The following is a 137,840-nucleotide window of genomic DNA, read 5'->3' as shown; positions in this document are numbered from 1 at the left end:
CGGACGGGCCTCGAACACCTTACATGACGGGCAGTCCTACAGTCACCAACAGACGAAGACCATGTGACCTCCAAAGACCGGTGACAGAGGTCCCGGGGGTTGGCAGACTCACCAGGACAGACGGTAGCATGGAGGTTCCCGGGGCGGAGCACAGGGAGCCCGTTTCCTGGGGACGGGGTTTGGGTTCAGGACGATGACCGTGTCTGGAGGCGATGGATGGACGGACGGATGGACCCTCAACAAATGAGAATGTTCGTAGTGAACGGAACTGTGCATGTAAAAATTACACATTTTGTTTCAAATTTTAAATTCTGTTTGTTATTTTACCACAGTAAAAAAGAGAAGAAAAGTCAAACAAACAAAAACCAAAAAACCCGAAACAAATTTAAGAAGTGGATTCAGAACATCGCCCAGGGGAACGTCCGTTCTCCTGAGTCTTTACGCTGAGCGGTATCTCTCGGGGCCCGGGGGTGCGACACCGGCGTGGGCACCCAGCTCGCGGAGAAGAGCCCTGGAAAGATCCCCCTGGGAGAGGTGAATGTCCCAGGGATCGGCACGTTGGCAGTCGTGTCGCAGAGAGTCACGCCAGGGGAGGGACTGCTGCTAGGCCGCCGGACAAGTGTGTGGCTGCTCTCAGGCACATGGCAAAGCCCCAGGGGGGGCTTTCTGGGTCTGCTGTGACGGACCACCACACACCGGGGGCTTAAAACCGGGGAGAGTGATTCTCTCACCGGCCTGGGGGGGCGGCAGCCTCCCCCCGGAGGCCCCAGGGGAGAATCCTCCTGCCCCTTCTAGCTCCTGGAGGCCCATGCGTGCTGGACTCGCCACCGCGCGCCTGCCTCCTGTGCCTGTCCTCTGCCTTGTGTCCTCTCCCTGCTTCCTGGAGGCAGACTGTCTGCCCTTAGGGACCCTCTTAATCCAGGGCGACCTCGTCATGACCTTTAGACAGCTACATCTGCAAAGACGCCATTTCCGAATAAGGTCGTGTTCTGGGGTCCAGGTGGCCGTGCGTTCCTGCCCAGACAGCCGGCCTCTGGTCTGCGCGCTGTGGGCCTCGTGCGGTCCTGCAGACGTGTTGAAACAACCTGATGCTGGACGGGTTTGGGGAGTGGGGGTCTCTGCTGAAGGCCCACCCCCCTGCTTCCCTTCCGTGACTGGGGACCCTGGGAATGTCCACATCCACAGCAGGGTCTCTGGACGGTGTCGGTCTTGGGGACCTCTGGGCCTCAGTTTCCATACCAGGCTGACCCGGGGGACAGGAGGGTGATACACAGCAGTGCTCGTGGACACCCCGGATGCTGTCGGTGCCCCTCGGCCGCGGGCGGCCCCTGTCCTGTAGCCAGTGAGCTCCCTTCCCTTCCCAGGTCTGCGCCGAGTTCAGCTAACGCACGGCAACGTCTTCCCCACGGCCCTCACCCCGTCGAGGGCACGGCGCCCACGGCCCACACTGCCCCCGACAGGGCCAGCGTGAGCCCGGGCCCGGGGCCGCCGCAGGGCACACTGGACTGGGCCTGTCATTCATCAGAACGATACAAAGCCCAGCGCAGCCAGGAGAGCCAGCCGGCCACCGAAGGTCAGAGAAAAGCGGGGCCCGGGGAGCAAAGAGGCAGGAGGGTTTGCGTAGACGCTGCGGCTGTGGCTCACGAGTCAGCCGGGTGGGCTTTACCGGCCCTTGCCCGCCCGCTCTGGGTGAGAGCAGCAGAGCCGCGATGCCAGGGCCGGGGTATGTCCCTGCAGGCAGAGGGCGCGTAAAGCCCGGTGCGCCCTGTCCCCTACTAGAGGGGCCTGAGGGCCTAGCTGGGGGGACTCTGGCAGGTAGGCCCTGAACCCCGCCGGGCTTCCTGGGAGAGGGATCTGGGCCGCTCTGAGCACAGAGTAAATGCACTCCTGCCCCCCTCCCCCCACCAGAGGTCCATAGTCGGGGGAGGGGGGGCCAACAGCCAGAACCTGCCAGAACTCCCAGTTTCTCCCACAGCGGCTTGAGGCCTCTGAGATGTGAGCCAGCGCCCTCCCCTCCCCTTTCTCCCATCCCTCCCCTCCCCTCCTCTTTCCTCTCCAAAGGTGAATTTCTTTTCAGAAAGAGAGAAAAAAAAGAAAAGAAAAGAAAAGAAACCTTTAAATTGAAGTGGCTGTGCCATCGTGATCTCCATCATCAAAAGTCATGTTTAAGCCGCCCACAGTTAATTTTTTATTTATAAAATTGCGCCCTTCACCTCTAGTCCCCTCAGGGAGAGAGCACAGAACAGGCCATTTAATAATCCCAGGTAAGACAGCAGGAGCACCAGCGGGCAGGCAGGCTGGCCTCATACAGCTACCCCAGTCCCCCCACGCAGCCCTGCCCCTCCCCCAGGGGCAGGGCCACCACCTGGGTGGGCAGGGGGCCCCCAAGGCCTTTCCTGGTGCCAAAGAAAATCTGCCTTGACTGTCCCCGAGAGCCAGCACCGCCACGGCACCCTTGGGGAGACGCAGAAGGAGCAAAGCCAGGTGTGGGTCTGGCCCTCTGGGTGTCCTGGACTGACCACATGTCTCCCCCAAATGCCCAGACTGACATCCTAGCTCCCACTGTGGTGGTATTGGGGGGTCTCAGCCGAGGTGGTGATGGGATTAAGGTCCTTGGAGGAGGAGACCAGAGAGCTCGCTCTGTGCCGGCTCTGTGAGGACAGCGGGAAGACAGGAAGCAGGCTCTTCCCGGGGCCGGGATCTGCCAGCACCCTGACCTTGGACCTCCCTGCTGGGGAGGGCAGGGCACGTTGTTACGGCGGCCCAGCGGATGAAGACCCTGTGTCCTCGCGGGAGGACCCCCTCTCCCTGCTCCACACCTGAGCTGCCTCCTGCAAAAACGGGTCTGTGGTCTCTGCCAGCGCGCCTACCCCTTCAGCATCGGCAAGCATTGCCCTCCTGGACGCCACTGCAGGACGGGCCGCTCCCCTTCGCCCCAGAGCCATGGCACCTGTGGCCGCCTGGTCTGTCCATGCCCTGGAGCTAAGAAGGGGCCCAGCATGCGTTTGTTGTCCGAATACCGTTCCTGGGAAGTGCCGGAGGCTCAGAGCAGGACGGACGTGTGATGGGCTCCTCTCTCGCCCGGACATGGGGACGATGATGCCCACCTCGTGGCACGGACGTGGGGTTTGTTTGCCGCGCACCCTCGGTGTCCGGCGCATCAGTCACTCAGTAGATCAGAGCCGAGACGGTGATGGGACAGGCAGCTTCAGCGAACAGGAGTCACTGCCCGCCACGAACACATGTTTTGCTTTGTCCGGGTCTCTCCGTTCCTGCCCGCGGCGGGGCGAGTCCACTCCCAACCAGGACCCCGGCAGCGGCTAGCAGAGCCGCCACGAGAGGGAAGGGCCTGTGCTACAGCCTTAGGGGCAAACTGTTCGGCAAGATCCACACTAAAAACTGGTCTTCCTTGTGGACTTGTGTTCTTGGCGTGATGGAGGCCACACAGGGGGCAGCAGTTCATTGTCTGGAGGACAGAACGTGTTACGGATGGAAGGAAGCAGGGTCACGGGGTCCCCTGGGTCATCTGGATGGAGCCGAGTCGAGAGAGGAGCAAGGACTCCCACGGAGGAGACTCACCGAGCCGATCCCACGCGGGGCCGGCGCAGGGGGGGACTAGACCGAGGCGCTGGGAGCTGGGGCGTGGGTGGGAAGCAGAAGCCAGCAGGCGGGGAGACGGGGAAGGGGTCCTCATGGGGCCTGAGTCTCATCCACAATGGGATCCCCCAGAGCAAAGAGCACTCCAGAAGGACCCAGGCCCTTCTCTAGAACAGTAATGCGGTTCAGGTCCCTGGAGGCCAGTGCTCCCTGTCTGGTTCCTTCGCTCATTCAGCAAACGTGTGCTGCCTCCCCGTGGGGCAGCCCCGTGCCGGGCTCCGCAGGTGGGGTGTGCGGTCAAGGGTGAGGGCGGCCGAGCTGGGCCGTGGCAGCTCCCACCCCCGCAGCTGGAGAGCAGCCCCTCGCTGCATGAGTCCGCGCCCACCAGGGCCCCACGGGCCGAGTCGCCGCTGTCTCGCTGCTGCACAGACTTCGCGTGGAGGCCGTTGTGAGGGGGGCGGGCAGGGTGAAGACCTTCCGAGCTCAGTCATCGTGCCTTGCCGTGTTTGGACCCCGCTGAAGGGTCCTTCTCCAAGCGCACTTGGGGACGTCAGCACCCCCAGCCTAATGAGCTGTGTCCCTCTAGGAACCTGATGATTCCGGCAAAAATCACCGTAATTGGTGATCCTGCTGAGCGGGGAGAGCCGTGTTTGCTAACAGTGAGGCTGAGAACCAGCTCCCTGTTTCCCAGCCCGCGAGCTTGCCCTGGGGTGTCATCAGCAAGGCCCCAGGCGTCTCCCTCTCTGTCCCCCGCCCCCAGCGCAGGTGGTGGGGCAGAGTGGGCGACATGAGGGAGCAGGAGAGGGTTCATCCCAGAAGGGCAGGGCAGGCCCCTCCGGGTTGGCCCGTCCTTGTCTGGCTCACACGGTGGCCGGCCCACAGCAGGAGTGGGTCCCAATGGGAGATGCTTCCTTAGCAGCCCGTGGGCATGGAGAGACCCCCACTACCCCGGAGGTTCTGTTCTCCAGCAGAGGACAAGGAGGGCCAGGCGAACCCGTGGCCTGAGCGCTGGGAAAACAGGCTGGACCCTTGCGTGCCACGGATGCTGGAGGCCTTGGGCTCAGCGGGCCCCCTGATGGCCCTCTGGTTCTGCATTTTTGGAAACACAGAGGCTCTTTGGAGATGGACGCGGGCCCCAGCCTCTGAGTGTCTGGACAGGACTGAACAGCCGTCCCACCGGTGTTCATACCAGATATTTTCGCTTTGACCAAATGAGGATACTCGTGACAATGGAAGACATTTCGGGGAACTGGAAGGCTGTTGGGGTCCCTGGAGGTCAGGGCAGGCGGCGGGGGCGGGGGGGGATGTGGATGCCTTACCCGCCCTGACCTGGCTGGGAATTCCAGAGTGTCCCCGGCACTTGCAGGAGATATGCGGGTTGGGCACAGAGCCTGGAGAGCAGGGGCGGAGATGTGGGAGCCATAGGCCGGGAGGGACGCAGGACAGGAGCAGCGCTGTACCCCCAAACCCTCAGGCCAGCCCCAAGGAGCAGACTCCCGAGCCGTGCACTCTGGGCGGTTCACTCACCGGGGCTGGATGGATTGAATTAAATGGAACTAAATTGAATTGAATTGGGAGGAAAACTCACTTTAGGAGACCAAGAAGAAAGTCAACGATAAGAAAACCCCCAAATCAACTGGAGGCGGCAGTTACGCGAGTTGATTGATTCGATCCATCTCGTTTTGCGAAGACGCCTTCTCCTTCTCCGTCCGGCGGGGCCTTCCACTGCCGCCCGCCCCTCCCCACGGTGGCTCTGGGAGCCGCGCCTGGACGCGCGCCAGGAGCTGCGCTTGCCGCTTGGCCGGAGAGGGAAATGCCGACCAACAAACAGGCTGCGGCGGGCGCCTCGACCAGGGGGCGTGAAAGATCGCCCCACGCCGTGGCCGGCAGCCTGCTCTGCTGCTGCCTGGGGGGCCCCGTGGCGGGGCACAGGGGGGCGGGGAGGGGAGATTGTCCAGGAAATGCCTCCACCTTGATTCACACAGACTCCAGCAGCACGCAGGGCCGGCTCAGGGCCACTAAATGCTCCTTTCCCACAGAGAAGGGCACCGTCCACCGGCGTGTCACAGGGAGTGGGGGGGCGCCTGGGGACCTGCCAGGGAACCAGCTGTCCCTGCAACTGGGGCGCCACTGCTTAGCCAAATCGTTTTCTCATCTGGGAAAGGGGGACGGAAGTTAGTGCATGCTCCTGAGGGTTCCCAGGGCCGAACACGGCAACAGCTGTCAAGGGCCAGGCGCCCAGAATGTGCAGAGCCCGTGACAGCGGCGACCTGCTCTTAGCGATGACGTTGATGATGGTGATGACCGCAGCGTTTCTCTGTCTCAAGCAAGAGGCCCAGTCTGATTGGCCTTGGACTCCAGAGGCTTTTTGCTTGCTTTTATCGTGTTTATAATGAGTTTAAAACACACAGTGGGGGGAGGGGGAGGGGGAGGTGCTGCTTAATGAGTGTGCAGTTTTCTCTTGGGGTGATGGAAAGTTCTAGAACCAGATAGCGGTTGCACAGCAGTGTGAATGGACTTAATGCCACTGAATTGTACACTTGACAGTGGTTAAAACAGTAAATTTTCTAAGTGTTTTGTCACAATTTAAAAAGACGTGCACAATACGTACACATAAAACTACGAAACGTTAGGGGCACTGGCGGGCTTCGTTGGTGGAGCACGCGACTGACTCTTGATCTCAAGGTTGTAAGTTCGAGCCCCACACTGGGTATAGAATCACTTAAAAATAAAAATCTTTAAAAAAAATTCTGAAACATTACTAATATAAATAAGGAAAACTGAAGTCCAGAAAGAGCCCCCGATGCCCACATGCCCACGTGCCCACACGCACACACCCCTCGTTTCCAGGCTCTGAAGGGCCCCTGCAGGAACGGGCAGGAGATGGTGTGTCTGTGGGGTGTAGAATTCTCTACTTCTCCAAGCAGCAGCAGCCCACCCACTTTTCTTCGTGTTAAGTGTTGATGAGTATTAAATTCGGTCTACACGCCGTGACCCCACGCAGTGTGACGTGACCCTGGGGGAGTAGGACGGATCTGTGCGGAGTGATGGGGGGGCCCAGTTTGGGATTAAATGCCACCATTCCTAGTGGGCAAAGTCTCCATGTGTGGGTAACCTCCAAACGAGGGGGGGTTGGGGAGGAAGAAAGGGGTCACTCCGAGTCTGGGGCCCACGGAAGAGAGAGGGAAGACGGAATATCCCCAATTACAGAGACGATGCGTTAGGAGGCTGGACCACGGGCCCACGGTGTTTTGTGGTCCTTTGTCTTTGCTAAATGGAACGTGGGCTCCCAGCCGCGCTCCAGGTGCAGATGCGGCCCAGCTTCCCCAGTGGGTCTCCTCGGCTCCTGCGCTCCCTCCTCCTCCAGACCTGACCAGTCAGCGAGCAAACAGCAGTCAGCAGCCAGATGCGCGGTGGTAACATTGATGGTAATTCTCTCTCCTCTCTCTTCTTTTCTTAGAGAGCCCACAGCGCCTCGGGAAAAATTGGCTGAATAAAAGGTATAAAGACTTTCTCTTTTTTTTTTCCTGAATAGTTTTTGACAGATGTGCGCGTGTAGAACATGTTGGGAGCTGCTGACGCTGAATGCTGGGGCTTTCTGGGGCTTTCTGGGGCTTCCGGCTCGCTTGGGGTAGGCGGGGGGTGGAGTGCGCGGGGGCCTGGGGGCAGAGGATGGAGGTTTTGGCTTGTTCAGCGCCTTGTCCGTGACCTCTCTTGTCCCCCAAAGCACCAGCCCCAGCTGTGCCAGGAAGGCAGGACTGGGGGCCAGAGGCGCCAGAAGGGAAATGAGAGGACGGGAGTGTGTTGATGGGTGACATTGCTCAGGAACTCCCACCAGCCAGAGAGGCAGTCCCTCCTCCCCCTGCCCCCCACCCCCACTCAGTGCGCAGGTGCCTGTCCCTGAACTGTGAGACCTTCAGGATCTGGGGTGGTGCGTGTCCCCTCCTGGCCTGGTCTCCTCGGGGAGGGGGCTGCGGAATGGGCCTCAGTCTCCCCGTGATGACCCTCCTGACCCAGCCCTCAGTCAGCACGCTCCTTGCAGCCAAGCCTCCCATCACCTACCTGCAGCCAATCCCCTCTGTAAATTCGCTTGCAAAATTTTACTTTGCAGGAGAATTTTAGCAGTAACATATGTTTGTTGTGAACAAATTAGAAAATGCAGGTTTGCTATGTATTTGTAACCCTGGGCCCCCAGCCAGATTCCCCTCCAGGGCTCCTGGGTCTCAGGCCTCACGCCCAAGGACAGCCAGGCCTTGTCCACAGATGAGACACGCAACGTAAAGCTGTCAGGTGCCAGAGTCTGACTTTGTCCTGAGCCAAACACCAGAGATTTCTTTTGGTGACATCTTTTGTACTGTTTTTGCCCCGAATATACACGTGGCTCCAAGGTGGGCATTGCCCAAGTGGCTAGGGAGTTCTGTCCGGGAGGTCGGTCACCGCGGGGCCACCCAGGGTGGTGGAGGGGGCAGCTCTGGCTCCACTCGCTGATGGGATGGGGACAGTGAGACAGAGCTCAGGGCTCCTCCCCCTGTGCATGACAGGGTCCCCTGGGAGTGGCCGTCCTGTCTCTGGCAGTGTTCAAAGCGGTTCTGAGTGGGGGGAGATGAAGAGAGGGTACTGCATTGGCCCCAGCACTCACTTACAAGGTCTGTCCACGCAGCGCAGCCTTCCTGGTGGGCCGTTTTGTAAACAGAGTCTTATTTTACAGGCAAGCGACCAAAGGAGGCCTCGGGTGAATCTGTCTTAGGTTAAGGCATCGCCCTCTAAGGAGTGATGCGGTGCTTTGTCTGGCTTGCAAACTCACATTTTTGCACATTTGTTTTCTCAACGACTTTACCGAGGTGCTCACAGACAATCGATTATGCGTATTATAGAGTGTGCAGTTGTGTGTTTATGCCCGTGATGTCGTCGTTACAGTCCAGATACTGGACGTGTCCATCACCCCCAGAAGTTTCCTTGGGCACCTTCGTCTCTTTGCCTGCGCTTTCCAGACCCCTTCCAGGCAAACGCTAAGCTGCGTCCTGTTGTTCTAGAACGGTTTGTATTCCCGTCTCCGTTAACATCACACCGTACGTGCTCTCGTTTGTTGCTGGGCTTCTCTCCCTCAGCATGAGCTCTCTCAGACTCACCCGGGTCACAGGCTCACCCAGGTCGCGGTGCGCGTGAATGGTTCATGCCTTTTCATTGCCGAGTGGTGTTCCGTGCTCCCGAGACACCACGGGGTACTCCTCCATTCCCCCTGGAAGGATGCTGGGGTCGTTTCCCGCTTATGGTCATTCCATGTAAGGCAGCCGAGCGCACTCCTGCACAAGTCTTTGCACAGACACGTACGTGCCTCTTCTCTCTTGGGTCGAACGCCTACCCAACAGAATGGCTGGATTTTTCTGGTGAGCGTAAAGTGAATGTCAAACTGTTTTCCAAAGTAGTTCTACCATTTAACATGCCCGCCAGCCACGTGTGGGGGTTGCCGTTCTACATCCTCTCCAGTCCTCGGTGTTGTTGGCTGCGGGGAATTTCGCCATTATGATGGGCACTGGGTGGTATCTCATTGTAGTCTAGTTTGTGTTTCCCTATGGGGTTGATATCCATCATCTTCGGTGAAGCTCAAACCGTTGCCTGTTTGTTTTTATTGGGTATTTGTCCTCTTACTGTAGGTTCTGGGGAGTGCTTTATGTATACTGAGTACAAGTCCCTCATAGGTACATGCTCTGCAGACGTTTCCTCCTAATTCATCTGTCTTTCCGCTCTTGTAACAGTGTCTTTTAAAGAGCTAACGTTTTAAATTTGTATAAATTCCAGTTTATCCCTTTGTTCTTTATAGATATTTCTGATGAATCTAAGAAATCTTAGTCTGATCCAAGATCACAACGATTTTCTCCTCAGGTACTTTCTTTAGACATTGTATAGGTGTTAGATTTTACACGTCAGTCTCTGGTTTGTCTTGAGTTCCTTCTTATGTATGGTACAAGGTATGGATTGGAGTTCGTTTTTCTGAACTGGATCCGTGTGTTGATTTCAATTTTATTTGTTAAAAAGACTATCCTTTCTCCTTTGAACTGCCTTCGCAAAAATCAGCTGTCGTATGTGCGTGGGCCCGCTTCCGGACTTGGTTCCACTGATCTGTGTATAGTCTGTTTTGATATCCTGCCTCACTCTCATGATTGTCGTAACTTTATGACAAGTTTTGAAATCAGGTAATGTTAACCCTCCAATTTGGTTCTTGTTTTTCAAGAAAACAAGTAACAGCTATTCTAGGCCCCTTAAAATTCCATTTTTTAAAGATTTTATTTATTTATTTATTTATTTATTTATTTATTATTTGAGAGAGCAGAGTGAGAGAGAGAGCATGAGCAGGGGGAGAGGGCCAGAGGGAGAAGGAGAAGGGAGCCCAGCGTGGGGCTCAGTCCCAGGACCCTGGGATTGTGACCTGAGCGTGACCAGATGTTTAGCCACCTAACTGGCTAAGCTGGCCACGTGCCCAGGCCCCTTAAATTTCCATATGAATTTTGGGATCGGCATGTGAATTGTAGGGTGGGGGGAGCCTACAGGGATTTTGATCAGGATCGCACTGAATCTGTAGACCCGTTGGACGATCATTGATATCTAAATAATACCGAGTCTTCTGCCTCATAAACAGGTTACGAGTCTCCATTTATTTAAGGTTTGTACTTTTCAGCATATGGGTCTTGCACATCTTCTGTCAGACTTACCCTAAGTATTTTTTATTTTTACGCCACTTTAAATGGTATTTTCCTTCAATTTCTTGTGTATTGAAATTTTTTAAAAATTTTTATATACTGATCTTTGCATCCTGAATCTTTACCAAACCTACCTACTAGTTCTAGTAGCTTTTTAAAGATTTCATCGCATTTTCTACAGATGGTCATGTTATTTGTGAACAGTTTTCCTCTTCCTCTCCAATCTGGATGTCTTTCATTCCTTTTCGTTGCCTTGGTCCACTGGCTACAACGGTCAGCGCACCGTTGAATAGAAGTGTTGTGAGAGCGGATGTCCTCGTTTTGTTCCTGGTAGTAAAGGGAAAGTAATTCCTTGACCATTAATTATGATGTTAGCTGTAGGTTTTCCACAGATTCCTTTCCATCCCTCATCTGTTGCCAGTGTGCTGCAAGTTTTTGCTGTTTTTTATTAAGAATAGATGTTGTATTTTGTTCAATTCTTTTCTTGAGTCAACTGAAATGATCAGATGCCTTTTGTTTTTTAGTTTGTTAATTTGATGAATTAGATTGGTTGATTTTTGAACTTGAAGCAAATCTATAACTCACTATTTTTTTCCTATTTTTCTTTATATCCTTTTTGCTTTTTGGCAGGGGGCTTTCTTTTGAATTGAGTATTTAAAATTGTTGTATTCCCTTTTATTTCCATTCTTGACTTATTAGTTACAGCTCCTTTTTTTTTTTTTTAAGTTGATGGTTGCTTTGGAGTTTATGTGGTTTTTAAGCTGGTTATAGTCTACCTTCAAATGATGTCAGTGCACTTCACATGCAGTATAAGCATTCTTCCGTTTCTCCCTCCTGGCCTTAGGTACATATGTTATAAACCTTACAACACAGTGTTATTTTTGTTTGTTTGTTTAGGTAGTCAGATTTTGAAGAGATTTAAGTACTAAGAAAAAAACTCCTTTGTTTATCCATACAGTTCCCGTTTCTGGTGGTCTCCATTCCTTTGTGTGGATCCATATTTCCATCTGGCGTCATTTCCCTTCTATCTAAAGGACTCCCTTCAGTATTTCTTATAGCACCAATCTACTGGTGATAAATTCTTTCAGTTTTTGTATGTCTGAAAAAGTCATTATTTCAACTTTGTTTTGGAAGACAGTTTTGCAGGGTGTAGAGGTCTGGGCTGACAGGTGCTTTTTCTCTCAGTGCTACAAAGGTTCAGGGCCTTCCTGGCTCCCATGATCTCCAAGCCTGCTGTCATTGCCTTCTTTGTTCCTCTGTACAAAATGTGTTTTCTGGTTCCTTCTAAGATTTTCTTCGGCAGTGTTTAACCTGCCATTAATTTCATCTAATGTATTTTTTTCACCTCAGATGTTGTAGTTTATATCTCTACAAGTTCAATTCGCACATTTTAAAAAATATCTCACATGTCTCTACTTAATTTCTGGAACATGTGGGATATAGTTCTAATTGTTTTCAACATCCTTTTCTGCTAATTCTAACGTGTGTCAGTTCCGGGTCAGTTTCAAGTGATTGATTTTTCTCCTCATGTCTTGCATGCCTGGTAATCTTTGATTGGATGCTGGACATTGTAAATTCTACCATGTTGGGGTGCTTGGCTACTTTTTATTCCTATAAATCTTCTTGTGTTTTGTTCTGAGACATGATTAAATTACTTGGATACAGTTTGATCCCCTTCTCTCAGAGCTTACTTCTAAGATTTGCTCGATTGGCCTGAGCCATGGTTAATCTGGGTCGAACAATCCCACTACCGAGGCAAGGCCCTCTGAGCTCTCTGTCCATTGCTCCATGAACTGTGAAGGGTTCTAGTCAGGCAGTTGGGGACACACTTTTCTGGTCCCATGTGCATGAGCACCGTTTCCCATTATCCTTCTGTGGGGTTCTTTCCTGGGCCTCAGGGCTTTTCCTCCAATACATGATGGTCAGGACTCAGCTGAATACTCCTGGGGACCCTCTGTGGTTCTCCAGGGTCTCCCTCCGTCCAGCTCTCTCCTCTCCAGCACTCTGTTGTACAAGTCCATCCATCTTGGTAACCCCAGACTCTTAAGATCTGACTCCTCAGCTCAGGGAGCTCACCAGGTACAACTTGGGGTTGTATCTTGGCCTGGAAGCTTTGCACACTGTGAGCCATGGGAGCTCCCCTCCATGGTTTCCCGCTCTCAAGGATCCCTGTGCTTCCTTGTCTTCTGTCCTGTGTCTTGAAAAGCATTACTGGGGGCACCTGGGTGGCTCAGTGGGTTAAAGCTTCTGCCTTCGGCTCAGGTCATGATCCCAGGGTCCTGGGATTGAGCCCCGCATCGGGCTCTCTGCTCAGCGGGGAGCCTGCTTCCCCCTCTCTCTCTGCCTACCTGTGATTTCTGTCTGTCAAGTAAATAAATAAAATCTTAATAAAAAAAAAGAAAAGAAAAGAAAAGAAAACCATTATTGAGTTGTTTGCTGTTACCTTTTGTGCCAGGTGGGAGAGTAAGTCAGTCCCTATTTCCCCATCTTGACTGGAAGTGGAACCTTCTTCCTACTTAAACACAGGTTGTCTGGATCCCCCCCCCCCACATACACACAGGCAGCCCTGAGGACACACAGGTGTGTTCCTGGCCCTTGTCCCCATTCCCCTTTGCAGTCCTGACTCGCGGCCTGTAGGCCTGGGAACACATGGTCTGAGTACAGAGACAAATGTGGTTATTTCATTTGTTGTAAGATTGGCCTCCTCCTCGACAAGGAGGAATCCGCAGTGGCAGGGGCTTAGCTCTTGAAAGATGGTTACAGGGTGCTCTTTGCAGACTCTCTTTCCAGGAACATTCTCATGGTAAAGAACATGGAGTGGAACAGTGGGAGGGGAGGTCAGAAAACCAGAGAGAAGGGAAGCCAGAGCCCCCAGAAGCCCCACTGCCTCTGTGTGTATGCGCGTCACAGCGTACCGCAGACAGTGTCCTCCTCATCCCAACAGGAGAAACCAAGCAGTGGAGAGGGCCCATCGAGGCCAAGGCCATTCACTCTTTTGAAACCCTGTTCCCATACTTCCTCTGCCGATCTAGGCATGGAAAGAGCCACACTCTTACCTTTATCTGTCCCAGGACCTCAGACACATTCATCACGTGTTATCCCATTTGAGCCTCACTGCAGCGTCCATCTTATAGGTGGGAAGACTGAGGCTTCAGATGGGCAAATGATGGGCCCAGGCTCACGCTGCAAGTGACTGAGGGCAAGACCATAGCCTGGCTGCCCAGGCTTTCTCTCTCTGCCCAGGCTGAGGGTGTCCCTTGAGCAAAGTTGATTTTCCTGGTAAAAGAGCACAGATTTCTTGAGCTTGGGTGTCTGAGCCTTTCTCATAGATGCCTCCACCAGCCACACCAAAGAAGCCAACTGATCAGCATGGGGCACAGAGGACTCCACCCCTCCTGGCCCATGAGGGTTCTCCTCCCCTTCGAGAAAGCATTTCCATTGTCGGGGTCATTGTCTGTGAAGTTTCATGGGACTCCAAGACTCCTAACTCATTGTAGAGCCTTTTTAGAAATATCTGATATTTGGAGCTCCCAGATCTGTATGCACATGTGTGTTTGGACTAGTGCATTAGTTAGGCTGCCATGACAGAAAGAACAGGGTAGGGGGAGATGCCCCCAAATTTTGACCACAAGGAGGTCACCCAAACCCATGGCCCCTCTGACTCTGCGGAGGTCGGAGCTATATTGTATCAGACACAACGAGCAACACGGCCCAGAAAGTCAGCTCCCAAATTCCCACGTTCTGTGTCCCAGGGACTGGAGAGGGTCCCCAGCGCCTCCCTTGGCTTTCAGGATATATCCAGCTGGGTGGTTTTGTGCTACCCACAAAGGAAGCAGGACATGAAATATTTGAGAGGGGATTGGAGGGTAACAGAGAGCAGAGTCTGTGTACTCGCGCGTGTTTGTGCAAAAGTATAAAAACCCCGAGTCTGTGTTTTCCCCAGGGTATTAATTACAGTTAGAAAGGAGGCTTGTCCGGGCGTGTTCCGCTTGGGCAGAGTAATTTATCATCCGGTTTTGGGGAGCGGGAGGCAGGTCACGGTGCAGAGAGCACGACATACATCTCTCTCTCTGACTGCACAGCCGCCCGACCTGCTGCAGGCTGCACAGTTCTGCCCCAGGCACGTGCCCCGGGGAGGCAGGGCGCGCTCTCCAGGGGAGAGAGGGAAGACGGTGAGGCCCTGACATGATCCCCACAGGACAGAAGTCATCACGGGAGAGGCCTGTACAGGTCCACACACTTGGCTTTCTGCCCTTGATGGGGAGAAGGCCGGCCCGGCTGCCCACACCTGATGCCTCGTGATCCTGTTGGCCCTTGCTGAGGCTGCTGGAAGGGCAGGTGGTCTCTGGAGGGGCGGTCCCAAAAGAGAGCGGATTTTATTCCTGTCGACGGCCAAGATCAGCGTCTGCATCTGCTCACCGCGCGGCGAAGTGAAGGTCCCGGGCAACGTGGTGGTTCTCATGGAGGGCCTCACTGGCCTGAGCAGGATGGCTGGGGAGGAGAAGTGAGCGCAGAGGACCTGGCCACTCCCCACCTGGCCTCTGGGTCCCTCCACCCTCCCCTGAGCACCAGGGCCTCCCCCTGCATCCCTCCAGCCGGTCGGGGTCTTGATGGCACTTTGCGTCTCTCCTCTGAGCCATCACAACCCTGCTTCTCTCTCCCACTGCTGCGGGCAGACCCCTGACACGGGAGCCTGGAGTGGCCGTACACTCACTTCCAGCGGTGGAAAATTGTCTTTCTGAAAAGTTTTGCATTATATAATAAGCATTTATCATTAAGTCAACTCCTTAAGGGGCGCCCGGGTGGCCCAGTGAGTTAAGCCTCTGCCTTTGACTCAGGTCATGATCTCAGGGTCCTGGGATCGAGCCCCGCATCGGGCTCTCTGCTCGGCGGGGAGCCTGCTTCCTCCTCTCTCTCTGCCTGCCGCTCTGCCTACTTGTGATCTCTGTCTGTCAAATAAATAAATAAAAATCTTTAAAAACAAAAAATTCAACTTCTTAAGTCAACTTCACACCACCCTCCCCCTCCACCCCAGGGGGCAGATCACAGGCAGGGACTCAGCCCCATCCCGCATCGTCCCGTGAAGGGACAGGCCTGTCAGCGCAGGTGCCCTGAGCACCGACGGGCACCGTGATTGGTGCTTGGGATACCCTGAACCAAACAGACCAACATTCTGGCAAAAAATCTTTCCACCCGGCAGGTGGAGGGAGGGTCCGTGCTTCCTGCCCTCGCAGGGCCACCTCCGGTGGGTCTGTGGGAACAAAGGGAAAACCACTCGAAGAAGTGGGGGCCGGCCGGGCCTCTGCAGATACCCCCTTGCCCCGCAGCTCTGCCTCTCAGGACTTCCTCTGCTGGCACTGGGCATGCAGCACAGTGATCTCTGCCCAGACCAGCAGGATGTCTCCACGGCCCCTTTGCTGGGTGTCCGGCCTACCAGCTCACTGACACTTGCCGATGAGCCGGAGGGAGAGGGAAGAAGGAGGCCCCAGGAGTGAGGACGGGAGCAGAATCTCCGCGGCCTCCACATCTGCTCTGTGCAGTCCGGGCGGGGGGCCGCTGCCCAGAGTGCTAAGGAGGGTCCCCAAGGCCGGCCGGGCCCCAGCGCCTCCCCAGCAACCCGGCAGAGTCGGGGTTTTCCTTGTCCCGTCTCACAGTGCATATGCTGCTTTGCCTCCCCTCCTTGATCCCCCCTGACTGGGCCTCGAATGCTGATAGTTTCTCGAAGACCCCCCTGCACCAGGCCTGTCACCTTGCTGACCCTTTAGTTCCCTCACTATCCAGAAAGGTAAATGTTGTTATCCTCACTTCACCAAAAAAGAAACAGGCTCAGAGAGGTTAGGTAACTTGCTGAAAGCCACACAGTGAGTCAGCAGAGCTGGCACTGGAGCCCAGGTCTGAGCGATGCCAGATCCAGGGTCCTCCCGCCCCAGCATCTTCAAAGCCACAAGGGTAAGAGAGGACTGCTAATCAGGCCAAGGAGTCATCCCTCCCTTCTCCATGGGCACTGGCTCTATAGAAATCTTCAGGGTGAGTGGAGGTGATCTTGAGGAGTTCCTCCTTAGACACCTGGCCCTCCCCATCTTTTTAAGGAGTGTGTTCCTAGGGATGATGATGATGCTTTTAAAATCCAAGTTGGATCATGCCCTCAAATCCTCCCATGGCTCCCAGTTCTCTTGGAGAAAGGCAAAGTCCTCACAATACCCTCCCATGTAAGACCTCATGTGATCTGGCCCCATCCTTCCTCTGACCATCTCTCCTACTGCTCCCCCTCATTCTCGTGACGCCAGCTCATGGCCCACCTTGCCCATTCTCTGAGTAGCCAGGCAGTTCCTGTGATAGGCCTCTGCCTGGGGTGCTCCCCCTCCCAGGAGAGCCTTAGGAGAGCCTTTTCCTCAACTCCTCCAGATTGACCTAAAGATCACCTCCTTAGTTAGGTCCAGCCTGACCATCCTGTCTTCTAATCAAGGACTGGATAACGTTATGGTTAGGTGCTTTCAGGATTGTGTGAATGACCATCTCCAAAGAATGCTGGCTCCCGAGATGTCCTCTGTGGTATGGCACCAGGCTCTGCTCTCAACCCTGTCCTAGTGACCATGTTTATCGGTGATTCACGTGAGCTTGTCGTAGCATGATGATCAGATTCTAGTCGATCTGAGCTGAGAGGATTAAGCAGTAGTTGCCTGGTCGGCTGGCTAGAAGCATCACTGAAATTTAACTACATTTAATCAGAATTAATGTAAAATCTCGCTCGTGGGTCCAAAAATACTAAATGGACAGGTGTAAGAGAAGGAACACTTAAAGGGTTCAGCTGGTGGTGAGTTTGGTGTGATGAGGAGGACTGTCTTAGTCCGTGGACTCGGGAGCCTGAGACACAGACACGTGGTCCTCACAGCTCCAGAGGCTGGAGTCCAAGCTGGGAGACTGGCAGAGTCGGGCTGCGGTGAGGGCGCTCTCCCGAACCACAGATGGTAGTTTTTGGGGGGTTTTTTGTTTTATTTTTAATTTTTTTTTTAAGAGACTTGAGAGAGAGAGAGAGAGCATGAGAAGGGAGAAGGTCAGAGGGAGAAGCGGACTCCCCGCGGAGCTGGGAGCCTGATGGGCTCCATCCCCGGACTCCGGGATCATGACCCGAGCTGAGGGCAGTGGCTTAACCGACTGAGCCGCCTCGGCACCGGCAGATGGGAGTTTTCACATTGCACCTTCACGTGGCGGGACGCTGAGGCAGGAAGCAAGCTCTCTTGTGACTCTGATTGGGGCGCTTAGCGCATCACGGGCGCCTCACCCCCCATGGCCTCATCCATCTGTAATCACCTCCCAAACCCCCCCTCTAAATACCAGCGCACGGAGGGGCGGGGCTTCAATGTATGACTTTGCTGGGGGGGACACAAGGAGTGCATCACCGTGACCAAGTAACTTGTCACCCAAGCTGCAGTCCCTCCTCCCAATCTCAGCGTAAACCGGGGGCGTCCCAGACACGCTGAAGGGTGCGGTCACCCAAGGTGTACGTGGCCGCTCTCAAAAGCCAGTTTTATGTGGCTCGCGTGAGTCAGGGCACATTCCCAGATGACGGGAGGTAGAAGTTGGTTGGATGGACCCTCCCTGGAATGCTGGGTTCACTTCGGAGGTGGCTGCTGTGAGCCAGGGGGGCATTTCAGGGGACATCCCCAGAGAAATGGCCGAAGGGGCGAGGCCTCTTTGCCCAGAGGAGGAAGCTTTGGGCAGCCGGACGGTGTGTCTCAGAAGTCTGAGGGCTGGCCTGCAGGAGACGAGTGGGGGCCCTCAGGTCCCCTGAGGCCAATGTGACGAGTCCTGGGGGCAGATCTCAGGGGCTGCCTAAAGAAGGGCTTTCTAGGGGAGACAGCTGGCCCGCTATGGGGGTTGGGGGCTGCCTGAATTCCCTCCCCGTGCTCCGAGTCTGCAGAGGAGGGGAGGGCCCCGGACTTCTCCGGCTCTTCGCGGGAGGCAGGGCTCAGAGGCCACCATATGTCCCTGCTCAGAAAGAAGAATCTGTAAGTGCTGCCTCGGATCAGGACAGAGGGGCTGCAGGTGTGAAGGAGGCTGACGTCCGGCCACCCCCTCCCCCCGGCCCTGCCTGGCTCTCCCTGCTTCCTTCCGCTCTCCCTGCCCCCTGGTTCTGGCTCCTCTCTCCCCCTCTCCCAGTGCTGGGGTGCATTTTTCCTTCCTAAATCCTCTCTCCTGCTGCTGAATTATTGAAAGTGTTGTTTGCTCTATTGCTGTGCTGGAGGGAAGCTGCCGCAGAGCAGCGGAGCGTGGCCTGGGTCCACGGTCCGGAGAGTCCCCTCCCCGGTCCCCTCGGTGGGGGGAGCTGCTCCCAGCCCCCTTCCCCTTGTGCCCCTCATCGTTTGTATGTAACTGCTGCCCTTCTGACCGGCGGATGCTACACCCGTGCCACCAGCCTGGGGCCGTGGACAGAATTTGGGGCAGATGTCACCGCCCGGCACAGGTGCAGGGCCCCATCTCCATGCGGGGTGCTGGGACGTCCCCCCACAGCTGACCGACTGAACCGCTCCAGAGCGTGTGTGGAAGTGGCCCACCAATGGGGTGGGGGGGGGACTCACTCCGATGTGTGTGCCACACTGGCACGTTGATGGGGGCAGGGTTGGCGTGTAGGTGTGTGTGCACGTGTGTGTGCAGAGAGGGCCCTGTGCATCGGCGTGTGCATGTGCACGCAGCTGTGTGTGTCTGTGGTGCCTGCACGCCCACATGTGCACGCACGTGTGCGTTTTTACAGCAGGCATCTGAGCGCGTAACTCGGCCCAGGCCCTGCTTGCGAGATGTTGCAGTCTGAGCCCGTCTTTCCAGAAAGGGGGATGGTGTGGCCGCCACAGAATTTAGAGATGCCACGAGGCGGGTGGCTGCTTGGGGGAAGCCCCCAGAGGCATCATTAGGTTTCTGGGGACAGGGCAGCATGCAAGAAAGGGTGAACAGTGCAAAGGGGGGACACAGGGGCACAGACTTCCCCACTCATCCCCAGAGGTGTGGTGCAAGGTCCCCCAAGCCTCCAGGCCAGAGTCCGGTGGACGCCGGGCTGGGAGACCCCACCGCCCTAAAGGCAGCCCAGCCAGGCTGAGTAGCCTTCAAGTGCTCTACTCCACCCCTGTTCATAGGCCCCTGCCGTGTGCCCAGCACCAGCTTCCTGCCCCCAGGAGGCAAGGGCCTGGCGGAGCCTTTATCTCCAGGAGCTGCCCGTCTGCCTGGGACAAAGACGGCGTGTCTGAGCGCAGGCGTGAGGCCACGTGAACAGACTGGGTGCCACAAAAGTCAGGACAGGGGCTCGAGACCCCCTGTGGTCCCTGTGAGCTGCCTGAATCCATAGCCCAGCTCCACAGGGCTCTCTGGACGAGCGCAGGAAAAGGGAGCAGGTAGCAGCCTGAGCTGTGTCCACAGGGTGCGGCTGCCCACCCTCAGGGAGGACCCGGAGGAGGACGTCCAGGGACGCGGGGCAGCCTGGGGCACTGCTCCCTCGTCATCTCTGGAGTTCTAGCCTTCGGAACGCGCGGGTCACCAGACTCTTCCTCAAGCCTCGGGGAGACGGGGGACCCATGCAGCCCCGATGTCCTGTTCGGGGAGGCTCACCCTCCGGCAGTCCGAGGGTGATTTCTGCGTGTCATTCCGCCATTGATCACTGGGTCAGCCTCATCTGGTCCTCGAAGCAGCCTAGGCACACGGTCGGTGCTCCCGTCCCCGTTCGGGAATAAGGGAACCGAGGCTCAGAGGGGGGCTGTGCAGGGCAGAGCCGGGTCCGGTGGCCCTCGGGCCTGCAGACCCTCTGGCCAGGCTCACGGCTTGGCGTGGGCCGGCTCCTAAGTGCTTGCGCCGTCAGGGGGCTGAGAGGTTCGCTCGACCTGCCGAAGTCAGGCAGCAGGTCCCCAGGCACTGAAGCCTTCTCCGAGCTTCTCCTTTCCCGTCCTCCGGTGTTTGTGGCTTGGGAAGGGTTTCGGAAAACAGCTCTAGAGAGTGCAGTGTGAGCACAGCCCGCGGACCCCCGAGCCCCTTCCCCGTGCCCACCGGCACCCTGTCAAGCCCAGAAGCTCGAAGTCCGGTGCCGTTCCCTCCATCCTGGTGCCTCCCTTAAGCTCCCCGGGGAGGCACAGGCCGGGCCTTGGAGGGGAGTCCAGGTGCCCAGCCGGAGGCTCCCGCCACCAAAGCGCTCCTCTCCCTTCCCTGCCTGGCCTTCCTCGGCTCCCCCAGGGCTCCTTTGGGTGGGGGCGATGGGGTGTGGATGGCGTGTCCCCACTGAGGCCACTCGTGAACCTCCCTGTGCCGCCTACCTTCCCACGGCTGGCTTTAGCGGGGTGGGAGTTGCTTCTCGCTCAGACCAGACACCGCCACCCTGCGACCCAGAGAAGTGCTGAGCCGTCAGAGGTGGTGCTCGTCCTCTCCCAGCCCACGCCCAGGAGACACAGGGGGCCTGCCACCTGCCATCACTCTCCAGTGTGTAGGACCCCCAGCCCCATAGGCAGCCTCTGGGCCTGCGTTTCCCTCACTGGTAGAGACTGTTAAGAACCAGAGAGAACGGCTTCCTTTTTCCTACTCCTTTCCCATCCCTTCCAAGAGCGGGTGACAGCCTGGGTCCCTGGGTGGCCTGTGACCCACAGACAGCCCTGGCTTGAAGGGATGAGGAGCTGAGCTGGAATCCCGGAAGCCTGGATTCCCGGGCCGCACCCCCGCAGCACAGGGTGGGGGGCAGCACGGAGGTCTGAGGCCAGACAGATGCAGGCAGCACACACGGGGACAGCCCCACCCCCAGCACCCCTACACTAAGCTCCCCACACCCCAACACAACTCTGCACTTCTGGGCTGGCCTCCTCTCTGCTCAGCACCCCCAGGCACCCCGCTCTGCTCCTCCTCCCTCCCTGCCGCCTTGCAGCCCTGGGGCTGGGGGCTGGGGCAGGTCCCACCTTCCCACCCTCTGAAGCCAGGATGGACCTTCCGAGTTCCCAGACTTTCCCCTCTCCCCGGGGTGCGCCTTTTCTCCGACCTCAGGGCCGGCCCCCCTTCGGAGCCCAGTGACCCGACTGGTCAGGCAGGGGAAGTCCATGCCCCACCCCGGAGGGAGCCCCCCCCCTTGCCTGGGGCAGTTGACTCTGACCCCAGGGCAGGCACAGGGCTGAGCACCCTGAGAAATAAAGCCAGAGAGGAGGGAGGGCAGAGGAGGGCGGCAGAGAGGAGAGCTGAACCCAGCAGCCAGTGCCCCCTGAACTGAGCGCCCAGAGCGACGCAGCCACAGCCCCGGGTGGGCCTCCCCGCCTCCGCCAGCCCTGGAACCAAGGGTCCGAGATGATGTGTTTTGCGGTGTGTACCAAGCATGGACGACCCGAGTCCCTAGTCATGTTCTTGGCTCCCGCAGACCTGGGGTGAGATGTTGAGAAAGCGCAGGGTGCCCCCCGCCCCCCCCCACTGTGCCAGCAAGCGCCCCTCCCTCCGAGCCTCTCCCCAGGACCCAGCCAGCGGGTGTGGGACTCGGGTGTCCCCAAGCACCAAAGGCTGCCTGGGGGAGGGGGGGTCGGGGGGGGGGGCTGGGCGGAGACCCTGAGTGCCCTGCATGGAGTGCGCTCTCTGTCCCGCCTCTCCCAGCTCCCCAGCCTGGCCCTTTCCCGACTTCCGAGGCCTTCTTAGCCACTCCCTTCCTCCCTCCCCTCTTCCCTGAGCCACAAAGTCAGGTAGGGAAGCCGGATCTTGCAAAGAATAATGGGGAACATAAATGTGAGCCCCTGCCGACAGCCCCAGCGCTCTGAGCAAGGGGGTGGGGGACCTAAGAAGCTAAGCCCCCCCCATGAGAGCAAGCCTCCCAAATGAGCACACCCTCTCCTTGCCCTGCCCTTGGCAGAGGAAGTGAGAGTAGCACAGGCCAGAGTGGGGGGTCTCAGCCAGCCCTGGGAATGGGACACAGGGAGGCAGGACAGGGAGGGCCCCCACTGCGGGGTGAGGGGAAGCACATCCTTCCAGTTAAGCTGGGCTGAGCTGGGAGAAGGAGAGGCCGGGGGTGTGTGTGTGTGTGTCTGCACCTGTGCACGTTTTCCCCATGGTCATTGGCCTCCAGGCTCCCATGGACTAGATTTGGAAATCTTTGTGAATTTTGTGCTTTCCTTTGAGGGAGAGCTTCTCCCCTGGGCCCAGCCCCATGGCCCCAGCCCGAGCACTTCCCGGGCCATGGGCTTCCCCACATGTCGGCGCTTCTTCCCAGCGGCCCTCAGCCTGTCCTGTAACTTCCCTCCAGGACCACAGTCCGTCCCCAACTCCAGGGGAAGCACTCCCCGCCCCGGGGGGACCCCACTGGAGGGGACTGACCTGGGGACAGGTGCTGTGGGACCCACTCTGGGGATCCAGACCAGGGGTCAGGCCGGGAGTCAGCAGGAGAGGCCGGGCGATCAGAAAAGGGAGCAGTGGCCCCTGGGAGCCAGGACGACTGTGGTCAGCCTCCCGGTGGCAATCACAGGCCGGGCTCTGCTGAGTCCTGCAGGCGCCACTCCCAGCCCAGGCAGGAGCGGGGCCGGGGTGTGCCCTGAGGCTCCGGGTCTCTCCATCTTTCACCAAGGCGGTCGGCACTGCTGCAGACGCCCCGGCTGTGCCGCGCCCCACGACCGGTAGCCAAGCGCCTGTCTGTTCTGCAGATTCCTCCTTTTCCAAGGCCAGCCTCAGGGGGCACGGCCCGGGGACACTGTCCCTGCACCTGTGGGCAGAACAGAGTCCTCTCGTCATCTCGACTCTTGGCGGCACCAGCCTGGCATCTGGAAGCTCGCTCCTAGTGCCCCGCCCCCCAGCCTGGGAGTCCCTTCGGAGCCTGGCAAGGGCAGGAGATGCTCCGGGGGGGCTGGTGGGGGCAGAGTGGGCACTCCGCTTCTCACGGGGCTGCTGGCTCCTCTGGGGTCTTGCCTCCCGGGACCCCCTCCCTCTGCCAGTGCCGTCTGTCCTTAACCACACTCCCTGGCAGGCCCAGGGGACGTGCGGGGCGTTCCCTCACTGAATCCGAGGCTCTTTTAGGACAGGGGTGGAGCCTGCCCGGAGGGAGAGCCTCCCCGTCTCTTCTTCCCAAGCCAGGCTCCAGGTCTAGGCTGGAGGGGGCGCGGGGAGGGGGGGATGCTGTAGGAAGAACGGTGGGTACAGCTGGCATGCAGAGAGGCTCTCCTGGGTCCGCCTCCCGGCCACGCCCCCACCCCAGTCAGCACCCCAGCCCCACATGTCCCGGTGTCCGCGAGGTCCTCAGACTCAGCCAGCTGAAGCTGCTCGGCTCTCTTGGGACCCGCTTTTCCTTCACTGTCCCACGGAGCGCAGGAGGGCCCTCACCCTCTCCCTGCACCAGCCAGCCCCAGGGCTCTGCTGTTGCCCTCTGCCCCATTCCTCCCTGCCCCCAGCCCTGGCAGCCGCGGTCATGCCCTCATGCCCTCCTGTCCCAGCGGTCAAGTCTCTCAGCCCGGAGCACAGAGTTCTTTCCAGTGGGGCCTGCCTAGTCCCAGCCCAGTGCCTGCAGCTCCTCCACCTTCCCATGACCCCTGTGGGCTGCGCCCCCTCCCCAGGCATGCTCCTCCTAAAACACCCTAGCCATCAGGCTCCCCCCTCCGGCCCCCGATCAGCTGGCTGCTCCCTTCCCTTCAGGATAAGCCTCTGGGAGGGGGACAGGAGGGGCTGTGGCATGGCAAGTGCCAGGCAGCTTAGATGTCACCACCTCCAGGAAGCCTTCCCTGACCACCCACCATGAGGTGGTGTTCCTTCCACTGCACCCCCATGCACGGACCCGAGGGTGCCGTCATTACCCGTATACTCTGCCGTCCCCCCTCCTCCAGCAGCTCAGCCTTTTCTGATGCCCACATTGCGGCTGCCACTTGTCGGGGCTCCAGAAACCTTGTGTGTTAGAATGAATGGATGGGTGCGTTCCAAGGGCTAGGGGTGGGCCTCTGAGGGCCTCTCCAGCCTTCCCCCCATGTACCCCGGCTGGCCTTGAGCTGACAGTCGCCCAGCTGGCCACACAGCCTCCTGTGCTCGGCACACAGTGTCTCAAGGGGGCATCGGAGGTGATGTTGGCCCCATGTTAGAGCGGACAGAGTTCTAGCCACAGTTCACGGTGAAGGGAGACGGGTGAGCTGGGGCCAGGACCCGGCCGTGGCAAAGCGGGGGTTGGGTGCAGAAGGGACCAGCCGTCCCTGGCCTTTCTAGCCCAGCCGTGGGGGGTGCCCCATGCTGAGGTTTGCCACGGCTCTGTGAGAGCGGCCTGCTGCCTGCTTTGGGGGCATCTCTGTCTTTGGACCGTCCGAGCTGCAGATTCAGCAGGGGGAGGGCTGCCACCGAGCGAGGGAGGCAGAGGGTCCTGGGGCGGAAGGGGCCTGGCCGGGGCTCCAGCTCTGCCGCTCGGAGCTGTGAGACTCCGGGGGGTCACCAGGTGCCTTATCCGTAGACTAGACCCCAAGGCCAGCGTGCAGGTTGGATGAGCATCAGACACAGGTCACGATTCTTTGCCCAGCACAGCAGGAGAAGGGACAGCATGGCCCAGGCTGGCATGACCTTCCATTGTTTCTACCCACTGGGGTCCTGCTCAAGGACACAGCCCCCCCCCCACACTTCCCATGGCTTCACTGCCACGGGGCAGCGTCCGTACCCGTTGTCAGGCCTGTGCTGTTGGTGGCCTGGGTCCACCTTCCCCCACGCCCTGCAGAATGTCCGAGGAGGAAGCACAGGCTGGGGGGGTGTCCAGTGTCCCTTAGCAGCCCCAGGTGGAACCAGGACTGGAGCCAGTTCTCCCAAAGGCTTTCGTGCCCTTGCTGGCCTCGGGGCGTGCGCTCCTGCGGGGACTCCCCTCCCGCCTCTCCCTGGTCCACGGCTGATGTCCAACCCTCTCCAACCCTGTGGGGCTCCCGCAAGGTCTTCCCTAAGCCCTGACCTTCAGTCCTCTCGTACGCTTGGCACCCCCAGACGGCACTGTGTGTGGGCAGGTGATGTGTCTGCTCTGGCCGTGCCCGGGCCAGGGAGGAGCTCAGCAAACACTTGTGGGATGGATGGATGGATGGATGGATGGATGGATGGATGGAGAAAAGAAGGGAGGAGGGTTGGAAGGAGGGAGGAAGGGGCAAATTGGTGGTGGCATTTCCATGAGTAGCGGCGTACCCACCGTCACTGAGCACGAACGGGGGTACTTTCCAGAGCCGCCTCCTGCGTAAGTCATGGGGCACGGGGCCAGAGGCGCAGCGTAACATGATGGTTGAAGGGGCCGCAGCCCGGAGCAGACAGGGGACCCACGGCCGGGTTCTCCTCCCACCACGGCTGGGCTCAGCCCAGAGGCACGCAAGGGTGGCCATGTGCAGGGTTAGGGTCTGGGAGCCGCCAGACCTCAGCAAAGAGGGCTCCTCGGACAGACAGATGGATGGTCAGACAGATGGCCTGGGGGGAAAGGCACAGGTCCAGGCTGTGTGAGCACCTGGAGGGGCGGCCGGCACTTGCTCCGGAGCAGGAAGAGGGCGAGTAGGGAACTGGGAGCTGGGCTCAGTCCTGCAGCCTCGGGTTGGCCAGAGGCCGGGGGTGGGGACACCGGTGGGCGGCTTTGTAATTGACCGGCAACAGGCAGCGATGCCAAGGCAAAACTCTCCAAATTAGCAGTAATTGCAGGAGAAATAAAGAGCAAACAGGGCGAGCTGAATGAGGTTTTCTATAAATATTATGTTTTTTAAAGTTTGCCCTGGAGTAATAGAAGCTGTTTAAACGCTAATATCCTGTCTGTGCATTTAAAAAGCCTTATAATGAGGATTTAGTGTTTTCCTTTCCTGAGGCCTGGGATCTGGGGGCCCCTGGGTCTCCGGCCTCCTCTCTCCAGGGTGGCTCAGGATGGCACCCCAGGAGTCTGCACACCCACCCTGAGCCGGTCTGGACGCAGCCTCAGCACCCCCAGGCAGCTGCAGGAGCCCCAAGGCACCGGACCTCCCCGAGCCCGCAGTCCCCGCCCTGCCCGGCTGGCCTGCTTTTCTCGCTCCCTTTCCCCTCCGTTCCTCCTCGTTCCGCCGGCCACGCCAGGCCGCAGCAGCATTCTCTGGGTCTGAATCCCTTTGCTCAGGACTTGGCCACCTCTGAGTCATTTTGTCAAGGCCGAGAGCCCCAGGGTCGCCTAGACCTGCCGGTGGCCTTTGGGAGGAGGGGCGGCAGAGGCGCTTGTCTAACTAAGGAGGAGGCAGGTGCTCTCGGATGAGGCACCTACAGGATGATGTCTGGTCTTATTAAAACCATGAAGCAAAGTGTCCATTCATGCCAGGAAAAACCGCGCCGGTGTTTTCAAGTGGTGAGGGAGAATAGGGGAGGGGATGGCCCCCGCGTCGCTGGAGAGGCCACTGGGGCAGGGGCAGGGCCCGGACCCCGTTCGGAAAGCTCCGGCAAGGAGCCCCCAAGGGAGCTCTGTCTTAGGCCCTCGGAGAAGAAATGCAGCCCCCGCGTTCCGGTTCTCCGTGCGCCTTCGGTGTGCTGGGCTGGGTGACCCTGGCCTAGTCCCAGAGGGGGCTTCACGACACTCGTCCATCCAGCAGCCCCTCGTGCCACTTTCAAGAGCAGCAGCGTCTGGGTGCCGTGGCGTTGCGGGGGCGGGGGCAGGTGGCCCCCACGTGGAAGCTTCCCGGTCATCCACAATTCCCAGTCCCAGGCAGGTGCTGGTGGGCAGGAGGAGACGTCCGGGCTGGGGCGCTGCAGCGGCCACACGGTCCGGTTGTGACCCCCCAACAGCCCGTCTGCCGCCCACGCTGCGCGTGCGGGACGCGGGAGGAGAAATCTCGCTGGCAGCCCATCGACACCTGTTGGCTGCCCAGACTGACGGATGAGGACAGAGATGCTCGCTGTGACTGAGTCCTGTGACTTTGGGACCGTGAACTTGTTCCTTCCCCACATCCTTCACCCTTCCTGGGAGATACAGGCAGGGAGATGCGTCTCACCTACCTGCCCCCTGCCCTCGCTGGCCCTACTCTGGTCACAGGAGAAACGGGGACTCTATCCCATTTCCGTTGTTAAACTGTTCTGTCTGGAACGAGGCTTGAGGTGACGTCCGCATCCAGGTGTCAAGGAAATGACAGGGAGCGTGGGACCGGGGAACCCGCTCTTGTTTCCAGCCCTGTCCCATCCTCACCCTTCCCAGTCCCTACACTACTGAGAGCTGGGGACTGCTGGAGACCTTTGTGGTTCCCAGAGAGGCGAGAACTAAGGACTAGGACGGCAGCCACACTCCGCGGGGCTGGGGAGGAGGGTGTCCGGATTTTCTGCTAAAAGAAGCAGGTTGCTCTGGGGTCTCATCCCTGCAGCGGATGAAGAACGAGACACGAGTGAGCAAGTGTGGGGCTGGGAGTGGGGGCCTGTGGGCAGGAGAAGACCTGGCTTCCAAGAACAGGGTGACAAGGGCAGGGGTTCCCCAGGAAGGAGAAGTTGGGAGCAGAAGCCAGGCTGCTGGGGAGAAGGGAGGAGGAGTTGGGGGGCGCACAGTCGGGGAGAGTGGGGAGTGGGCGTCGTTGGGCGTGGACCCCTCCGCTGGGGCCAAATGGATACGAGGAGAGGGGGTGGGGACAAAACTCAGACACAAGAGGACCCCCACTCTAGCCTTGAGGAGGCGGGGGTGGCCCGGGAGTCCAGAGCCTTGGAAGTCTTCTTGGAGGATGGCACACAGAGACCCTGGGCTCCCTCCTCTGGCCCTGGTGCGGTTGAGGATCTTCTGCTGAGGTCACAGACGTTGGTGTTTGTCAGTTCCCAAAATGCAGCAGAACCCAAGTAGGGAGGGCTGCCGACTGAGTGTCTCTGAAGGTGCAGGGGGCTGGAGCCTCAGGGTCCGGCGTGTCCTCCTGGGCCAGGCCAGGGAGCTCCCCATCCTGCATCCCCATGCCCGGCTGTGAGCCTGGTACGTCGTGGGCATCCTTCACAGGTACTGAGTGGGCACGAGTGGACGTCAGGGTTTCTCAGAGCTCCGGGCCAGCGCCATCGGTGAGCCTGGCCATCGCAGCTGCCCCTGGTTGTGATGATGCCATGCGGGAGAGTAGGGAGTAAATGCTGGCAAGAGGGAGTCAGAATGGGGGAGCAACCAGGATGCGGCCCTGCCCGGAGGCTGAGAACCCTCACTTCGGGGCATCTGTGTCAGAAGCTCCCCAGAATCAGACCCCAGGACCAGGGCACCTGCTGGCTGGGTGGGCGGGGCACAGGGGTCCCCTGGAGCTGCTGGCGGGGCCGGCACGCCCCCTCACCCCCATCCCCGGCGCCCCATGCCAGCGTTCACCCCGAGCTGATCCGTCGGCTCAGCCAAACCACAGTCTGCTCTTTGTGATTGCAAGACTTAATTATGGGAACAAGTGGGGTCAGGAGCCCTCCATTTACCTTCCTCCGGCTGTCGCTTGTGGAGCTGGGACAAGAAGCGTCCCACACATGTCCGGAGGGGCGCGGGGAAACACGGCCCAGGCCGCCTTGGCAGGTCGCAGTCTTGGTTCAGCCCTGTCCGTCCCACGCGCCCGAAGCCGCAGCCCCCACAGGACACGGACGATACGGCCCCACTGCACATCCCCTGCCATGCGGAAGCCGTCCTGGGCCCCACACCTGCTCCGCCGCACAAGGCACGCGGGCTGGTTTGAGACCACGGGATCCGGGTAATCTCTGAAAATCGTGTCCAAAAGCCGGGGCTGCGGGCTGCCGCCTCCGCCCTGCACATGCCGGGCCTCGGGATGCACAGTGACGGTGCAGGTGGACAGTCACGCATCAGCCGCCTCGGCCCCGTCTTCCTAAAAGGCAGCCAGGAAGAAGGAAACAACAGCACCCGACCCTTTGACTCCATAATCCCACTGCGGGGACCCGGTGCTCGGGAAAGAACTCGAAGGAGGGGAAAAAGCTCAAAGTCCCGAGATATTTACAGCCGCAGAAGCAGCCCCCTGGCGGGACCCCGCCTGATGGTCAGGTGGTAGTTTGGGAATCTCGCAGCAGCTATCGATGGGCTATTCCCCAGCCATCACGCCTGACTGCAGGAAGACTCGACACGGGGGGAGTCTCTGAAACACCATTAAGTGAAAAAGCAGGACCCTTGACTACAACTGGGTAAAAATTAAAATTACATAGAGATGAAGCTCGGATGCGGCCACAGAGAAATAGGTGGTGGGGTTAAGATGAGGAGGTTGGGGGGATCTAACTCTTAAAAGAAAATTAGAGGAAATAAGTAAAAGTTTACAGAACAGTCTCCTTCCAAGTCACCAGCCCCGTGTGCTGGGGGCTTATCTCAGCCCTGGAGGGGCCACGTGCGTCTGTCCCGTTCGCTGCCGGGTTCTCTAAAGCACTCTCCTTGCACCTGAAAACACTGTCCTGTTACAAGCGTGAGCCCCACACGCACCACCTCTGGCTCGTGTGTCCCCAGGCCATACCTTTACGGAGCAGGGGAGGCGCAGGCACTGGGGGGACGGGGAGCACAGATGGGGCCGGTCCCCACGCTCACGGGTGCAGGGCGCCAGCGCAGAGGGAGGGGGCCCACGGCGCAGCTGGGCAGAAGAAGGGACAGACTGGGCAGCCCGAGAGCAGCCTGGGCGGGAGTGCGAGGTGTTGTCTCACCTGGGGGCAGGGTGGGAGCAGGGCCAGAGGCAGAACCAGCGACCCCAGGCCAGGGAACACGGCCGGGGTCGTGTTTGCGGCCGTTCTCGCTCAGGCACCAGGAGGGGACATCCCTCATTCGAGGCGACTGGATTCTGTTCACCTAGGACCGACATGCGGTGAGAAGGCCCACCGCCGGCTGTCTTTCCAAAGACGACGCAGAGGAACCGGCCAGAAGTTGGAAATTGTCCGGAGAGGGGAGGTCAGCCTGTGGTTGCAGACCCCAACGGGAGGGAAGCCAGTGCCTCTGTCTCTTGCCCTTCCTGATGCCCCGCCCCCCAGTCCAGTGCCTGAGGGCTGCAGAGCCCGAGCCCCCCTCCGTCGGCGGGTGTCAGGACCTCTGGCTGTTGGCCGGGCTGCCCTTGACCAGTGAGGATGTGGTGGAGACGTTCGGGCGGGCAGAAAGGACCAGAGCCGTGGTGCTGGGCCCGAGTCCCGCCTCAAGAGCCGCAGAGCAGGGCGAGCAGACGGGGAACCGTGCCTGCCAGGCGGCACCTCCGCCGACTGTGCCCACGGGCTTACGGCTGCGCGGGCGGAAGCTAGAGCGGCTCTTCTGCAGCGGCTGTAATGAGGCTGTCCCTGGGGCTGCAGGACGGAGGCCGGAGTGAGACGGTGGGATGAGAACAGAGCTGGGACGCTGAGCGCTGCCAGAGCCGCCACACGACCTCCCGCCGGCCGGGCCTCACCGCCTCTGACTTGGAGCCCACGTTGTTTACAGAGAGACGCAAGACGTTGATTAATCGCATGACTAAATAAATCATCATCTCCTCGACACAGGGGCGAGACTGGCTGGATGTGAAGGAGCTGAAGTTGAAGAAGGAGAAGGAACAGGGGAGAGAGAGCAGCCCCTCGGGTGCGGGGTGCTGGCGCGCACTGGGAGACGTTGCATGAAGGCAGGTGCTCCCCCGAGGGCAGCACTGACACTGGACGCATGTCCCCTTACAAGGGCGGTGCCTGGCTCAGGACCCTGGGGCTGCAAGGGAGAGGCGCCATGAGAAGAGTCCTTCCTCCAGAGTGTCCTACTCTTGGGGGGTGTCCCGAGAAAACCTGGGTCCCTTTGCCCTAGAGGCTGACCTTACAGCCCACTGGCCCAGGGTCCCAACAATGGCCCGGTCCCCGGGAACAGCCTGGGAAGCTTCCCGGTTGAGTTTACAGGGCACACTGACCGGCGCCACGTTGGGTCGGAAGCAGGCAGGCCTCGCCGGGGGTGAGCTTCTGGGAGGCCCGGAACCCAGGGATCTGGCCCGGGGTGAACCAAGGGCCCTCTCACCTCCGGCAGTAATCCTAGATACACACAGAGAAGGGTTTTCACTCTGTGCCTGTCACTGTGGGGTGGGAAGGAGCCGTGTGATTACCAGCCCCGAAGTGTGCAATCACTTGTCACTGGTGAAAATCCTGTCAAACTTGGCCCTTTTTTCTTAATTAAGAAAAAAACCTAAGTATCATTGTAAGAAGTACTTTTAACCCAGCAAATATTTTTAAATAATTAATACCATTAGGGAGAGTGGAGAGAAAGAAAGTCCCGTGGCTCTTTCTTCTTAAGTTGGGAAACCGGTTTTCAGATCTCGGCCACCTTCCTCCGGGTCTCTCCCCCCAGAAGCAGAGCTTGAGATAAGGCGCTGTGTGCGAGAGGCTTATTTTGGGAAGTGATCCAAAGGAAAGGGGCTGAAAAAGTGAACCGGGGTGGGGGGGTTGAGGCTGATCTAGGGTAGATGACTGAGCTGAGTGCAGGGGCAGCAGGGCGGGGGGCTCAGTCCCTGCAGGACTTGGGGACGCTCTGCCAAAGTGTCTACAGGAGGGGCAGAGGAAGGGAGTTGTCACCGCCGGCCCCGGAGCCCACGGGGAAGCCTGCGTCACAGGGTGTGGACTTGCAAGTACCTCCACGTTCGCGCCTGCCTTGCTTCCTGCAGACCTCACACCTGGTGGGGGCCTCGGGGGGACAGAGATGCATCAGGCAGGAGGCCATCACGGTACACATGGGGACCCCTGATTGCTGGAGCAAAGGTTGGAGCAGGAAGGGAAGCGGAGGGGAGGGGGGCTGGGGCACGAGAAGTACATGAGTCCGTCCACATCTCGCACCCCCAATCCTGTCCAGTCTGTCACAGACCCTTCGAGGTGGCAGCCAGCCTCAGCCCCGCCGCGAGTCAGTGCTCGTCTCCCCTTCCGAGATGAGCCAGAGACGCCTCACCACGTCCCTCTTCAACGCGGTTTATCTCTAGTGCCCCTGGAGTGCGTGTGCCGTGTCTTGGACCCGCTGCCGAGCCTGTCTCGCTCCGGGACCTCCTCAAAACCGGTAGCCTTTGGAGACCCTAATATTCACTGCCTCCAGGTCCAAAGAGGCCACTAAGTTCACGCCCCTTCCTGGTGGGTGGAGAATAGACGACTTGCCCTTGCGTCGAGTCGGGGTGATGTTCCAGAATGCCCCAGACTGTAAATACTCCACTGATGTGGAAGCCACGAGTCCCCCCAGAGTTCATCTCTCACCCCCCGATGCACGTGGGTCCCTGGGCGTTCGGCGGCCTTCCCTCTTCCTGCTGTCTGATCCAAGCAGTGTAGTTTCCTCCGCGTGGTACATGAGCGTGATGTCCTCTGCAATGTCAGAACGACCACAGACCCTGCACACAGTGTGATAACAAGCAGCAGAGCCCCGGCAGCCCTGTGGCGAGACAGCACACGTGCGCTGCTCTGCTTTCCGTGTAAAACAGAGAGCTTTGAACCCTCCGTGACCGTGTACCCAGTAGTGGAGGCAGTGTCGTTTGGGTCGGGCAGGAAGCATGCAGTCTGTGTTTGGAGGCGTGGGTACTCGCTCACCAGCGGCCGCCGTCCACCATGCATCTCCGGTCCCTCCAGGGGACCTGGACAGGGATGTGCGAGGGACCTCCAACCTTGCTTCCTTCAAGTCTAATCTTGATTGTGGGTCTCATCTCCACCGTTTGCCCGTGCTGGCCGGGGTCCCCGGTGGCTGTCACAAGCCTGTTTGGCATTAGCAGTGGGTTCCTGGGCAGTGTCTGATTTTGACCACCAGCTCTAGAATCCCCTCCTGAGGGACTTCCCTAGCTCGGTACCCCCCCCCCCCAAGAAAGCAGGCCCTGGGAGAAGTGCCGACCAGCAAGGAGTGTACTGTGGGACAAGCACAGGAGTGAGGGCACTGGAGATGCTAGACAGGGAGCGAGGGAGAACAAATGCAGGGGTGAGTTGTTGAGTGATCGCCACTGTGGGCACCCTGAGCTGTCCCAGGGGGAGCTTGGGGGGAGCCAGGAATGAACCGACCGAGGGTGCCAGAGGGAGCATTATTCTCTGGGCAAGGATTACTCCACACAGCCTTAGCCCCTCCGCACTCCCAGATTTGCCCACGCATCAGAGCAGCTCCCAGAGGCATCCCCAATGGCGGCAGCAGCAAAGCCCGTGAGCAGAGAGTGGACGGTGGGCTGTGTGCTGGGGGGAGGCGCTGTCAGCAGAGCCGTGCACAGCCGGCTGCCCCGCCAAAGGCCGGGGTGAAAAGATGGGTGGGAGGTGGGGCGTGGGAGCTGTCTGATGCGTGGGCTGAAGTCGGGAGACTTTGGACAGGTCCCCGGGCTGGGCCTCACTCTTCCCGTCTGTGGCACTGGATTCTTAGTGACCATTCTCCAGGAGGTGTGAGAATCAGTGGGGATGGTGGTGGGAGAGCTTTGTGGACTATACAGTTCTGCCCTAGTGAGAGGGGTTTGCAGTTTGTGCAAGAAGGTGGCTCCCGGCATGCAGCCCCAACATTTTCCGGGGTCTGCCTCGCCTTCCCATAGTGCTCGGATCCCCAGGCTTCCCGCTTTCGCTGGGATAGGAGGTCCCTGAATGTTAGACAGCAGGAGGCAGCACATCACACCCCAGTGCACCCCGGGGTTTGTTCTTCTCCCTCTGCAGTCCTCCCCCATCTGGCCCCTGCCCCACTCTACCCCCTGTGCCGGGAGGGAAGCCTTGTCAGTGCCTCCGCGAACACCCAGGGGACCGAGGGCATTCTCCCAGTAATGACTGCTGATGTTTCAGAGACGTATGTCATCACCCCGGGATTGTGACAGCTCAGTGAAGCAGGCAGGGGAGGAGGACGAGACAGCCGCTGCTGAGAGGAGGTGGCGATGGTTGGAAGCAGCATTTGGGTCGTCTGCTGCAGGGAAGGAGGTGCAGAGGAGGTCTGAAAGTTGGAGAAAAGTTCTCAGGAAGTTTGCCGGAGTCTGCCTCGGGCTCTCCGTCAGGCTCCCCCAGCCTCCAGTGGAGTCAGAAGGTGTGGGTGGGGGGAAGGAAGCCTGTGGGAAGGGGTGAGGAGGCAGGGATGCGAGCACAGCGCTGGGAGAGCACGGAGGGACAGGGGTTCCACCTCCGACACCTCCAGGGGGCGGGAGGAGTTTATGATTGCAAAGATGTGATCGTCTTGCAGAACCCTTGTACTTACATGCTCTAGGGAGTGACGGAAATCACTGGAGAGGGTGGACAGGAATCACCAGTGCCCCCCACCCCCACCCCCAGCCCTGCCCCGCACGGAAGAGCCTGCAGCCAACAGGCAGGTTCAGCACCAGGGACAGCCGCCTGGGCCTCTTGGGGACCTGCGTTTGCCTCACAATCCCCTGAACACCCCACTTGTGCTCAGGGCGGGAAGCTTGGTTTCCTGTAGCCAGCAGAGCTAGCCGTCCCCGGTGCTGCAGGAAGCGAGCTTTCCCCCGTGCCCCTCTCCCCACTTCTCCCACTCCGTACACCTGCTCACATTCCCCTTAAAAGTATCCAGAATTCCCTCTCTCGGCCCCTTGACTCTGGAGCCAAAAAGGGCAGATCTGTTCCAACTTGGAAAACAGGAGAGAGTACCCCTGGGTGGAAGGAAGGGCTCCTCGGTTGGGCAACACGGCTTAGGGGGACCTCCGTCGCCCCACTTATAGCTGAATCGGGTCAAGATGGCTTTACGTGGTACTTTTTGTTTTTGTGTTTTGTGGGAAGCAGGTGATGTTTACGAGAAATTAGGAGAGGGTGGGGAGAGAGAAGTGGGGTCTTAGGAAGAATAGAGGTGTGTGGGATGGATGAAGAAGGAGCTAAAAGCAGTGGAGACCTAGAGGCTGGGAGGGGCTCATCCTGAGGGACTTGGGACGTGGCTCGCCCAGCCGCCCACTTCCAGAGATGCCCAAGGATGCATGGGCTCCTTCCGCTTTGGCCTCCCCCACATGGCCTCCGCACCTTGTCTCTGCCTAAGGCAGGGGCTTGGGGCTCAGACCCCTTCTCCACATCAGTTTTTTGGGTTTTGTCCCCTTCCCCTAACAACAATGTGCTCTCTGTGCAAAACCCTTTTGGTTTTTTTATCACTGAGATGCTATATGGGTTTTTGCCAGCCCAGCAAAGCTTTCTTGGCTTCAGCAACTCCCTGTGGACATGCCCCGTGCAACCTCCTAGTCCAGTTCATTGCCCCCTTTCCGGGACTACAAGAGCCAGATGGTGTGGAGCCCCAGGGCTCGGCCCCCTCACCACCAGCCTCCTGGGCGCACCTCTGCCCCTCTTGGCTTTCTGCTGAAGCAACCCCTGCTGCTTACGCCCCACGCCCTATTGTGTCTCCGTCTGTGGTGGTGGCTCCTAGTTTTGTTATATTCACTCCTAGGCTGGGGGCAGCCTCAGCGACACAGCTGATCACCATACATGCTGATTGATAAGGGGGCTTTGGGTTTCCCCCAGAACCTCATCTTTTGACCCATTGGGGTAGGCCATGGTCAGGAGCATGTGTCCTGCCTGTGGGCTTGCCACTTTCCAGGGACCCTCCACTGCCTCTGTCCATTTCCCACAGACTGACAGCTTGAGCCCAAACCACGAGGCTGCTCCATTTACGACACGCTATGCTTTGGCCATTGGCCATCTCACTGAGCCTTGGGCAATAGTTAGGGTACTTTTCTGCTCATTTTACAGATAAGGAGACAGACTTGGAAAGGTTTAGAGCAGGATTGTCTGGCAGACCTTTCTAGAATGGTGGAAATGTTTGATATCTGCATTCGGTACAGTGGCCACGAGCCACGTGTGACTTCTGACCCCTTGAAATGTGCTAGTGCGATAGAAGACCCAGAGCTTCATTTACTGCATTTTAATCGAGGCTTTGGAGACTTGCGAGGAGCGTCTGCTTACTTTCAGAACTGGGACTCAACCAGGCTGTTCCGAGTCACCTGTTCCCACCCAAAGATCACTGGTCTTGGAGTCCGCTGCTGGGCTCGGACACTCCCGATGCCTGGCCTTCACCTGTCCCTTGACTCTCACCTGGGCTAGTTTCCCTCTCCGGAGAGGACAAGTCCTCAGCGAGGAGGGGCCCCCAGGCGCACTCTTGCCCTGATTCTGATGCCCGCCCTTGCTGGGGCAGGGGACAGAATCAGAGAAAGCTACAGGAGGGACCTGTCCCAGTGACACAGCAGGTGTGACACCCTCCGAGGGGCGTGGCCTGCTTCACACCAGCGTGCCCCCGCCCCAGGGGCCGGTGCTTGACTGCAGCAGTGATCATGAGCTCCCTTCTCGGACAGCCGCTGGCCACCCTGCCTCTTCCTTCAGAGAAGAAGACACAGTGAGCCGGTCAGACCCTATGGCGCGTCTTCCCGTCCCCTGGGCTGTTACCACCATCGCACCCTCTCCATGGGTCTCACACCAAGGGGCCCGCTGTCCTCCTCTCCCTGGGATGAGCTCTTGTTCCCGGTCCCCGGCCGAGCTGCAAGCGGTTTTTGCTTCCTGTGCTCAGCGTCTTTGCGGGAGTGGGTTTGTATCCCAACCCTGGACAGTGGTAGAAAATGAGGCTGCACATAGCTCGGAGGCATGGAGGGGGCTGCTGGCCTCCCTAAAAATCATACCAGAGTGGCTGGAGGGCTGGACAACAGGCCGCAGGTTGGGGGCCGGGGCTTAGCCTCTCTGGGCCTCAGTTGCCTCTGCTGTAACTGTCCATCTCACAGGGTTGCTTGGGGCATGTCGAGGGGACATACACGAATGAGCTTCATGGGCTGGAGTGCAGGACACAAATGGCACGGTGGCCGCGGCACTGGAGCCCCTGAGAGCCGGAAGGACATCCAAGTCAACCTCCCCCCAGTACAGCTGTGTGGATGGAGAGGAGGCGGGGCGTGGACGGGGCAGAACTCCCAGGAAGCAGTGGCCACATAGGGAGCTTGCCTTCTGGTCTGGTCGAGCGCAGAGAATGACCAGATGTGCCACCTGTGACGCTCACGGAGGACAGCTCACCCCACACCCTCCTGACACAGAGCAAGGCCCCCAAGTGGCGAAATCACTCAGCATGCTGGGAAGTCAGAAGCACGTACCAGAGTCATGAGTACACGCTGTCTTGGTTGCCTCGTGTAGGGTTAAGGCGCGCGCCCCCCATACGTAGAGATCTCTTTGCTGGGAGGCGAGGATGGGGAAGAGAAGGAACAGAAAGATGAGTTCATGTGTCTTCCGCTCCCCTCCCCGCTTCGCAAAGGGACATAGAGTGGCCATAAAGAGGGGTGTTCAGTTGGATACAACTGCCTTGGCCACCAAAACTCACAGTTCTAGAGGGAAGACAGGTGTCCCTGCCCTGCTGCACGGAAGATATGTCTGTTGAAAGAGATATCTGTTTCCTGGTTTGCCCTGGGGAGAAGAGCTCGAAATAGCACCAGTGGAGGAAGGCGTGGGGGGTGGAGGAGAGACACACACGAAGGCAGAAAGACGGAGGGAGAGACACAGAGAGATAAGCCCAGGGAGAGACAGAGAACAAAGTGCGGACAGCCCTCCAAGGGAGGGCTGCACGCAGGTGCACGCCTCATCTCTGCGTCCGCCCCTGCAAGAGAGAAAACAGCTCGTGGGCTCCAGTGTGACCCCCATGGCCCGCCTGTGCCCAACCACCCACATAGGCAGAAGGCTTGAAGCAGAAATTAAGATGTCTTCCATCCTCCGCCGGGGCTGAGCAGATACCAGGAGGGAGCCCTGGCGGCCACCGCCTCATTCCCAGCACGTGTCTGTCCTCCCCAGGGGTTGGTCTGCGGCCCGCGTGTTTCTAGGGCACGCCCCTCACCACCAGCCAGGGTGGGTTCCAAGAATGCAAACAAGTCTGAGCATAAGCCAGAACAAACAGTAATTAGGAAGGTAAATCCAACGCAAAAATAAGCTTAGTGCATTTCAAATTCAAATAAGAACATTCGAGGACTCTGCTCTGAAGTATCAGGGGAAGCTCCGCTCCATTTGCATAGATAATTGCGAGATCACCCTTCTTTCCGTACAGAGGCCTGGGAGATGATCGGAGCAAATTCGGCCCGTCTAGGTAGAGAGAAAGGAAGCACATCGGGCCACTGCAGAGAGAACAAAGCCCGGGCTTTGGAGGCCCTCAGTAGATACCTGTTGAATTAGTGAGCATGATTTACTGAGCACCTACTGTGCGCCAGCTCCTTCGTGTACAGAATGCCTTTGACGCCCCACAGCCTTTGAGGGAGATAGCGCCGTCCCAACTTCGTAGACGCAGAAAGTAAAACTCAAGCTGTGGGGCCCCTTGCTCTGAGTCACATGGCTGGTCAGAGCAGAAATGGGCTTTGCCTCCGGGTCGGGGGGCTCCAAGCCCGAGTGTGCACGCCCTCCTGCTGGTGCCTCCGGGTCGGGGGGGGGGGGGGAGGGCTCCAAGCCCGAGTGTGCACGCCCTCCTGCTGGTGCCTCCGGGTGGGGGGGGGGGCTCCAAGCCCGAGTGTGCGCGCCCTCCTGCTGGTGCCTCCGGGTCGGGGGGGGGGGGGCTCCAAGCCCGAGTGTGCGCGCCCTCCTGCTGGTGGAGGGTTCCCGAAGGGCTGAGGCTGCGTGCGTGGTGGAAGGCGGGCGGTGGCTGTTTTCCTACAAGCTCAGCTCTGCTTCTGCTCCTCGAGGGGAAGGGGGCAATGACCCAGACCCCACATCTCGGGTCCAGCTCTCCACCCTGGGACACACTCTACTCTCTGTCTCAAGAGAAGGGCTCTGTTTCTTCTCCATCCGATGAAATAGAGAGAATGAGATACACCCTCCTGCCACCTCCTTCCTGCCCTTTGGGGGGGTGGGGTGTAGGATGAGGCTGAGGGTATTCTGGGTGCCTGGGAGCTGATCTGTCCCAAACTAGGATGGTGATGATAATTATTGCCATACCCTGTATCCCTGGAATGGAATTTCCAAGTCCTCTCACTCTATACGAGAGAGGATAATCAATACACTCACCCAGAAGCCGAATGCAGACAAGGTGAGCAGCGTGGGAGCTGGCTGCTGGGACGTTGTCCCCCAGTGCAGGTCGGGAGGCGGCAGTGGCAGCCATGAGCTAAGCCCCAAAGCTGAGCAGTGCATGGCATGCTCCTTTCCTTGTCCTGTCCTGTGTGGGAGGGAGACCAAGAAGGAAAACCACCGTTGGCTTCTAGGCTCGTGGGGCCACTGTGCTGGGAGTAACAATGACCCTGGTCCCAGATGTCAGGACAGAGCAAACGGAGAGCTTAAATGGGGTGAACCCCGTTGCTGGACATCTGTGTTTGGGGCGGAGGAATCGTTTCAGTTGTGTGCTTCCTGCCAACACAGACTTGGGTTTTCCGGGCCGCACCCCAAGAGGAGACGCAACTCGCTGTTCCTTCTGCAAACCCCAGTGCCCCCACCCCTGCTCTCGAGACCAGTGCTGTGTGCTGCAAATGCAGTCAAACCACAGGGGTCCCTGTGTCCCCTGCCAATAGCCACATTCAAAAAGTGAAAAGAAACCGGTGAGATTCATTTTGACAATATACTTTATTTAACTTGGCATATCGAAGATACTGCTGTTTCAGTGAGTAATCAGATACACCAATTATTTTTCAGTCTTTTCTGTTGTACCAAGTCTTTGAAATCCCGCTTGTGTTTTGCACTCACGGGAGCTCAAGGCTCCTGTATTGGACAAGGACCCTGAGGCGATCCGCACCCAAATTCCTGGTGGAAGTCCCTTCCTCGGGACTAGAGTTTCGTTATTAGAAGCCCCCTTGGGCCATCTGGTGCCTGGGATCCTAAAGAGAAACAACGAGGAGAAAGCTCACATCCATTTCCGCCACAGCAGGTGTAGGAATGGGGTGAGCCACGTGGAATATGGACAAAGTTGGTGTCTTGAGAAAGTGATCTCTCTGAGTTTTCTCTTACCATTTTTTTTACAAGAATTGATCCACCAAATAGGAATCACACCAGATTTTTTCCAGTGCTGCCTTCTGTATCCATCTCAGGGATCCCTTTTGCTCTGTCGGCGATGGCAATGGCGAGGACAGTTTCTCCTGCCTTCTCCAGACCAGGCTGGGAGGCATCAGGGCTGCCCACCCCCGCCCAGAACACCTACTTACCCCATTGCTGTCTGGCCACCGTCCGTGTGCCTGCTTAAGTGACTCTCCTTCTAAACTACCTCCAGACAGGCAGTGAACCAGCTACCCCGTCCTCCCGAGAAGAACCCGGCCAGCTCAGGCCTCCGTTGACCCTCTCCACGCCATTTACTCTCAAAAATACAATTCCAATACAGTAAAGATTCTAGTCTCCCAGCGTGGATTTCCAATTACCCACACTCGGCCAAGTGGCAGCCACTTCATTATAATTCTGTAATTGCCATATAGAATTCCTATAAATTTGCTGTTAATTTTTAACCACCGCATCCTTCTCTTAGAAAGTGTAACAATAATTTGAAAATCTATAGACGATATTTTTAAGTGGATAGAGGCAGAGTGGGGGGAATAAATCCAGCGGGGGCTAGGTCTAGAGGAGACCCTAATGGAACAGCGGTGGTGATGAGCGTGAGAAAGCGAGTCTGGGGCTCTTTCAACTTCCATGCAAACGTTTCTTCCTGATATACGGCATGTTGGTGGCAGCAAGGATTGATCAGAGTCTGATCCGGGAAGATCCTGCTCTTAAATGAGAATGGCTTTGCACACGGGGTTCTCTGCTCACAGGCGCATTCCCTGCCCCCACTGGGAGGTAATTTACAAGCCCGGCTTCCGAGTGTAATCTTCCCGCATTGTACTGCTCCACGGTGCCTCCCCGAATTGCAACACGGACCAGGTCTAGAAAAGATGCTTTGGAGGAACGGAGGAAATGGCAGTTACACAGGCATCCCCCCCCCCCCCCCCCCCGCAACCTCCTCCGCCGCCCCCCCACCGAGCAAGTGAAGACCCAGGTGCTAAGCCGAGAAATTAGGCTGCCTTTCAGGAGATGCTAATGAGGCAAGTTGTAAGGGGATGAGGTTGAGCCAGAAAGGAAATTGTGGGGCCCTGCAGAAGCCACGGGCACCAGGGACCTGCAAGGAGACTGGCTAGCTAGTCCTCACTAGGAGCAGCAGGCTTCTCCTTGGCGTGGGGGTCTCAGGTGGCCAGAGAATGAGAGAGCCTAAAGATAGACCGCGCCCGTGAGAACGTGCAGGGTCTCAAAGGGGTCTCATCTGCCGGGGAGGATGTTTCCATGAAAGGTGCCGTCAGCAGGGTGCCACCAGCCACCTCCAGCAAAACACTGAGGTCATTTGCACCCATTGGTGCCTTGGCTCGGGAAGGCGAGCAGGAGGGCTGGACACCCTGGTCTGGCTGGGCTGTCCCTGGTGCCGCAGTCCTTCCACTCTCCTTCCCACTTGCCAAGCCCGGTCCCTGCCCGCTCTTAGAAAAGGGGGATCTTGGCTCCAGGCTGGGAGGGTTATCAGGCAGCAGCAGCGGTGAGAAATTGGGCCACGGAGCGATTTGAAGGTCCCAGTGTTTGATCTATTGCAGGGCTGGCTCCTTGCAGCTTTGCTGCCCCTGAGTTTGGTGACCTGAGAGAATTAAAGCTGCCTTAAATACAGTCTCTGTTGGCTGTATATTAATCAAGCAAGAATCAAAAGTCACAGCATCCTAGGGAAGTAAGAAAAGGCACAGACGGCTCCCCCTATCCTAATGCAGCAACTCTCAGCGGGAGGAAAGCCTGGGAGCTAAGACAGCACAGGCCCTCCGCCCGCTGCCAGCTTTCCCCAAACCTCCTTGCCAGTGAATTCTCAGAAACCGTGTGTCTTGGAACTGGAGGGTTGTGTTGATGCCAAACAGTGCTGGACCCCAGTGCCAGAGTAGATCAGGAACGAAGAGGGCCCCCCCAGGTGTGACAGGGAGCGGAAGGATGGACACCAGCAGGGGTGGGCGCCCCAGAATAGGCTCCTGCCTAAGCCCCCGTACCCCCACCAGAGACGCCCCGTTGTCCCTGCTCTTGGCACCCTCTAGAGAGTCTAATGAAACGAGCAGCATCCACTGGCCCTTTCTCTGCTGCATCGTACTCACAGTGGGCAGCAATTCATACAACTTCTCAGGCGCCTTTGGAGATGCCGGGCACGGCGGGCACGGCGGACACTAGTCAGGGTCCTGCCTACCCTTCTCTCCTCCCTGCCTTGGCTCCCTGCTCTCAAAGCCCAAAAAAGGACCCCATATTGGGCCCCTCTCGTGCTGGGGGTATGGGGAAGAAGGTCTGCGGGGAAATATCTGTTCTTTGCTTCCTGGCAGACCAGCCTGTCCTCACCCCTGTGAGTCCTGGGACAAGCTCAGCTCCCATGAGGCTTCCGGGTGAGAAACCTCCCAGCCGCCACCCCCGCCCCACCTCCCACCACCCCATCACTCAGCTCCTGTCTGCAGCTTGGCACTGGCCGCCTGACACAGTGCACCCGCCTCCCCTGGGCCGTGCGCTTTGCCAGGACAGCGCTGCCTCTCTGGGCCTTTGCTGCCTTGGGCTCCTAATGAGCTTTTAATGAGCTGATGCTTTGGCTCTAAGGGGCACAAAGGGGCAGAGGGAGAGGGGAGCGCCAGCCCCTTGCATTCTGCTTCCTGAAGCTTGAGGCTGTTTTTTTCTTAACTAGCTGAGTGCTAGGGCTGGGGCTAGAGGCAGATGCTGGGCTGAGTCTTTCCGACTCGCTCCGAGTGGAGGACCTGACTTTCACCGTCCTTGGGCCCAGGTGACTCCTTCTCTTCAGGGCCGCCCTGCCGCCTCTCACCCAGGCGGAAGGAAGGGGCAATGGCTCTCTGCTAAGTAAGATTGATTTTGACTGATGGCGAAGTGAAGAGGCCGACCTTTCAATAGCTGGCTTTAGAAAGAGGCAGGAAACACAAGGCTGGGCTCTCATCGCCTCTCCTCTGGGCAGCTCAGCCCCCTCCACAGTGGACGTAAGAACAAACCTTGACCCCCTTCCTGTGGCTGTCTGCTTAGGAGCCCTGCGTGCCACGTTTCGTCAGTTCAGTCCTAACGGAACGTGACACAAACTCATGCCGGTCACAGCCACGGGAGATCCCCAAACGGCCGCCCATGTCTTGGGCACGGTCCTCCCTTCCCCACACCTGAGGCACACAGAGCTGCCGTTGGGTCCCTCCCCTGGAGCACACGGCCCCTTCTGCAGGCTCTGCTGGGTGACCCGCTGCCTCTCTCGGGAGTCAGAGGAGGGGACCGTGGCTTCGGCAGCTGGTCCGAGCTCCCCCTTGGCCCTCCTCTGAGGCTTTTCCCCTTTGAAAAAAATTAAAGTGGAAAGGTTTGTGTGAGACACAAGGCAGAATCTCTTGACAGTCAGGGTGATAAAAATCTGAATGGGCTCCCCAGAGAGATGTCAGGGTCTCCCTCGGTGGAGGGCTTCAAGAAAAAAAAAATTAAAAAGACAGCGCCTGTCCCTGAAGGCTGCAGTGACTGCCGGCTAGAAGGCGGAGGGCTGGACAGATCCCGAATTCTCTTCCAGCTCCACTGCCTGCACGGGGGTGCCCTCTCCAGGGAGGGGGGGAGACCTGAGAGCAAGCGGCTGGCGCTGTCCCTGGTGCTGAAGGGCAGCAAGGGTGGGGGGGATGCTGCGCCTGGGTGGGCTCGGTGGAGTGGTGCGTTCTGTCGGCTTTCCTCAGCCCCGCAGCCTCTGCCACTGATAAACGTAACAGGAGCCCTGCCCTGGGGACCCAGCCACCCAAGGGCATTCCAGGAGTGGGCGCTCGGAGCTAGAATCTTCACCCCCACGCAAATATCCAGCCTTCCTGCGCCTCTCTCTGGCTCCCGGTGGCGGGCCAGGCTCAGAGTGTGGGATGAGGATATGTAGGAAATGAAGCATCTCGTGGTAGATCAGCTAAGAACCCCCATGGAAGGTCTTCCTCGGTCCAACGGCAGCTTCTCTCTTTGGCTTGATCAGAGGGTTCAGCGACCCTACTGAGTTCTCATGACCTCCTGCCTAATGAGAAAGAGGAAATTTGAGATAATTGCCACACAGACTGAGCAGTGGTGTGATTAGTAAATGCCCAAGCTATTGCAAATGGCGATTACATTAACAGATTTGGTTTGGGGTTGATCCTGTTAGGAGAGAGAGCCGAGGGCTAATGACGGGGATGCTCACGGAATGGCGTAAGCCAAGCAGAGTTGTAGGAGGGAGGCAAGAGCCTCGCGTGAATCCGCAAGCCAGAAAGCTTGATTTCCAGCCTAAACTCTGCCTCCCACTAGTTGTGTGACCTTGGCCACCTCTGTGATGCTACAAGTGCCATCATGTACCACGTGGGCCTCATCCTTCCCTCGCCACCTTGTGAGGATCCAGGAAAACAGACCCGTTAAGGTGTTTGGGGGAAGTCAGCAAAGCATTGAGCAAATAAAAGGTATTGTTATGGTTGGCAATCAGTAATGATAACCAATCGCCGTCTTTTTCTTACCCCGTGGACACGCTCATTCCCAGGACGTCTAAGCAAACATTTCAGGTCCTTGAGGCTTCACGTCAGAGATAGAAATAGGAACTCTAAATCCCCTTCCTCCTGCGGCGTCTGTGGCATTCTGGGGCCAGTACCCTGAACGGTGGCTTGGCCACAGTCGGCACCGTCGAGCGCAGATCTGTTTCTCCGGAGCTCTCTCGGCCCGTTCTGCCTCCTTGCCAGGAGCTCATGGCCCAGATGCAGCAGGAGCCTGCAAAGAGCTTCCCAGGGCTGCAGCTGCTGCTGCCTCTTACCCACCAAGCCCCGAGCGAGAGCTGCTCAGCACTGGCTGGTTTCAGATGTTCTTGTTGCTCTGGGATGAGCTCGCTCCCCCTCCCCAGAAGAGGAGAAGGGAGAAGTCCTAGGGGCTCATTTAAAATAAATAAAGCTTGGCAGCCGTGCTGAGTGGAAAGAGCACAGTCGCACGGCACCCACAACCCCTTTTCTGAGAGCCTTCCTCCGGCTCGCAGGCCCCGAGGGGAGGGGAACTTACCAGAGAAAGATGTGCTTATAACTGCAACCCTGTGCAACTTCTGGCTTTGCCCATATATCTCGAGTGTGCCCTTTGCTTTCAGTCTCCCTATATTTATTATGTTTAATTTTGCTGGGACTTGGTTGTAAGTGAGGCGATGGACCCAAATGTGGCTGGCAAGCGCCTCTTAATTAAACAGATAAATAAACTTTCTTTGCACGCGAATTTCTACTTTTGCTGCAGTCTGCTGGGACCAGGGGGACAGCACTGGTGGGCGTGGAGGGGGTGCCGCGGGGCTGGAAGGTGGGTGCTGGCCCCGGCAGCCTGGACCGGGCCTGGCTTCCCTTCAGCACCGCTGAGTGCCCTGTGGCTCAGGGGTGCAGAGGGGCCCATGGGTGGGGTGGACCCCCCAGCGCCCCCCTCCTCACAGGCCTGGCCGCAGAGGGGAGGCTCTGGCTAGTGTGAGTGGGCCCTCTGCTGGACATGTCCAGTGTGGCCTCAATAGCCAGGACAGCTCCCTCCCATCCTGGCCTCTACAAGTCCTCTTCCTCAGAGGGGCTCCCACACTGACTCTTCTGCCCTTCTGGGTGAATTGGACACTCGAGGACAAAGCAGAAATGGCCTCCCACTCCCAGAGTAGGGAAGCTGTCACCTTCGGGAATCAGAGGGGCTCCCAGATTTCGTATGAAGACAAGGAGCTGCCTGTCCTCAACCTGACATTTCCCCAAGGGGGTCTGTCGGACACACCCCAGCAGCTCAGGGCTTTCCCCGGACTCCACTCCTGCGCCCATAGCTGTGGAACTGGGATGTGAATCCCCCTGGAAGAGATTCAGTGGTCGCGTGGGTGTCTGGTTGGTTCCCACAGAAGCGCTTTCTCGGGTCCCCACAGCCTCCCTCACACCCACCCTGAGCTCTGCCCGTCCTAGCCCACCCTGCCATGGAGAAGCCACGCACAGCTGTGCCACTGCCGCCTCCTTGGTGCTCATGCCCAAGCCTGTGCCAGACACCCTGAAGTTGGGGCAGGGAGCTCCGGCTCCGCTGGAAGCACCGAGCACGCTGTCTCTGTAGATTACGGCCCAGCTGCAACCGGAGACAGACGGTGAGCTCACCCCTTGTCCTGGCACGCCTGCGCCAAGCTCCAGGCTGTCCTCCGCACATAGGTGAAGGCTGAGGACACCAGTCTGGGCGCTCAGAATGCAAGAGAGGGGCAGGCCCATGAGTAACTCAGCCCCCCACCCAGCCTCCCCTAGAGGGACTTCAGGGTTTTCATTTTCTGTGGGAATATACCCACGTGTGGCCTTGGGAATTTCCAGAGGATCGGGGGAGTGTCATAGGCTGTTGCACACCAGATCGACTACAGAACTGCCCACCTTTTGTTAAAAACACAGGCCGACTTGGATACTTCCTGGCATACACTTTCCCAAGGAGACTCCGTGCCCCCGTTTCGCAGAGGTACCCACGAAGACTGAGGATGTTTGCAAGGCTGCTCAGGCCTGGGTCTCCCGGAGCAGGTGGGAAAGGCAGGCCCTGCCCTGCAGGGGGAAAGGGGGACACCCAGGAGGGCTCCCTCCAGGGAAGGTGACACGGCGGTGGGGGGGGGCAGGAAGGAGCCAAGAGATCTCCAAAGCCTTGGAACCATCCAGACCTTTTGAGGTGCCTCTTTGCCTGGTATTTATAGTGGTGCCCAGGAGCGCAGGAATAATTACAGCTCCGTTCCTGCCTCCCTAACGAGGCCTTTCTCAGATTCAGGGCGAATGGGATATTTTTTTCCTTGGCTCTTTTTTTAAGTAGTGAATATTAGAGCTGGATTGACAGCCCTTCCCAGGGCGCAGCCTCCCTTCCCCCCAGAAGTGGGGGCAGTAGCGTCCCGGGCCCTGGGGGCTTCCCCCACCCGGCACTCAGGAGGCACCGGGGGCTCTGGAGGGCTGTTAGGAGTACGGGGACCTGAAAATGCTGTACCCCACTGTGTAGGCACTGGAGGTCCGAGGTGAGGGGGGCAAGGACCGCAGAGACTCAGGAACAATCACCGTCGATGTGTTGTGTACCCTTGGGACACCCCCAGGAGCGCTGTTGAGGGAGCACAGGCCCCTTCTCCCCTTTCTCCTCCCGTCCATGAAGTAGAAATGGTCGTGATGCCCCAAGCAGTCGGGACCCCAACGCCAGCAGCATTAGCTTTCTGCGGCAGCTTTGGCCAGCTCGGGCTTCCAAGCCACACTGGCCACTGTGGCCACCTCAGCATGGGGATCAGCCCTGGGGTGAGAGTGGACGCAGGACACCCACAGTCGTCTCTGCCAGGTCCCCTTCCAGGCGCTGGGGTGATGCTGTGCAGAGCAGCCGGCAGCTTCCTTGCCCTCCCGACACTCAACTCTTGAGAGGAGGACCAGAGGGGCTACAATGTTCGGCTAGTCGGTGGCCCAACCCCCCAAAGACACCACCCCACCCCACCCCCGCCGTGGACAGAGCCTCTCTCAGTTTGTCAGTCAGTAACTGGCTCAAAGTGGAAGTCACGAGCCCGTGGCCCGGCACAGGAGGCGGTGGGCACACAGCCCGTCCTGAGAAAGAAGCCGGACGTGCACGATGTTCAGATCCTCCTTCTGGACGTGGCGGTGGTTGTTAATTCCGTGCTGCTGTTCTCAGTCTCTCTGGAGCCCAGGTGTGATCAGCTGACTGATGGAGGCAGGTGTCTAGACATGCTCCCAGGGCCTGACACTCTCTGGAGGTGAGGCTTGAAGCCAGGTGGCCAGGCTGAAAGGCCCCACGGACGGCCAGGAGGCAAGGATGCTGGAAGCCAAGCACTGAGCTCAGAGGTCCCCTCAGGAAAGCTTCCCTGAACCCACCCCACGTCTGAGCTCACCCCAGATCTGCGCTCCCGCTCTCCTGGGCCATCACAGGTCTTAGCACGGTAGGCTGCAGTGTGTCGGCTTGCTTTCCCCACCAGACGGTACACTCACTCCAGGGCAGAGCACTTGGTCTTTACAGCCCCAGCACCGGTGCAGTCTCTGTCTGCACGTAGCGGGTTCTCAAGGGAAAGCAGGAGAGTCAACTCAAAGGGTGTCTCCTGTGGGTTGGACAATGTTTAAGACACTCTCAAATCCTCTTATAAGAGGAATAAAGCCTCAGTCTCCGCAGACGTTGGGTAACAATGGTAAATTAACGAGCGAATGATTTCACACGGACAGTGGACTTAGAGCGCAGGGCTGGGGGTTAACGCTACACAGCTGCCCCAGGTTCCCGACCGTCCTCCAGGGAGCGAGCAGCCAGGGCGGCAACAGCAGAAGGGAGGGAAGGCTTCTGAAACAGGAGAGCCGGAGCAGCAGGACTGGGGAGGCGGGGGCCCCCAGGGCCGCCCCTGCTCTCACAGCTGGGGCCACCCCGGGCTCCACCCTCCGCAGGACAGCCCTCTCTCCTTGTAAATGCTACACCCAGCCCCGAGGTCCTCCCCAGATGCCCCAGGCCTCAGCGCCGGGCCACCCCACCCCCGTCTCAGGCCGTCGGGGTGCCTCTTCTGGGAGACGAGTTAAAAACCCTCCCGCCCGAGGGCAGGGGACGGCCTCTGCAAGTCCATAGCCAAGCGCGCCACCCCTGAGAGGGGCTCCAGAAAACGGTCAGCAAGGGCGGCTACGTGCGGCGGGGCCGGCTCCCCCCACTGCCGCCTCTCCCTCGACCCTTGTCCCTTCTGCCATCTGCCTCCCTTCCAGACGATGCACCCCCTTTCCTTCTAAGGAAGGTGAACCGCAGCTGCTTGGAGAGACCCGAGGTGCCTGACAGAGGCGTCTGAGGGGCACACACCTGCCTGCCTTGCTCGGACGGAGCTTGTTCACAAACAGGGCTTGGAGGGGGCCCGTTCTCAACCCATTCCTCTTCCCTCCCTGCCACTTCCTCCCGAATGGCTCTTACAGACGCGTACTGCAGGGAGCACAGTAAGACATCTCAGACCCTGTCACCCCAGCTTCTCGGGACAGGTGTGCCCACGGGAGCCCGGAAAGGACAAGCCAGTGAAGGGGCCTCCCCCTGATGGGTGGCCTTCCCATTATAAGGGGGTCCCAGCCCTCCATCCGTCCACAGTGGGGCTTGCTCTCAGAAGTGAAAGAAAGAAAATCTCAGGTGCCTTAGGGAGGATAGGTGAGTCCGGAATTGGTCCTGGGTATTCGTGGGTTTCTCCCCTTACGGGGAGAAGCGTGCATATGTGGGACAAGAGGCTAGGTGTGTCCTCCTGCTGGCCCTACCTCTAGGGGTGGCAGGTAGCAGACTGTCCCTCACAGCCAGGCTCACCTGTGGCTTGTCCCGGTTAATGAGCCTGGTCAGGGGCATCTGTCCAGTGTGAATGCACGCAGGCCGGAGGGGGCGGGGGCGGTGTGTGCCTGGTGAAGCTGCAGACACACACACACATACACACATCTGTGTCAGTGGTGGTGTAGGGACAGTGAACACCCGAGCCAGCAGTGGCTGGGTTCCGGGGTCCATACGTGCACACTCCTGCTGCATCGTGTGTGCCCACCAAGTCCAGCGCGTCGGAGTCTGGGGAGGGGAGGGTGCATTGTGGCCAGTGCCCCCTTGTCCCCGCCCCCTCCCCCTATTAAATATCCACAGGGCCATGTGCCTGGGGCAGGCCTAAGGTGTAAATGAGGTCTGGGGGCCGCGGGGGTGGGCAGGAGAAGCCCCCGGGGGCTCCAGCTGGCTTTCCAAGCTCTGGGCAGCAGAGAAGCGCTCCCCGGCTAGGAAGCCTCTGCGTAGATGCCCTCATTACATCACCGACATCCCCGCCACTGAGCCGGCCTCCCTTATGAGAGGCGCCGCTCGGAACGCCGAGCAGGACGAAGCGCCTTCCGGTCGGCCGCAAAGCCGGCAGAGCCGGTCCCCTCCGCAGCGGCCGGCGGGCCGAGCGGGGCCGGAGGGAGATGCCGGAGCCCACGCCCGGGGCAGCCGCCGGACGCGGGGCGGAGGAGGGCCGCCGAGGGGCCCCGGAGAGGGCGCCGGCGGGCGAGGGGTTAAGTGTGTGATCAGCTGTCGCGCCGTCGTTCCGGATTCTCTTCCCTCGGCGCGGGGCTCTGTTTGAGGTTGGAGTACGCCAGGGACTCCCCCTCCCACCGCTACACACGCGCGCACACGCGCGCACCCACACGCACACGCACCACTCTTTGCAGACAGGGCTCCGGTGGCTCCAAAGTGACGGGCGCCCGCTCCCCCGCTGCCCTCGTCCCTCCTCTCGCGCACACAGCCTGCCGGGCCGTGTTCTCGCGCGCGCTCTGCCCAGCATCCCCGCCCGGGCAGGGGAGCACCGGGCAGAGGCGCGCCGCTCGCCGTCCATGCCTCCCTCCTGAGGAGCGCCGCGAGGGGGAGGGGAGGGCCGAGGAGGAAGAGGAGGAGGAGGAGACGGAGAGGGCGCCCGGGAGGCAGGGCGCGCGCACACACCGAGGGACGCGCGGAGGGTGCGAGCCGCGCAGCGAGCGCAGAGCTGCCGCCGGGCGCCCCCCTGCCGCCCCATGCTGTGCTCCATGGCGAACTCGGGCTGCCTCCTGCTGTCCAACTCCGGCAGCATGCTCCCGCACTCCGTGCCCTGCCCGCCCGCCTTCCTCTACCTCCAACAGGTAAGCTGCCCCCGGCCCCGCGCGGCCCCCCGCCCGGCGCACGTGCGCCCCGCGCCGCCGCCCACCCCGCGCTCGGCCGCCTCCGCGCCGCCGCCGGGGCCCCGCTGCGCTCCCCGCGTCATGGCGCCGGGGCCCGGCGGGGGGAGCGGCGGCCGAGCGCGGGGTCGCCCCGGGCGCGCGCGGCGCAGGGCGGGGGGCCGGAGTTTGGGGCGTCGCTCGCAACTTTTCCGAAGGCGCGGGAGGGGGCGGCGGGCGGAGTCTCGGGGGAAGCCGGAGGGGAGGGGGCGGGGGTTCCCGGCGCCGCGGTCGCTTTGGGGAACTTCGCGCCGGGCCGCGGGGGGCGCGGGGGCGGGGAGCTGGGCCCCTCCCCGGCCGCGTCGGGAAAGCCGGGGGGCCGCGCGGAGGCGGCGGCGGCGGGGGCGCCGAGCTCTGCTGCAGCGGGGACCGCGCGCGGGCCTCGGGGGAGACGGGCCACCCGCCTGGTGGGGCTGGCGAGGGAGGCCCCGGAGCTCCGGCCCGGGGAGGGGGCTGGGGCCAGACTTTTGCGATCTGCCGGGCTGCGCAGGAAGCTGGGGCTGGTGAGGGGGGCAGAAAGACGAGCGACTCTGAGCCCCCAAAGCCCCAGGACGCTCCGCGGGAGGTGCGCACAGAGCAGCAGCTGCTGCCTGCCTGCCCGCCTGCCGTGGTGTGCGGGGCGGGGGTCCTGCGATCCCACCCAATGCGGAATCGGTGCGGTCCCAGGCCTGCACTGGGGATGGAGGGGGCACTTCCTCGCCTCCCCCAGGCCCCTTGGTCTCTCGGGGCTGCGGATCCCAGTGCCGGCCCAGCCAGAGCCGGCTGGGGGCTGCGGTACCCTGCCTCACCCACCCAGGCCGCCCACACCTCCGGGCTCGGCCTCCCTCCCTGCGCTCTGGGGCTGCTTGCTTTCTCTTTAGCACCCCAACCTCTGCCTGGGTCTGCAGGGGTGGGGGCGGCTGCTAGCTTGGAGAGGCCCGGGGCTTGAAGGGGGAGGACCGTGAGGCCTGGAGATCTTCAGGCTGACGGTCCTGGGGCCTGAGCATCCCAGCGGGGAGGGTTCCCTTGGGACTGGGTCTGCACTTGGGCCTGGGTGTGGAGGTGGGAGGCAGAAGGTAGAGGGGATCACGCACAGCTGACAGTCAGGGTCAGGCCAGGCCTGAGAGTCTTAAGTGAACATGTACTTCCACCACCTCTCCTGTGTATGCATTTGAAGGTGTGTTTCTTGGAGACCGTGACAGGCTCCAGGTGGGGCCGGGCCTTTGGTTGGTGGGTTTTTGTCATTTTGTGTCCCTTGGGCTCCCCAGGGAGCCAAGAAAGAAGGGGCCCTTGCAGGTGGCTCAGGAGGAGCTGTGGACGCACAGGCAAAGATGGGGCCCTCGGAGCTGAGCCAGGTCAGTCCCTAGGCTGCTGGGCACTCAGGTCAGCCCCTTACAAGGATCCACGCAGTGGGATTGCTGAGCGTGTCAGCAGCTGCAGAGGAAGGAACGGGGCGGGGGCGGGGGGGTACTGACCGCTGGTGAGACACAAAGGGCCACCGAAGTGACCTGTGATCCACAGACCTTGGCCCTTGCTCCCACCCTCCCTAGGACCACCTGTGACATCTGGGCAGTCCTGGGCACAGCTCAGTGGTGACAGGAGCTGCTGAGGGACCTCCCATTCCCCCAGGCAGGCAGGTATCCAAGCCCAGGCCGTGACCGACTCCCCAAATTCCCCATTGTCATTTGAGTTGCAGATGGTCAGGGTGGACCTGGGAGGTCAGCCTTCCAGGGCATACCAAATTTCCATGAGTGCAGCAGTCACTTGGGGACCGCTGGGGTGGACCCCAGGAATCTGCATTTTTAACAAGCCCACAGGTAAAGTCAGGAGCAGACCTAGCAGACCCGCTCAGGTAGGAAGCATCTGCCCCCCCCCCCCATGGCTACACATGGGAACTCCCCGGGGCTGCCAGACCCCAGGAGACCCTGGCTTCCTACACAGACAGTGGGTGGGAGATTAATCTGCAGTGTACTGGCTGTATTAGGCAAGTCAGTTCACCTCTCTGAACCTCAGGATCTTCCTCTGAGAAGGAGAACAAGAGCATCCCGTCCTCTCAGGCCGAATGGGAGGGTTGAGTTACAATGAAGTAGCCGCAAGCCTCTGGAAACTGGCGAATGTTGGCACTGCCTTGATGGCATCAGACCTGTGCTGGTGGTTGGGGTGAGCATACTCAGCCACACGACCCGGAGGAAGGGACGCCAGTCCCTCCAGGGCTGGGTCAGTGCATCCCCAGCTGGTGGCATTTGGAGCTTTCTGGAGGGGCAGCGGTCAGGCGAGAAGATGCCAGCGGGCCATCTGGCTTCTGGGCTGACACCACCGAGTGGGTGCCAGCCATGAGCACAATCGTCTCTGGGAAAACCAGAGCGGGCCCACTGGGCCAGGCTCTGAAGTACCCTGTTTCCTCCGAAGCAGTCTGCAGCGGGTGGCCGTGTGTCTCCAAGGGCCGGGAGAGATCTCGAATGCAGCCATTTCCTGGCTCTCTGTAGGGACACAGGCTTCTGGGAGCATATGCAGCTCCGGAGGTCCAGGGTCAGCGAGAAACAAATAATGACGGGTCTTTGGAGACCTTGCTTGTCCCCCACCACCTCTGGAGGAAGACAGAGCCTCCCATGTCCCCTGGAAGTGGAGACCACGGGAGGAGGGGGTCCCAGGCGGCCCCCCGGGCAGGTATCTGGCTGGGATCAGAGCTCGTCTTCCCCGCAGCCCCGCCTCGCAGGTCTACATGAGCGAGCCCTGGTGCTGGGTTGAGTCTGGGCCGCACACCTGAGAGGAGGAGCAGGAGCGAACACGGGAAATCAAGCAGGACACGAGACGTGGTTTGTGGCACATTGAGATGCAGCATTTAAACAGGCAAGCGCTGGCAGCATACAGGCTTTCAGCCTTGCAATTAGAAGGTGAAACGTCAACCAACGGAATTCCGTTCTCTGTTAACGCAGCGGCAGAGCGGAGCTTTTTCCTGCTGCATGGGCTCAACCCCACGTGTGCGGAGACCAGGCCGAGTCCCCCCGAGACACAGTGACTTCTGTAATTCATTAGAGACACTCGTCGTCAGGCGTCCCTCCTCCCAGCCTCTCAGTGGAGCTGGTGATTGTCAGAGTCCTAACTGTCCACTGCACAGCGTCGGGTCACTGACCCCAAGAGACGTCTGGCTGCTGTCCGGGCTCTGGTATTTGCTAAGAGCTTACCCGAGGGGCCCCGGGCAACCTCGTTTTCCCCACCTGCGCAGCCTGGTGTGGAGCCCACTGAGGGCTCCCTCTGAGTCCCTCAGTTCCCCACAGGGCAGCCCAGAGCCCTGGTCCCCCTACATCTGGCCCCTCCTGGGGATCCTGGGGTGGGACACGGGAAGACTGTCGACCGTGGTGCATTGCGGCCGGCCCGACGAGGCATGAGGTCGATGCTGGTCACCTTTCAGAGCAGGGAGGAGCTCGTCTGCAAATCGAGGAGCTCGGTGAGACTCCCCGTGAGGCCCGCGTCTGGGCCCCAGGAGAAGACAGTTGTAGGGGGCAGGAGGGAAAACCCCAGGGCCGCAAAGTGAGATTTTGTCACAGTTGTGACTTACTGTTAAGCGGCAGTGTGCTGTAGGGGAATCTTATCACCATATCCCACTGCGAAGCTGGGAAATCACCCTGGGGGAGAGATACAAGGGCCTTCAGTTTCGAAGAGGGAGCACAGGAGCGCTGGTGACGAGGGGTGGGGCTGCACCCGTGGGTCACCGGCTGGTCCGAGGGAGAACGGGCCCTGGAGACGGTGAGCGGCACCTTCCTGAGGGCTGTGTTCCGAGCTCTGTTGATCTCATCTTCCTTCTGCCCTCAATCGAGATGAAATCACGGATAGCCTCGCTTGCCCTCGAAGATACTGGCAGCCTCCGGAAGTTTCCATGGAGGGTGTCACCTTTGCACCCAGCTACCAGCGGGAGGCTGGTTGCTTGTTGGAGACGCTGACGGTGACAGGCACTCCCTCAGGCTCTGGGACCCAAGGGCTTCTGGGGGTGGTTGGGGAATTCTAGGGTCTATTTGAGATTAATTAGGAAGCTCGTCTCATTAATAATCGCTTTTGGCGGGTAGCAGCACCACTCGATAGAACTTTTCGTAGGATTAGTTACTGTAGCAAAGGTCCTGCCGCTTCTCATACAGCCTGAGTGCGCCCGGGGCCAATGTTTGTCCCCTGAGCTGTTGGCCTGTCTCCTTGGTGTGACTGCAGGAACCCCGTCTGGGACATGCTTGCTGCTGCGGACATCACGGGCCTGTGAGTACACCCTGGCCCATGGGAGGGCCGGGGCCAGGCCCAGGACAGAAGCTTGTCCGCGTCTTCAGAAGGAACTGCTGTCGCAGTCTGGGCCATTGGGGTCATCTGGTCGCCAAAGTCACTCAGTGATTTCTGTGGGTTCCTGCCCAATTAGCGCTCTGGCGGCCCACGTTTGTCGCAGAATCGGCCGAGTATGCGTGCACATTTCACGGTTAAGGAAACCGAGGCACATGGAGGTTGGGGGACGCCACTGACAAGCAGAGCCTGGCTTCTACCCCAGAATCAAGGCTCGGGTGTGTCTTGAGCCGGAGGGTGCCGAGGACCCGGCAGCATCTGCCGTCTGACCGCCTCCCAGCCACACGCAGAGCTGAAGTGTCAGGACGGGAGCCTCCGTGCGGTGCGAGCTCTCGTCATGCCTGCGGAGTTTTAGCCAGCGGCGTTTCGGAGATTCCTTTTGGGTTGGGGAGAGTGGAAGTGGCCTGCTTTGTTGACTCTTGTCCTGTGGGGTGAGTGGGTTTCCCCGGAGAGCGTGAGCAGGGAGCCTGGTGTGCCAGCCGGGTGAGCACAGGAGACGGGCAGGGCGAGGAGTGATGGCCTGGAGGGAGACCCAGCTTGGGGTGCAGCCCGAGGGCTGCTCCGTGTTCAGACCCCACTGAGCATGAAGTCTGTAAAGAGTAGAGTGGCCTGGGAGCTCCGGCAGCCCCGCGAGGTGTCTCGGCGCAGAGGGGGAGACGCGTGGGGCATCTTCCGAGCCAGTGCGTTGTCATGTGGACAGATGTGCATGTCTTGGGCCTGAGGGACTGGGGGTGGCCGGGTCAGTCACTGGCCCTCAAAGCAGGTGGGGCATGGCAGACTCTTCTCGGGACAGCGTTTGTAGGGTTTTTCAGTTCCACTAGGGAGGCCTGTGTCTGTTTCCCATAGTTATAGTTGGTGACCGAGGTTCGAATGACATGCCCTGTTTCCCAGAATCACAAGTAAAAGGTTGGCTCAGCCCGCATCTTCCCCGCCTACAGTGATCCCCAGGGAGTCTGAGAGGGGGTTCACCCGTACTGAGGCTCCGGGTGCTTATTGAGTACAGAGAAGCCACGTCCCGAAGGCCCCACGTGAGGACCCGTGTGTGGCCCACAGGACCCAGGGAGCAGGCACAGTGGTCTGTGGGCTCAGTCGACGGCGGCTGGCGCGCTGGGAGGTCCACTGAGGGCAGGGAAGGACACTGCAGCGGGGCCGACTCTGCCTGCGGCCTGTCCCTTTCCCCGCACGGCCCGGAGCCTGTGCCTACTGCACTGAGCTCGGGGACCACACACAGCGGCCGTCCTTGGAGGAGGCGAGGCTGAGGTGCCTGCACAAGTGTCCTCTGCTTCCTGTCTTTGGTCTTGGGGACAGCCTCCTGGGGTGGTTCGGAGCAGAACGTGGGGCTCCGGGGAGAGAGCAGGAGCCGGCAGCGCCTCTGGGATGTCAGCAGCTCTGGGATGGCGCCTGCGACTCCTGGCGCCCAACTCGGGCCCCGAACCAAAGGCAGTGGTCCTGTGCGCTGGGCCCAAAGCTCCTGGTAGTGTGGGACGGGGGCACCCCCAGGGTCTCCGTGGCCAGGGGTGGATTCTAGCCCAGGCCTGGAGATGCAGTTGCTGCGGACGGGGTTCCCTTACTGCCCGATGCAGGGCTTAACCAGTCCCCCAGACCTCGGGGGTCCTGGTGAGGCTGCCCAAGGCCATCCCCACCTGCCCTTGGCCTCTTTCGTCCTAGCGTCTCTCTCCGTGCTTCCTGACTGGCCTCCAGCCTTTGCCTTCCGCCTTCGTGTCCGTGCCTGCGTCCAGACTTTTCCATGCTTCTAAGCCTCTCCCCCTTCTTCCCTCCCGGCCTACTTTCTCTCCTTTTCTGTATTTGTGTTCCCTCTGCTTCTCCCCGTCACCCCCTCTTCCTCCCAGGGGATTCCAGCCCCTCCTCCTGTCCTGAGCTCCGGCCAGCTCGTGCAGCCCCCCACAGCCCCCTCCCGGCCTGCCAACCCAACGGCCAGGTGGTTACGTGGTTCCGCCAGGGTCTGCGTGGCCTGGAACAGGACTGTGTTCCCAGACCTGAGTGCCACGGGCGCAGAGGGTCCGTGGTGTCTGGGCCCCCCGGGGAGAGCGAGTCCAGTTCTGGAGGGAGACCCACTGCGGCTGGGGCGGGAGCTGGAGGCTTTGGGCTGGTCTGCTCTGGATGCCATGGGCCCCGCTCACAGGAGGGAGCCAGCCCACGCCTTCCCGTCCAGGCCCAGGCTTCTGCGTCTCTAAGATGGGACATGATGTCTTCTTTCTTTCCCCTCCAGAGGGCTCTGGGGGCTGTAGAGGCTCCTGCGTGCTCCCCCCAGCCTGTGCCTGTCCTGTCACCACCAATGCAGACGTGCTATCCATGTCTCGGGCACCCCGAGTGGGCAGCCTGTCAGGCAGGGGAGCAGCCGTGGGGCCGCAGGGCCGCGTGGGGTCCTGTGTGCGCGTGTGGTTGTACATCTGTGTGTGTGCGTGCGTGATTGTGTACCGTGTGTGCTCGTGTGTACTTGTGCATGCGTACATGCGTGAGTGCACGCACCTTTGTTGAGAAGGCAACAGAGAGCCACCGTGAAGACACGGCCCCAGCCCCGGGGGAGCCGAGCACCCAGCGTTCGGGGACGCTCTGGAGGGAGGGTCCCCTCGTGCCTCCACCTTCTCTTGGGGCCTCCTGGCCTGGAGAGGGGCCCTGTTCGCCCGTGCCAGCACGACTCTCCTTGTTCTCCTGTTTCTCCTGCTGGAGGTGAGCAGGTTGGGAATTCAGAAGGAATCTGACCTAGGAGTTGAGGTGAACCAGGGAAACAAGCAGGAGACGTGAAGGTCTTGAGCCCGTGAGCCGATGAGGTGCCCTGGCGGTGGTTCTGGGGTCGGGGGTCACTAGGACGTCACCGATAACAACGGCCCTCCCTTTGGCTCAGCGGCCGCATGCCGTGTGTGCAGAACTCAGTACAAGTATTGGGAGGGGGTCCCAGGAGCAGGGGAACGAAGTGGGAACTCACCGCTGTCTCCAGCCGCACGGGGAGGCACAGGGATGAAGCCTGGATTAACAATCAGGAAGGGTCGGGTTCCAATCGCAGCTCTGCCCGTCCTGCCGCCCTCCACCTGGGCCTTAGTTCCTCACAGTAAACTAGTACAGGGACCGGTCGGGGCCACCTGCCCCTGGGAAGTGGGGTTGGAAATGGAGAGCCTGTGCACAGGGATTTGTTCCATTATCCGTAGGAAAGCTGTTTTTATGGGCGGCGGGTCAGGAGGACTGACTCATGGCATCCTGGGCTCAACCAGGATCTGGAAAGTCTGACCGTTTCCAAGGCCAGCAGGTGGTCACATCAGGGAGAGCAGACCCTCTGCGCCTGGACAGGACCAGAGAGTAAGAAGGGACGGTGGCTTTAAAGGAAAATGTCGAAGGACAATTCTAACTATAATCTCCCAACTTCAGCATTGGTTGTTAGGTGAGGTGGTGAGTTCCCCGTCACCAGAGGAATTCAACGGAGGCTAGCCGGCTCACTGTCTCAGAGGCTGCAGAGTGATGCTCTCCAGTACAAATGCAGTGCCAGCCGGTGGGAAAGTGGTAACAGCCACTTAAAAGAAGCGAAAAGCAGCAGAAGAGATAAATTGCATGTTATTTAACCCAATATATCCCACATATCCCCCCAACATGGGGTCAGTATAAGTTCTTGGCGAGATGGTTTGCGTTTTTGTTTTTGTACTAAGTTCTGAAGTCCCGTACGCGTACAGCATGCACCTGTTCAGACCAGCACGTGTCTAAGGCTCTGCGCCCGTGCAGGGTCCTGGCTACCCTGCTGGGCAGAGCTAGAACGTTTCTATCGTTGCAGAAAGTTCTGCTGGATAACGCAGAACTCAGGTCTCACTGCTCCCATCTGGTCTCTGGACCAGCAGCCCAGGGAGCCCGCTAAAAATGCAGACCCTTGTCCATCAGAATCGGCGTGGAAGGAGGGCCGGGGAGTCACCCGCTCTGGGACTTGGTGTCCTTCCGGGGCTGTGGATGGCGCGGCCCTTGATCCCTCCTGTGACCCCAGGTCTGAGCCCCATCACATCCTCCGGACTGTGCCAGCACCAGCCTGCACATGACCTGCGTCCCTGACAGTCTCTGCCTGCCCAGGGGCCGGGTCAGAAAGCTGAGATTCTGAATAGAGGGATGATTTCTTACACCCAAATCTGTCTTTGTGCTTGAAATGCCCATTTGAGTTAAGTTACAGTGATACCTGCTGGGTTTTTTTCTTTGTTTTTGGATGTCCTTAATTTGGCAAAATAAAGCAATTGGAATCAATCTCCCCCATTCCCCCTTTTTTCAAAAATACATTTTACTGAGTAGTCCTTTTCAAAAGTCTAGAAACCCGCAGTCTACAGCAGAGACCACTGCCCGATCCATCCCACTGTCTGTTTTTATAAAAAAGTTGTGTTGGAACACGGCCACGCGCCCGGGTCCACGCGCTGTCTGCGGCAGCGTCCGCCAGTGTGGCACAGACCATATGGCCCGCAAAGCACAAAATATTTGCTGGGAAAGTGTGCAACTGTACAGGAAAATTTTGCCAACCTCTGACCCAGAGCAGCGCCGTCCGTGAAAGTGTGATGGTGGCCACACCGGGGGTGGGGGGTGGGGGGGCTGAGTTTTCTAGAAGCTCCCTCTACCAGAGTGCCAGGAAACAGATGAAATTCATTTTAATGCTATCTTTTATGTCACCCAGCCCAGAATATGTTCACCACAACATCCCTCCATCTAAGCGTGACCGAGATATCTGGCATTCTTGGTTCACTCGAAATCTTCGGAACCCACTCCGTGTTTTTCACTCGTGGCCCATTGCACACAGACCAGCCACGTCTCAGATGCGCCGTGGCCGGTGGCTGCTGCCGTGGGCGGCGCAGGTCTGGAAGGTTCCAGCGGGACACCTGCAGGGACGGCTCAGAGCAGCTGGGCTCTGCCTTGCCGGGGGTGCGGGGGTCCGTGGTGAATCTGGACCATCCCACAAGGCAGGCAACAGTTTACATGGAGAGACACAGGCGAGTGGGTTCACCTTCGTGGAGGGCCTGGCACCTGGGCCATAAAGGAGAGGGCAACAGTTAAGAGTTTTGGGGTCTTGGCTGAGAAGTTTGAACTTTTCTCCATAGGCAGTAGGAGAGTACGGGAAGCCTTGAGCAGGGGGGGCTGTGACGTGATCAGGCCTGCAGGTGAGGAAGGTGAGTCTGGGATGGGGAAGGACACTGCAGGCCAGAGCAGGAGACAGCGGGTCCAGACCTGGGGCCGGGCGGTGAGGAGAGGGAATGGATGGGCCGAATAAGGGAGATTTTGGATGTTCCCCGTCCCCCCGGGCCGTGGAGAAGAGGGCCCCCGTGGAATCGGTGGTTTCTGGCTTGAGGTCGGAGCTGATGCGTGGTGGGTGGGCAGTTGTGGTGGCCGTAGCCCCGACCCTTCCGTGTGCACTCAGCCCTCAGAAGCCCCAGGCCCTGGCTCCATGGGGGAGAAAGTCCTCCCCCCGCCGGCCCGGGAGCCGTCCTGCCGGCGCTCGGCTGGGCCACACGTCCCCGTGAAGGACCCCCGGGTCCTGCTCCCTCTCCTGGCCTCCTTTCCGGCCTGTTCAGCTGGACCAGAGAGTGCCCTGGACAGATGTGAGAGTCTGCTCTACCCTTTTGGAAGCTTAACACCTTTACCTCTTGTTCTCCCTCAACATCTGGTCTGAGCCCGGCTGCAGCCCCGGCCGGCCCTCCTGGATCCCGGCCGCAGACGTGCCCAGAGCATCTCTGCCAGGTCGCTCGTTCCGCCAACGACCTCGTTCCGCCAAGAGAAGCGGCAGCCCCACGCCCGCCTCCCTGCGCCACCAGCCACCGCCAGACACCTGGCCAGGGAAGCACACGGCCGGGGCTCGGGGCTGGGTGACCGGTGGCCCCCTGTGAGAGCCTCCGGGGTGGAAGGTGATGGGAGCTGGCGCACCTGAGGGAGGGGCGAGAAGGTCACAGGTAGAGAGAGCTCACCTGGGCGCCACCTGGGAAGGCCCCCCAGACAAGGGGGTGGGGGCGATTCCCGGCCTGGGGGAGGGGAGCAGCGGACGCGCAGAATCCCCTGCAGCTGGGCTGGGGGTGTGCCCGCCGACCTGGCAGGAGGACTCGTGGTCCTTGCCGGGCAGCTCCAGCCTTCTGACTTTTGTCTTTGCTGTGCCTCCCCCCGGGGGGGGGGTGCCAGTCCCCGGACACCTGCCCGATGTGCTTTCTCATTTCCTTCAAGACTCTGCTCCTCTCATGAGCCCTCTCTCGACTCGCGTCTCTGCCTCGCTCCCTCGCTCTGTCTTCGCCTTCCCCCTGCTGCATTTTCGTTTGTAGCCTCTATGGGTATCTGGCACATCGTGTGTCGTACTGGTGGATTTGCTTGCCTCTACGTGGGGAAGGGCTTCTTGTCTCTTGCTCCCTGCTGGTTCCCCAGCGTCCAGAACAGTGCCTGGCACATAGCAGGTGTTCAGTAAACCTGCTGCTGGGGACCCCGCCCTCCCTCCACTGGCCACCTGGGGAGCAAGTGGTCTGCCTTGTCCAACCGGCCAGGCGCCCGCTCCGTGCCCGGCCAGCAGGGAAGTGGCTGAGTGGCCAAGGTGGTGGCGATGGGAAGGGGTTTTCCCTCACAGCCCCTGGGGGAGTTCTGAGGCTCGAGGGGCAGGAGTGTTCTAGACGTGAGCAAGCTTGGTTCATCTCTTGCACCGTCCACTGTATCTTGCCGTGCATGGTTCCTGTTTGTGGTCCCTTTTTACTGAGGTGAAACGCGTGCCATAAAGTACGCCCTTAAGAAGCCTGGAGTCCGATGGTTTTAGTACACTCACCAAGTTTTGCGACCGTCATTAGCGTCCAGTTCTAGAACATTCTCTAGCTGTTTCCCCACCCCTGCCCCCAGCCCCCGGCCAAGCACCAGTCTGCTCCCTGTCCCTGTGGATTTCCCTATTCTGAACCTTCCACGGTGACAGAGTCATGCGATGCGGGGCCCCTCACGTCTGGGCTCTGCCCTCGAGGGCTCACCGACCAGGGAGGCAGCGGGGTGCCGGGTGCCGGGCTGGCCTCCGGGGGGCCTCGTGGGAGAGGTTCACCCTGCGTAGGGTAGGCGGGTGCGTGGTCTTGGGGTGGAAGAGGAGGAGCCCCTGCACCGCCGGGGTGGGGAACCCTAAGCTTTCCCAGTTTGGTCTCCTTCTTGCTAGTCCAGCACCTCTGTCCAAGCCTTGGCCCTGCCTGGCGTGCACGGGAAGGAATCGTCTGGTTTCTTCTGATGAAGCCCAGACGACGGTCGCCCGTGGAGCGGGTGCCTGGGCGCCGAGCAGACGCGTGTGCGCAGGCCCTAAGCTGGAAGGGTCTGCCCGTCCCTGCGGCCCTCATGCAGAGCCTGGTTCCTCCGGCCCATGCCCCCCACGGTCTCCCGGCCTCGGCGACCTGCGGCGGGCCCTCTGCTGCGGTGGGGCAGGGGCGCAGCCGTCTCGGAGGCAGCCTGGCCTGTGTGCTTGCGTGGTGGTTTGGGGGGGCAGCCTGTGCCTACGTCCAGCTGCAGGCCCAAGTTGGCCGCTGCGTGGCTAAGCACTGGGGACTGCGGAAAGTGCGGAGTGAGTGGCCCCCATGCAGGCACCGTGGCCCCGGGGGGGTGCCAGGACCAGGCAAGCAGGGAGGGTGAGCCAGCAAGTGGCCCTCCTTCCCGCACAGGCTGGCAGAGGAGGCCATGGCCTATCCCTTGCCAGCCACCCTCTCTGCCCCTGTCCCAGAGCCTCCTGCAGGACCCTCCATCGTCCCGAAGCCCACCTGGCCTCCGCCCTCCCCGGCCAGTGCGCACTCGTGGTGGTCAAGTGAAGTCTGGTGCAGAGGGGCAAGTACGCAGGGCCTGCTGGTCGCTGGCTCCGTTCGCCATCCTGGTCTGTTTCCTCCGGGGTCCGTGGGACACATCTGTTCTTCTTCCGTGGCGTCCCGTGGGGGGACCATGGCTCAGTGCAGCCAAAGTGGCCAGTCCCAGGCTGGGGATGGGGTCAGCCCTGACAGACGCCGGCCTCTTTCAGGCTACAAATACATGAAATCCACAAACAGGAATTGCAAAAAGAAGGTCACAAAATGTGTAGTTTATCTTAAATATTTCCATTTAGCAAATTAACAATTTAGACTCATGCTTGAGCCAATGCAGTGTAATTGTGCTATTCACAAGTTGATGACGGGATTTATTTTAATTCAGAATTGAAAGTGTCCGTGGGAGGCTTGGCCAAATGTCCCTCATCCTCTGTGGGTGCCAGGGTGCTCCAGGAGTCGGGGGGCAGAGTGGTGAGGGCCTCTCGGGGAGGACGTCCCAGTGAGCTCGTGTGTGCAGAGCCCCTGGCTACCTGAGGCTCTCCGGGCGGCTCTCCTGTTTTCCCGTTCCCATAAATACAGTGCTGACCACCTCTGCACCCAGCCCTGTGGCGTTCCTCCAGCCAGAGACCCCCACCCTCTTCAGCTGGAGGACTGCTCTCCGGGCATCTTCCCCTCCCGCCTCCTTGGAAATTACTAGAACTTTGCAGGCTCATGCTGCCCGTGGGCAGGGGACGACAGGAGACCCTGAGAGGATCCAAGGCCAAGACAGGCAGCTTCCCGAGCCCGTCCAGCACCTCCAGCTACGCTCCAGCTGCAGGTTGGCCAGGCCCCGGCCAGGGCCAGGTGCGAGGGGCCAGAGCCAGAAATCCGGGCCGGGGATAGCACAAATGCACCAGGGAGACTGGGGCGCCCACCAAGGGACTCTCCCTCTGGGGTTGCGGGCAGACCTGCCCCGGGCCATTTGCAGGCTGGGGGGTGAGGATTGGGAATGCCAGCACAGGATGGGGTGGGAGGTTGGAAGACTCTGGCTTAGGAGCCTGGTGCCTTGTCTGTGAAGTGGGGTTCAGGGGCCGTGCGTCCCTGCCAGACCCGTGTGCACAGTGCAGTGCTGGGCCGCACACACCCCCTCCAGATCAGCACCGCCTTGGGTCAGGGGGCCCTGATGGGGATGCCAGAGAGCACCTGGCAGGATTTCCCCAGCCTCGTGCCCGCCCCCCACCTAGGGCAAAGGTGATCAGCCCATTTTACAGAAAAGAAAAACTGAGAGGCTAAGAAGATAGGGGTGGCTCTGGCCCTGGGACGCTGCCCACAGAGCGCCCCACTCCCCCAGGGTCGGGTCGAGGCAGTCCTGGCAGGCAGGGCGGGTAGGCCTCCCTCCACTCCACTGCCCCCGATCGGGCGCACACTCCCAGGGCCTGGGCCTCGTGCTGCATGTCCGGTGTCCCTGTCCCCGAAGCCGTGCCCTCACATGGGATCCTCCTGAAGCCCCTCCATGCCCCCCACTGATCAGCTCCCACTGGGTGGCTCAGGGACCCCCCTTTGTCTGTGGCTCAGAGCTAAGCTGACTTAATGCTTTTGATCCTGGTTCAGAAATCAGCCCCTCCAGCCGTGCGGCGGCTGCTTTGCTGGGTCTGCAGCCCCGGGCTGTCGGCCTCTCAGCGAGCTCCCCTGACACCTGCCCTCACCTCAGTCTTGTGCGCTGCCCCTCCGAGAGCCTGCCGGGCACCCTCCTCTCTGGGGCTGTGCTGGGGTGGGAGCGCTCGGCGGTGCAGGACGAAGGGCCCGTCCCCGGAGGCTGTGGAGCTGGGTCTCCTTTGTCTTTTCTGGGCTCAGGGCTTGGCTGGCCCCAGCCTCATGAGGAGCGAGAGGGGAGGGGGCCGGGAGCAGGAGAGGCAAAGCCAGATTTGTAACCCTTCCCGCTTGGGCCCCCATCACAGCCCTGGGGGTCCCGGGGACAGAGCTCTGCAGTGTTCATCCGCCTCCCTGCGACTCCACACACCCGGGGCCTGGGATCTCTGTTCACTCCCAGCCAGGGAGTCAGAGAGCAGGACCCCAAACCAGAACTCCGTCCCTGATGACTGCCTGACCTCCCCCGAGGTGTAGGGGCCTGCAGAACCGGGGAGTGGATGTACCGCCTGGTGTTAAGCGTCAAGTCAAACCCGAGGGCAGGTCCGACTGTCCCAGCTGATGCCCCAAGGAGCTGTCAGATGGGACGGGAGTGGGAACGGGGTGTACGTCCCTCCCATCACACTGGGTCAGGCCCTCCGTGGAGGAATCCGGGCCCGCAGGCTCTGCCTCCGTGCGGCCCCCACCATCTGCCTCCCCCCAGAGAGGGAGGGGACCCCACGATGGCCTCCCCCTTGCAGGCTTCCCCGACTCAGTCTGAAATGAGAACCAAAGGAAATGAGGAGCCAGCAGCTCATTTGTGAGCTACATTGTGTTGGGGGCTCTTAATTAGACCTAATTAGACTAATTAACTTTCAAATGAGAAACTTGGATTTTTTCTCCTCTCTCCGTCGCTTTCTCTTTGTTCCCCTTTCGGAAAATGAAACAAGGATAAATATTTGAATGGCTCGCTCCAGCCTGGGAGGGGGCACCGGCCCGGAGGGCTAGGGTGGAGGGCGGGGGTGCCGCCCCTGCAGCCCCCTCCAGCGCTCGCTGGGTCCGCTCAGAGCCCGAGGGGCTCCTCCTGGGAGGACCAGGGTGTGGCCGGGTCCCTCCTTAGCATGTGATGCTTGCCTTGTTCCTGGAGCCAGGAGTGGGGGATGGACAAGATGCCGGGTCCCAGGGGGACGCTGGTGTGGGGAGAAGAGGGACAGGACAACTCAGGGCGTGCCTGGCCCCCCGCCCCCAGCCAAGCTGCTCCAAACCCACACCCAGGTGAGGCTCAGAGAAGGGCCGCCTAGGCGCACCCTTGTCCGCAGCCCGGCGAGGCTGCCATCTTTGCCCTGTCCCCTGCCCTGTAGGCCACTGGTGGTGCCAGCGTCATTGGCAAAGGTGGCCATTCCCAGAGGCACCCAACACTTCCTGTGCAGCAGCTCCCCACCGCTGGGAGCGGGGACCCTTGCCCCCGCACGGAAGGGGAGGGGATCAGACCAGGCAGAGGATGCCCTCGACCTCCTTCCCCCGACAGCAGCCACACGGCCTCCTGCTTCTCTCTGCAGACAGGCAGCTGTGTCTGGGGGAATTCGAGTATTAGATGGAGTGACCCCGGAATGTGTTCCACCCGGGGCCACACCCGGGGAGTCTTGATGTCCCGAGCTGTCCCGTCTCCCTAAAGCCCCCTAGATGTGCTTCAGCGTCCTGCCCCAGGGTTTCCCCACCTGCAGCCCCTCCCGAGGGGGGCCTGCCAGGCCCAGGGGTAACCTGAGCATCACAGTGAAGCCCACCCCTCCGGAGGGCCTGGCACTTGCCGTCTTCCCGACCTTTCCCTTCCCAGAGCCAGACGGGGAAGAATTCGGACACCAGCACCCCCGGGCTTCCTTACCGATTCCCCTCTGCCTCTGCCACGGCCGCCGGGGTCGCGGCCCCGAGGTGGGCCCTGCCAGCAGAGGGAGGAGGGAGCTGCTTCTGTGGACACTCCAGAACCCGCCCTCCAAGCCCGCCCCCTCCCTGGGGCCCAGCCTGTTTGCAGGGCTCAGCGTCGGGGCGGACTCGGGTGAAGGCTCCACGCAGGCCCAGGCAGGGTGGGCCGCAGCAGGCTTGTCTGGACGCCATCTGGCCGGGAGCTGCCCTGAGCACCTGGGCACAGAGAAGCTGAATGTGGGGAAGCTGGTGCCGCACCTGCTGGGCCCCGATGGGGGCCCCACAAAGGGGGGCGCCCCGTCTACACGGCTTTTGCATCGGCCGCCCCCGGCCGCCCCTCAGGGGCCTTCCTCTGGAGTTTCTCGCCCCGGCAGCTCGGAACCCGTGGTATGTGGGTGCGGGCAGGACCTGGCACTGCGGCAGGGCTGGGCGGCCACCTTCATCTCTGTCAAGTCTTGTCCTCTGGCTCTCAGGCTCTGGGGACTTGTTATCTTGCCTGGGTCTTCCCAGGAGGATGTTCTCCTGGATGACAGCTCCCTGAAAACAGAGGGTCTGGCTGGGAGTCAGACAGTGTGCGGGATGCCTCCGGGCCTCTCCTCGCCCGTCCCCGAGGCGCGCCGCCAGCCGGGAGGGTGGACTTGAACCCTTGTTCCTGATCCACGGCCTCCCCAGCATTGCTGCTGACACCCTGTCTTGACACCCCAGACACTCAGGGTCCCAGAGGACTGAGCCAGGAGACCCCAGGCCTGCTGCATCAGGCGAGAGCTCGGAGCCGGGCTGTGCAGCGCCAAGTTTTGCAAAGCCAGCTCCCAGACGCCTTGTCCCTGCGGTGCAGGGGCTCAGAGCAGGGGTGGGGCGGGGTGGGGCGGGGTGGGGCGGAGGCCGCCAGAAGGGGAAGCTTACTGTCTCCCCCGCAGCTGGAGTCTCTCTGTTTGGGGGTGGGAGGTGGCACGGGGACACCGAAATACCCGTCCCCAGCTGTCACTGTCTCCCCACCCCGGACAGCCCCCGGCCTGCCTCACTTGCTCCGGACATCCCTGTAAACCCTCTCGCACAAACCTGGGTCCCCTTGGCGACTTCCTCCCTCTCCAGGTGGCCCCGGGGTGGGGGTGGGAACACGGGAGTCTGAGAACCGCCAGATGCAGAAAGTGTGCTGTGGGGTTTTTCCATTCCCGCCACCTGCATCCTCCCCATTCTCTGCTCCCCTCCTTCCTCCGGCGCCGCTCTCATGCCTTCTCCCTGGCTAGCGGCTCTCCGGCGGCCCGCCTGTCTGTCTGTCCCCTGCACCCCCTGCAGACCCCCGGGCTTTGTTAGCACAACCGAGTTCAAATGTCTGATTAGTCCTTAGGAGACCGAGGGGTCAGGTTTGCACGGCTTCTTCCTCTCCATTTAACTAATTTAACTGCACGATTGTTACAAATTTCATTTTATTATAGCCCTGCTTCTCAGTCCAATTGAATTACTAAAATCTCATTTTCTCAGAAGTGCTGAATATGTAATCAGAGGAAAAATTATGCTTCCGTCTGCCTATTAGGACAGTTCATGCATGTGTGAGCCGTGTGACATGTGACGGCCACACGGACGGCCCGCGTGCGGTGGGTCTGGCTGGCCGCGGAGCCGGGCCTCACAGGGCGGGCGGAGGACGAGCGTGTCCGGTGGCAGCGCCCCGAGGAGTGGAGCCTGCCCCCCCCCACCCCGTGCATGTGCCCGGGACCATGTGTGCGCAGGGAGCCCCGTGCGCGCAAGAGGGGAAACCACATTAAGTACCCGATTACAAATGAAGCAGTATCTGTAGGCGATTGTAATTAAAGGGAAATTCAATTCTCTTCTAATGCCCCATTATGCCGGGCTCCGAGAGGTGAGGCTGGGATCGCACCGTTCGTCTAATGGGACCCGAGGTTACAGGGAGCGTGAGTGGCAGCCAAGGTCTGTCCTCCTCCTCCCTCCCACTTCTCAGCAGGGACAGCCACGGAGGGGGGGCTGGGAGCTATTTTCTGATCTGCCTGGTCCCCAGACGGCCCACTGTGGCAGCGGCGGCCCTCGGGAGTTGTGGGTTTTGATGCCGTGGCCGCCACCCACGGCAGGAGTGTGCAGGGGCGTAGGGGAGCACGTCGGAGGAGCAAGGGGGAGGTTGTGACCGAAGCCAGACCTGCAGGAGCAAACTTCCGGCTTTGGGGAGAAAGCCCTTTGACCCCCATGTGTCCCAGAAGTGTGTTGCGGTGCAGAAGGACTCACGTCCCGTGAGGTGAGGTCACGCCTGGCTCTCGAGCAGGCTGGGCTACAAAGAGGAGACGGGATCGGGATCTGGGCCAGAGCCACACCATGTTCTCCGGCCTCTTTCCAGCTCTCTTGGCAGCGAAGGAGCTTTTGGGGGCCCCTCAGTGCCCCTCCTACAACCTGACCCTGCACCCTGGGCCCAGGAGTACCAGCATCCGTCCGCCTTATCTCTGTGACTTGACTTCTCCTTGTTCCCCTGTCTTGACCCTTCCTCTGCTGACACCTACACATCCTTCAAGGCCCCAGCAGAGACCCCTTCTCCAGGAAGTCCCCCAGGGTGCCCCAGGCCCAGTGACTCTGTGATAGCTGGGCTGTGTCCTCTGTCCTGCTGTAGCCTCGGACTGTCTTCAGAAGGGCTTGTCTCACTCAGCTCTAAATCACCAGACGGTGAGGCCGGATTGGGTCACGGCCTGGTCCGAGAGATGTTTTTTAGAAAAAGACGAATGGGATGGAGTGAGTCCCGAGTCCTGCCCTCCTGACTGGTCTGTGGGACCCCCATTGTTCTCCGAGAGTTCTCCGGCTGCGGCAGCGGCAGGTGGGACGTGGGGCCCGGCTGCGGGGTAAGGGGCGAGTCGGAAGGAAAGCAGTCTCTGGGTCCTTCACCCCGGGGGCTGCCCAGACATCCCAGCGGGGGCCTCGGCCCTCCAGGACAGCGGGGCCCTCCCCCAAAACCCCGAGGGCCTGTCCTGCTCCGACCCCTGCAGCCTGAGGCCTGGGTGCCTACTCCGCGCCGATTCAGGGTCCCTGCGGCCCCGGGCCTTCCCCTCCGGTGTGTTGGGGGTGGCTGGGAGCTGAGCCTTGTTGCCTGATGCCCCGCTTTGTCTGCTCCCCGTGGGTCAGGGCACAACTCCCCGGGCCAGAGCTCCCCACTCACTTGTCACTCACACGCAGCACCTGCCCTCCCCAGGCCGGGGGAGCCCCAGGACGACCAGGCAGGTTCTCCAGCTCCTCGGCAGCCCCGGGAGGTCCTGGGGGCCCCGGCTGCAGTGGGGACACTCAAGTGGTCAGGGAACGGTTCCGGCCGGTTCTTCTCCTAAGGGGAGGTGGCGGTGGTGACGCCCCGTGCGCCCTCTTCACCAGCATGGGGGTGTGTGCCACTGTGCACAGGTGCGTGCTGGGGTGTACCTGGCTGGGTGTGGGGGCCCGTTCCCCACATCCCCGTTGTCCAGTGTAAGGGAGCTGCCCGCCATCCATACAGTAAGGCTCCGGGTCCTGGAGGGCAGGACGTGTCTCGTCCTGGCAGCTGGCTGGTCCCCTGTTTTCTGGTTCCGCTGAGGACCCCAGGTGCGAGGGGCCACGTGGAGGCGTATAGCCCACCCACGGGCACAGTGAGCAGAGCCTCCGCACGGCCCTGGGAGGCTCACCCAGCCCCCCGCACGTTGTTGTGGCGGTCAGCAGACTCCAGCACTGTCCACACCTCCCTCATTCCCTGGGTCCCCAGCTCAGCCCTCCTGCCCCAGCTTCCTGGGGCTCCCTGGTGCTTGGGGGGCCAGGGATCCCATGGGAACCCAACCCGGCCATCCAGTCCCTGCACAGCAGCTCCGGCTGCTCTCTAGAGGGCCGTGCCCGAGCTCTGGGCCCCCTCCTCAGAGGGGCTTGTCCTGTCCTGGGGAGGGGAAGGGAGGGATCCAGGGCCAGGGTCCGGAGCCACCACCTCCCCAGCCCGTCCTGGCAGGCTTCCTAATGGGGGTGGGGTCGAGAGGAAGGAAAGGGAGGGAGGCAGGGCAGCTGGCAGCGTGGGTAGGGGGCTCTGCCCTGGAGCTCTGCCCTTTACCCCCAGCATGTCCCATGCCCAGTATCTAAGCTCCTAGGACAGCAAGTGGGAGGGGTGCGGGGGGGGATCTCAGCCCCCCCAAGATGAAGGCACATGGAGGCCCAGGAAAGCCCTCCAGTGCCCCCAACCCTGCTGTCAGCTAGGGCCACGGTCTGGCAGTTCTGGGCTGCTGACCCCTGCACGTGGCAGGTGCCCACTGCCTCTGCCCCAGCCCCATGGAGGCAGGTCCCCGGGATCCCTGTCCTTCCCATCCCCCACCCCAGCCCCTGCCAGCGTGTTTTCAGGCTCAGACGACATCAGGCACGGTGAGGGATAGAGGAGCAGCCATAGTCGTGGGCGCAGCTGCCCTGCCCTTTGCCTTGCTGCCGTGGTGGGGCGGTCAGGCCGGGTCGCCCTCGGTCCACTCCAGGGGCCCACTTGTCTCGGCCACAGGTGCTGAAGCTCTGACCCCAGGGTAACGCCCAGTGCCCTGCAGTGAATGGAGGGGGCAGGTGGTCACCCTGCCTCACTGCCCTGCGCCGCCCCTACTCCTGCCCTCCCGTAGCTCACCACCTGCTCTCCCTATCCTCGCCACCCTCCCTGAAGCCAGCTAGCACCCGGCACTGCCCCCAGCCCTGTCCTCCCTCCCATCGTGCCCAAACCATGTCCCATGCACACATTCCTGGAGTCTTGGGCTCGCTGCTGGCCCCATCATGAGCATGTGCTGAGGGTCACGGGATGTGCAGGCTGTCAGCGAGCGTGCACACTGGGGGGTGTGTCCGTGATCCAGTTAGAAGACGTGTTGCCGTTGGTCTGGCAGGGCCCAAGGGCCTGGGGCTAGCAAGAAGGGTCCCGGGGGCCGTGTCCCATCGCTTCCCTCCTGGGACCCACTCTGAATACGACACACAGCTCCTGCCGCCACACCAGGGTCTGGCACACACTGAATGCCCAGCTTCTCTGACCTAGATGTGGCCGATTCCCTGGGTTCCCCTGAAACAAGGTTAATGTTGTCCCGAAGGAATTTTGCTTCAAGACTAAAGGGAAAGCGCTCTGGGAGCGGCTGCTGGCCGGTTGCCAGGGCCCAGCCTTTCCGGTGGCAGATGGTCCGGGGATGACGTGGGCTGGCCCGGGAGGGGTGTCAGGTCCCGGGAGCTAGGGCTGGGATGGGTCATCGCCGTCACACCGGCAGAGCAGGTGAGGAGGGAACGCTCTGGCTCACCCAGGTCAGTCGGCCAAGTCCCTGCAGCACTGGGCTTTGATCCGAGTACCGCGGGGCCCACCCGGCAGAGCTGTCCAAGTCCTCTACCCGCTCCCACCGCCCACCTGCTGCAGGGACGCCCCCCTCACTCCCATGTGGCTCAGCAGAGAGGTCCCTTGTCATTCTGGCACCGGCCGTGAGAACATTTAGTACACAGCTGGTGCTCAAGCAGTGTCTCCCAGTGTACCCCTACACTCCCCTTGCTGTCCCTTCCTCCTGCCCACGGGCTCAAGAGTGCGGTTCAGTTCAGCGTGTCGTTAGCCGCAGGAGCTCGGGGCCAGGCTGACACCCCAGCAGTGACGAGGAGAGACCCCACCTGTCCCGCAGGCCTGTCCGGAGGGACGCACAGGGTTGGGGGCTCTGTGGTTCCTTCTCCCTGAGGTAGCCCTCTGCTCCCTGGGTATCTTCTCTCCTTCGACAATGGATGCAGAGTTTAAGTGGGGAACAGCTGTCAGCCGGACACGGGACAAAGCAGAGAACCGGGCGTGACGTGCATCTGTATTCACGGTCTGCCCTCTGGGCAAGGTTGGCTCCTTCCCGGTCATCGTGCCAGGCCATCATGTGCCCGGCCCTCATTTGGGAAAAGGCCCTGCCAGCCCCTTGCCGAGATCCCAGCCTCATGTACGTTCTCTGCAGGCCCAGCCGCTGCCCCCTCCGTGTGCCTGCCTCTCGCGCGGGCCTGCCCGCGGTCCCCCACTTCCCGGGTGTTCCCTGGGGACATGCAGCCTCACCAGGCCCACAGCCACTGTCCCTGGCTGGAGAAGCCTTCCGCCATCCCGGTGGCCCGTTGCCGACAGACACGTGGGTGGATCCCCAGGGACCAGCGTAGGACCCAGGGGCCCTTGGTCAGGAATGTTCCAGGAGAAAGCTCCCGCGTGGCAGGCCCAGGCCTCTGCCTGCCTAACTAAGTAATCCCGTGGTCCAGGGCCTGAGACCTGGCCTTTACCGGAAGCACAACTCCCCCCAACACAGCCTCCGGGAGCTTTTGCTCATTTACGTTTTACTCTCCAGTGAGAAAACAGTGGCCCGAGCCTCGGCCTGGGGCTACAGGAGAGCGGGTGCCCTGCCCCCCCTTTTCAGACATAGAGTGTGGGGCTGTTTAGGGCAGCCCGCGTGAGAGTTCCCAGCGAGGTGCTGAGCTCTGCTGGCCACGAAGAGGGGCACAGTGCAGTAATCGTAATGGGAGACGTGGACACAGAGCCCTGAGCTCTGCATCATGCAGGCCACCCCCCCCCCCATCACTGACAGGCATGCTGTCACCCCGTCCCACCCACCGGAGGGACCTGGGTGCCCCAGGTGAGGCACATGGCGGGGCTGGTCTGGTGGTGGCCACAGCCTGGGCCACTTGAACAGCCCACGTTTCTCGTCTCGCAGCCATGGAGGCCGGAAGGCCGAGAGCCACACGTGGGAGGTACTGGTTCTTCCGAGGCCTTTCTCCTGGGCTGGGAGGCGGCTGTCTTCTCCCCTGTCCTCCCCTGCTCACCCTCCATGCCCATCTCCTCTTCCTGGAAGGACACCAGCCGTGTGGGATCAGGCCCCTCGTACCTCTTCATTTCACCTAATTACCTCTTTAAAGATCCTTTGTCCAAATACAGTCTCTAGCTGAGGCAGTGGGGGTTGGGACTTGGAGGCAAGGATTTATGGGGGTGGGGGGCGTTATTCAGCCCAACCCCCTCAGAGCACAGTCATCCCCTTGCGCCCCCGCTCCGTCGTGGGATCATTGTCAGCATCAGTAATCAGGACAGCCGGCCGGGGCTGGGTGGTGGAAAGTGGCGTGCCCTTGGTCGTCAAGGCCACAGTGTGCCAAGCTGGACAGAACACAGCTGCCCTCGGCTTCCAGGGGTGGTAGAGTGGACAGTCTGGACCGGTGACAAGTGCCGGGGAGGGACTCCCAGCCCACCCCCAAGAGATGGCTTTCCCAGGGCCAGGGAGCATGTGCGCCGGGGGCCCCGTGTGTTGAGCCCTTCAGAACTTGGGGAGATCTGGCCTTGGCACAGCTGGGCCCTCAGACGTCACCGCGCCAAGCCCCTCAGGGACCAGCCGTTCGTTGGCTCCATCGGCCCGTGGGGCCGGGCATCTGCGTTCTCAGTGGGTCCTGACACAGGTGCTCCTCTAGCTTCACGGAAGAAACACGGTGGCCCGTGTTTGTGGAACCAGCAAGTGGACAGCGAGCAGGCATTTGGTGGCCTCTCAGAGCCTAGAAAGGAGAAGGGGCAGGCTTGGTGGCCGAGGGCAGGGATGGCTGTCGGCCAAGGGTCAGCGGCGAGGCTCTGGGCCAGGAGAGGGTGACTTTCAAGCCCCAGAGGCCAGCTGCCGCCTGGTCCGTGCCCAGTGCCCAGGCCAGAACTGGAGAGAGTGTGAGGACAGACAGACTGGGCTGTGGGGTGGGGAGCTGAGTGCGTGAGAGCACATCGAGGCTAGAGAGAAGGGAGGATATCGACGGGCAGAGCGGGGTGACCCTCCAGGACCTCCCCCGCCTCCCTTGCTGGGCAGGCTGCAGACCAGACAGTGTGGCTCTGTGGTTTGCCAGGGATGAAATTCATTCTCACCCAGTGACCAGAGTGGAAGCAGACGCCGCCAGCCAAGGGCACAGAGTCCCCGCTCCCGCCGCGTGCCCTGTGCTCTCAGACTCCCGCTGACGGGCCGTTCCCCATCCACGGCAGCCAGAGGACTTCCGCAGGCCCAGAGCTCCCGGGCCTCCTGTCCAGCTCCGGGGCCCCAAAACCCAGGCGTTGCATAGCTCAGGCTTTGCAGCCCACACGGCCTCTGTGGCACCTCCACGGCTCTGCCGTGGACCGTGGCGCTGCCACAGACAGTGTGCAAGGAACTGGACGGGCCTGCGTTCCAATAGAGCTTTACTGACACAAACAGGCAGTGGGCCGGACCTGCCCCGCGGGCCATAGCTTGTCTCCCCCTGGCCCAGCTGACTGTGCTTCCCTAGGCCTGCCCAGCCACCGAAGCAGGAAAGTGTCAGGAGCTCCAAGGAGGGCCTCCCTCCCCTGTGGAGGCGGGACACGGGGCTGCCAGATCTCTGGGGCCGCATCCTTTGGAGCGGGGAGCGTCCCAGGCAGGGGCTCTTCCTTGGTGGGGGGCCCGGAGAGACCGGGGTCAGTGGTCTGCGTGGAGTGAGAATGGAGGCCCGGGGCGGCCACAGCGGGCCCCCAACACCTGCACCCTGGCTCGGGTGACAGACACTGGGCCTCGGAGGCCGAGAGCACGTTCTCTCGCCGGATGATCTCTGCAGCCCGGAGCTCATCTCAGAGTCGGAAGGCCAGCCGGGCATCCCCTCCCTCCTGAGACACGGCCCGCAGCCCCAAGCAGGCCCGTGCTCAGAGCAGCGGCTGAACCAGCCCGGTGGCCAGAGGAGAGCAGGGCCTGGCTGTGGCCTCCCACCCTGCTGTGGGGCAAACCCAGAGGGGCCGGGAGGGGCTGCACAGAGGGCCTCTTTGGCAGAAGCAGCTCCAAATCCCCCAGAGGCGCCGGCTGCTCCGTGCCCGGGAGGCAGCCAGTGCTGAATCGGCACCAGGGCCTTGGCCTGAAACCCGAACTCTCAGCGGGGAGGGGAGCCACTGGGACAGGAGGGAGCCTGGGGAACGTCTGCCCGGGGGGTGGGGGGGGTGGGGGGGCGTCTCCTTTCAGGTTCTGGAGCTTTCGGGGGCTCGCCAGAGTGCACCGACCAGCCCTCACCGCCCCGCACCTGGGAGACGGTTCCCTCATCCCCGTGCGCCCCAGTGCCGGGTTCTGGGGGTGTCCTTCCCCTCCACCCCCCACACCCCGTCCTTGCCCCCAGAATCTCCCTGCCCCCACACTCTGGCCCTCCTGGTCTCGCTGCCTCTGTTGTACAACATTATCATTTCATAATACTCTGAAATATACATGAAGTTGGCTGAATGCAGACAAAATTGCACCATTTACTGCATGAATATTTCATGCTGGCTCCGCTCCGAGGTGTCCGTCTGATGGAGCTGGGAGCCTGCTGCCCGGACCTCCCTGCTCGTTCGCCTCCTGCCCGAGAGCAGGCAGCGCCAGCCCCTCTGCCAAGTTGGGGTTGCGGACGACGGAGAGAGGAGACCGTGCTGAGGGGTCTGGCCGTTGCGGGGGAACCGCCCGGCTTTGGGGGCGTGAGGCGGGTCCTGAGCTACTCTGTGGCAGCCAGACCCCCGCGTTATGGGCTGGGTATTCAGAATAAAATCTTAGCAGGGCAGAGCGCCCTGGGGAGCGGGCAGGAGCCACAGGGCACCCGTGCGCTGCTCTTCCGTGAGGCTCCGGCCCTCTGCCGTCCCTGCAGGGCCCTGGCGGAGAGACCACCGTTCACATCTGCCCACTGCGCCCCACCGCCCACAGCAGCCGCCCCTCCCGCTAACTCCCGAGTCTAGGCTGCTGCACCAGGGGCCACGGAGGCCTGAGGAACAGCACCCTGTGGTCCTGGGAGGATGGGAGAGGGGCCCGGCGCGTGAGTGGGGGTGTGCCCCGTACACGGGTAACGAGCGTGTGGGCCGTTCACCCTGCCTCTTGCCAGCTGAGTGCTGTGAAGCCCCGACTCCTCTCTGCCCGAAGCCTCCGCTCCTCATCAGAGCAAGGACGGGCTGATGGCACAGGTGCCAACAACTTCGACCTGGCCTCACCCCTGTCTCTTGGCCACGAGGTGACTCTGAGAGGCCGCAAGCCCCCGCTCTGGACACTGGGGTGCCCTTTCCCATCACCTCTGCCCCGGACCGCCCCCTGACCCGGGTTGCACTCCTTTCGTACAGGCACTGGACTTGCTGTGCCCACCGTCCCCTCCACCCGTCCGATCACTGATGTCATCACTGTGCACCTCCTGTGTGTCCAGGCACGTGACGCACCGAGGACACGGCAGAGATTCGCGTGGTCCCGGCCCTCATGGACTCGCAGTCTCCTGGCGCACAGAGACACTAGGCACAGAAACTAGGGAAATGTTTGCAGAGTGGGCTCCGTGCTGCGAAAACAGGGTCCTGAGGTAGAGGCAGACAGTGGCACCGACTTTAGGCAGGGTGGACATGGGGGACGTCTCGGGTAATATTTAAGCTGAAGGACTGGCAGGAGCTGGGCATGGAGAGACTAAGGGGAACGGCATTATAGGCAGAGGGAATGGCATATACAGAGGCCCTGAGGCAGAGGGAGTTTGGTGTGTCCAAGCAATGGCGGCAGCCAGGTATGGTGGTGGGAGGGGTGGAGGGGGAGGCAGGGGTGCGATGAGCGGGGCCTCGTGGGCCTGTGGGCACATTGTATGCCTCGTTTTCCCTCCATCCCCCGGCGGCTGGGGGAGCGGGAGGCAGACGCGACCCCCGCAGCGTGGAGGTAGCCGGCCCCTGCAGCTGTCATCAGAGCGCGAAGCTGGTCGTTCTGCCTGGGGCGGGCAGCCCAAGGTCAGGCCCAGCCTGCGGGTCCTCGCCGAGGGGAGAGGGCAGAACCACAACAGCCGCCACCGTCCCAGGCGGGCAGAAGCACGTAGGCGAGCGGCCGAAGGCGGGAGGAGGCGGAGACCGGGTGCTGGAGGGGTTGGGGACCACAGTCCTCCTCTCCCGTCGCGAGGGAGCAAAAAGGGCCCTGGGTGGGAAACGCGCTGTGTGTCGTGGGCTGAGCCCCCTGCCCCTCTGGGCTCCGTTAAACGTGAAGCGTGGGCCGCAGCGATGCCTGAGGCCCCGTCCGCGGGAGCCCCTTCCGTCACCCGAAGCCCCCAGCCCCGCTCAGCAACCGTTCCGGGCATGCGGCCCCAGCGGAGCTGGCCCCCACCAGCGCTGAAACGGGCTTCTCGTGGGGAAAGTCCCCCCGCTGAGGGAATTCGGGTATTCTTTCAATCAGGCATGAGGGTCCTTCAGCACATTCTAGACGACCTTGTGTCCTTGGCCTTCCTGACCGTGCCGTCGGCCCGTCTGGGCTGGAATTAAGTGCTGGGGAGCGAGGTGATGGTTGGTGGATCCCGCTTCAGGTCCCTAGCCCGCCGTGCCTGACGCAGCACCCCCAGCTGCTCCAGGACCTGGAGGGTGGCACGTTCTGTGTGTGGGAAACGCTGCAGGGCAGAGGGTGGGGTGCGGCTGGCACCAGGGTGAGGTGGGGGCAGGACTGGGGGCAGGGAGGAGGAGAGACCCACTCGGCGGGCAGATACCCCTCCCTGCACCGCGGGAAGTGAGTGGGGGTGTGGTGTGCCTCACAGCGGTCCCCCAGCTGACCCGGGACGCCCACAGTCCCCACCGCCCCCCCGGCCTCACCGGAGAAGGGCCTGGAACGTCCCTAAGCGCCCTGGGCTGCAGAGTGAGGGGCCGGGAACACGCAGAATGAGGAATGGGCAAAGGCGGCCAAGCCCGGGAGACGGGATCTGTTCTTCTGCCCAGAATCGGAGGGGATGAGCCCCCAGGGTCGCCTGGCACCCTGCTGTGCCCACGGGCTCTGCGCCTTCCCTTCATTCTCACACGCTGTTCCCACACTCCTTCTGCAGCCCTCCCTGCCTCACCTCTCCCTGGCACTCTCGCCGGGCCTTGCCCTGCTTGCCCGGCTCCCTGTCCTTCCTGGGCGTCCCCCTGCCTCGACCTCCCCAGGGCTTGTCTGGGGGTAGCCCCCCTTCACGGCCTCCCCCACCCCCGTGGCTTGTGTGCAGGTGTGACACTCAGAAGGGACACCCTCGTCCCCAGCTGGGGGTGGTCCCGGGCCTGGCTGGAATGCGCCTTCCCCGGGCCTCTCCGCCGTGCTGGGGCCGGCCCCTTGGCCCTGCAGCTGTCACCCCAGCGCCTTTGAGCGGACAGCGGCTGGGGCTGGGCTTCACTTTACCTGGAGGCAGGGTCTCTGTCTGCGGAACCGCATTCACACCTCCGGCTCCAGGGTGGTGAAGCTGGGGGTGCGGGTCTCTGCAGCCCACAGGGGCCTGGACACGGCTGGGACCCTGCAGGGACAGAGCCTTCTGGGTCTGGGGTCCCTGTGGACATCCCGAGACTCCCAGCCGAGACCAGCTGTAGCTCACCAGCTGTTTGGGGGATGCTGCCCGGATCTGGGGGCTGGTGGGTAGGAAGGGAGTCCTCTGGCTTCCCTGCCCCTCTTGCGTTCCCCTTTCTGTGTATTGGCTCCTCTGGAGGCGGGAGCAGCCGGTGGGCGGGGCTCTCTGAAAGCTCCTCCCCTCCTCCCCTCCTCCCCCCCGCTCCCCCTCCCAGGGCCTGTGCTGTCGCCCAGGAAGACCCTGCCCCAGCTCCCAGGACTCCACGTCCCACCCCTGCCCCCCCCCCCAGCCTTTCCTGATGGCCTGCCCCACGGGAGTGCACGTCTTGTCTGTCTCTGTCCCCGCGAGCCTGCCGGGGCAGGGGAGCGGGCAGCCTGGGGGCAGGTGCCGTCTGCTGTTCCCAGGCCGCGCCCCTGCTCCCCAGCTTCCCCGTCTGTGTTGCGGGAGTAACGCCGGATACGTGCGTCGTGACGGATGCTCAGCTCCCACCAAGACTTTATTGCTCTGAGAGGCCAGGTGCCTAGCTGAGCAGAGGGACAAGCGCGGCTTGAGGTGGCCCTGCGTGGGAGAGCAGGGGAGCAGCCGGGGGGGAGGGGGGGGCAGCTGGCGCTCCGTGTGGCAGGCAGAGACCAGGCACGTTGCGGGGACAGGCCTCCCCAGGCGGGGGAGTAGGGGAAGGGGCATGAGGAGTGAGCAAACCTTCGTTCTCCCCACTGTGCAGACGGGGACACTGAGGCCCCGAGAGGGCAGGTACGTGCCCAAGGCTCCACAGCTTTGTCCACACAGACAGGAGAGTCCGCTCGGATGGCTGTGAGTCCGTTGGTCCCAGGAGCCCCAGTGCCCCTCTCCGGCTTCACTGCGCTCTAGGAGGGGGTGGCTGAGGATGCCACCAGGCAGGGGACTGGTGGGGATAGGAGGACAGAAGAGGTCAGCCTCTGCTGCCTCAGCCTGGCCCTGCCCCACGAGGTGGCTGTCTGTCCCAAATTCAGGGGTGGCCCTGGGCCTCGGAGGAGGGGGAGCCATCACAGCCGTGGGGTGGGGTGGGGCTTGTCAGGAGGGTCCCCGGCCTCCCGTTCTGAGCAGCAGGGACATAGCCCAGGAGTGTCACTGAGTCAACCCAGGGGCTGCCGTTTGGGCAGGGGAACCGGTCTTGGGAGTATGGGAATGAAGGGAACGAGTGGGGTTGGCGCCAGGTGGCCCCACTGCTCCTGCCTATCCCCCCGCCCCCTCTCTCTGGCAACCCTCCTCCTGGGTTTCTCCACCCTCCACATGCCCCCACCCCTGCCCCTGCCTGCTTGTGTCCTTGATGCCCCGATGTCCAAGACCACAGCAGCCCCGCTCTGTCCCTTGACCCAGTGTCAGGGCCCTACCCTCGCAGAGCCCCACCCGGACACACCAGCCAGGAGCCTCCGCAGACCCCATGCCTCAGTATCCCCGGGGGTGGCTGTCGCTCCAAATTATGGCCAGCCGCCCAGCCACTGCTTCCCCCCATACATCAGACTTTCTTATCCTGACCTAATGGGCTGGTCCTGGCCATCCCTCTCCCAGGGGACATCAGGTTCCTTCTTTGCCCCCAAGTCAGTGCGTCCTGAACCCCTCCTTACCCCTGGCACTTAGCACGAGTCCCTCACAGGGGCAGGACAGTCTGCTTGTAGCGCCTGCCGTGCCGGAGAGGAGGGAGCTAGCTGCCTGTCTCTGTCCGCGTGGCCCTGGCCCGCAGGGACGCCCAGTGCTGGACGGCGGCCGTGCCACACCATTCGCCCCGCAGGACTGGCCTCTCGTGGGGGGCTGCAGGTCCCTTGTCAGCAGCCCCCCACGCTGGGTGTCCCGCAGGGTGGGCAAAGCCTCGAGGAAGCACACGGCCACCCCAGAGGGCGCGGGTGCTGTCCTGGCTGGCAGGGAGGAGGCCTGTGCGTGGTGCTGCAGGAGGAATTTTCCATGGTTGCCCCCAAGTCACACTTCCCCGTGCGCCGCACGCCTCGCTGCCTTCAGCTGCTCCTTGCAGCCAGCCTGAGTCCCTGCTCCCGCAGCCGGAGCCCGGTCCCAGCCGGCCCCCGTCCGCCCCCAGACCAGCACCTCCGTCTGCACCCCGAGCCAGTGAGGCGAGGTGCAGGGAGAGCCCTCCTTGTCTCTGAGTCCAGCCCCCAGCCCCCACCTCCTTCCCTCCCAGCCCCCCCAGCAGGCTGGCTCCCTGCAGCTGGGCCGTGCCAGGGAGGGACCGTGGAGCTGCCTCCCATGCCCTACTAATCCTCGGATGGATGTCTCCACCTCCTTCCCTGCCTTTGCTAATTTGGAAACACCACCCCCAGAGTAACCCCGGCAATAATAATGGAGCCGTCACATTCCCTAGCAGCCGGCTGGGGTCTCTCTCGGGGGGCCACGGGACCCTGGAAGGTGATAACTGCGCTGGCATTGGGGGTGGCCGTCAGCTCAGTGTTTGGGCCTCACGCCCCCTCAAGGCCCAGCGCAACACAGGGATTTTACCGCTAGTGCTCTCCCCTTGAAGTGTTTTCCAGGCCCTTAAATTCCTAGAGAAAACCCCAGACCATTCCCTCCACCCGCCGGGGTCTCACACATAGACGGGAGCCCATTCGATGCCCAGGGGGTGGTCTCAGCCTTTCCTGCCCTCCAGAGAGTTCGGCTAGAGCCGTGCCCTGGCCCGGCCCGTGTGGGCCTGCGGAGGGGGCTGGAGGCACCCGCGGGGACGGTCTGAGATCCTGAGCCTGAGGTCCTGGGACAGAGGCTTCCGTTAATAACGGCTTCCAGCCGCTGACGCGCGGCTCACGTCGGTGCTGTGACTGCTTCCCTCTCAGCCCCCCGTGCAATGGCGAGCCGCGCTGACCTATCTAAAGCCCAGGCAGCGATGGCCCAGGGAGGCTGGGTAGCCTGCAGCGGGTGCCCGGCAGCCAGCGGAGGGGCAGAGGCAGGACTGAAGCCACAGCCCGACCGTGGGGCACGTGCTTCTTCCCCGTCCCGGGGCCCCACCCTCGGCGTCGGGGTGAGCAGGTTGGGCTGTGGGGTCTGCAGCGTTAGTGCTGCTCCCCTCCCCCAGGCCACAGCCACTGAGCACAAGGCGGCATCAGCTTCTAGAAACATCTAGACCCAGACCAGCCTGAGACCTGGGAGGACTTCTGAGTGAGGCGGTTGCGGGAAACCTACTCCAGATCTGTGAAGTTTGGGAGATGCCTGCAGGGAGCTCTGGGCCCACAGGGCGAGGAGTGTGGGTGGCCACCAGGCTGAGAACAAGGACATTGTCAGCCCTAGGCCCCCATCCCTTCCCATACCCCCCATGTGCCCTGGCGTCCCGGGTGGGCCAGGGAGAGGATGTAGGTCACAGCCTGGAGGCGCGAGCACGGGGACTCTCCCTGCCACCTCCCGGCCGCAGACTCACGCCAGCCCGGCACCCAGCGGCCGTGTCCGCCCCAGGCCCGGCCGAGCTCCCAGGCCCTGCCGCAGCGGCGGCTGCTTTGTATGGACGGCGCGGCATTTTGGGTAATGAAATATTCACAGGTCAGTGATTCCTTGAGAAATGATGGGGATCGGTCGATTCCTTTTTCAGGAAGTAATTTTCTTCCCCTTCGCAGCCTCTGCCTCGCCGCTGACGATCATTAGCACGAGAAGAGGGTCTGGGTCGAACGCGCTTGTCAAAGCTCGGGACGAGCCCTGCCTTGGCCCCGGGGGCCTGGCCCAGGGGCCCCAGCTTGCGCGCACCCACATGGGGTAGGGCTGCAGGGGGCTGGCTGCTGGCCCTTTGGGGGTCTTGCCAGCCTCCCCCCTCCCTGGGCACGGTGCGTAAACGGCCCCCGGGACACCCAGGTTGGGGGCCGGCCTCCCGTAGCCACTTCCCATGCCCAGAGTTCAGATCGCAGCTAAGGGTCACCGGTTACTCGGTGTCTGTACCTCAGCCTCCCCTTCTGTAAAATGGGCTACAGAGGCCAGCGTGGGGTCTCGAATGCACGGAAGGTGTCTGCAGAAGTCAGCCTGGAACCCATCTTCTTCTCTGGCGGGCCACACACCGCCCAGCCCCTTGTGGCCCCAGATCCCAGTGCGCCCCCTTGTTTCCACCAAACCCATGGCCACCACCACTGCCACCCCGTGTGTAACCACGGCTCCCGCGGACGTGGGCCTCCCCGTCTCTGCTGGTGGAGATGAGTCCAGGTTCTTGGTTCGGGTTGGATGGGCGCCGGCCCCGGTGTCCGCAGCGGGACAGTGGGGGGGAGCCCGCTGCGGGGAGCGTGGACCCGAGTGCTTTTCTGTTTTGTCTCGTTGCCTCTGCCAGACCCGAAGCCACGGACCTGGCCACAGGCTGTGTCCAGCAGCCAGGCAGGGCCGGGGCTGACGGTGCTTGTACTGCGACTGGAGGGCGGGGCGGGGGCGGGGGGCGCCTGGGCGCACAGTCAGTGAGGCGTCCGACTCTGGGTCTCAGCTCAGATCATGTTCTCAGCGTCACGAGATCGACCCCGCGTCCCGCCCCACGCTCAGTACCAAGTCTGCTTGCGGTTCTCTCTCCCGCTCTGCCTCTCCCCTGCACACACACACTCATGCTTCCCTCCACCCCGCCGGTAAAGAAATAAATCTCTGGAAAAAACAAAACGACTGGAGGGGACAGCAGTGTTGCTGCCAGACTGCGTGCCCAACGGCAGGGAGCAGGGGCTGCCCACCCTGCTGGGGCCCCTGCCTGCCTGCCCCCTTGCCGGAAGCGTAGGAGCCCCCCTGCTTCCCAACACAGCCACTTCGGGGACACTTTCAACAGGCTGTCCCTGCAGACTCTGCAGGGACCAGGACCGGCCCAAGGACCCAAGGGGCCTGCAGACCAGGACTTGGGGATGGCGGCTGCAGTCACACGGCGGAGGGGCCCCAGCGCAGCACCAGATGCCGTCACCCATGAGCCAGCCCCAGCCAGGGCGGGGAGAGGTCACCCCATGTGCAGCCCGGCCTGCACCGTGGGCTGCTGCTGGGACGGCCACTCCTCATGGCCAGGGAGCGGGCTGGAGGATGGCCATTACGTGCCGGGGGGCTCAGGGCCAGGAGACCCCTCTGCTGTCCCCCAGGTGGGCCCGAGGCATGCCAGTCTGCTCTGCAAATGCCTGGGGACCGAAGGGCCATCCCTGGAGGCAGGTAGCTGCTGACAGTGTCTTCTAGGGCTCAAGTTTGGGCCAGAACAACTTGGGGAAGGGAAGAGTGGGGCCGAGCCTGAACCAAGAGCAGACTGGGGACCAGGCCCTGGATCCCGAGTTCAAGTCCACACAGAGCACCAAGGGCTGAGTCACTGAGGGTCCCCAGACTGGGTTTAATGCTCTGTGTTAGCATGGAGTCCCCATACAGTGGGAAACTGAGAGAAAACCGTTCACAGGCCTGCCTGCTGGGCCCGCGCGGCACCCGTGTCAATGCCCTGGGAGCTGAGATTGCCACAAGTTCAGGGGTCCTGGTGGCATCTTGTGCGTGCTGTGAACTTGCTGCCGTGCACAGGACACCCTCCCTCACAGAGGAGGACCCGGCCCCACAGGTCAGCAGTGGCCTGAGCTGATGTGGTGGGAGGTGGGCAGGCCTCAGCTCGGGGGCCTGGACAGGCTTCCCCCAACCAGACCTGGCCCAACAGAAACCCGAAGGCGCGGGCACAGCGTCCCCGCCCCCCACCCCATGAAGGGTCGGTGCCGACAGGCCCCTGCAGGCCCCGAGGAGGCCCGGCTCTGCCCCGCAGGGGTGGCTGGGCCCCGCCGGCAGGAGGCAGGGCGGCCGCGGGCTGGCTCCAAGAGCCCCGAGGAGTCCGTGCCCACGAGGCCCCTCTGGCCGCGGCTCCAGCCAGTCCTCACAGCCTCCGGGGGTGGGATGCGGGCAGTGGCATTTTTTAAAACTTCGTGGGTGTTTGCAGTGTACAGCCGCGTTTGAGAACCGCCAGTCCGTGGGGGCGCAGCTGGGAGCTGGTTTGAAACGTTGAGTTCAGGCCAGCCCCCCTGCTGGCGAGTCAGGCCGGCCAGGACCCCCGGGGAGGCGGGGAAGCTTCCGGGGTGAGACCCCGCCCACGCTGGGAAACTGGCCGGCGGGGTCCGTGCCCCCAATCCGTGCGCCCAGCTCATGCTCTAGGTTTCCGAGCTGTTTTCCTCCGCTCTGTGTTTCCCCCACTTTACGGGGAAAGGCGGCACCTGAGGGCTCCGGGCCGTGTCCAGCGATGTTCTGTGAGAACCCCACGGGGCTCGTTCAAGCTCGCCTGACCCCGTGCAGGAGCCAGCTGAGAACACACTCGGTCTCACTGGCTTCTGCCTTGGGGCCTGGTGACCGCGCGGAGGTGGGGGGGACAGCAGCGCCCCTGCCCATTCGATGGACCTGGCCCCGGGGCCCGGCCTGGCGGAGACACAGAGGAAGGGCGGGCCCGCCTCCTCCCGCGTGCTTAGCCCGCGTCCTCCCCCATGGGGCCGTTCCTGCTCAGGGAGCGGGCCCGGCTCCTCCCGGCCAACGCCAGGCCCGGTCACTCAGTCCTCCTTCTCTGCAGGGGGTGTCATGGCAGAAGGAGCCACAGGGAGCCTGCTGTCCCTCCCCTGCCATGGGCCAGCCAGGCCTCTAATCTTGGGGTGCTTGGGCTCCAGACTCCCCTCGTGGGCTGTCTTGAGTGGAAGGACAGAGGCACCGAGGAGGCCCACACACAGGACCTGTGCGGCCGGGGGACTGCTGAGCAGTAACAGGCCCTGAGGAGCACCCCCTTGCTGGTCTCCCCTGCGGTGGGCACAGGAGCCCTGGATCAGGGTCCTTGTAGACTAAGAATGGGGGAGGGGTCTGCACAGCTCACACTTCCTGCTGGAGGGGCTCAGAGGGCCACTGCCCTTCAAAGTTGCCTGTGGCTTCCAGGCTAGAGGGTGGCCGCCCCCATTGCCATCCCTGGGGGGCCCCGGGGTCCGTTTTGAGTCGGCTGATCGGCATAGCAGGTCCCCTGGGGGCTGGAACGGAGGTGTCCCTGGTGCGAGGGAAGCCTGGCTCTGGCAGCTGAGAGCCCCCCGTCTGTGTCTGGGAACCACTCTGCGAGGTCCAGAAGGTAACGTGCCTGGGAGGAGACCCCCCCGCCCCTGCTGTGGCTGGGAACCACCCAGGAGTGGAGGAAAAGAGGCAGGGAGGTCAGAGATGCGAGTCACTGGGGGAGGGCAAAAGAGACAGCGGAGACCTGATTTGTAGGAGCTCCCAGGACAGCATGGTTCAAGGCCAGAGTCCTGGGTGACCCTGAGGCTGTGCCCGCGGGCCGGGTGACCCCTGGGCATCTCTGCGGGATGGAGGCCCGGGATACAGAGAAAGGATGAGCTCCCGGTGAGCTGACCCAGTGCGGGTTCCTTCTCACAGATGGGGTCTGTCCACCATGCAGGCAGCGACCCATCAGGGGCCCGTGTCCCCCACAGACCCAGCCAGCTCCCCTGAAAGAGAACGATGGAAGTACATGTCCTCCTTCATTGGCCAGTACTGGGCGGCACCCTGGCAGAAGAGCGGGCAGAAGTACGGCTTCGTAGGCCCCTTGGCTCCGCGTCTCACCCCGTACCTCACTGCCCTGTCCCACCCAGGGTCTGTCACCTTCATGTACTTGTCCCCCAGACTGTACTCCTTGGGATGCCGGGAGGGGCCTGGTGCAGGGGTGCAGGGGAGGGGCCAGCACTCTTGTGCCCCATCCTCAGACTGCCCCCTTGGTAAGGTTCTGGGAGGCCCCAGGGGAGCCCTGCCCCTCCCCCACTTAGAGCCCCAGGCGTCCCACACCCGCCACGGGCCAGTCTGCACGGAGCAGGCAGCCTCTCCACCAGCCCCCTGCCCCACCCACACGTGGCCCTGTCGCCCTCAGAAGCCCAGTGCACTAAGGGCGCTGCCCCAGTTGGGGGTGATCCCCCGGCCTGGTCCGTCCTGCTGTGGTCAGCAGGGTGGGGGGGCATCCACAGAGAAGGGGCAGCTCGGAATGGAAATTCCATTAGTGTTCAGCCATGGGCAACAGGGCCTGTTCAAAGAATACATTCAATTAAAAATTGATTTCTCAGTGTAATCTCCGTCATGATGAACCCCATCCAGACCCCTCCCCACCGTCCCAGACAGCGCGGCCCTCACCCGCCCGGCCCTGCCGGCCCCGTGGCCTCCGCGCCTTCGTGGGGACGATGATGGGCTGCGGCGCCTGCGCCACCGAATCGGGGAATAGTTGCAAATGAGGGACACGGGGGGTTTGTTCGGGGAAAGCGTCACAGCGGCAGATCTGTCTTCATTTACCGCGAGGTTGTGTTTTCTGTGTGGCTCGGGTTAAAAGCTGCAATATTTAATTTCCCTCGATCCAGACAGTATCTGAAAAGCTGAAAAGCATCGTGACGTGAAAAGAACACCAGCGTTTTGCCTCCCCTCTCTTCCCACAAACTCTGAGGCCCCGGCATGTGCCCGCGCCCCACGCGCTCTGCTCCCAGGCACCCCCGTTCCTGGGCTGTTCCTTCTCTTCTGGCTTTTCCTCACGTTCCTCTGCCTTCCTCTGAGGTTGGGCAGGGGAGGCTGAGCTGCTTCTCCAAAGCCCCTGGGGCATCTGGGCAGTGGGATTCCGGCGGCGTGGCTCGCAGTGCGGGCCCCGGAGGGGACACGGCACGTGCTTTCCACTCACCCGTGTTAACACCGGCCCAGCCGGGCTCCCTTGTGCTTCCTGTCTTCCCACAAGGAAGCAGAAGCCCGGACCAGTAAGGGGCTCTCACTACTCAGGATCGGGGCTCAGCCTGCTGGACCCCGCTGCCTGGCTATGGTTCCGCTGTATTGGGAATTCAGAATGCCCAGCCCCACTCTCCTTCCCTCCTGACCCTGACCTGCTGATTTGCTGTGTGACCTCGGGCCACAGGTTCACCCTTTTTGAGGGTCTGTTAAAAAAAAAAAAAAAGGAAAGAAACCCAACCCTGGCTGCTACCTGTGATGTCATTGCACGTTGAGAATCAGGTGCCCAGGAGACACCCTTCCAGCGCCCCCGGACAGGTTCTCTGCCTTCTGCCCCGGGCCTGCGGCCTCATCGGCCGTGGTCCCCGGATGACTCCTGGCGGCAGACAGAGCTCCCAGCTGGCCACAGCCTTCCGCACTCAACCGTCCGTTGGCCCTGACTCCGGCTTCCTGTTTGTTCAGGTGTTTGGGTTCGGGTTTTGGGTTTCTTCTTTCCTGATTTGAGCCGCGCTAGGAGAAGACCCATCCATTTCTCTTGCTCGTTACTAAAGGACGGTGTCTTTCTCCCCTTCCAAGCCCACCCCCGCCTGCTGTGGTCACTGCTCTGGGGATGCACAATCTCATCTTTCTTGTTTTCATCTGCATTCACAGCTGATCTGAGCCACGCTGCTGAGTCCGGGGGTCCCCCACAGCCCCAGACACTGCCCAGGACCTGACCTCCCCCAAAGCCTTTCCTTCACTGCCTTGGCCTCTCCCTCTGTCCTCCTGGCCCTCAACAAGGTGCAGCCCCAGCCCCCCCATGGGGACGCTGGGGTCCTTTCGTCACTCAGCAGGAGGCCCTCAGCATTGCCAGCCACGGCCAACGGTTCCTTTGAGGGGACGAGCCGCCCCCCGTGGTATCTGTTAATGGTTCCTGACGACGCCTGCTTCTGGTAGGCCTTGGGCAGAAAAAGAGTTCTGGGTCCAAGGAGTGAGGGAGACGGCAGGCTCTACACAGTTAAACACGTCTGTTTCCTACAGAACGTCTTGGGGCCCTCTCTAGAGCACCCCAGGAGCCTGGAGTTCTGGAGCACGTGACCTGGGCAGTACTGGTCCGCAGAAAGTGACCAGAGTGTGGTGAGAGGCACCGTGCCTCTGTGAGCTGTGGGACCTGAGCCCTGCCTCTGAGGGCCTCAGTTTCCCCTCACGTGGCCTCCTGGGGCCACTGTGAGCTTTCCAGCAGATGTAGGCGAACATGCCGGCGCCCGCTGTCTGCGCGGGCATCTGGAAATGCACGTGTGTGTCCGGCAGCCGCCTGGTGGTCGCACCTGGGCTCTGGGCCTTCCCGGAGATGCCCGTGGAAGGGCTTTGCTGCCAGCGCCTGGGGCTCAGGGTGGTGGGACGGAAATAGCCCCGGGTACAGACGCTGGAAACTCTAACGTGTGTGAGCTGCATGACACCGAGCCTCTCTCCTCGTCTGGGAGTTGGAGACGTGACTCTCGGGTGTGGGGAGGAGCCTGCTGAGATAATGGGCAGGAAGGTTCTGGTAGAGGGACGCTGCATGTGGCCATCAGAGCGGGGTGGGCAGAGCCTCCCTCGGGGCTGCCAGGACCCTCCCGGGAGGCCCCAGCTGGAGAAGCCCAGGGACACGGGACACGGGACTTGGAGCGCATGCTGGGGATTATGGAGGGGCTGTGCTCGGAGCTGGCCCTGTCATTTGCCAGCAGGGGGACCACAGGACCCTTACTTGCCTTCCTTATCAGGATCGTGGGGTTAGTGACACCCACCTTGTCCAGCTGGGATCACGAGTCAGCGAGACACCCTCACCAGTCCGGGGCAGTGTGATCCTTCCTCTGTGTCGTCCCTGCCGAGTGCCTTGGCCCGCCCTGGCCACAGCCTCTCCGGGCTGGCACCTGGCCCCGGCTGGTGCCATTTCTGCCTATGGGAAGGTCTGCTTCTGTCTGAGTCCTGGCCCTCAGGGGTCATCCTGTACCATCCCACCCATAGAGGAGTCAGAAGGGCGGCTCGTCCCCCTCCTTGGCTGTGGAGCGGTGGCCTCTGACTGCCCAGCAGTCAGGGTGTGGAGTCCAGTGTCCTCGTCAGCAGGAGAAGATAAATGTTTTTAATTCAGGGAGCTTTTCATGAGTCAATGAAAGGGAGTAGATCATCCTTCTAGGCCCTGGAGCCCAGAGCTGGCGCCTGGCGGTGGGGTGGGCAGCCACTGGGGCCACGTGGCAGCCAAGCAGGGTTGCTTGGACCACAGGTGGACCTGGGGACCTGGCCGTCCAGGGCGCCGGGCACCCCCAGCCAGCTCTTCTTCCAGGGGAAAGCAGGAGGTGGCCTGACGTCTGCTGCCTGTGGTTTGGGTTCGGGCGCGTGTGCCCTGCGTGTGGGAGACAGGAGTGCGGGCGTGGGTGTGAGCACGTCCTGGAGCGGGACCACGAGAGCTGTGCTATGCGTGCTTGTGTGTTAGTGAGGTGTGCGTGAGGGGCACAGAGAACCTGGACACGGTGCGACGCGGTGTGTGGGTGTGCATGAGCCGGGGAGTGAGTGTGCCCGCTCTGAGAGCCAGTGCTACGTGCATGCCCCTTGAGTGTGTGTCATGCGTGCACGGGTATGCTTACATACAGGCGTGTGCCGCACCTTGGAGCGTGCCCTGGGCCCCTGCGAGCATGCCGTGCGTGCGTGCAGGAGCGTGCGTGCAGGAGCGTGCGTGTGCCGGCTGTGCTTCCATCTGTGTGTGCAAGCACGCGTGTGCACATGGCTTCTGGAGAAGAAACGCTCAGAGATGGAGTTGTCAGCCCCGAGTTGACAGGCACAATCAGCAAAGTGCAGCGTCGGCAGGAACGGCCCGGCGGCCTCCATCACCCGGGAGGAAACGGCCCCGCTTTGTGCTGAGGAGGCAGACTGTGGCTGGAATAAAGCAAGTGGAGCAGACCCAAAAACTTCATTAATTAAAGAAACTCGTTAATGAGGGACATTTAATCAGCTGCAGATTAGATCCCTGCCCGCTCCTTCCATGAGCCGGGCGCCAAACGGGAGAGGCAGCCCGCCGGCCTCCTCCTCCGCCCGCCCGCGCCCTCCCTCACGCACCCCAGGCCGGGCGCGGGCAGCAGGGGTGCCCCAGGCCGGCGGGGGGCTGCCTCTTAGGATAGCCAGCGCCGGGGCAGGGGGACCGGGGGACAGGCGTGTGGGCGGGTGGGCGTGTGCTCACAGGTATGCGGAGGCGTGTTCCCGCGAGCAGGCGGTGGAGGGGGCGTCAGGGTCAGAGACGCTTGACCGAGACTGGGTCTGCCCAGCCCTGCGCCCCTGTGGCAGGATCAAGAGACACGTTTGGGTCTCACTGGTGGCAGCTGGTGGGCAGAGCGCAGGGACACTGTTAGATGCCCTCCAGCGCACAGGACGGCCCGCCCCAGAGGATGAGGTGGAGCCCTGCCCTGGGCCGCTGGAAAACGCACCTAGGGAGGCAGGTGTGCATCCGCGTGGCTATGGGTGGTCTGTGCACGAGGGCGCGTGTACCTCGGGGGACGCCAGGGGAGGCTGGGTCCCTGCTGGACCAGGAGAGGGCTGCAGTGGGGGCCTTCAGAGACCCGTGGGTGGGTGTGCAGGGCCCAGGCCCTCAAGGCCAGTCCAGGTGCCCCAGGAAAGTCCCCACTTTGAAGTACGTTTAGAGACTTGTGTGCTGGGGGTCCAGGACTCTGAGGACGAGGACTCCTGACCTGGGGCGGCTGTCTCCTGGGAAGCACCTGATGCACACGGGCTGCCTTGGGCCCCCCATGCAGGCCCAGGTGACAGCTGGCGCAGCTCAGACCCCAGCTCCCAGGGATCCCTTCCCGGCCCCTGGCCCTGGGACAAGCCGTGTGAGGACACAGCTGTCACGTGCCCTGTACCTTAGTCCTGACTGCATGTGCAGGGGCCTGGCCGCAGGTGCCATCCGCGGGGCGTGGCACTGCGGGTGTCGCCTTCCAGGGGCTCCCCGGCATGGGTGCTGTGTCCCGCTTCCCGGGTGGACAGAGCCTGAGTAGGGGAGGCAGAGCCAGACCCCTGGTGGGGGCAGTAGCCGCCAGCACGGAAGGTCCCGGTCCCCGGAGCAGGTTGCCCCCCCACCCACCCACCGAGAAGTCGGGAAGCCTGGGGGCTTCTTTGGAAGGACTGTGGGCCTTAGGGCAGGGACTGTCAGGTGTGAGCAGTCACCACCCCCCTGCCTCCTTCCCCAGGGCTGCCACCACCACCCAGCTGGCCTCCCGGGGAGCCCCAGCCCCTCACCTGTCCTTCCTCGTGGGTCCCACGCTGTTGACGGACGGCAGGCGAGCTGTGCTGGGCAGGCCTGTCCTGGGGCCGTGGCGGAGCAGGTGCTCAGAGGTGCAGACAGGTGAAGGAATGAGGTGCTGTCCCCTGTGGGGGACCCACCCGATTCTCAGACGAGGACCCTCAGAGTCCCTCCTGAGTCAAGCAGAATACCCCCCATCCTAATCTTGGCCGCGGGGGTGGGGTGGGGGCTGTCTGGGACTCAGAAGCAAGCCCCTGCCCTGCGGCACCTGTTCCGGACTCACTCTGTTCTGGCGCCCCGGGTGCCCACCCACGGCCAAGACCCACCCACGGCCGCTGCCCCCTGATGCTGCTAAGCAGGTGTCTGCCCAGGGGATGGGAGCACCCCTTCCCCATCTCCCGGTCACCGGGGCCAGGCCTCCCATCTCTAGAGAAAACAGGGCCTCCAGCAGGGCATGGAGCATGTCCAGGGTCCAAGTAAGGCCACTCCCCCTCGCTGCTTGACCCTGGCATGGGAGCTCTTTCCCGCTCTGCAAGCGTCAGCTCAGGCCTGCAGACCCCAGCCTGGGTCCCCGGAGCAGGAGTTTGGGCTCGAGCTCGGTCAGGGCACCAGCAGAGACGGCGGGTCCCTTCCATGGGACGCCTGGGGTTTGTGATCTGTGGTAACAATTCTCCTGAGTCACAGATTCTGAGTCGGGAGAGCTGAAGGGCTGAGAATCTGCATTTCTAACTGCCCCCGGGCCAGGCGATGCTGCTGGCCTGCCGGCCCGTGCTCTGGGACCTCACTGCGTCCAGCCGTGTAACCTGCATTCTTGTGGCATTCTGTCCACACCAAGTCTCCCCTCCCAGGGACACTGCACCGACCCCCAGCTCCCAGATGTCCCCAGGGAAGAAAGACCACCAGGGGAGTTATCCCAGCTGACAGATAAACCCACGGTTCCCGAACCAGATCCCCGCAGGTGTTTGGCTGTGGGGCGTGTTATGTAATTTTTGTTGCGGGGAAATTTACCTTCCTAGTTACATTTTGTGAATTTTCATTTGCGTGTGCCTTCGCCGAGCTCTCAGTACTGAGGAGAAGGGCACATGGGAGGGAGAGGGGGTGTCTAGGACCCAAGGCCACTGGGCGCAGACTCTGGGCTATACCCAAGGTTGGGTCCTGCCCACCCCCCGACCCGCCATCCGCACCCCCGCCTGCTCACCTCATGTCCGGGGTGCTGTGCTTAATATCCTGTTCCACTTGCTACATGAGGACCACGGGCCATTAATAATCTAATATTCCTTAATGAATATGCAGGAACCAGACCCGTGGGCGCAGGGGGCTCTTCCTAGAGACGCAGAGCCAGCTGCCCCAGACCGCTGAGGGGAGTGGCTGGGGGGCTGCTCACTAACACTTGGGTCAGCGTGGGTGGGCTCTCGGTGGTCCTCCTGCTGGCGGTCACCTTGACAGCTGTCCGGTAGCTCTGTCCTCACGAGGCCCTGGGAAGGAGCTATGGCCCAGTGTTCTCTCCGCCCCACTGAGGGGAACCTCGTGCCCACACGCGCCCACCACAGAGCATCTCAGAGGGCCTCAGGGCATGATGGTGGAGGAGCTGAGCATGGAAGGCTTCCTGGAGGAGGTGTTTGATCGCTTCCAGGAAAGGGTAGGGTGCTCCTCCGCTAGGCTCCCCTGTGCAGTGGGGAGAAGCCAGTGAATGGATCATCCCTGGGACACAGCACTTCCTTGGGGCCTGCACCCCACCTCCTGGCAATCGAAGAGGCTCCCTGTGCCCAGAAAGATGTGCTTTCCCAGTGCCGGTCAGAGCTGGGGGGGCCCTTCTCCCAATCTCAGAGTCGCTCATCTCCCGCACCCCTTCCTCCTGCTCTCAGAGGGGGGCCCGTGAGCAGCCGTTGAGAGCCACAAGGGGGCCCTGCCCACTGCTTGGGGGAAGCTGGACGACACCTGCTCCCCCAGGTGCTCCTGCAGGGGCAGAAGGGGCGGCTCTGCAGAGGAGCCCCCCCGGCTGACCGACGGCCTCCCCCAGCTCTGCCTCCAGGTGCTCAGGTACTCCTGACGCTCCAGCTTCACGTGCTGCCTCCGGTCGACCGTGGTCCCACCCGTCCCTGCAGGGGAGCGCCCGGTGCCTGCTGCCGGCTCTTCCCGGCGTGTGCGTACACGTACCCGCAGCCGTGGGTTCAGAGCATGGCAGAGCCCAGGGCATTTGTACATAGGGTGAGGGCCACTGCTCCCTGGGGGCAGTCTCTCCGTGCTCTTGCTACCCCCCAGGGCAGTGCTCGTTGCCCTCACTGCCCAGCCTCCTGCAGAGACCCCACCTGGGCTTGGTGCCTGAGGCAGACCCCAGCTGGTGATGGAGGGCGGCAGGGGCGGGGGAGAGTCGCTGGCCAGCCCAGCAGCCTGGAGCCCTACAATGACCCTGGAGCCGGGACTGGTGGTGGCGCTCCGTTCTGGCTTGATAGACAGTCCAGGGTGAACCCTCCCAGCACGCACCCCCCACCACCGCGCGGCCCTGCTTCCCAAGCCCCATCAGCCAGACGGCCCCTTGCTGATTTCCCCAGGCAGGAGGGGAGCCCGGTGGAGGTGCCGCTGATGGGAGAAGGCGATTTATAGCGCCACATTATTTATGATTTGTATGCAGCGGGTTTGGAGGGAATTACGGCTTAATCGTGTGAAAATCCATCCCTCGCCTGGGGCTTTTCAGCGGAGCGCGTTGGGGCTGAGTCTGGACGGAGGGTCTGTGGGCCCCGGCTGCGTGGCCGGCTCCGTTCTAGGGGAGGGTGTGCGGCATCTCTTGGCCCCTGGGGCCCATCGTGGCCAGAGGTTCTTCCTGTTTCTTATTCCTGAACCCCCTTAGCATCTGGACCCCTTCTCAGAAAAGGGTCTCAAATGCCTACAGTGCATAGCCTTATAAGGAAACGATTTTTACGAAAATACACTCATCAAAAGCAAGAAAACGGTAAAATCTTCTCCGTGGCTTCTTTGCTACCGCGCAGCATAACCAGGCCCGGGGCTGGTGTGCTCACCACCTAGTTTTGGAGTTGGGGTGAGCATGTCGGCCACACGCGGAAGGACCCGGGGTGTCAGCGGCGGCGGCCGAGTTCTCAGGGATGCCCAGGCTCTGGGCTTGCAGCCGCCTTTGTGGACAGGGCAGGGCCAGCTGTTCTGCCTCAGGATGGCAAGATAGTAGGCTGTTGTTCCGTCCCGAGTTCTTGCCCCCAGACTGCTCCGAGAGCACGGGGAGCGCGCGGGGAGCACAGAGCGCACACGGAGTGGGCGGCACGCTGCTTTGCAGGCACGAGGCTGGCCCTGAGGCAGCTCTGAGCCGGCACCACCAGCTTTCACAGTGTGGACGCAGAAGCCTGACCACAGCAGGGAGACCAGACCAAGTGCCTCCAGGCTCCCCAGCCCTGTGCCACGTCCATGGAGAAGCAGGGTGCCCAGGACGTCCCAGGTGGATGGGCCCTCGTGCTGTGGGCTCGCTGAGAACCCAGGCTGGGCCCCCACAGAAGCCTCGTGTGTTCTCTGCAGGGGTTGGGGAGGGGCGCTGGGGGTGGGGCAGGGCTCCAGGCTCAGACCTTGCAGGTTGCCGTGGTGACCTGATCCCAGCGTCCTTGCCACCATCGCCTGCCTACAGCCTCCAAAGTGCCGATGAGGAAGAGTCTTGAGGCCCTGCTGGGAAGTGAGCGGCTGGGAGCGGTGGGAGAGGAGACACGAAGCAGGGTGCGCGGGGCCAAGATCCAGGCAGAGGGCAGGTGGCGGGGCCAGCAGGAGCGCCGGCGGGCCAGCCCCTCGTGGCCCAGGGGAGTGGCAGAACTTGGATTCAAAAGTTGCTGGGGACTCAGGGACTTGGGGGACTGCCCCCGGTGGGGGTTCTGCCTGAATGTCTCCTAACGTCTCTCTCGGCTTGGGGGGAGCAGACACGGGTGTCAGGGCAGCCTTGGCGCTAGACCCCTCCCAGAGAAGGAAGGAGGAAATGGGGAGGGACCTCTGAGGGCCAGTGGCCACGGAGCCCTCTGCCAGGCGGCCCCTGGATGCAGGAACATGGAGCGTGACGCGCTGTCGGACAGGCCTAATTAATAACGGGTATTGAAGTGGCTGCCGGGGGACAGAATGGAGTGGATGGGGGGGGCACTCAGGTGGTTTCAGCCTCCCTCCCTCCCAGCAGCAAGCAGTGCTGCCCTGCTCCCTCTTCCTTCCAGCCCCCACCCCGACCTCTGCTCTCCCATCACCCGCCCTCCTGCAGCCCCTGCCCCAGCCCTGTGCAGAGCCCCCGTCACGCCTGGCGCCAGGCCTCTGGCCTTCCCCAGACCTCTTGCGTGGACAGGGAAGGTGAATCAGAGCCCCCGGCCCTGCCCAGGGTCTCCAGAGGTCTCCCTGCAGGTCGTCCAGACTGAGGCGTCACACTGGCGGCTCCACGCAAGGGAACTGCCGCCGCCTCCAGGCAGGCTTCCCGCATCACTGCACACACCCCCACAGCCACTTGTTAGCCGCTCACCCGCACCCTGCTGTCTCCGTACAGGGTGGGGAGGGGAGGGCCCACCGACGGAAGTGGCAAGCTCGGAGGCTGGGGGGACCCCTACTGGTGGCTCGGTGAGGCTAATTTCTGTGACACGGGACAGAGCTTCGGGGTCCCAGGGCAGGGAGTGAGCACGAGGGGCTGTGGGTCCCCTTCCGGGCTGTGGGTGGCAGGCACACTCCTGTCTGCTCCCGTTCAGACGGCGGTCCCTACGGGGCGGGCAGCATCCCATGGTTCCAGAGTCCGCAGGGCCCGGGCTCAGATCCCGGCTCTGTGTGCACGGGGGCGAGTAACTTCCACCAAGTTCCTCCCTGGTTGGAGAACAGCCGTTCACAGACGGCTTGACCACCCCGTGAGATAACGTGGTTTTACTGCTTCGCACGATGCCGGGCTCCTGGAAACCCTCAGCCGACGGCTGTTGCTCCCCAGATGGTCAGTGGTACTCAGCGTTTCCTAAACACCTGCCGTCTGCCTGAGCTGTGCCGGGGGCTGCGAGCCCTGAAGAGCCCTTGCCCTCAGGGGTCCCGTGGTCTGGAGCTCCACAACCCCCCCCCCCGAGGTTCTGGAATATTCCGCTGGGCTCTGGTGCTGAAGCATCACCCCCCCCCCCGCCATTTGCCTACACTGTGACAGCAGCCCAGCTCTGCCCTGAGCCATACCGGCACCGCCTGGACCAGCCCATCACACCTCTGGGATAACATCTTGAAGGACTACAGGAGGGAGGCGTGAGAGTGCCCAGGAGCACAGTCTCTGCTGTGCATCTGAAGGACGGGGTGCAAGGAACCTGGGAGGGGTATCAGACGGAGATGGGGGCTGGCCCTGCCCCCCAGGGCTCTCAGGCTCACTTTCCCACCGCTAGGACCCGGCCTTCCCCCCAGAGTGCCTGGGCTAGTTGGGGGCACTTCTGTTCCTATGTGGCAAGGACGCTCTCCTGCTGCTGCCTGAGCCCCAAAACTTGGGGTCAGGAGCCCATGAGTTGTGACAATGGCCTGTTTCAGGGCTGAGGGGGCAACTGAGTCAGAAGGCAGGAACCTGGGTCAGGGACCAGGCCCTGGACTGTGGCTGTCCGCCCCCTGCCTCCTGCGTCCATCACCCCAGCTAAATCCCGGAGCCACCTGTTCTTCCTCTCTGGGGTGGTGGCAGGACCTCGGAAACTACTGGGACTGTTTATCTCTGTATCGGTGCCCCCTCCCCCGTGTGGGGAGCCCCGCTGTGAGGGCTGAGCGGCCTCTGGGCCCAGCTCCTGCTCTCAGGTGGCCTCCCAGGAAATTCGAACGTTACCGCGAGCCAGACGCCGTGGAGAGGCTCATTGGCTGTCCCTGCGAATCACGCCATGCATTTCATATGCAGTTAATATGGGGGGGGCCTCCGTAGGGGCGTCTGCTTCTGCCGGCCTCCACGCTTCCTGGCAGCTAGCACCTGGCACCTAGTGGGCCCTCTGTGCCTGTTCGACCGTCATCCAGTTCACCGCGCCGCTACTCCCGTCCCGACTGGCGGAGACACAAGGCCAGCCCTGCCTGCACTTCCCACCAGGGTCCCTTTCTGGAATCCTGCTTGTCACGGGTCCTGGGCCAGTCTCCACCATCCTTGGAGACATCCAGAAACCCTGTGATACTCCTGCCCAGTGTGTCTGGAATCACGGTGGGACGTCTTCCCCGGAACCAAGCGCCGTGTAGCAGGAGCGGGAGCAGAGCTCTGGCGCGTGGGCTCGCCGGGAATGGGAGTCGGCGGGCATCCGGCCTGTTCCCTTGGCATCATCGCGGGCCGGCTTCGTCTCCATGCCTCTCTGAAATTTCATCCTTCTCCCCAAAACTTCACTTTCTAGCAGGTGGCACATTAAAAAGAGAAAGTCAGACCGTCTCTCCGCCGTCTCTCCCACTCTTGCCCCCTCGCCCCCTGGTCACCCTGAGCATCCAGATGCTCTCCCACGGCCCTGTCCCCGCATTGTCTCCAGTGGTCCCCTCGCTCCGTGAGACTCCCTCCCGTGGCCCCCGAGCCAGCCTCCCTGGGCAGACCCAGCCTGAGAGGGCCTCCTTCTCAGCAGGTGGGCGTCTGCCAGGCACCCCCAGCCCCGAGAAAGGGACGGCGCTGTAGCCAGGGTGGCGATTCAGAACACCGGCCTGGATCCAGATCCAGACAGAGCCGTTCGCCTGCGTCCCCTTACCCGTAAGAAGGGAGCAACCAGGATGCGTTCCCAGACCCGCGCCGGGGAAGAACTGGTGCGGCCGTGCTGCGTTCTCCGTGCCTCGGAGGGTCGGCCGCGGGAGAGCGAGTCCGTGGACGGCAGCTGGCGCAGGCCCCCAGGTTCAGCTGGGCGCTGGGTGGAAGTTTCCAGAAGGCGGATTCCAGATCAGTACGTGGAAGAGCTTTCTGGCAGAGCTCTTCCAAGACTGAGGGAGGCTTTGTGTCGGTCGTGAGCAGAACCCGGTGGGGGCGCCTGTCGGGGAGGCCGAGAGAGGAGCGTCCCAGCTTGCCTGGCGGGCCAGGTCAGGTGTCGCCTACAGTCAGAGACGTGAGCCCCTGGCTCGTGTGTGCTTGGGACGGCGGGCCGGGGCAGAGGGTGGGGATCCTCCTTCCAGGCTGGGAGGTCAGAGCCATGAAGTCCCTTGGCTCAGCTGTCACTGGGGGCTTCGGGGACTTGAACCACACCTGCTGCCTGCCGGGGGTCAGCCCCAGCTCAGCCCACCTCCCTTTCCAACCCTGATTCTGCACGGAACCCGGGAGTGCTGCGGGCCGGCTCAGGAATGCTCACAGAGGCCCTCTGGTCTGGAGTCTCCTGGAAACCAGCGCTCCTGTTCTCGTGGCCCTGTGAATTGTCACACGCTGCGTGCCTGTGGACAAGCAGGCTGAGGCCCGGGCTTGGGAGCTCGGTATCTGTCCGTCCCATCATGGTTCCGGCTATGGGGGCGTGAGCCGCAGCATCTCCAAGACCCAGCCCTGGGCCCCTCTCCCCACTGCCCTCCGCCGCGTCCATGCAACAGCCGCTCCATGCTGCAAGTCCCTCACGCCTCCTGCTCCCTCTCCACGTGGCCTATGGCCCGGGTCCCCTCCGTGGGATGCAGCTTGTGACCCCCACCTCTTGGGTCACCAGGAGGTCCCTGCGTTTGCAGGGCTCCTAGGGCAGCAGGCCCCACTGGCTGCCAGTGTGGGGCCGACCCCAGCCTGTTCACCTCAGTGTCCTGGTGCCAGGGACATATGAGTGTGTGGCGCGTGGCTGTGACAGGGAGGGTCCAGCGCCTCGAGGCAGGGGCCCTTGTACGGGGTGGGGCGGGCAGGTCACACCCGCACCGTTTGGTGGTCTGTGCCCGGGTCATCCCGCCCCGCCAGCTTCCGCCCTGTCTGGAAGCCAGCTTTGCCCAGAGGGGGAGAAATGGCTCGTTGCCCAGCCTCTGCCGCCAGCCTCCCCACTGCAGCCTGGCATGTGGGCCCCGGGCATGTGGCGCCCTCCTTCCTGGGGGTGAGGAGTCCAAGAGCCAATTAGCCTGATTGTCCTGGAGGGACTGTGAGCAGGAGGAGCCAGAGGGACTGTGTGGACAGAAGAGTCCGGGTGGGGCTCTGTCAGCTGCCACTCTCCCCTCCCCTCCCCCCTGCTTGCCTGGCATTCCGCCAGCCCATCACAGCACCTCACCCTGGGACCCTCACCCTGGAGGACGGGAACACACCGGCCGAGGGACCTGGGAACAGGCTGGGGTCTGCCACACCGGGGGGTGTGGGCAGACGTTTGTTGGGGGGGGTTCTTAGCTCTAGATCTTAGAGATGACGATGAAGGGTCCTCCCGCCCAGCCTCTCCTCCGGGCAGACAGGTCACTGTCCCCTTCCACAGACCAAGAGGTAAGGCTGAGCCCAGCGCCATTCAGAAGTCGAGGGTCCTGGTACCAAGGGCAGGGCTGCCGAGTGCGGGGCCAAGACAAGGTAGTTGGCCAGGGCAGGGGTGGGGGTGGTGGGCATCCCTGAGAGGCCGGCCGCCCCCGCGGCCCCCGCCCCTTGCAGAGCTGCCTGCCTGGTCCATTCTTCCACATCATCAGGATCCAAAAGGCGATCAGTGGCTCCCTCACTCCCCAGGACGGTTCCAGGCGACTTTACTTACACGGAGACTCTTCAGCCGTGTCTGGACAGTGGGTGGAGGCGCTCTGCCGGGGACCAGGCAGGACCCCAGAGCTGGTGGTGACGGAGCTGCCACCACCCCCACAAGGGGTGAGGAGGAAGCAGCGAGTGGGACCGAGAAGCAGGCGGGGTTCTGCAGCGGCCCCCTGCAGAGGAGGCCCAGGGCAGAGAAGCCTGAGACGGCCTCCCAGGGAGTAAATACCCCAGACCCACTGTCCGCCCTCTGGACACCGGAGGCCAAGGGGTGCGGTGCACGCCAGTCACCCTCCGACGAGGGGAGGGCCAGGCTGGCCGGACAGATGGCAGACACTAGGTGAACACGAGGACACTCAGAGAGCCCCAGCCACGTGCGACACCTGCCTCCTCAGTTACCCTTTGCCAGATGCGTGAACATGGATCTCTCTGGAACTTACCACCTTCCAGCATCCATTGCTGCCTTCGGGGAGGGGCTGGCTCCTGCCGGGTGGACGCGGACAACTCCTGACTCGACTATAAATGCAGGCGGGGTGGGGTGGGGGGGGCTCTGTAAATGCCGCCTAGGCTGCCCGGGCTGCGTTCGTTCTTGCTTTGCTGGGCGTCACGTTCAGCATCTCCTCCGCGCCCCCGCCGTCGGCCCCAGGGCAGCTCCCGCGGCCACCCCACAGAGTGACGAGCGGGTCGGGGGCAGTGTGCTGGCGTCTGACAGGTGCCTCTCCAGGGACAGACCCAGCCCTGAAGGGTAGAACGCGCCGGTTTCCGGGGTGTAAATGCTCCCACTCTGGCCGATTTCAGGCTGCCAACGTGAGGCCACCAAGCCTGGAGCTGGAAAGAGACGCTCCCCGCCAGCCTCATGAGCTGGAAGGAGCCGGAAGGGGCTGGTGCCGGCATGGCCCCGGCAGGCCACCGCCCTCCGCTTCCCGACTCGCCTTGCGCCGTCCCGCCCCTGCTTCTGGAGTTGGCAGGCGTGCCGAAGAGGGTGGGGGTGGGACAGGTCTGTGTGCTCCCCTGCCCCGGGACCCCAGGCAATACCTGCCTGCAGACCTGTGCCTGCACGGGAGAGGAGGCGGCACGACTCCGCGGGCACGGGGCGGGCGGGCTCAGTCTCCCGTGGAGGCCTGTCTCCAGGCTTGCTGTGGGGACTCCGTGCTGTGGCCCTCGGGGCACACGTGGCACTGTCGGTGACTGCTGTCGTGGCACAGTCACTCATCCACTAGGTGCCCGTCCGTCGCGGTCCGGCTGCACGTCCTTGCGCTTGGGGCGTTAGAGATTCGGCAACAGGCAGGACAGGAGGCAGACACCGCACGCTGGCCACGTCGGGACTCTGAGATGAAGAAGGGCAGAACCGGGTTGGGGTGGGGAGTGCAGAGTGGGGCACCCCCATTTTAAGGGGGCCTCCCCGAGAAGGTGACACGGAAGGAAGGGAGACTGCCATGAGGTGTGTGGGAAACAGCATTCCTGCCGTTGGGGCAGCCGGGGCAAAGTCCTTGAGGCCAGAACTGGACGTGCGAGGAGCAGCAGGGATGTGTCCCGCATAGAGCACTCAAGGGGGATGAAGCAGGACAGGAGGGCCCAGGAGGAGGGGGTCAAGTTCATGCAGGGCCCAGGAGGAGGAGGTCAGGGTCATGCAGGGCCTAGAGACCCTGTTGGCACTCTGAGTTTACTTAGAGAGGACTGGTTGTCGGGGCCCAGGCAGGAGCAGGGGAAGTCGTGGGGGCCAGCCCTCGCTGGGAGCCACGAGTTGACCAGATGGTTGGATTCTAGGTATGGTTGAAGGCAGAGCTGGTGGGACTTCCTGCTTGATTGTTTGGAATGGACGAAAAGAGAGGTATCACCCCAGGGGTGGGGCTGAGCACTGGCCTGTGGGCAGGGGATGACCTCAAGAGAGGCGGATTTGATAGGGACAACGACGAAGAGGGAAGCAGGAGTCTCCTCAGGGGTAAGTCAAGCTCGAATTCTGTATTAGGGGCACAGATAGCTGACAGCAGTTGGAATTCTGGGGGGAACCCCAGGATGGAGACACCACTTGGGGGTGGACAACACGCAGATGGCATTTTTAAATTGAGACTAAGAACCTTAGCTCTGGCCGTAGAAGAGAGGGTCCAAAGACGGGGTTTGGGGGGCCTCCAACATCTGCGGGTTGGGGAGATGCAAGGAAGCAGAAACACAGATGTAGAAGGAACTTCCGGTGAAGGAGAAGAGCCAACAGAGTGTGTTCTGACCAAACCGAGAGAGGAAAGTGTTTCCAGAAAGAGGAGTCAGTGCCGCTGAGGGACCAGGTCCGGTGAGGTTTTCCACATGGCAGACGTGGAAACCTTGACAAAGGTGGTTTCAGGGAACAACGCTGCCAGGAAATCCAGTTTGGAGCGGGGCTAGGGAAGAGCGGGGGTCAAGGAGTCGGAGGCTGCAGATAAAGGCAGCGCGCCCCAGAGACTCGGTTCTGTAGGGGAGCAGCGAGCAGGGCGCGGAGGCTGACGGGGCCGTTGCGTCCAGGAGGTTCTCCCGCACCTGTTACCGGAGAGACTGCCGCGAATCACCCGGGCTGTGAGCGTGCGCTGGTGAGAAGGGTGGGGCTGGAGGATACAAGGTGCGCAGGCCATCAGGTGAGTGCGGGCATTCTCCTGCTTTCTGCAGAAAGCAGGAAACCCGGACTCAGCCATACCACACTGAACACGCCCTATCTCATCTGATCTCCAAAGCTAAGCAGGGTGGGGCCTGGTTAGTACTTGGATGGGAGGAAATACGGAAACTGCTTCAGTCCGTGGTCAGTGATCTCCAGTGAATCATTCAGGGTAATTTGTGTTTTTCTCCGGGAGTGTGGGCCACGGAGTGCAGTGGGAGGAGCTGGATCTTATCAGTTCTATCAGGAAAACGTGATGAGAGGAGAGAGGAGCAAGTTTGTAGAGGCAGTGGGATAATGATGCTTCATATACTCATCTGTTCACCTGTCTACCCATCCATCCATCCCCCCATCCACCCGCCACTCACCCATCTACCCATCCATCCATCCATCCCTCATCTACCCATCCATCCATCCATCCATCCACCCACCCATCCACCCATCCACCCACCCTTCACCCATCCACCCATCCATCCACCCTTCACCCATCCATCCATCCACCCACCCATCTACCCATCCATCCATCCACCCACCCATCCACCCATCCACCCACCCACCCACCCTTCACCCATCTACCCATCCATCCACCCACCCATCCACCCATCCACCCACCCTTCACCCATCCATCCATCCACCCACCCATCTACCCATCCATCCATCCACCCACCCATCCACCCATCCACCCACCCTTCACCCATCTACCCATCCATCCATCCACCCACCTATCCATCCATCCACCCACCCATCTACCCGTCCATCCATCCACCCACCCATCCACCCATCCACCCACCCTTCACCCATCTACCCATTCATCCATCCACCCACCTATCCACCCATCCACCCACCCTTCACCCATCTACCCATCCATCCATCCATCACCTATCCATCATCCATCCATCATTCACCCATCTGTCATCCATCCGCCCACCCATCCGTCATCCATCCATCCACCCACTCATCCGTCATCCATCCACCCATCCATCCATCCATCCACCCACTCATCCATCCATCCACCCATCCACCCACCTGTTCATCTGCCTATTTGTCCGTTGGTCTGTCCATCCCTCCATCGACCGTCCTTCCACCCACCACCCGTCTCTGCACACATCCACTCATCTGATGTGCGTTGAGACTCTTCTGAGTGCCGCAAAGGGTTGTGCTGAGTGCGGGGATACAGGAGCAGAGTCAGCGAGTGGCCCTCGTGCTCTGGGAATTTCCAGTCCCCTGGGGAGCCAGACATGTTCACAGGCTGCTCTGAAACAAGGCCAGCTGAGACGAGCCCCAGCCTCGCAGAAGGAGTTTGCTCGGCTCATGCCGCAGAGCTCAAGCCTCTCTTCCACTCTGGCCCCAGCAGACCAAGGAGAAGGAAGAAAAGGAACGTGACAGCGCTGGCTGCGCTGCGCCCTCTGTGTCAGGCACTTCACACCCTCCGGTACGCCTGATTCCCTCTGCTCTTCCGTCCACGTCTGGTCCAGGGGCCCTCGGTCCGAGCTGCACAGCGGAACCTCATGGGAAAATCTGGTTGTAAATCCACTCAGTCGCCCCAGAGAGGGCTCCAGGGATGGGACCGGCAGCCAGGGTGCGGGCCACTCAGTTGACCAACCACTCCCAGCGTGGCGTGGAGGAGACACAGGCAGGGGCAATGGCCATCTCCCCCAGGACCCACGGATCACACTGGCTAGATTTCAGTCTGCATTTCCTCTGTCCAGGCACCGTGATGACCTCTTGCAATGAGGGAATTTGTTCAAAGAGAATGAATGGTCACCCAGGACCACCCAGTGGCCAAGAGGGAGGCCTCCCCATGTATCCCAGGCTCTGACTCTATTCCTGGGCTGTGAAACCTCATGCCCCACCCTGGCCCCCTGTGAAGGGCCACAGTCGTGTGTGCAGGAGCAGAGGGGACAATCTGAGAGCCAGGCGATCTGTGCTGCTGTCCCGCTCCTTCCGTATCAGCCTGACGCGTCGCTCAGTCCCTGTGCTTCATTTTGACCAGCTGCGAGATGGGGATATTGATCACCTGGTGGGTTGAAGGGCGATTCCGTGAGTTAGTGTGCAAAAAGCATGGTGTGCACAGATGTGCTGATTTATTATTCTGTCCCAATGGCCCTGGATGTCCCATCTCACAGCTGCCTCCTGCCCACCCAGACTCCTTCAGACCGGGGCCCTTGAGCCCCAAACACGCCGCCCTTGTGTCCCGCCTTTGTGCTACAGGCTCCCTGAGGGTCTGGGCTCTGGGCTCCAGCCCCGGAGCCACTGCGGTGGGAGTGGCTGCTGTCACTAGTCCTGAGGGGACCCAGGGGAGAGGGGGCGGGGGCAGGGGTGAGAAGGAGCAAATAGAGAAGAGCCCCTCCTTCCTGGACATGGGAGGGGGGAGGGACGTGGGGGCACCAGAGAGATGTGAGTTAGTGAAGGTTCTAATCAAATATTTATCAGTTAATTGATCTCTCGAGGCTGCTGACAGCGCCGTCTCCTTTACCCGGGCTTCCTCCTCCTCCCTCCCACTTCCCTCACCCGTTGTCCTGGCCTCCGTCCCTCCGTCCCTCCGTACCAGTCTGGGTCCCCCTCCAACCCCACCAGCTCCCACCTCCCCCGAACCCACCTCTTCTCCCACCCACGTTTGCTAACGGTAGGTACTGGGACTTTGTGGGCTACTTTGGAGCAGTGGTGGGGAGGGGCGTCCAGCAAAGGGCGTGCACTCCTGAGCATGTGTGATGCACACACGTGTTTCCCTCCCACTGTCTGGAGCTCAGATGCTGCCCCCGTCTCTGCAGGCAGAGGGTGGGACAGAATTTTTCTGCTCGTGAGGCCACTGCTGATCGGGGTCAGGGGTCACCGCAGGAGCTAGGGGCAGTGAGAGCAGAGGCTGGAACTGGGGTTGGTCTCCGGGCAGAGAGTTGGCCTCAGGCCTCCTGCCAGCAGGAGGACAGGCTGGGCAGGCGGACAGTCGGTTGGTGGGGGCAGGGCCCTGGGCTGGAGGAGAAGGCCTAGCCTGGGTCCCGTGCACATTCACCGGCACCGTCGGGAGGCCGGGCCCCTCAGGTCACCTCGCGCTCTGGGTAATTGTCTGCATTCACTCCCGTCCGGCAGAGCCCGCAGAGGCCGGGGCTGCCTGTCCTGCTGCACTTCCCGCCAGAGCCACGGGCCTGGTCCCTGCCCCCGTCCAGACACCCGGAAAACAGCTGTGGGCGGACTGAGCAGTAAGGATGAAGACCAGAGCGAGGCCGGGCGTGTTCTCCGGAACGAGCCCCCGTCTCACCGGGGCACGCGCAAGGAAACAAACCGAAACAGGCCCAGGCCGGGATGACAGGGCCAGCGCGGGAGGGTGCGGGGCTCCTCCTCGGTGAGATGTCAGGAAGGCGGCTGTAGGGGCAGGCTGTCCGCGTCTGCGCAGGGGTCTTTCCACGCTGGGGAGATACTCAAGTGAGGGATGGCACTTGTCCTTCCAGATGGTGGGGACACTCTCTCCCCTAAGGACACCCTCGGAAGGCCAGAGAGTGCCTCACCTGCTCAGACGGGCTGCAGCAAACCTGCCTCCCCCCTACAACCGTTTGTGTCCTCAGTGGGGAACGACGAGCGGGAGACGCCAGAACTCCACCCCGCCGCCGACAGCACGAGGACCCTCGTCCGTTCTCTGGGGCTGAGGGGCTTTCTCCCGGGACGACATCGGGGCTCCCACGGGTGCCCGGGTGCAGGAGGTCTGGGTGCAGGCGAGAACTTGCATTGCCGACACGCTCCTGGGTGAGGCCCCTGGGTCCAGGCAGCCCATGGGAAGAGCCTCTGCCTTGCATTGTGGCGGGGACCCTGCCCCAGGGCCCTGGCTTCTAGAAGTCCCTGGGGCAGCAGGCCGTCAGGGACGGGGTGGGGTCTCCCAGAGATCGGCTCGGGGTGTCTCGAGACAGAGCCGGAATCTTCCATGCCCCACAGACAGCATCTCTGCATCAGGGCCGTGACGGGGGCCCTGTGGCGCCAGGCTCCCGGTTCTGTGGGATCAACTCTTATCCTCTTTCCCTCAGGCTGGGAAGGGGTTCTCCTTCCCCCACTTTACCGATGGGAAAACCGAGGCTTAAAACCTTCATAAGACAGGAGGGAGGAGGCGTGGCTCTGAGGGAGACGAGAGCGACCCCGTGCGGCCGAGCGCTGATCCGTGTCTCAGTGGGATCCGTGTCTCCCGGCAGGACGGCTTCCCCAGGGCTCACCGTGGGCAGATACCGGGCAGAGGGATGCACAGGGTCACGCGGTGTTATTTCTTACAATTGCACGAGCTTAATGTGGATTTGACAAGTATGCATCAGGGGTCTCAAGCCCTGGGCCCCCCAGACACCCCCACCCCGGCAGGGCCCTCCAACAGCTCAGATCTGGTGCCTCATGTCGGGGAGGCCCCCCCATGCAGAGCGCTTGGGCTGTGCTTCTGGAAACCACTGCTTGGCCCGTGAGCTCTCGGAAGGGGGCAGAGGGTCCAGGCCTGCCAGCCATCTAACCAGCCCGCTCTCTTTCCCTCCGCAGGGCAATCAGGACGCCACGGCTCCGCCTGAAGCGATGGCCCAGCCCTACCCCCCCGCCCAGTACCCCCCTCCGCCCCAGAATGGCATCCCCGCCGAGTATGCGCCCCCGCCTCCGCATCCCACACAAGACTACTCGGGCCAGACCCCGGTCCCTCCGGAGCACGGCCTGACCCTGTACACACCAGCACAGACCCACCCCGAGCAGCCGGGCGCCGAGGCCAGCACACAGCCCATCGCCGGGGCCCAGACAGTGCCGGTAAGGGGCCCCGCGAGCCTACAGCAGGGAGCAGGCCCCCCCGGAGGGGAGGCTCTGCCGGGGCAGGGAGGGCCTGCCGAGGGAGGGGCTGGAGGGGGCTCGGGGTGGACGGGCAGGTCTTGGCGGCCTTGGAGCCGTTCATCAGACACCAGCCCCGCCGAGCAGCGGACTCCCTTCGTATGGGAGATGGAACCTCCCGGCTGGGCAGCCGGCACCCCATCCCTGCGAGGTGAGGGGAACGGCGAGCCCAGGGCCCAGATGTCCGCCCAGACAGGGACAGGGCGACGGGAGAGAAGGCTCAGGGCCCCTCGCGTGTCTCGGGTGGCGGGCGCGGCGATCGTTTCTAATCACTTGTAATTTACCTGCTTGGCTACTGTCCAGTCACAGAGCCTCACTTGTGTGGTTGTAATGCGGTTCCAAGGAGAAAGGGCTGAGCCGCTCGCTTCTCAGAGGCTCCCTGACAGCAGAGGAGCGTGGCCAGCGGCGGCCTGGGGGGGCCTGGGGGCGTCCGACAAAGGCAGCCCCTCCTGGGGTCCCGCCAGAGCACAGCCGGCCCCACCCCGGCCCTCCTCCCTGTGGCCGTCTGCACGTGCCCACCCCTGCCGCGGCTCCCCGGCTTTGGGATCGTCCTGCTGTCCCTGCTGGCTCCCTCCTGTGCGGGCTGGCCGGGGCCGGGCAGAAGGCCAGCTCACCCCGTGCTGCCCAGGAGCGGCCTGGCCCTGGCAGCCTCCCGACGGGCGCCCCTCCTCGTGCTCCCTCAGCCTCCACCCCCCACCCCCCAACGCCCCCCGTCCAGCCTGGCCCCAGGGTTGCCATGTGGACCCAGATACCACCCACCCTCCCGGTGTGGACCGCAGCACCCACGCTGCCCGCCGGGGTGGAGACGCTCGTGTGGGGCCCAGCCCGTGCCCTTCCGCCCGGAGTGGAGTGGAGGGGAGTGCCACAGCTGCGTCGGACCTCTCCACTCCCCGCGTCCCCATGTGGGGTGTCTAGACCTGTGGATGCCCCCCCCCCAGGGTTCCAGGCCATCGACCTGGGAGCCAAACCATCTATTCCTTTGGGGCCACTCTGCTTCTCTTTCCTCAAACCCGTGATGTGGGTGTGCTCAGAGCAGAGCCAGAGGGGGCTCAGCGTGACCGCGTCACGGCTGGTGGACGGTCTCCTTCCATTGGGCCCTGGTGGACGGTTTGTATCCGCCCGACCTCCCATGACACGGCCTCCTCACGAGCAAAGGGCGAGGCCTGGGATTCGCCTGCATGGAGCGCAGGAGACCAGGGCGTCAGACCGGCAGGGGCACGGATGGGGACCGAGAGCGAATGCTTGCGCCCCGGGAACGGGCCGGGAGGCCTCCCTGACACCGGAGCGCCACGTGCGGCCGGGCCGCCAGGAGCACCCTCACTCGGCCGACGGTCGTGGGGACCCTGCCGTGCGCCGCACTGAGCCGGCACAGGGGGCACAGGGAGGAGAGCACCGGCCCTGCCCTGCAGCGGCCACCGCAGCCCACCCGTCAGGGACGTGAAAGTCAACAAGGGCGAGCCGCGGCCTCCCTGCCTGCATCAGAATACGGGCCCTGGGGGGGCTCCGGAGTCCTGGGAAGGATTCGACCCCCCTGAGAGGTGGGGGTCTCACTTCTGGGGCCAGGCGCCTCCGAGGAAAGCGCGGGCCCGAGAGCACCCCAAGCCTGGCCTGCGGGGCCGCCTCGACCTTCCTTTTTCCAGCCCAGGTCTCTTCGAGTCCTGGAAGGGGTCAAGGTCTGGGGGCTCTTCCGCCTGGGGATACAGAGGAGAGACTGTTCCTGGACATGTCCCAAGGCCAGATGGTCCCCCACGGGTGTGGCTGCTGGGGACGCAGAGGTCGTGAAGACACCCAGGCAGAGACGGCCCCGCTGGACGGCGTGCGCGTGCGGAGCCGGGATGTTTACACAAGCAGAGGCGTCCCGCCTCGGGAGGAGCCGGAGAGGGCGAGGGCACCCCAGCCTGCTCGAAGATGCCAGTAGCCACCTTCTTCCCAAAGGCACTGCCCGGTGCTCCCAGCTAAAAGCTCAACACCTCCGCGCTGTGTCAGCCGTCCCACGTCCGTCCCATCCTTGCATGAAGACGCCTCCGCTCACTGAAGCCTCCTCTTGGTCCTCCTCACCCATCCCAGGCTCCAGATGGCGGGTACAGGGCACCCTGGGGTCTGGACAAGGGAGTACAGGGCAGCAGGCAGTGCGGGCTACGGCCTCTGTCCACATCTGCTCCCTCCCAAATGCGGATTCTGCTGGTCATCGCGGTGTCTCTGCAGAAGCGGCAGGGGTGCTGTGCAGGACAGAGGCTGCTGAGGGTCAGGGCCCTCCCCGCTACTCTTCGGGGCCTGGGGTACCGGCTGGGGGCCACCTTCCCAGAGTGCTCCTTCACTCAAGGTCACACAGGTCCCCTGCAGGTGCTCTCCCCACCCACCTGTCCTCCCCGAATCCTGGGACAGCCAGAGGGGCTTCTGCACTCAGAAACTACTCCCCTGTTCGCCTCGCCCTCTGCGCGGTGAGCCTCCCAGGGCCTGTCCCCTGGGCTGTCCCCTCCCCGGCTAGCAGGAGCTTCGGCCTTCGGTCCCCTTTGCACGTAGCTCCTGGAGCTGTCAGCAGAGGGACAAGGGTGGGCTGGGGGGGAGTGCAAGGTGGAGAGGCTGACGTGTCCCCCCCAGCCCTCCCCTACCCACCCTGTGCCTCCACGGGTAAGACCAACCCTGTGCCACCACCACCACCCTGGCCAGGGGCAAGCAGATGGCACCCTCAGTCAACGCGTGGCCGTGGAGGGCTCTTAGATAGTCTGTCGTCCAGAGTCAGAGGGAGCACACAGCTCTGCCCGAGGAGGGGGTGCCCGTTATGACGAAGGCATCGTCATAAAGCGACGGCTCGAGGCCACGAGTGGAGATGGCCTCTCCCAGACCCGCCGGCCACCCAGCAGGGCTGAGCCATGTCTGGGGAGCAGTGGACAGTCCTTACATGAGTCCCCAGGAGCCTCTGGGGGAGCAGGGGTGAGGGGCTGCAGAGAAACGTTTCCAGGAGTCGTTTCCTCTTACGTCCCATCACCAAGCCTTGGCTCCATCCAGTGATGAGGCGTCCTGCTGCCAATCCCCCGCCGGACCCTCCGGACCCTGCCCAGGGCTCTCCTGGCCTCTCCCTGTGCTGAGTGAGCTCGGGGAGGCCCCGGTGTGGGGGCTGTAGGCTCCTCCGACAGTGGGGGTGCCCTGGGCACATCTGGACCCTGGTCCCCGAGGGGTCGGCCCCTGGCCTCGAATGGGGAGCATGAGGGATGTGATGGCTAGGGTGACGGGGACAAGGAGGAGGACACAGAAGCAAAGCTCCTGTGGCCAGCTGGGGGAGGGGAGGGGTGACTGGGGCCAGTGGGGTGGGGGGGTCACGGTTGCTTTCTTTATCCCTGCCTTGAGCACTGGGGGCAGAGGTTGCTTTAAAAGAGAGAGAGGAAGGACAAGGGTGGTCCCCGGGAAAGGCCGCATGGGGGTGGGGGATGGACCCTGCCCCTCTCACCCAGCCAGGCTGCTAACACCGGGGTTCCTCCAGGCATCGTATGATTTAACACCAAACCCGTTCATCTGCACTGGGGGGCCGAGGGGGCTCCTTCCTTGCTTGTGCTCTGGCCCCACTCATGATTCATCCCACAGGACCCCCCAACTCCCCATTCCCCACCCCTCTTGCCCTCGGGTGGTTCCCCTCCAAGGCGTCTACGGCGGGTCTGGAGCAGAGGGAGGTGGGTCTGGACATGGAGACTCACAGTGGGCCCAGGGCAGAAGGGAGGCCCAGGGGGGCCCCAGACGCGTGTCCGGGCAGCGCCTTCCCGGGCCCCCCCTTGCCGAGGGTTCCCCTGCTGCTCTGGATGCCGCTGGCCGAGCTGACTTCTACCCTCTGCTGGCCGCGGCCAGCATTACATGCCCCTCTCTGGCCGAATTCCCAAATTCAGGGTGCCTCCTTTAGTCACCTGTACCCAGGAGCCACAGAGGGCCCGGGTGTGTCAAATGCTCTGGGCGGGGGCCCTGGTGACAGAGGGTGCTGTCCACCCTGACCACGACACGGGAAGAGCCACACACGGTGGGTTCTGCTTGGACTCGTGTGGACGAGCCTCTGGGAGGCGGTCTCGCACCGGTCTGCTCTCTGCAGGGATGAACGGGGCCGAGGGAGGAGGACACCAGGGAAGCAGGGGGGGCGGTTGGGGGTTCGCAGGTCCCTGGCTTGGCAGGAGTAGCTCTCGGGGGGCTCCCTGAGGCACCCCAAGGCCGCTGACAGCAGTTCCTCCGTGGAAGGTCCGACAGCCTCCTAGGGCTGGTTGGGGACCGCCGGCCCCGGGCGCTGCCTCCCCTCCAGCCCCGCTGTGGATGCACATCACTCGGCAGCCCGATGGAGGGCACCGAGCACACACGCTCGTCAGGACCGGGCCCGCCCCTCAGAAGGTGGCCACCCTGCCGGGACAGGTCACGCGCGCCCCAGGTGAACAAGAGGACGGTGGCTTCCAGCCGCGCTGGGGATCGCGCGCCGCGTGCTGCTTTCCGACGTGGGAGCGCGGACCTGAGCGCGAGGGAGCTCTGAGCAGGTGCTCGGCCTTTCCCAGCAGCCCGGGAGCTGATGGCGTCCGCGCCCCTCACCTCTGGCCCCTGCTGCCCCAGAGCCTGACCAGAGGCCTCCTGGCTGAGCACCGGAGTGGGGGTGGCCCCCTCCTTCCAGAGAGGATGAACAGGTCGACCAATGAGGGCAGCCCCTCAGGAGTACACAGACAGACGTCCTGCCACCGGCAGGCCCTTGGCCTCCGGTTCCTCGGCTTGGAGGAGGCCTTGAGCCCAGTGGCCTGGCCCTGCTCCCCTCTCCTAACTCTGGGAGGCCTGTTGTATCCGTCAGCGCTCCTTTGCTGGACCGCAAGGAAACCCACCAAAAAGTGACTTATGCGAAGCAGCAGTTCTCGAGACGCGTGGGAAGCATCTGTCTGCCGGTCAGCTGCCTGTGCCTCTCCGGCCCCGTGGGAGGCCATGGCCACCAGCACGTCCCCTCGTACAAACTCCAGCGTGGGTCTCGGGGACGCTCCGCCCCCTGCTCTGTCCAGGCGTGTCAGAGATGCTCAAGGTAGCCATGCTGGAGCCAGGCTCGTGTCCCTCGTGTCCCCAGCCAAGGTCCTGCCGTCCCAGAAGCAGACAAGGCTCCAAGTCCAAGCAGAGGGCCAGGGACGTGAGCCCAGGCAAACCCTGACAGAGGAGTGGGGACTGGGGCAGGCGAGCGAGGAACAGGGAGAGGCATGTTCTCAGGCTGCTAGACCCCAGGGACACGGGGACAGAGTGGAGGAGCCCCAGGTACGGGTGCTGGGCTACCGGTCCAACTGCCTTGTCTGTCACTGGCTGAGGGCCGCTCGCCGACACTCACGCCCTGATGTACCATGAGCCAGAACGAGCCTCGGGGCTGGCCGCGGGCAGTGCTGCTGTGTCCCCGGGAAGGTCTAGCATCGGGCACGGTGAGCTGAGCGGGCCATCTCAGGGTGCCGTTGACGGAGCGCCCGCTGCGTGTCCTGTGGCATGGCGGCTCAGCAGGGACTGAACCAGGCTGCCAGCCAGCCGGACAGTGAGCGGGTGGCCCGTCCCTACAGGCCACCGAGGAGGCCATCCGGCCTCGTCGTCCTCACAGGCGCTACAGGGTAAGGGGTCCTTGCCGTGTGGCAGCTTTGTTTCCTGAGCCCCCAGTCTTTCCGACCCTAACACTCGGGTCCCCGATGGGGAAGGGCACCAACGGGCTGAACTTGGGCTGCCCCGTGCCCTGGAAGAGCGGCCACGCCGGCGGGTGCCGAGCAGCAGGGGGGAGGAGTGAGAGGCAGCCCGGGGTGGCCGCAGACAGACACACCGATGTGCGTGCCTGGGCCCGAAGCCTCTGCACCTTCTCATCAGGTTTTGGAAACCGGGAGGGTCCCCGTGCTCCCTGCACTCGGGCTGTGTCCGGCAAAGGGCAAACCCTGACTTTGACGGTGGAGCTGAGGGACCGTTCAGGTCACAGCCCTGCAGACAGGGCAGAGCCAGGAGAGGGGAGTGGAGACGCCCCCAGCCCCGGAGGCCTTGCCCCGCGTTGGCGGCCGGCGCAGCCCGCGCAGAGGCCTGGCGGCGGGAGCTCTGAGGCTGAGAGGCGGTGCGCAGGGAAAGCCGTCCGCCCCAGCGCCAGGATGGGGACGCCCAGGGGGTTGGGGGACTCGGCCTCTCGACGCTCCCCTCCCTGCGGGGTGGGCGCTGAGAGGGGCAGCTCACAGCCCGGGTCCTCTGCCCGCAGCAGACAGACGAGGCGGCCCAGACGGACAGCCAGCCACTCCACCCCTCCGACCCCACAGAGAAGCAGCAGCCCAAGCGGCTGCACGTCTCCAACATCCCCTTCCGGTTCAGGGACCCCGACCTGCGGCAAATGTTCGGGGTGAGTGTGTGCGGTCCCTTCATCCCCCCGGCCCCGGGACCCCGCTGCCTCCCGGGGCCAGCCCTGCCCTGACCCAAGCCGGCGGGATGGACGGGAGGAGGGCGGACCTAAGCGCAGGGAGCAGCAGCGGCCAGAACACACCCCACGCGCTCCGCCTGTGCTCCGGGCCTCGCAGGGACCCCGCGGGGCTGAGGCCAGTGCCGGGTCGGTGATGACTCTGCAGTCCCAGGGGCTTGCCCAGGGCTCCAGGGACCCCTGTGCCCTCCAAAGCCACCTGGACGGGCAGCTCAGCCTCCTGGCCTCAGCCCAGCCCCTGCCTCTCCCGCGTGCTGAGGGCCGAGCACTGTGCCGCTCCGGGCCCGTGACCGCGGGACTCTGGGCAGGTGCTCCGACCGCGGGAAGCCAGCGTGGCTGTGAGAACCCGCAGGGCGGGCCTTCCGTGCTGTGGCTTGAGCTGCCGCTTGAGCTGAGCACCACGCAGGTGCCGGGCCCACTAGGTGCCCGCGGACGGGTGGGCGGGCAGCGGCCGGGCCGTTCGTCTGAGAACCGCACGGAAGCCTCGTGCGCCTGGCCCGCGTCGTGTCCCTCACCCCAAACCCTCTTCCCCGTGGCCAGCACGGTGCCCGCCCTCACCCCTGCCACATGCTAGGTGGGCTCTTGTCCCTGAGCCCCAGGCCTGCCTTCACGCCACCCACTTCCCAGATGGGATTCGTCAAAGGGGAGGGGCCCTGAGGGTAGCCCCGGGATGGACCCAGCACCCACATCTCGCCCCAAAGAGCCACCCCCCTTCTTGGAGGCCGGGCCCCGCGGCACATGGGGCTTCAAGACAGTGAGGGGCCGATGAAATTGGGAATCATCAGGATTTGGCTCGTCTTGGCCTGGACCAGGCTGCTGCCGGCCTCTGGGAGCCTGGGGCCCGCTGAAGGCAGCTGCCTTACAGAGCTCACCTGAACCGGGACTCTCAGTCCGTATCCCATCACCTGTCCCCATACAATGGGCACCAACTGGCGTCTGCTCACCTGTCCCCACACCAGAGCTCACCCCGTCCCTGCACCAGGCCATCCACTCACTTGTCCCCACACCCGGGGCGTCTGCTCACCCGTCCCCACACCGGGGCTCACCCTGTCCCCACACTGGGTCGTCCACTCAGCCCGTCCCCACACTGGGACAGGCGCCATCCTCCCTGTTCCAGCCTTCGTCAGAGTTGGGATTCACTGCTGTGTTGCTCTGTGTCATGTCACTGTTCCTTTCGACACCCGGCTCCCAGCGTCATGGGATGTCGGGGCGCCCATCAGTTACACACACTGGAGGCCGCAGGACAGGCCCCTGGGGACCCGGTTTTGGGGATTTAGTTTCACGTGACTGTGAGGGAACCGGAGCTTCTCCTGGGCGTCCTGGGCCAGCGATGGGGCAGGAGGGGGCCCACCACAGCATCTGCGCCTGCCTGGCTGGCACGTCCTAGATCGGTAGAGGGGTTTGGGGTCGGTGTAGTTCTGTACCCCACACGGCCCAGCCCCAGACAGCACAGGCTCTGGCGGTATGGGGTCTCTCCACAGCACTTTGTGTCTCCCAGGGATACCTGCTCCCCTCCCAGCACCCAGCCGTTTGGGAAGGACCTGTCCTTAGCCCTTTACCCGTTAGTGTGAATTAGAGGTGGCCGTCAGGAACGGGGCAGGGTCCAGACCGGGAGAGGGGAGGTACTTGGGGAAGGCCGCCCCCTTCCCCGGTCCTCAGCCCCCACCTGGCCCTCAGGCAGGGGACGTTCTCTCGCGAGGAGAACATGGGGAGGGATCTCCGGTCCCCAGACCCTGCTACACTCGGAGCCCGGCCCCGTCCCTGCAGGGGGCTGGTGGAGCAGGGCAGGGGCCAGACCCGGGCAGCAGGTGAGGGTCTCCCGGGAAGCAGGCGCGCTGCGGGGGCGGCACTCTTAACCCCCCTCCCCTGTCTCCCCGCCCCCCTCTCTGTCTCTGCAGCAATTCGGAAAAATTTTAGACGTGGAGATCATTTTTAACGAGCGGGGCTCCAAGGTGGGTGCCGCCCAGAGGCCGCCACCATTACCGCGCCGGCTGTAGGTCCCGCCAGGCTAACGTGTGAAATGTGCGTTTCCTTCCTGGAGAGCTTCGCGCCCGAGGACCCCTGAGCTACACGGGTGCTTGTACTCCCCGCTCCTCCGCCCCTCCCCGCCCCGCCCCCGCTGTCTGTGTTGTCGCCGCAGCTGCGATGTTTCTTTCTCTCCGAGCTGCCGGGACCTCTCTGTCTGCGCCCGGAGCCCTGGGCCCCTTGGTCCGGGGCCCCACCTGCCCAGCCGCTCCTCCTGGGGGGCCGCTGGCCTGCCCAGAGCTGGAGGCTTGGGGGCGCGGCTGCAGGGTGGGCAGCGGGAGGAGGCCTGGCACGGACAGATCCCGCTCCTTGCACAGGCGAGGGAAGACCCCCCCATGCAGGCTCCTGGGGGGAAGGGGGGTGGGGCTGCCCCCCGGAGGTCCTGACCACCCCGCCCCCTGCCCCACCTTGCCCCCCAGGGGGCATCAGGGTGACCGTCCCGGTCTCTGGCCGGGTTAGCATCTCTCTCGGAGCTTTGGCCTGTCCTCTGGGAGGTGCCAGGCCGTCGGTGCAGGCCGGGCTCGGGTCAGGCCCACAGCTGCCCCCGCCTGGGGCCCTACCCTTCCTGGGCATCCTGCCGGTAGCACCAGGGCAGGTCTCTGGGCTGCCGACCTCTCCTTCAACTCACCTGACTCAGTCCCTCTCTCTCTCTCTCTCTCTCTCCCCCTCCCTCCCCCCCTTCTCTCCACCCCCCACTGCCCTGCCCCCCACCCCACTCCTCCTATGTCTTCCTTCCTCTCATCCTTTCTCTCCGTGCCTGTCCTTCTCCGCTCACAGGGTTTTGGGTTTGTAACTTTTGAAACTAGCTCAGACGCTGACCGAGCCCGGGAGAAGCTGAATGGGACGATCGTAGAGGGACGGAAAATTGAGGTGCTCAGATAAGTGCGCTGCGCAGGGCGTGCCCTTGAGAACCGCCGCTGTCGCCCAGGTGCCCCTCCCCCGCCCCGCAGCCGCCCTGCGGAGAGCCAGGCCAGGGTCCCCAGAGCAGGGAGGCAGGGCCCGGCCCCTGTCCTGGCACCCCTCGTGGGCCCACCGAAGGGCCCCCATTTCTGCTTTCTGGAGGAGGCCCCCAAACTATGGGCACCAGCCAGACCCTGGGAGGAGCCCCAGAAATCATGTTTGAGGCTTGGCCGCTCCAAGGACTGAGCCAGCTCTGTCTGTCCCCCGCTTGGGGGTGCTGTTAGTGTACCAACCCTTCCCAGCAGGGAGCCGCAGGGCCCCCCCACCCCCATCTTCGCCTTCCCCAGCTGCCAGGAGGGGACCTAGCCCAGAGAAGCGGCAGAGAGAGGAGGCCAGGGACCGCCGCTCAACCCCCCTTGCCCCTTTCCTGGTGGGCTGCCTGTGCCCCCCGCCCCAGGGCGATGGCTCTGGGTGTCTGGCAGCTGGGCTCCCAGGCAGGCAGGGCAGCAAGAGGTGGCCAGAGAGGAGAGGGTCCACAGCAAGTGCAGAGTCCACGGGAAGAGAAGTGAGGCCTGAGGGGAGGGTTTCTGGAAGCAGAGGGGGTACCACAGGCACGACCTCAGCCAGTGGCCATGGCCGGCGGGCACCTGGGGACGCAGCCTGAGGCCCAGGGGCTCACACTGGACGTGGGGGACACAGAATGGCCCAGACTCCTTTCTCGGTTCCTACCACCTGCCCCCTTCTCTACTTCCTCCCACAGAGGGCTTCCCCCTCCCCTTTCTACACCCCAGTCTGCGTCTCTAGGGGGAGGGTCTTAGTCTGGGGATAGGACACGCCCCCTTGGCACCCACCCCCCTCCTCTCCCATTGGCCTTGCCCCCAAGGGGTCCCATCAGCGGGCTCTGCCGGCCTCAGGAATGGCACGCTACCCCCACGAGAGGGGTGCCCAGGACTTGGAAGGCCTCAGCAGCCAACAAGGGCACAGAATGTCTTGGGGCCGGTCGGTCAGGCTGAGAGCACTTTGTCGAGAGTCCACCAGGCAGCTTCTCCAGTGGCCTGGGGTTGTCAGAGAGAGACTGGGCCTGGTTTGTGGGAGCAGGACGTGAAGGACAAGATCCAGTGGGCCGGACACGGTGCCTGAGCTGAGGGCTGGGAGCAGTGGTGGCCAAGGCTCCCTGGAGCGGGGGGCAGCCCAGTGGAGCGGGGAGGCCCGGGAGGAGGGCCGGCCAGGGCTGGGGGCCAGGCGGACAGCAGAGACTGTCCCGGGCCTTCCTCCCAGCTCCCAGCCCCCTCCATGCGGCCGTGCGGAAGCAGTGCGGGACAGGACCGGGGCAGCCAGAGGCCTACGAGAAGGCTAACCCTCCCCTCATCCTCACCTCCTCCCCTTCTCTCTGGGCAGGTCAATAACGCCACAGCCCGCGTCATGACCAACAAGAAGACCGCGAACCCCTACACGAACGGTAAGGGGCCCAGGACCTCGGGGAGGCCGCAGGGGCCGTGGGCCCGGACACAGGCCCTGCAGGGGCCTCGGCCACTAGAGGCCCCCCTCCCTGGATGCTGAGTGTCCCCTCGTGTCCCAGCTCTGCCGCGTCAGCAGGGGGTGGGGTGGGCGGCCCCAGCCCTGCTCCAATCCACCCCCTGCTGTCCCTTGGCGGGACATCTGGGCCTTCCCAAGCCCACAGCGCACCCACGTGGACAGGCTTCGGGCACCGTGGGTGTGGTGGCCGCTTCCTGGATCATTACTTAGTTTCTAAGCAGTGAGGGGTGCCTGGGCTAGAGGTCCTGGATACTCAGTGAAAGTGAAGATTAGGACAGTTCCCCAGCCCTGCCCTGCAGACCCTGGAAGGTTGAGGCCCCCACGGGAGCCTCGTGGTCCGTGATGCACTTCAGCTGAGCAGTCTGCCCGGCACACCCAGGGCCTGAACCAAGGCACCCCAACCTCCTTGAAGACAGAACCGTGGAGGCTGAGTGGAGGGGTGGCCCTCGGTCCCTATGCGTCTTGGCTCCGACCAGCAATGCGGACGGGCTTGCAGGTTGGGGTGCAGCCGGCAATGCTCTGGGGCCTGAGTTTGTCCTCGAGTGGGGCAACGGCGGCCCTGCTCAGTCAGGATGAGCCTCCCTGCGGGCCGGGGGCTCGGCTTCTCAGCCCCCCGCCCTCCTGTCCCTGTGTGACTCAGGTGACAGGCCAGCAAGGGGCAGGACACTAGGGGGGGATCCGCCACGTGACCCACCAGCAGGGCCTCCCTGGAGCACGACAGGGTCCACATTTAGACTAGATTTTTTTGGCTCCCATCCTGCTTTCCCGAGGACTATGAAAGCTCACATTTTCCTAAAACTCTGGGGGTGCCTGGCTTAGCCAGTGTCCCGAGCTCCTGTTGTGTGCCGGCTCAGGAAGGCAGAGCGGTAGACAGACGCGTTCAGAAGGTCAGGACGATCACTGGGAGCCGGACGCCAGCTTCACCCGAGAGCCACCCCCCACCCCCCACCCCCGGCTCTATGGGCGAGCCTGAGGACGTCAGGCAGCATGGAATTCAGAACGGAGTCCAGCCCTGAGCGACCGCGTTCCTGGCGCAGGATGGGCACGGGAGCAGCGCGGCTCACACAGCAAGAACGGCCAAGTGCTCCCGGTGACGGTCGCACGGAAGCGTCCTCACCGGCCTGAGCAGGGACGGAGGCCACAGTGGACCGGGCCCAAGTTCTCTGTGGGCTGACGGTGAAGCGCAGCGTGTGGGCTCTGGTGGCCCGGGAGTGTGGCTTGAACACTCCAGAACACTCAGAAATTCGTCAGTTGCGGGGGAAGGGGAGCAGAACTGGCAGCAGTGACAGAGGCACCAGGGACCAGTGACAGACAAAGAGGCCCCGGATTCGAGAATTAGCGGGTGGACATGCCGGGACCATCTCAAGAGAAGTTCCACCTTCGAGAATGGGCCCAGAACAACCACTGGGTTGGAGCCCGGAGGAGGCGGGCTCGGGCCATTGCTCCAGGACCCTGCTCCGTCATGGGTTTTTACTAAGAAGACTCAGTTGGTGGGACTGGAGATGAAACCTTTTTTTCCCTGCTGATCGGGGATTTAGAGAAGATTCCAGATTCTCAGCAGTAACGTTCAGACACAGACATGCACGCTGGTCAGGTGATGGTGACCAGGGAGGGAAGGTGGCCCACAGTGTCGTGGAAAGTGGAGAACGGGCGCCCCAGGAGGAACATGGTCGCAGACACTCCGTCCTGAATGCCTTCCAGCCATACGCCTAACAGGGATGTTAGAATCTGGGTATGAGGCTCACAGGTAGAGTCTGACACCAATGGCCTGGTCTCGTCCTTTGCCACACTCCCCGGAGGTGTCTCGCTAGCTGGCCAGTGGGCTCGGTCCCTTCTGTCCCTCCTCACAAAGTCAGGAGGGAAATGGAGCTGAGCCTTCAGGGCCTCTTGCAAACATAAGACCAGATATACTGGTAGGGCCAGGGGGCTGGGCTCGGTCAAGTATACATCCCCAGCCCGTGCTATCTGAGCTAGCCTGGGGCCAGAGCACCCTCAAAGCCAGCCAGCGTCCACCCCTGGGGACCTCAGATGGAAGCAGGCTGCACTCCTGCACCTGGTCCCTGGTGGGAGAGGAAGACTGGCCCAGAAGCCCAGGGCCCCAAGCCAGCGGCCTGAGCCCACCCACCTGCAGACGGGGCGAAGCGGCAGGCAGAGACGACAGCCGGGGGCCGGGAAATGGCCGGAGTGTGGGTATGGTTTGGGTCTGGCTCTGCCACTTGCCAGCTCTGGGCCGCGAGGCTGCTGCACCTCCCCGAGCCTCCGCTTGCTCATCCGTAAAATGGGAGGGCGTGACGCCCACCTCCTTGGCTGGGTTTAGACCAGAGCGGCCCAGGGTGAGGTGCTCAGGAAATGCCAGTTGTCTTTACCATTACCTCGAATCCTAAGGCCCTTTCCTCCCCAGGAAGCCTTTCCACTGGCTGCTCTAGGGACGGCCAGGGCAGGACAGCAGTGGGGAAGGAGCTCCACCCCAGGACAGAAGCCGTGGGGCAGGAGGTGGGAGGAGGCTGCGGCAGAAGCCCCGCCCCTCACGGCTGCGAGGACCCTGCCCCGAGAGCAGCCAGGCCTCCTAAGGGGACAGCGCTCGGATGCCTGGGCTCTGTCTTGTGCTGAAGCAGGGGCGCCGCCAGAGCCCTCATCCCGGCTGCCTGCAGATGTCCCTTCCTGATGCCGGCAGAGACTGCAGACTCCGAGCTGCAGGGCTGGGGCCCCGGGCAGGCTTGGGGGGGGGGGGGTGGATCACAAAGACAGAAGGGTCAGGAGTGACTTGGTCCCTGGCATTTAGGGAGCAGAAGGTCAGACCCGGTGAGGCTGCAGCATCCCGAGAGGGGCCGGGGTGCCCTCTGCTCGCCCTGCCTGCAGGAGGAGGGGTCCAGCCAGCAGTCTGCAGAGGCCCCGCCCTACGTGGGAGGCCCCGGGATGGTGTGAGATGGGGAGAGAATGGGGAGGCGGTGACTGGGGCTGTTTTGCTTCTCTTCCAGGCTGGAAGCTGAACCCCGTGGTAGGCGCCGTCTACGGGCCTGAATTCTATGCAGGTACAGGCTGGAGCCGTCGATCCGGGCCGGTGGGGGGCGTGGCCAGAGGGCGTGGCCAGGTGGGAGGCGTGGCCGGCGCGTAGGCCGGGGCGTGGTCGTGCAGGTGTGGTTGGGCGGGGCCAGGTGTGGCTGCGCCCCGGCCGGACCCTTTGGCCTGTCCTCCCTCTCTCTGGGCCTTCCCTCTCACCGCCTGTTCTCTGGCCCCCTTTCCTGCAGTGACGGGGTTTCCCTACCCCACCACGGGCACAGCCGTTGCCTACAGGGGCGCGCACCTACGGGGTCGGGGCCGGGCCGTGTATAATACCTTTCGGGCTGCGCCGCCCCCGCCCCCCATCCCAACTTACGGAGCGTGAGTACCTGGGGAGGCACGGGGAGGGGGGCATGGAGAACGGCCCGTGGGGTGCGGGGAGGGAGGCCTTGGGCAGCCAGAGGGGCGAGGCAGCCTTTCCGGAACCGCGGGCGCTGCGGGAACCCCCAGACCGTCACACTGCAGTCACCCCCATATCGTACCCCAACCTCATCCTGCCATGGGAACCAAGGGTCACTGGCATTTGGGGGACGTTTAGAGCCCCAGCACCTTGCTGGATGATTGGATGGGATCGTGGTTGGCCCTTGAGCTCAGCGAGGGCCTGCTCTAAGCCCTCTCTGGTCCCTTCCCCTGGGCCCAGTGCCCTCTGCCTGGATGGGGGGAGCAGCTGCCTGGGCTGGGGTGGGGGGAGGGTAAGCAACATGGGCTGAGGGGCCCATGGCTTTGTGGGAGAACGGAGCTGACCAGCAAGGGTGTTACTCTATTGTTATACCAAAACAGGGCACTGGAGCAAACGCTTGTTAAAATGCCAGTCCCATGGGCAGGGCTGGCACCCTGCCCCCTCCCTCCGCAGACACCGGAGCCGGCCTACCCCACCTCTCCAGCGTTCCCACCACTCTCTTGTCCGTTTGCTTCCAGGGTCGTGTATCAGGACGGCTTTTACGGTGCTGAGATTTATGTGAGTGCGGCCCCGGGGGGCTGGGGGCGGGGTGGGGGGACAGCGGTCCAGGCCTACAGCTGATTTCCAGGGTCTTCCCCTCCCCCACCCATCCCTCCCTATCCTTGGACAGAGTGCCCAGGACACGGGGTCCCTGGGGACCTCGGCATAGCTGAGCCTGGTCTGTCTGTGCCCACACCTTCTCCAGTCCACAGGACACTGGGTGATGGGGACGGGGTGGCTCTCCTGTTTCCCTAACCACACTGGGGTCACTGAGTGAGCCCCCGTGGGCACCCATGTCATCCTGAGCAGTTGCCCATAATTCAACAGTCCCTTTGTGCCAGGGTCAAGACGTGATCTGAGTTTGCCCTTGACCCTTCCCAGTATCCATGATGGCACCCGGCGTCATCCGTGGGTTCTCGGCGCCCCCGGCATCAAATTCAGGGGCTCACTGGGCTGGTGGCAGGTCTATGGGCAGTGGTCATGAGTCAAAACCACGAACACAGGCAGACATATCATGGGGGCCCACCGGTGTGTGTTGAACCTGTGCCCGCTCCCTCCCCTCGAACCAGGCCACTGTCTGCGGTCTTTAGACCTCAGGTAGACCAGAAGCTAGGTGCGCGCAGGCCTGCGCCAGCCGGGGCTCTCAGGGCCACGGCAAAGGTTGGAAGACCGTGTCCGCACCACTAAGTCCCTGTGCTGTCTCTCCCTCCCCCTTCCCCTGCAGGGGGGCTATGCAGCCTACAGATATGCTCAGCCTGCAGCAGCCGCAGCAGCCTACAGTGACAGGTATGGCTGGGACAGCGATCGGGGTGAAGAGGGCCAGAGGACCCTGGGGCCCTGGACGGGTGGGCTCAGATGGGCAGGAAGACTTCCCCACAGCCCGGGCCTGGGGGCACAGGGTCTGGACGGAGGGGAGCATGTCTGAGACCCCTGAGCCACCGAGCCCCTCATTTCTTCAGTCACTTCCTACTGGCATGGCTGGGGGAGGCCATGAACCCCACCCCCCAGTTCAGTTCTCCTCTGACTCCAGCCCTGGAGGCCTGACCCCCTCCCCAAGTGCTGGAGGCGCCCCCCTACCTCCCGTAAGCAGGGGAGTTAGGAGGCCCCACTTCTGCCCCCAGACGCCCCTCTTACCCCACTCAGGGCTGCCAGGTCGGGGGCCCCTTCATGCTGAGGAGAGGCTGTGAGCGTGCCCTCCTTGCGGGGAGGGGTGGTACGGTCTAGTGACACCAGGGGGACGGTGTGGCCATTTGAGAGCCGCCAGCGTCCTGGCCAGCTGCGAGCACACACGCAGAGGCCAGGGGGTGGGGGTAGCTCTGGGTCAGGAGGGCAGGACGCAGGGGCTGTCCCAGGGGTGGCCTGGCCTGGCACATGGGCACAGAGTCCCCCCACCGGGCACGTGCAGGGCTCTGGCCTGACGGCCACCTGTCCCTCCCGCCCAGGGACACCCGTGGACCCACATCATCTCACATGGGGGTTTATGGGGTGCACAGCGGGCCCAGCCTGCCCCACAAGAAGCTGGCATTTCACACACGCACTGAACAGAGTGAGAGGAAGGTCATCAGGGGGCCACAGGACACTTCCTTCGTGGTGATCTCCCTGCCTGCCCCCACGTCCCCTGGTCCTGCTCTGAGCCTTTCCGCAGCACCCTGCCCTTATTTGGGGGGTCGAGCTTTCCTCGACCGCAGCTCTGGGAAGGCCCCTTTTGCCTTCTGTGCGGCCTCTTGTCAGGGTCAGTGGACACTGGGAGACGTGAGAGGGTGGCCAGTCGTGTTCTGGACGCTTCGTTCTAAACGGGCAGAAAGGCTGGCGAGGAGGTCGTGCAGGGGCGGGGGCAGGGCTGGCTGGCAGGTGGGACGCACTGGAGGACACTCCCGAGATGTCTGGGAGGCAGGGGGCGACCTCGCGGGCCCCAGTCGCCGCCCCTCACCCGCCTCCCTCCTTGTGCTTGTCTCCCCAGTTACGGCAGGGTCTACGCAGCCGCTGACCCTTACCACCACACCATCGGCCCTGCGGCGACCTACAGCATCGGAACCATGGTAAGGAGGCGGGGACGGCCCTGCCCTGGGCACCGGCTGTGGCAAGGAAGGCCAGGCGCCGCGGCCAGGATGGGGTGGGCAGGCCCTGAGAGTGACCCAGCCCTCTGACCAGTGCCCGGGAGGACCGAGGCCTAGATGGGAGTTTGGGGGAGAATGTGCCCCTTGGTGCCCTCAGGGACTTTGGGGGCGGCAGTTCTGTCCAGATGGGCAGCTGCCCAGTAAGGACATCTGACCCTCTGGGGAGCACCTGGGACGCCTGCTTTTCCCCGTTTTCCAAGGCTCCAGAGGCCAGGAGGGTCTCCACGCCTCTCGTGGGGGTGTGTTCGCCGCGGCCCCTGTGTGTCCTGTCACCTCCCCCCCGCCCCGGCACTGACCTTTTCCTCACTTCAAGGAGAGGGACGAGGGCTGCCCACGGCTTCCCCCACAGGCCCCTCCGTGGCACTGTGGCCGGCTGAGCCTGTGCGCACTCCTGGTGGGCCAGTGAGTGTGTATGTGTGTGTGTGTGTGTGTGTGTGTGTGTCTGTATCTGTGTGACCAGCTGTGGACACATGCAGCCCAGCTCACTCTGGACCCTGAGACCTGCTTCCAGGGGACACCTGTCTCCTGTGCCCACCCCCAGCCCCAGGGGCTGTTAATGTCGCTTTTTAGCTAGCTTGGCGTCCAGCATCAAAGATGAACACATTTCTCCGGGGCGGGGGAGAGGGAGGTCCAGAGCCAACAAGGACTCCCTGTTCCTTCTCCCTTGGTTTTGATTACCCCCTCCCAATTTTTCCTCTTTTTTGATTTTTAACAAGTTCCTGGCATCCCCAGCAGCCCGCGGCGACTGCGGCCGCCCCCTCCCAGATGGGGGCCCCAGACGTGCAGTTTGAGGGCCCCTTGGCTCCAGGGTCAGCGCGGCCTCTGTGCAGCCGCTGGCTAGAAGCTTTCATTCGTTCACAGAGGGGCCCCCTTAAGTTCCCGTTTTTATTTGTAAGAGTTTCTGGTTTTTCCCAAGTTTTTTCTGCGGCATTTGGCATCTTCTTCCTTTTTCTGTTGAAACCGGGGAGGAGGTTCCTCTGGACATCTCCGCGGTCCGGGGCAGCCAAGGGACACGGGGGCAGGAGCGCCAGAGACTGTCCTCCTCAGCGGGACGCAGGGCCCAGGCAAGGACCTGGGGGAAGAGCAGGGACTCCAGGGACCCCCTAAAGCTCCGAGGGGCCAGGCGAGCAGGCAGAGCCCCTCCTGGCAGAACCAAGGCCTGGGGAGCCCTGGCAGGAGGTTCCCTCCGCTGTCCTGAGTCCTGTCGCACCCCAGACAGGCAGCCCCCGGGGGTGATGAGACCTCCCCCGCCCCCACTAAGGAGAAGGGGGCCGGGAAAGGGCCGGGCCTAAGAGGCATCTCCAGCCTCATCGTCCAGGAGCGCTGTGGCCCAGGACCCCGGCAGCCCCCTGGCCCTCATCACCCCCAGCACGGAAGGACTAGGCCCAGGGCCCCCCGATGCCACGAGGACCAGCGCTCGCTCCCCGCCAAGGCAAACCTTCACAAGGGGTCGAACAGTGGGATTTCGTGATTTCTTTTTGGCCCTCCCACCCCGAGGCGGTGCTGACTGGCTGTTTGTCGTCTTTGATGTTGCAGGCCAGCCTGTGCCGAGGAGGGTACAGCCGCTTCACCCCCTACTAGCAAGAGGGCCCAGCCCCTAGCAGCACTCACGCTGACTGCTCAGCACACACCAAACCCAGCAGTCCAAAACCAGGCACAGCCACCGGGAGGACAGTGCGCCCCCCCCAGTCAGCGGCCCGCGACGCCAAAGCCCGTAGGGTCCACCTCCAGCCAGCGGGTCTCCCTGCCCCTCACGATGGCGTGTGTGTCTTTGACCCTGGTTGCCCCTGTATGTCTGAAACCTTGCTTCCTATTTTGACTTTGTTGATGCTGTCCCCCCCCAGCCGTTTCAGGTACAGTATGCGCACAGCGGGAGGGGCTGGTCTGGGCACGAGACCCCTCCCGGAGAACTAGCGGTAGAGCCCACCAGGGCGACCCCCACTTCCCATGCCCTGGGGCTGTGGAGCCACAGAAGACACCCACAGCCACTGCCCCACCCCTGGGGTCCGGGGAGTGAGGAGCCCCCCCACCCCCGTCCACTGGAGCGGGGGTTCCGGCCCAGACCACGGCCCCGCCCGCCTTCCCCAGCTGATCGCGGGAGGAGCCGCGTCTGCCCTCCTCACCCCAGAACAGCTGAAACCTAACGTTTCTGGTTCGCGTTTCTTGAGGATGTTTCCTGCCGAAGCGGTCACAAGACACAGCGCAGGCGGAAACTGCCAGGGCCACGCCGGCCTCAGGGCTCCTTGCTTAGCCTTTGTCGTAATAAAAGTGTAGGAAGAAACACCCGGACCAGAGCCGAGGGCCCCTCGCCCGCCGTGCTCCTTCCAGCAGCAGGCTCTCCCCTCCAGCCATGCTCTGAAGCTGGCACCCCATCCCTGCCAGAGATGGGGTCCCGGCCCCGCCGGCACCCTTCCCCTTCCCCAGGCTCGGAAACGTCCTTTCATCAGGGTACACTTGAGAAGGGGCGAGCAGGGGAGGCGTGGTGGGGAGGCCCATCGCCGGCCTTCTCGGCGACACGGCACTCGATGCCAGCCTCCCGTCCAGAGAGGCATGGTGCTTAGCTCTGTGGCCGAGTGGCCCCGCGGTGCCCAGGATTATAAAGGGCCCTGGTGGGAACATGCTAACCGTGGCCCGCGGGCAAAGCCGAGACAGCCCAGGTAGCCTCATGGGGTAGGCTGCCCAGTGGGGACGGCACCCTGCCTCCGTTCCAGGAGGAGGTGTCTCAGGCCAGGGAAGCCCAGGTCCCCTAGCGTGCCAGAGCTGGGCTTCCGGTGCCAGCTAGAGAGTGTGGACCCCCCCTCCCCCCCGCCCAGCCAGGACACACCGGCTCTTAGCTGCTGGACCCGGCCAAGGCGCCGTGCCGCCTCACTCGCCAGTGCCGGGAGCACCGCCTCCTTCCCAGCCCCTCACGCCCGAGCCGTCCACCCACCGCCCTCTGTCTTCGCCGGCCCAGAGCCAGCCGGGCCCCGCTCTGCTCGGGCCAAGCCCAGAGGCCGCAGCAGCCAGCTGCTCCGGCCGCACCTTCCCCCCCGCACCGGTCCCCACGCTCTGCCCCGGAGAAGGTCGGCTTTCGGTTCAGCTCACGCAAGACCATGGGTTCCCAGAAATGGGGCCCGGGGGACAGGCTTGGGAGGGGGGAGGCGGCGCTAGGACTGCAGGGCCCCGGCCCCCTTCCTCCCCGCACGGACGCCAGGCCTCGTCCGTGCTCAGACGCGCCTGGCGTTGCCTCCGTGAAGCTGCAAGTCCCGCCTTTCTGTTTCTGTTGTAGTGAAAGCTTCCGCCGTTTCCTTCCGGGACCATGAAGGGCAAAAACAAAAAACAAAAAACAAACAAAAAAAAAATCACAAAACAAAAAACAAAACAAAAAAAGATGTTAAGATCCAAGCAACAAAAAAACCAACCAAACCGAGAAGCATCCACCACGTCCACGTCGCGCGAGGCGCCGCACAGCGCAGCGAGGGAGCACGTCGCGGGCCCCGCCCCTCCCCGGCCACCGCGGGCCGCCAGCCCCCCTCCCCAGGCCGGCGGGGAGCGCAGGAGGGGAACGGGCCTCTTCTCTACCAAGTCTTCCTTTCCGGCCCCCCACTCCCAGGGCACGCGGGCCCCACGGAGGAACAGGCCGCAGGCCTGAGCCGGGAGAGCAGCCAGCAGGACTTGACCTTTGTTGCCAACTGTGCCAGCGGAGGGGACGGCTGGGCTGGGGTGGGCGTGGGGGGGGCAGCTGTTCGTTCCCGGGGTCTCTGGCTTCAGCCCGCGCCCGTCACCCTCATGTCCAACTGTCTGGGCCCCAGCTCCCCCTTGCACCATGCCGCCAGCACCGTGTTCTGCAAACCTGGTGAGGGGGCTCGCGGGCCAGCAGAGTCCAACGGGCAGCCCCGGGGTCCAACCCCCAACACCGAGGGCTAACGTGGTTCCAGAACTGTGGGCCGCCCAGCCAGGATCACACCTCAAACCTAAGAGTGAGCATCAGGGCGGAGGCCTCGGGGCCTAGGGCGAGCTCGGACGGGCCCCAGCTAGCCTGTTTCCTGTCCCTTTGCTGGGGACAGGCTTGGGCCTGGTCAGTGGAAGGGAAAGCCGACCGCCTGCCGCCTGTGGGGCCAACCCCTCCCCCCACTGTCCTGCAGGGGAGCAGAGGGCCAGGGTGGGGAGGCCAGTGCCTGGGAGTCACAGCGCCACGGGGCTGGATGGCCAGGCCCGAGCAGGGGGAGAGAGATGGGGAAAGGCCTGGAGCACCGCCCGGGACCCAGGTGTGGGTCCCCGGTGGCGGGAGAGCAGAGGTAGGCAGCAGGGAGGAGCCCCCGGCCAGGCAGGGAGAGCTGGAGTAGGGGACGCAGCAAAAAATACGACCTAGGCTCCCAACACGGCTCCACTGTCTCATGAAACTTAAAAAAAAAACCACACCTCACTTTATATATTCAGCATCAGCTCCTGAAGCTCCTGAAATGAGCCCCTTTTCTATTCCTGTTGTACAGAGCCCCGCCCGCCCGGCCCCTCCCATCCAGAGCCCCTTGCTGCTCCGCCCCCAGCCCCGCCCCCGCCCCGCCCCGCCCCCCGGCCCCTAGGACTGCAGCCAGGCCCCAGGCTTCCTTTCTTACCATTCTGTATGCTTCCAAGGTGTGACCATTCAAATCAACAGTATTATTAAGATTATTAATAAAGATTTCTTTCTTCAAACCAGGACAACTCTTTTTTATTTGGCCGCCCCCAGGGCCCCGGGGTGGAGCACGGGGGCACCCGCCAGGACAGGCCCAGGATCCGCAGCCTGTCCCAGGTCTGGCCCGCCTTCTGCCGGGCAGACCCTTCTGGGCAAGAGACTCCAGAGCCCCAGTCCTCCGGCCCCTTTCCCCACCCTGACCCAGAACAAGCTGGAGGCGGGGCCCACGCGCGTCCTCCCAGCTGCCTCGCCCTGCCGTGCGCCGTGGGAGCCACCCTGGGTCCCTCCCAGCTGAGCAGCAGCTACTGCACACGGACGCGCCCGGCCGGGCCTCCAGTCGTCGTGCTGCTCAGCAGCTGTGGCCTGCCCCGTGCGGACAGGAGAGGGGACGGGGCCGGGGGCGTCCCAGAGCGGAGGGCCCTCAGATCCCAGCCACACTGCGGCCACTGCCCGTGACGTGGGTCGGGTGGTGGTTCCTTGCGGGAGTCGGGGGGCTGCTTCAAGGGAGGCCCACAGGCGTGGGTCCCCATCCCTGGGAAGCTCGGTGAAGGGCAGCTGCCACCCTTGCCAGCCCCCCAAAAGACGAAACGGAACTGGGAAGGAAAGCAGAGGATCAAAGCCCCGGGCTGGGGGCAGCTGGGCCAGGCCCACGTCCCAAAACCAAGGCGGCCAGTCCACAACGCAGCTCACCCACGAATTTCTCACGTTTCACTTCGGATCATTTATTTCAGAGTGACGACACCCGCCAGACGTGCGCAAGCTTAAATGCCAACGTACTCGTTTTCCTGCCCACGAGCCCCTACCCTCCGTGGGATGGGGACAGCGCTCTCGGGGAGCTCTCTGGCCCCACCGCGCACCGCGCTCTAACCCCTCACCTCTCACCGCCTGCTCGCCAGACTTTGAGAAAATAATTGCACCATCAATTCCCCCTCCTCTGCGCAACCTGGCCAGGGGCACAGACGCTTCAAGCCAACAGGCTGCGACAATGGAGAGTTGCTGCCTACCTCCGGGCACCCTGCCTCGCCCCACTCCCGCCTCTGGAGACACAGGGAGCAGGGCCAGATCCCCTGGTACAAAACGGGAGGCTCAAAGCAAACCAGTGGTCCACACCAAGAACACGGTCACGGGAGCAGCTCCAAGCGGCAGCGAGTCTGGTTCCCCTGCCACCGCCCCGTCCAGGTTCACGGGGACAGGCAGGTGCTGGGTGACCTGCGCTCCGAGCTGGTCAGTGGAGGCGTCCTCCTGTCCTGCGTGAGCTGTCCTCCCCGTCCGCTGGGCAAACCCCTTCCCCACAGGGGACCAAGCTGGCTGGGCCACATGTGGGACATGGAGAGTAAAATGTCCCTCTGTCCCCCTGGGAAAGAGGCACTCGGGCCGGGGGCGGGGGGAATGGAGGCAGCCCTGGAGGGACAAACCCTCTGCCGTCCTAAGGGCCAGGTTCACCCGGGCCACTGGACCAGGCTCAGATTCCTGAATTCTGGACAACCAGGAGCGGTGTGGCTGCGCTGCCGCCTGGTGGCCGCTCCCCTCCCTACAATGTAGAAGCGAGGCTGAGGACTGGGGCTTGCACCCAAGGACAGCCAAGAGGCGGGACCCCGAGCTGGGAGGGTCACGGCCCTTGGCACCGCTTCATGCCGCATAGCACAGGTGGAGGGCAGAGAAATGGGCACAGCCCCATCGGCGGCCCTGTGACACGGGGAAGACCCCCAGAACAAGGGACGCTGCTCAGGCCGAGGACAGGAGCTGGGCGACGCAGCAGATAACCCCAGGCTACGGGGTGGAGGGTGCCCACCCCCTGGAGGCCAGCACCGTGGCCCAGGGGTCACCAGGGGAGCAGTGTGGTCGGGGGGAGCCGTCTCTGGCTCACTCACCCCATCCTCTCCTCCCTACGCAGAGCCTCTGGCTGGCCTCAGCCCAGGCAGAGGGAAGGAAGGTGCTAGAAGGCAGAGGAGGAGGCAAGACAGGAAGGGGGCCCAGTGGAGAGGGTTCTCAAGGCACCTGTGCTCACAGGGGCCTCTGCGCCCCACCCCCACCCCACCCCGCCCCGCCCCTGGGAGAGGCTGAGGAGGGAGGATAGGAAGGAGCAGACGGCCAGAGCTCCCCCTGCAAGGCTGGGCTAGGCTGCAGCCGAGGGCCTCCCTGCGCCCTGGCCGGCCTCCCACTCCCCGAGCCTGGACAGCCTCGCTCACTGCAGACACAGAGCCAAGGCCCACAGTCTGGCTCTGCGCAAGCTTCGCCAGTACCCTCGGCCCAGAGGAGACACAGCAGGGCGCGGGGCCAATGGGAAGGCTCTGCAAACAGCTCCGGCTCACGGGACGGCACACGGGGCCAGCCACAACCCAGAAGGCCGGGACGAGGACGGCCCACCTGGCCCAGGGTGGGGTGTGCAGCCTGGTGCTGGCCGGGCCCTGGGCTCCCTAGTCCTAAGGGGAAGCAGGTCAGCCCCCAGGGCACCACGTCCCAGCTCCCTGCCACACTCGGCCCCCAGCCCTCACCTTGGGAATCACTTCCAGGGCCTGCTGGGAGGCTTCCTGTCCCGCGTCCGCCTGTCGAGTTAGGCAACACCCTTCGGGGAGCTGGTGGGACTAGCTTTCCCAAACCCCATCCCTTGTACCTGAGAATCTGTACTCCAGACAGAGGTTAGACATAACGGAGTTCATTAACCTCGGGAAATCACGGGCTTGGGTTTCCTGTCACCGGCGTCCACCACCGAACAGCCCCAGCCACGGCCACCTGGCACCTGTGGGCTCCCACACACCGTGTGGGGCCCCAAGCCCGGAGGTGGGGAGACGCCAGCTTTGGCGCTGGCCTACTGCTGGGGCAGGGAGTAGAGCAGGGCCGCCCTGCCCCACTCGGCCTGTGGCACCAGGAACCCCTCCTTGGGGACAGGCTCCACCAGGAACTGCACACGGCCATCCCTGCCGGGCCCCGCGGCCGCCACCGGCAGCTCCACTACCCGGTACTGGTTGACGAAGGCCAGGCCCAAGAGCGTGGGCTTGTCGGGCCCCGGCGGCCCCCCACGCGGAGATCCCCCGCCGCTCCCTGGGAGGCAGTGGATCCGGAAGCATCGAATGGGAGAGAGCAGGTAGGACCAGTGCAGAGTGCAGCTGAGCCGCAGCCGGGCAGGGGCGCCCCCCTCCTCCTCCTCCTCCTCCTCCTCCTCCTCGGACGTGGCCCGCTGCCAGCGCACGCGGGACACAGTGACGGCCTGCACCCGGGGCAGCGGGCGGAGCAGGCTGTCGGCATCCACCACCTGGTGGGAGAGAGAGGGCTCGCCACCGGCGGCGCGGGGTGCCCGCCCCACACTCCCGCTCCTCGGGGACTCCGCCCCACTGGCCCTCGGCCTCCCGCGCGACCAGAAGCCCCTCCACCCACGCGCCGTGCCCCACGGCTCACCTGGATCTCCCCGAGCCTGCAGACGAAGCTCGCCTCCTCCCGGCTCCCCGCAGGCCGCGCGAAGCTAACGAGCAGGTCTCCCAGGAGGCAGCCCCGCAGGTTCACCTCGTAGCAGCTGGGGGAGGCAACGGGCCAGTCACAAGGCGCCTGCCTCCCCCAGCGCCTCGGGGCCGGCCGCTCAGAGGCCCCGAGCCGTGGCAGGAACGGAGGGCCATCCCAACGTGGGCCCTGCGGCCGGCGGGAACCCCAGACGGAAGGCATGGCCATGACCGCTCTCAGCAGCCTCCCGGGCTCATGTCCCCGAAACCTGGGGCGTCGGCCAGGGCCCCTCCAATCCCTCCAGTTCTGGGGCTTCTCAACCCAGGGCCCCTCCCTCAAGCCCCCCGCCCCCAGCAGGCAGCCCTCCCTGGCTGGAGACCCAACAGGCAGAGAAAGGACTCACCGCTGGACCCAGCCCCCACGGAGCTGTTGGCCGCAGCGGCCCACCCATCTGGCCAGCTTGGTGGGGGGCACCCGGAGGGGCCGGGGGCTGTGCCTTGAGCTGGTTTCTGCTGGGGGAGGAGACCCAGGACTTGAGAATGAGAAGACGCCAAAGGAAACCACAGAGAGGTGTCCACTGAACGGAGTGGGGGCAGGGGGAGGCCCGGAGGCCAAGAGACCCCCTACTGGCGCCAGGGGCTCACAGCCCTCCCAAACAGGCGGAGGCCCTGGGGGGGAGAACAGGGCAGAGAGCCTCCCCAACCCCCTCCCCGGGGTCTCAATGCCACGGCGGGCAGGAGACCCGTTTCCCAAGTCTCTGTGGAACAGGGACCCAGGCCTGCACAGCACACGGTGCTGCCCAGTGGGGGCTACGGGCCGGAGGCTGCAGCTGACCCGTGTCTCCCTGTCCAGGCCTGGCCCACAGCAGCACGGAGGACATCACCTGTCCTCTGCCCACCCCCCACTCCCCGACACCCTGGTGCGCTCTCTAGACGCTTCCCCAAGGCGTCCCCTGAAACAGAGGGGCCCTGGGACGCTGCAGCCCTACGCCTCTCACCATTCAGCGTCCAGAGGCCACCCACGTGGCAGCTGCCTGCGTCCCCCGTGGTGAGCTCCAGTGCCACCTCGACGGCCGAGGGCCCTTCTAGCTTATACACCAAGGACAGGAACATTTTGGGAGGCGCGGGCACCTGCAGAGAGAAAAGCCTGCCCGAGGGCCGGGGTGAGCTCACGCGACGGCTCAAGGCGTCGGACCCACGGAAACAGCAGGGTGTGGTAGCTGGGGGGGCGGGAGCTGTTCTGCGGGGACGGGCGAGAACATTCTGGAGACGGACGGCACAATGACGTGCAAACAGGTGGTGCTACCGTACCACACGTTCGGAAATGCCTAAGACGGTAAATGGTACGTTACGTGCTTTCTACCACGAGAACCCCCTCGGTTCTGTCTTCTGGCCTCCTTCCGGCCGCCGCAGCCCACCCGCCCAGGACAGTAAGGGACAGGGGCAAGGGGGACGCAGACGATGTCACAGGTCGCTCCCCCGCTCACTCACCTACCTCACGGCCACGGGTCCGACCTCGGGCGGAATCACCCCACGGATGAGCAGGGAGCTGCCCCCGTTCCAGGCGTCCGCCAGGCAGCAGCTCGTCTTCACCCAGCCCCGTCCGTCCCCTTCCAGCCTGCGCTCCGCAAACAGGGGCTGGATCTCCTGGGCGCTTGGGTGGTACCAGGGCCCCACCGCCTCCTCCTGGAGGACAAGGCCGGGTGAGGGAGGGGCGGGGGCCGACGGGGCCCGAGGGTTGCGGGGGAGCAGCGTGGCCACCATCTCTCCCACGCCCGGAGCCCCCCACGTGTCCCAGGTGAGACCAAAGCTGAACCCGAAGAGCCCACCCGGAAGCCCACGCACCTGTCCGTAGCGCACGCGCCGTGTCCCCATGCCCAGGCAGAAAGAGGTGACGAAGGGCAAAGAACAGATGCCGTGTGTGGGCACGTGGCGCTCCAGCAAAGCCCAGAACCTGCGGGGAAAGGTGCAGGGGGACCCCGAACTCACTCTCGGCAACTCAGGGCTCCTGCATCCCTCCTAGAGGGAGCACCCCCCACCACTGGAAGTGTGGGGGATGCAGGTCTGCGGGGGGTGGCCCCCCGGGGTCCCCAACCCTCATCCTTCCCACTTGGGTTGCCAGGACCCTCCGGCCTGGACGCGGCCGAGACGGCCGGCTTCTCTCGAACTGGGCCCCTCAGCCCCGCGCGATATGTGCAGGAAAGGTCCCTGCGGAGCAAGGCCTGAGCCGTCTCGGGAAACCAGAGAAAACGCTAGAGCCCCCATCTGGCCGACACCAAGCCCCTGCCTGGGACGGGCAGGACTCACTTGTCCTGGTTCTGGAAGAAATCCTTCTTCTCCAAACACTCGTACACCCAGCCAGGGGCGAAGAGAGCCGCCGAGAAGCCGTGCTTCCGGATCAGCTCCAGCGACTGGGGAAGACAGCAGTCAGGGGAGAGCACGGCCTCGCTGGCCAGGCCCCCCGCCCAGCCCCGAGGGGGCTCCAACCCCAGCGGCTCGTCAGCCCGCGGGGGGGGGGGGGGGGGGGGGGGGGGGGGGGAAGAAAGGCGGTGAGCGGGGCGGGGTCTGCGCTGGGGGCGGGGCCGCCCACAGCCTGCACGTGCCTCTCCCTCGCTCTACCTCTTATCGTGCTACCAGACTCAGAGCAGGGGGAGAGAATCTTCAGTTATTGGATTAATTTATTCACTTAGAGCTTAATTAATGAGCAGGAGCATCCCCGTGGCACCGGGGAAGGGGCAGGACAGCCGGCCCGGAAGACGAGCCGACTCCCTGTCCATCCCGCACAGGGCCCCAGCCCCGGCAACCCCCTCTTGTCTCTCCTCACTGCCGACGGGACTCGCCTTGCCAGAAAAAAATCTCACTAGTTATTAAACCACCAAATTCCCCAAACTGGCTTTTTTACCGGGCCCTGGTCCCCGAGCTGCCTGTGGCACGCTGCCAGTGCCCCCCAAGCCCACCCGATGCTGTAAGCCCCCAGCTGGGCGCCCGTCAGCGCCCACAGTCCAGGAAGAAGGAACGGCTCGCTAGAGCGAGGGGGTCCGCCCAGCTGCTTCTGTCCCTCTACACCCACATAAAAAGCAGCGCCTGATGGCAGGAAGGGGCTGGAAGTTAGGGCTCCTGGGCACAGCCTGGCCTTGGGGCATCAGCCAGGTGTCCTGGGCCCCGGCTTCCCTGCTCGGGGAAGAACACGGCCTGCCTTTCCCTTGAGCACAGACGGGAACGGAAGGTCCCCGGGAAAACCAGGCCGCAGAAGGCACACGGGCCACAGAGGGCACGCAGGCCATCGCGCCCACCTCCCCAGCCCCCAGGGCCACCACTCACCTTGTGCGTGTCGAACTGGCCTCCCACGACGTTGCTCCGCGCGAACACGTCCACGCCCACATACACATCGGCGCGGCGCCCCCCCGCCGGCCCCCGCATCCGCTCCAGGTGCTCCTCCCGCCAGTTGTAGTTGGTGAAGAAGCCGTCGCAGGCGTCGAAGAAGACCCTGCAAGGCGGCGGCGAGGCGGGGCTGTGAGGCCGGGACCCAGGGAGGCCCGGGGGCCGCCCACCCTGGGGGTCCTCCTCCTTGCCCTTCCGAGGCTCGCCTCCAACCGAACCCCCAGACTGGGCTGCCTCCAGGCCCAGGACACGGCCTGCTCCGGACAGCGGGGGGCCCCGCCGGGAGCGCATGGCCCTCGGCCGGCGGCACAGGTCCTTCCCGCTGGGGGCCGGTGTCTCCGACTCTGCTCCCGGCCTCTCCGACCCAGGCAGCCGTGTGCCCCAGGCCCTGGCAGGCAGATGGCACCCCCGCCCCCAGCCCGCTCGGCCCGGAGGGCCTCCCTCACCGGTTGTGCTGGTTGAGTTCGTCCTGCCACTTAAGTTGCCCGCTGCTCACCACGCTGTCGTACCACAGCACCAAGCCCCCGGGCACCCGCTGATGGAGCTGGGCGCTCAGGTAGTGCAGGAAGTGGGGCACGTTGCCCACCGCGGCCGGCTGCAGAGGGAGGCAGAGCAGACCCGCGGTGAGGCCCGGCCGCGGCCGTGGTCAGAAGTGCCCCGCGCAGCACAGACACGAGGCTGCTTAACCCCAGGAGCAAACACAGACTGCAAAGAAGCCCCGGGTCCCTGGAGCCCCCTGACCCCACAGCCACGGAGGGGAGGGTCCAGCCCGATGTTTCCCACACTCCTGCCTTTCTTTTTTTCTCTTTTTAAAAGATTTTATTGATTCTAGGGGCGCCTGGGTGGTTCAGAGGGTTAAGCCTCTGCCTTCGGCTCAGGTCATGATCCCGGGGTCCTGGGATCAAGCCCCGCATCGGGCTCGCTGCTCAGCGGGAGCCTGCTTCCCCCTCTCTCTGCCTGCCTCTCTGCCTACTTACGATCTCTGTCTGTCAAATCAATAAATAGAATCTAAAAAAAAAAGGATTTTATTGATTCTAGAGAATCCCAAGCACTGTCCCTGTTGAGCACAGAGCCCGACATGAGGCTCAATCCCATGACCCTGAGACGGTGACCTGAGCCCAAATCAAGAGTCAGACGTGCAGCCGACTGAGCCCCCGCAGGAGCCCCAGCTGTCCTTCCTTTCTGAAGCAGGAAGGACACGGGCACAGCAACAAAGAAAAGATAAAACGCCAGGAAAGGGGAGGGCGGCGCCAAGGACAGCCGCAGGCGTGGCCCCAGCACAGTGGATGGAGGAGGAGGAAAGGGAGCCTTGAAGGGGCAGCAGGGCAAAGCTTAGCCAACCAGAGATTCTGGACACGGTGCCGGAGAAGGTTCTGTCTTTCAGCAAAGGGACACAGGTATCACTTAACCGGCCACAGTGACGCCGAGGAAAGCGACGGATGGACAGCGCACAGGGCCTGGGCTGGGCAAGTGCCAGGAGAGGGCTGTGCTCACACTCAGAGAGTTCTCGATGTTGACCAGCCAGCCATCGAAACGGAAGAACTGGGCGATGAGGACCAGCTGATCAGCCACGGCTCGGTACGAGCGCTCGTCCCCGGCCAGGAAGGCTTCACAGAGCTGCGCACCGTCTTTCCACTCGGTGATGAAGGTCCCTACCAGGGCAGAGAGAAACGAGGGCAGGTGAACCCAGCAGTTAGGAAGGCGTGGCTCTTGCAGGAGCACAGCAGCCCAGCCTGCAAGCTCATTACACACTCCCACGCCCGGCCGTCCCAGATACCTGCGGAGTCACACGCCCCGCGGGCCGACCCGGCGGTCGATGAAGAGGCCAACCGATGACGCGGGTGCGGGAGAAGAGAGCTGCGCCCACGGACCGACCACCTGTGGCCTGCGGGCCACGTCCCCCCCGGCTTTAAACACAGCCCATCTGTTTGCCTGT

General features: G+C 62.6%; 2 protein-coding genes across 3 annotated transcripts in view; one reads left to right on the top strand and one right to left on the bottom strand.

Moving 5' to 3' along the window:
• Nucleotides 1–50,418: 50,418 nt before the first annotated feature.
• On the top strand, nt 50,419–126,016 carry RBFOX3 (RNA binding fox-1 homolog 3; the record flags this gene model as incomplete). Its single annotated transcript, XM_080826552.1, has 12 exons — nt 50,419–50,596; nt 107,101–107,355; nt 113,645–113,782; nt 115,756–115,809; nt 116,660–116,752; nt 118,181–118,241; nt 121,297–121,350; nt 121,567–121,699; nt 122,297–122,336; nt 123,043–123,104; nt 124,279–124,357; nt 125,972–126,016. The coding sequence occupies exons 1-12, from the start codon at nt 50,492–50,494 to the stop codon at nt 126,014–126,016; spliced, it is 1,119 nt and encodes a 372-aa protein (XP_080682678.1). The 5' UTR covers nt 50,419–50,491.
• Nucleotides 126,017–129,111: 3,095 nt separating this feature from the next.
• ENGASE (endo-beta-N-acetylglucosaminidase) overlaps nt 129,112–137,840 on the bottom strand; it is an 11,756-nt gene continuing 3,027 nt past the window's right edge. Inside the window, exons 5-14 of one of the 2 annotated variants that reach the window (XM_080826461.1) lie at nt 137,399–137,556; nt 136,351–136,499; nt 135,845–136,010; nt 134,831–134,934; nt 134,369–134,477; nt 134,019–134,209; nt 133,522–133,670; nt 132,928–133,036; nt 132,486–132,600; nt 129,112–132,342 (exon numbers count right to left, since the gene is read on the bottom strand). In XM_080826461.1, coding sequence (XP_080682587.1) covers nt 131,899–132,342; nt 132,486–132,600; nt 132,928–133,036; nt 133,522–133,670; nt 134,019–134,209; nt 134,369–134,477; nt 134,831–134,934; nt 135,845–136,010; nt 136,351–136,499; nt 137,399–137,556 — 1,694 coding nt within the window. In that variant the 3' untranslated portion in view covers nt 129,112–131,898. The remainder of the gene's footprint in view (nt 132,343–132,485; nt 132,601–132,927; nt 133,037–133,521; nt 133,671–134,018; nt 134,210–134,368; nt 134,478–134,830; nt 134,935–135,844; nt 136,011–136,350; nt 136,500–137,398; nt 137,557–137,840) is intronic. The other variant, XM_080826462.1, reaches the window with a different exon arrangement.

Source organism: Martes martes (assembly GCF_963455335.1).
Source record: "Martes martes genome assembly, chromosome: 16".
Taxonomy (NCBI): domain Eukaryota; kingdom Metazoa; phylum Chordata; class Mammalia; order Carnivora; family Mustelidae; genus Martes; species Martes martes.
Note: the sequence above shows the minus strand (reverse complement) of the source record. Positions and strands in the feature narration are given on the sequence as shown.